The sequence below is a fragment of the Rhea pennata genome, chromosome 1 (genome assembly GCF_028389875.1).
Source record: "Rhea pennata isolate bPtePen1 chromosome 1, bPtePen1.pri, whole genome shotgun sequence".
NCBI lineage: Eukaryota > Metazoa > Chordata > Aves > Rheiformes > Rheidae > Rhea > Rhea pennata.
In genome coordinates, this window is record NC_084663.1 from 152,011,539 (window position 1) to 152,148,550 (window position 137,012).

The window sequence follows — 137,012 nt, forward strand, 5'->3', positions numbered from 1 at the left end:
TTTATGTGTATTAGTGAATCTGCTTTTTATAAATAGAGGTACAGCAGATGAATTAACAGAAATTTCTTGAAAGGTGGAAAAAGTATTACGTAAATGGACAATCATTCCAATCTTTGCTCTATTTTCAGCTGGTTTGATGGTGTCACTTCCTTTCAAAGGAAACTGTTAAGTAGGTTGGTTTTGTTTATATGTATTTTTTTATTTCATAATATGAAGCAGCTGTTTAAAAAGTTAATGACAAATATGTTCCTTTCCCTGTTTTGCTCTTTGGCCTTTGAAGAAATTTCTATAGCTCTATTGCTGTCTAGACTGTGAGATATATAGGACAAGCAGCTCCTCCTTCCTCCTGCCACAAAATATGGCAGCCCCATGCTAAGAGGGAAGCCTGCTAGTGTGATGCACAATGAGGCAACATTCCTGTAGGTGGTAATTTTGAAGGTGTTTGTGCTTAGCCTTGTCAAAGTATTTTTAACCCTCAATAATAGCAAAAAAAATTTTTTTAAAGCGAAAAAGAATTCCAAGCACTCATCAGTTCTATTTCAGTGGTTGTAAAATTACTGGACCAGGTCCTGATCAGCTTAAATAAATAACTGGGGTCAGCATGCAGTGCTTTATGCAGTGCTTTTGACTGGACAGGAATAAATTCCAATGCTAAAAAGTATAGATTAAATATCTGTTTGGAAATTGCAACTTTAGAACACTGATGTGACTCAGTAAAATTAACCTTGGTGTTTGGAACTTGAAAGAGGGAACTACTCAGTAGGCTACTTTTTCTCTGTTCTTCATTTTTCCTGTCTTTACACAGCCTTAGGTACAATACAAATCCACACAATTAATTTTATTGTAAAAGAGTTGCCACACTTTTTTATTATTATTATTGGTACAACACTTTCACTGAAAAGTAAATAAATGCTACAAGGAAACAAACATCTGGTCTCTTCCTGTTCAGAGTAATTGACTCAGAGCTCCAAACTACCTACACAGACAACACAGACTAAAACCCCTCTATATTGGCTTATGGAAAGAGAACGCATATGCAGAGTGTTTTCTTCCCTCTTCTCGTGAAGACAAGTCGCTCTGCAGTATATGGAGAAGGAAAAAACTCACTCATGTTAGCCAGAAAGCAATACTGCAGTTCACTGCAGGCAAACTGCGTGGTGACTGGTAACCCCCGCGGCGATGTGCCTGCCCTTACGCTTCCAGGATTCTGCTCAGCTCACGGCGAGGTACAGGTCGGAGCAGAGCGGCCTAACACACTCTGCGGTGGGATCCATGGTCAGTCTAGTGCCTGCACTGCACAGAGCTTCCAAAACTTAAAAACGAAAGGATCCTACCAACTACTTAAAATAAATCCTTTGTTCTATGGTGCATACGGTGGAGGCTTTTCTCCAGGCAAGAAGTAAGTCGGTGCATAGAGGGGTGGAGCATTGGGGGGAAGACCATAGCTGGAGCTGGACTGAGATGGAGGCTGAGTTTCTTCCGATAAAGAAATGTCAGTAGATGATGTTCCTGGAAAATTGCTGGCAGGCTGGATATAGACAAAGAAAAATAACTTCTTCAATAAAGAATTACCACCCCATTTGCAGCTCTGCGTTAAGTGTCTACCATGTACCTATTATATAATAAGCTTGATGATAGTTAAATTTCTCATGCGTTGCAGCACAGCACTCACTGGACTATTAAAGCATGTGCTTAAGTATAGCAGTTACAGCGTGTAGTGAAACAAGACAGATTACATCTGTAACCAAGTAATTTTTTAATAGGCATTGTGCATACAGCTAGGCAACAGAACAAAAGAGGAGTTGCTGCAGCAAAGGATGCTTTGGCTTCCCCACTGACTCACTGTACCTGCCTGGCTGATTAGGTTACGTAGCTAGTTTCCAGCATCACTGTGAAGCTTAAATTATCTCAGAGTCACAGTACTTGCATAAATGCAAGGTCTCATTGCTGTGCCAAATGCAGATTCCACTTCAGAGAAAGTTATATGTAGGCATATGTCCCCCTGCAAGTCTTTCACTTTGGCTGTCTCAGTTACAATGGGTTTGGCTGAAAGAGGCTGTCTTGGGTACTTACCATACCAAAAAAAAAAAAAAAAAAAGTCCTCACCTAGAGTACCAGTACCAAGGCAGATACTTAGCCCTATGGTTTCAGTTGCCCTGCCGCAGTGCTGGCTTCTCCATGGGGCTCCGAGTGAGTGGGGAGCAGCCTCGCGAGTCACCCCCCCCACACACACACACAGAAGAGACCGCTGGAGTCTGCACCGCAGGCTGGCTGACTGCAGGGCTGCTGCGTGGGAGTGGGGACATTGTGCCAGGAAGGGTGTTCATGCCCTTTAGCTCTCCTGGAGGCATGCAGGTATGCTTACGGACCTGCTACACGGATCAGCTCTAAGAGCAGGGGCTGGAGCTTGGGGATTTTTCTTCTTTCAGCTGTTACTCCTCTACCCGCCCCACCTCTAACTGCAGCCACCATTTCCCTGGAACTGCTTCTGTAACGTGTTCTTCTTTGGCAGGAAGGACTGGCACCACTTTGACTGCTGGCATCACCAGCAGCTCCTGCACAGCTATTCATTTACCTGACTAGTTGGCAGGCTCATTACCAAGACTAGTCACACCTGAACTCTATTAGAAAAGTAGCAGTGTCAGCACATGCCATGGTAAATAAATGCTTGCTTACATCTTTGTCAAAAAATGAATTCCTGTTGTCATCTTTTTATTTTATTTTTTTTTTTCATTTTTCTCTTATCTGTTAGTGTATGTACAAGGTAGTATGAAGTAAACTAAGGCAATCCTACCAGCGTTTAATTTTTTTTTCCTGTTTTTATTTAAGGCTTTCTTTGCCCCTTTCCGGAAAACAGTTACTCAGTGAGATACTGAATTCAGCAGGTGACCAGGAACCAGTCTGGTCTGTGGTGGGAGTGTCAGGTGTGTATTAAGGTTCATACTCTGAGCTAATGCGACTTGCGGCAGGGTGCGGGCTGGGACAAGCCAGACTAACCCAGTCCTGTGGGAGGGATACGTTCCTGGGAGGAGCAACTGTGGTCCTTTACTGGCCCAAGGGAACGCTGGCCAGAGAGGGAGGTGTGTCAGGGTCCATTTTGCTGTACAGTTAGGTTACTAGACAAGAGGTGAGGCCTGAAAGTGAGATGCCAGCCTCCACGTGGGTGTCACACGCACATGGTGCACAGCATGCGCAGCGCCATGACCACCTGTGCAGGGCCCGAGCCCAAAGGGCTGCTCTAACAGTGTGCTGAGGGCTGAGGCTCTGGCACACTTCTGGGGACCACACAGACCTACGTGACTCAGCACTGCCAAGGCACAGGTGGCTCTTGGCCTACCTAGAAGCAAAAACATTACGCTTTTGAGATGTCCAAGGGTGCCCTGCCGGACCTCCATGAACAGGGATATGTGGCAGTCTGGTATAGACCTTGGGCCTTGTGTGGATGGCTTGGAAACATGAGGCCATCTCAGATACTCTGTCTTTAGGCAACTGAATTGCATTCCAGGATAGGGTTCAGCTTCAGATTTTGATGTCACAGGATCACAGAATCAGTAAGGTTGGAAGGGACCTCTGGAGATCATCTAGTCCAACCTCCAATAATACACATATGTAGGAAAAAAAAAAAACCCAAAAGGTGGTGGTTGTCAGCTCACCTTAAGTTTGGGCCAAAGGATGCTAACAGAGCAAAAACGTATTTCTTAGCCTATCTTAACAACCTGATACTTGAGTATTATGCAACATCAGCCAAGGTCCCAAACATCCGTATGTACACTAGGAAATGCCACTTTAAATTTTGAAAGGAGAACAGATCACAAAGTTTGCAGAAAGAGTTGAAGGGGTCCTCTGCAAGGGCTCAGCAGCACAGGCATAGTGACATGTAGGAACTGAATCCCACCCCAAGTCTGTGGAAAGGCCTTGTGGGGTGCATATGTGTTGCTCACTACATAGCTCTTCTTTAGGCTGAGACTATCCATGTGTGAGAACTGCCTAGCTCTCTCTGTGGACTTCAAGCGTAGAGCAGCTCTGGTGGAGACACCTACACTGCTGACACCTACAGCTCCATTCAGGTGCCTGTGTTTAAGTCCATTTAGGATGCTATCAGGTATCCCAGGCATCCACACAGATGTGACAAGGGCTACAGGACCAGGGCCCACCCAGGGCAGCAGCAGGGTCCAGGTGTGACCCGATGTCATGTCACACAGCACTAGATACCTAAACGTCAGCAGCATTTACAGTTAGCCAGCCTTTACATCTAGACAGGAGAATGCCCGGCTGTAAAGTCTGCAGTTGCCTTAAGGATCAGGAACAGCTCAGCAGGGGTTGATGAAGGCCTAAACTCTGCAGCTGTGCACTGCTTGGGGCAACTAGGTGGGTTATGACAGCCTCCAGCCCTGTGGATTCAGTCCACAGCTCTCAAGTGACAGAAGTGGATGTCATTTAAGGATCTGGCTGGTCCAAATCAGGCATGTTTCTTTGCTAAAACTACAAAAGGGTAAATCATGAAGGGTTTTTTTCTACTTACATAACTATTCCATTATACTGATACAGTAATTATTTCTCTCCAAAATACAACATAATTAGCTCATGCAGGAAGGCTGGGCTTTGTTTGTTTATGTGTTTTGGGTTTTTTTGTTTTGTTTTGTTTTGTTTCCAGGAAAGTATTAAGAGCTTTCCCTTTTGGAACCCAGTGCTTCTTGCTAACCTCTCCTGGCTTGGAGACAGCTGGTGATGTCTTCCTCTTACTGCTCTGAAGGGGAGGGAAGACAAATGAACACACTTCTTAGAAAAAGTAAAAAAATCTAGAAAAAGAACAGAGTTTACTTTGGAATGAAAAAGAATTTTAAGAAGAAAAGAATGTTGAATGTTAAGAATTTGAGGTGAAAATAATGATGTATTTCTCAGTGGATGCAGGACTAAATGGTTGCAATTGATCCTTACGATTATGATTACTTACATGTATCTCTTCAGCTTAATTCTTTATTTCCTCTGGTTTTATCCCCTTTTCTCTATACTCTTGGCTATATACTAACTGAACTCTGCAGAACAGCACAGCTTTTCAGCTAAAAGTAAAGAAAAAAAGATCTCTGAGCAAGCCTTTTTCTGCTCTCAACCAGTGGTCTTCAAAAGTGCCTAGACTGATTTATATTAATAAATAAGATGCACCAAGGGCTGTTCTCTGGCCGTGAGGCCAGCTGGCGCAGCACATACCAGTTCCCTATGGGTGAACTCTTGCCACCAAGCCAGTGTGACTGTAGGTAAATGATCTACTGGGAGTGGTCCATCATCCCTACCATCTCCTGACCTGGCTGCTGCTGGAAGACTGTTAGATGGTCTAGGCCAAACACGTATCAGGCATGTGCTAACAGTCTCACAGTGTGGATGATCACGTCCCACTGCTTGAGCTCATCAGTTATTTACCCAAAATGGATATAATCCAGATTCAGATGTGGGTAGGTGGTCCACAGCTATTCCATGTTAAATGTGCAGTGTTTTCAATTAAAAAGCATTACAAAATATGCAGTACCTGTTGGTCTAGCACTACACAGTCAAAGAGAAACAAGCCATTAGCTTTAATTAAATACTCTGCTTTAAAAAAATACAAGAACTCCAATGATTGCTATAGGGTTTCAGTGTATTTAGTTATTACAGCTCATCCCTATGTTCTTCACTTCAATCTGTCTGCTTTTTGGTGCACCAGCCAAACAGAGTCATGGAGGTGACAGATGTCAGATGTGCCAGGCACAGCACTTTGGCACGGCACAGGGACACTGTTGGCCTTCTAGCTGGGTGAGGGTGGGAAGAGAGTTCACTCAGGCCTGCAGAACATATGCATGCCAGCCCCTGGTGCAGAATCTAGACTGATTAGGTGCAGACACCTAAATATTGTGCAGGGAGAGAGCTGGGTGAACAAGGTTTCAGGGGACAGAGCAGGGCTTACTCTATGGTATGAGTTGGGGGTGGCAGTGGTGCTGGCCCTGCAGGTTAGAGCACTTGTCTGTGTTTGTGCTCTCGCTCAGTCCAAAGGGTTACAAACCCACCTGCCAGGAGACTGCCCTGCTGTCTGGCCAGGCTGGATGCAGGCGTGCAAACTCTCTTTCTCTTGCCTGTTGCAGTGCATCACGGTGCAGAAACAAATGCAAAATGGCCAGGAAGATAAACCATATGAGTAACCCTGATCTTGTAGATGAAGAGGTAGAGAACTTGAACACCGTCTTCCTCCTACATAGGCAAGTTCCTGCTCCTGGGGCTGCCCCTGTATTTTCTGTAATTAAAACTGAAAACATTCCTGGTTCACTCCCCTCCCAGAAAAGTACCCTGGCATAGATTGCAAAGTCTTAATATTTGGTGTGACCACCGTAACATAACTCCAATGAGACCGGTGGTGGGAATAGTGCTTTCTCCACTAGAGCTATTCCAGACCCTGTTGAGATAGGAACAGGAGACGAAGGTTTGACCCTCTCTGGCAAAGGAGGGTCGAGAGCCTTCTTGTCACCTACGTTCCCTCACCACCATGCTACTGGGGCGAAGAAAGCAAACACCATTCTCAGCACGACTCATGGCCCTTTCCAGTCCAGCTGGAGTCAGTGCAAGCTCAGAGTACAGCTTGCACTTTATCCTTCTGAAGGAAGCAAAGCAGAGTTGACTCAACTCATGCTCCATCCCTTCCTGCAAGGGAAGCGAAATGTAAATCTGGCAACTTTCCATCCTGCCTTTAGGCCAGCCTCAACTGTAAGACTAACCAGACTCCGTCAAACACAGCAGATCAGGCCAAGGTCTAGCCAGCTCTGTACCTGTGTCTCAGCAGTAGTCAGTAATAGATGCCTGGGGGAAAACTAAAAGAAGGACTCTAGCTTCTGTCAAGCCCCTGTTGGTACTTGCAGTAGGCAGCCATTTGCAGCCAGACTGCAGGTAACACCTGAAGCACTGTTTTAAACAGCAACTGATGGACTAAGTCCCCAACCCCTCAATTATATTCTTCCACAACATCTTGTGGCATTTGAGTCTTCTTTGGTGTGTAAAAGCCCAACCTATTTCTGGCTTATCTTGCCATCTTGTAGCTTTAGTGGGGCTACCGAAATTTTGTGCAATGAGAAATCATTGGTGATATTCAGCCACAATCCCTTCCATATCACTCATGACTTCACAAACCTCTTATTTCCTCCTCTTTCTTGTCTTTCTTCTACCTGAAGAGTTCTAATCTGTTTACATCTCTCCATATAAAGAGTAAGATGTGTAAACTTTTCTGCCAAGCTCTGAATGACTCTGCATCTTTCCGAACTGCACAGGAGCCAAGATCTACCACTACAGGCTTCGTACTGAGGAGCAGCTCATAGTTTTCTAATGGAAGAAGAAGGGTGCCATTTTGTACTATACCTGAAGAGGTAATGGGTAGGATGGATATGTAGAAATAGTTGCTGCAGAAGGACAAAATCCAGCGTACGTCAGGATCTGCTGGGCAGGATTGTACAGGATCTGAGGAGGAGGTGCAGTACTGAAAGCAATTTGGGACAGTGGTACCTGTTGAGCACAAAAGACAACAATATATTAGCACAGTGTAGAGGGAGCTGGAACAGAAACTGGTTCTAATACAAGTGACTTGGCAGTTCAGTAACTCTATTTTCCAGCATAATACCAATACTACAAAAATCAAGTAGCAGAAGGAATGAGAGAAGAGCATATCTGGACTGAACTTTTTGACAGAATTATAGAGCTATTTTAATATTCCCTTGGAAAATGTCTGCTGGTGTTTGCCTAGCATCAGTTACAGCAGCACTGGCAGGACTCCAGAACAGTGAGAGCCTGAAGAGCAGGGCATACAACTTTGACCTCCTTCCACTTGAACATCAAACACTCCAGTCCTTCACATTTTGTTGCAGTCTCTTTCCATTAGCAACTAGCTGATGCCCTTGTGTCTTTTCCTTTGCTTTCCTAGGCAGATCTACAAAGACCTTCTCCACATCCAGAGCACTTTCACATGCTCCCTCTCACATGTGAAGTTGATTTTCCTGCTGGCCCTCCATACGCTTATTTTATTCCTACTGCATGAAATCAAGGAGGGATTCTCCTTTCCACCAAAATTTAATTGACTCCTTGATCATATCCTGTGGCTCTACTGGCATTTCCCTTAGCTGCAACATGAGGTGAAGTTTGCAGGAAGAAGTAACGGCTCCTATTAAAGCAAATGATAGGACTGGGGAAAAAGACAAACAGAATAAAAACTTGGATGTAGCAGGGGACTTGTGTTCCTAAAAGCCTGTGCTATGTAACTATTTGCGAAGGACAGTGAAGCTGTGTGAAAGATTTTTCAGGGCCCTCTGCTTTGCAAATTGAGTGAATCTCAGTGGTTTCTTTTCTCTCTTTTATTTTTATTAGCAGAGTCCTGTATATGAGAGCATGGGATTTGCTTTTTCCTGAAATAATAAAACATGGTGGTTGTAAGAGAAATACTGAGAAGTGGCCAGGGCTGTTTTTGACATTTCCCTTCCATTTTTTCAGGGGGACACATGAACCACTGCACCCTTCAGAGATAGGATAAAAGCTATGGTTGAGTAAGGGTGTATTAATTGTGTCCATACACAGAAAACGTATTCTAGGACACTGGTATGCCACATGAGGGTATCTGACAATCTAGGCCTGAGCTCTGCAGAGAAGCTGGCACCCCAGGAACTGGCACAGAGAAAGACCCTGAAAATAGAAACCTATTTCATGGTAGAAGGCAAGTCTCTCATCTTCAAGGTACCCTCCTCAAAACACCTCCAGTCTCCCTGCCCTGCTGGGTGGATACAATGGGGAGGAACAGAGAAAAATTTCCCTGTAGAGAGCAGTAGCAAGAAGCAGCTAATGCGATTGCCTCAGGTCCAGTAGCTATGCAGGCCAAACCATGGCTCACCCTGATGAGGGTTGGATCAGCGTCCAGCACATGCCCCTCCTCAGAGAAGGCTCTGTCGCTATCAGATCCATCTGAGTACAGACACAAGCAAAGCAAGGAACACTTTTTGCGCAACGTGAAAGAGATGTCTGTTCTGAACCTGTCGTCACTGTTCTGCTGTGGCTCATCATAGCTGTCTGTGTCCCAACCCCAAGAATTTCTCTAAATCCTGTTAAATCCTCTGCACCACCAGCAGCCACATTCTCCAGCTGTTAAGGACAAACAGTGCAACAGCCCTGGCAGACAGGTTTGCGGAGTCACCCATCCGAAATCCACTGATCAAAGCACTTCATTATCAGGCCATCTGGTCTCACCAGGAGCTAGTAATGATTCGCAAGTATGATTTGAGGGTATTTAAGCTAGTTAGATGCTAATACCAAGTATTCTGTTAATGACCGCTATATTAAATTAGTCACATAAAACACAAAGGTAGGTAGAGACATTTTAAACAGGAGCAGGCACCCAAGTCAGAGTAGCAAGGAGCTATTAACTGGCCAGTCGAACAGTGGCAGCGCTATTTGGGCATCTGAAAGGACAAGTGATGGTGCTCATTTCCAGAGCAGCCGCACATGACAGCGAGCAGGAAAAGCAGGGCAGTGCGTGTGGCCTCCCTTGCACCCAGCCACACGCCGCTGCTCCCTATGGGCTGCAGCTGTGCAGTGGCAGAACGAGACAGCTCAGCTTGCTGATCTCTCAGAGAACTGCCAAAACATGTATTTTTGTGCTAGGGTTATTTATAACATCAAGCTGCACCTTTAGTTACAGAAATGCCAAGACATAAATATGTGGAAAGTAGCTAAGTAGCTCGAGGTCTGTTTTGCTGGGGGTTTTCTGAGCAGGGCGAGGGAAGAAGGGGAGAGAAAAGGGAATGATATTTAATCTGTCTAGATTCCTTTCAGAAGTCCAGGACGGTGTCTGGGAAAAAAGCTGGCATACATCACCGGGATCAGAGGTCTTTGAGATTAATGCAACCCCAAACACAGGTCAGGCAGATTCCTTGGCAAGGTGTGTCAGAAAAATATCAACAACTCAACACATAAATACTGGGGGCATGGAAGAGACCTTCTACATTCACTCTTAGTACTAGCAAGTTCTTCATTCATTCCTTAACTTTGTCTTGCAAAAGAAATGACCACAGTGTGTCACCATTTTGGATGCTGTAAATACACACTTCTGTTTGCATTATATATTGACCTGCTGTTTGCTAAAGATGTTTTTAAGGTAACTGTCTCACCACGGTTCTGTAGCCCAGCACATGATAGATCTGAAAACAAGGTCCTGTCATACCCTAAGAACAGCTCTAGCTCCCCTTGCGCCCAGCTGATGGGTGCAAGCCCCACAGATGACACAGGGGACACTGACACCTCAGGGCGAGGACAGGACAAGGTGATTCCCACTGAGCCAGCAAGCAGGGCTCCGTGGCACGCAGCAAAACCGGGGGGAGCAGGCCAGGGACCGGAGGGGATTTGTCACAAGAAAGAAAACCCACAGGCACCAAAACAACACTATTATTTTTTTTCTAGCCAGGAAATGTGATGGGTTTAGAGGCAACTGCACTGTATTTTGCAAATGTTTTCCTCTGTAACATGTTTTGGCAGCCAGAATTCCCCAGAGAGAAACATGATGTTTTTTTTTGACTAGTCAGCCTAGCCCTGTCTTTTCTGGAAGGCAACCTTAGAGCAATGCCCTGAGACATTTCAGTGGGCTTTACAGCTCTCCGTGGAAAATACCAACAGGCATTTCTGTGGGTAGATAACATCCTGAAAGAGAGAAAATTGTTCTCTCACACATTTCTAATGCTTTTCTTATTTCAGTCCCATGCCACTTTCTCCCTCTCTTCTCTTCGATATTTTCTTGGCCTCCTGTTTCTCCCAAGAGTTATGCCTTTTGTAATGAAGGAAAACAGCAGATCAGTAAGCCAGTTATGACAGGTAATGCAAAAGGACCCTGAAAAAGCACAGGCCAGAGCAAGAAACAGTCTTTTCATTTTGGATTGCTTCTTTAGTAGCACTCTCACAAACATAGCACAGTTCCTGTGCTGAGGTAATTGACACAAACTCATCTTTCCTCTTAAGCTAGTGAGGGCTTTTTTTCCACTCCTGTCACTGAGGAGACCTTAAACAGCTTATTCAGATTGGGTTTTTAGTTAGAGCCTCCACAGACTTGCTCCAGAACAGCACCTGGGGAGAAGCCGCACAGTTGCTATTGCTGCCTTTTCCTTGCGTGGCTTTTTGCTGCCTGGTTGCAGGGCTCAGAGCTCAAACCAGGGACTGCCTTCTGGCGCGGGGAACATGCCAGGTCATGGAAACGCCAGGTCTCCCAGGAACGTCTCTGCAGCTTAGCGCCTGCCACAGGCAGCACAACGATATCCCCCAGCAGCGCCGAGATTTGCTCAAGTTGGAGCTCACCCTGCATCAGCCCAAATCCCAGTTAAGCCGCGGTTTATTTGAGACATTACGTGGATTTCAAGTTGGCTCTCTGCTTGGACCCCACCAGTCCACATCTCAGGGAGGCGCTGGCAACTCCTGTAGCAGCCCTTAGCAGAAGCAGCCGCAGCCCAGGTACCCCTGCAAGGGATGGGGGGAGCACTGAGAAAGCTTCTTCGGACCTGCCTTAGAGGCTGAAGGTGATAGTGCCAAGGCAGGACACTGCTTTAAATTAAACCTTTGTTTTCCTTTTTTTCTTATCTAATTAAAGCTTGTCCCCTATTCTAGGGGACCCACACCTCAGGGACACAGAATAAACAACATTTTGATCACCTTAAAGCTGGAGAAGAACAAATAAAGGCAGAAGGGAGGAAAAAAAACATATCAGCACCAGAAAGCTTCACAGTCTGGTTAAAGACTTGTGGATGACAGCTGTCCACCCCTCCTCTTGTTGCTGCTCTTCCCTGCTTTTCCCATTGTAGCTGTTTCTGTTCCCCTTCTGCTATTAGTCATCTCAGAGGGAGGTTATGAATTAAGCTGGGAAAGCTGCTTCCAATCCCTCCTGTCAAACAGCCACAGCTGTTCATTACTAGCTGACTGCAGCTTGCTATCCACTCCTTGCATCAGGCCTCTTGCAGTTAGGCATAAAGGATCAGTTAGCTGCACTTTTTTTTACAGGTGGGGACTAAATGCGGTTGTTCGCCTTGTGCTGGAGAAAGGCAAGTTTCCAGCAGATGCTTTGCGACTCTTAACAAAGGTAAATTTCAGATAATTTACATGGCTGTGATCTAACATGTCATTTTTAAGAGCCCTGACACATGCTGTAGATAGCCTGGACTCATTTGCTACAGCAAACACACATGATTGATTGCATATAAGAAAGGGAATATGTATTACATAGGAAGGCATGAGGTTCAACAAGGGCAAGTGCAGAGTCCTGCACCTAGGGAAAAACAACCCTAGGCCCCAGTACAAGCTGGGGGCTGACCTGCCAGAGAGCAGCTCCGCAGAGAAGGACCTGAGACTGTTGGTAGATGACAAGTTGACTATGAGCCAGGAATGTGCCCCTTTGGCCAGGAAGGCCAATGGTCTCCTGGGGTGCATTAGGAGGAGTGTTGCCAGCAGGTCGAGGGAGGTGATCTTGCCCTTCTACCCCAGCCCTGGGGAGGCCTCATCTCGAGTACTGTGTCCAGGTCTGGGCTCCCCAGTACAAGAGGGACGTGGAGCTACTGGAGAGAGTCCAGCGTAGGGCTACAAAGATGATCAGAGGGCTGGAGCACCTGCCCTGTGAGGAACGGCTGCGAGAGCTGGGCCTCTTCAGCCTGGGGAAGAGAAGACTGAGGGGGGATCTTATCAACGTGTACAAGTACCTGAAGGGAGGGTGTCAAGGGGACAGGGACAAACTCTTTTCAGTTGTCCCGTGTAACAGGACAAGAGGCAATGGGCAGAAACTGAAGCACAGGAAGTTCTGCCTGACCGTGAGGGGGAATTTCTTTCCTGTGAGAGTGACAGAGCACTGGCACAGGTTGCCCAGAGAGGTTGCGGAGTCTCCTTCTCTGGAGATCTTCAAGGCCCGCCTGGATGCAACCGTGTCTAACACGCTCTAGATGACCCTGCTGAGCTGGGAGGTTGGACTAGATGATCTCCAGAGGTCCCTTCCAACCTTACTGATTCTGTGATTCTAAGGCCAATGTCCCTTCCCAGCACACTTTCAGGCCTTTTGCTGTCAGCTGCTGCACACTCCTTTCTTTTTCAGCAAGCCTCTGTAAGCTCCCAGGTAAGCTGTCATCCAAAGGACACTGGGTGAAGCGCTCCCAGATCCCACCACTGATCAGACCAATCATTTGTATCCACAGAACTGAGGAGGTTTTTTAAATATCTGGCACCATGCAAAATCATAACAAAAGCCACCAAGCCAAGGCGACCAGATGAGCACTGTGCTCTTGCCTTGTTAGCTGCAGGTTTGTGGGTTAGCTATTCCTGGCCCCAAGGCCAGGCAGCTGGGCTGCCACAGAGGCTTTGCTGCAGCCAGTGCCCAGGCAGGCTGTCCTCTGCCAGATCCTCTGCCAGAAGCACAACAGAACCCACAACCACCTGAGGAAGCTTCCTGAGGTTTGCCATCTGGGAGCAAGGCTGCAGGTAGCCTGCAACATTACCCTGTCCTATCCCTTTCCTCTTAATCTTCGACAGCATCCATGTATCAAAGAAGGGAAGGAGTTGGCCTACAGATGGGGAAGCACAGCTATTAACTAGTGCACAGCAATGAAAGGGGAGCAAACACAATGTCCAGCCCAAGGAGATTCAATTGCTACTGCTCCTGAGCTCCTAGTTAACTCATACTGTATATGATATAGCTGCAGAACATCCCAGATAGATGTCCTTCCTGTGCCTTGGTCAGCTCTTGAGGTGTAATTTTTCCAGGGCTGCCTCAATTTCTCCTGACACCTGAGGACTGATAGAGGGGCCAATACCAGGAATTAATGCAACAGCACAGATCAGTAACTTGCTGCTGCTACAGGAAGATATTTCCCCCTTGAGCATTAAGCCTTTCTGTCACTTTTGACAGGTGATGCTCCAGAAATGTAGGAAAGGTGTGAAATGGACACTACTCTCTGCTTGGAGAAGGAGCCAACAATATAGTCAGAGAAGGGCCTGGATGCCCTCCAGTTCTGACAGAGTCCTTGGCTTACTGACTCCAGCTCTGAGTAGCACCATGGTATGTTCCCCCCAGTACAAATTACACTTGAGGCTCTTCCTTTCTATTCCTTACTTCATCCCTCTCCTTTTCCTTTCACTTTTCTTTGTACTTAGTTTTATCTCCTCTTGAATATTCACCAAAACAGTCTTGGCACTAATGAGGCATTTCTCCCTTCTGCTCAGGCATTTCACCCCTGTCCCCACACCTCTGCCCATTTAGGTTGGAAGTTCTTCAGGTCATCTGAAGAAGGCACATCTGCTGTGTGCCCACTAAAATGAGAGCCGCTTGGTTGATCTGTAGGCACTGCTGTAGTAAGCATGACTAATGACAGCAATAATCCAGGAACAGGTACTTCACCCTTTTTACATGTCAGAAAATCTAGGCATATTTACAAAATCACACAAGTCCCTGCCTACAGTCTCCTCTGAATGCAGCAGTGCCTATCAGCACAAAATAATGGCATGGCATAGGAAGCAGTGAAGACTGGTGTTTCTTAGTGAAACAACAGAGAAGATTAATGAGATCTGAATGCAGTTGTTTAAACAAAAACTTAACTGGTACATCAGAGTTAATCCCTATTCCTGGGGAAAGAACTATATAAGCTTCAATTGTCACAGCTAGGACTTGAGTGTTACATGTTATCTATATACTACTATCTATATACTCCACCTCTGTGCTAGCCCACATGTTCACTGCTGAATTAGAAAAAAAAAAAGATACTACGAAGTAAATCACTAGCATGAGTTCACATGGACGTCTGCTTTTTCCCATCCATTCATGTGTTGACCAGACCTGACCTACTTAGCTGTGAGCAGCTGGCAGTGGATCAGCCTAAAGCTGTGACTCCAGACTCACAGATCATGCAAGAAATACGTTTAAAGAGCTTCCTTTGCACACTTATGCTCCCTTTGCTTTTGACCCATTTGATAAAAACAGTAAGCACAGATGTCATCAGAAAAGGCAAAACTGTGAGCCTTACCATGTCTTTAAATGCCCCTAGAATGGCTGCTGTAATAATCCCCAGAAACAACCCAATAATGTTCAGGACTGTGGAGGACCACAGCAGCCTGTACAGGTGAACCACGTCTTGACAGCTGCTCACTCCGAGAAATTCATAGTAGCTGGAGGACTGTTCTGAACTGAAAGGGAATGAAAACATCATTACTGTGGGAATGATTTTGCATATAATATAGAGCACCAGAGGACCTGAATGCCCCCTGCTTACTGCAAAGAATATGACCCATACTCCCACTCACAGGTGCAAATACTGCTCAAATGAAGCAGAGAAAGTCACTGTAGACAAAAACTGGCTCAGCCAACACCAGTGTTACTCCCAGCAATAGGGCCAACAGTTTGGCTGATCAGTGTTGGCGCCAGCGGGGATTCTTGTCTTTTGCTAAGGCTCTCCAAACACAGACATAGTCCTAATAAATGGACGCTGCCCTTGCTGTTGTATGCACTAGAGAGCAGCTACCAGCAGAAACATGCTTAACACAGCTTTGTTCATGGCTCACCTGGAAATCTCCTGCCGTCTCTAATGATGAGGAAGGCAAGCAGCTTAAGCATTAATGCTACCAAAGGAAAGGAGATTTTGCCAGCTGGCTATGTTTGTTTACGGTGTCTGTGGTTTGAAATTAACAGATGCCACAGAGTACAGTATTAATAGACAGCATAATGATGTGCCTTTAAACTATGGATTGTGCTATCCAGAAATCTTTGTTTATCTTTCTGCACTGGTTATTGTAAATAATGCAATGGATATGGTAAATCAGGCATGCTGTGAAGTCTCACTGAAACTAAGAAACATCCTACTACAGAATTTGAAAGCACTCCTTCCTGCACTTCTTCCCAGTATCTTCATTAATGCTGGTCCATTACTGAGCTCTTTTAAGCAGTTATTTAAGACGGAAAGATTTTTTTACACACCAACTCTGTTTCAGTAATTGTTAGGAAATTGCCATCAGATTACGTTGGAAGGCAGAGTGAATATTTTGTGAAATGTTCTTCTGTTCCCCTCTCCCTAGCACATGGGACAGTAGCGGAGATGGTGGGTAGGGAAAGCTCTTCAGGGAAAGGCAGCATGGAGAAACTCACAATGCTTCTGAGAAGAACCAAGCCAAAACCAGTAATTTCTGGAAATGTCAATTCATTTGCTTTGGGACATGGTCCTGGCACTGTGGTTTAGCTACTGCTGGATTCACTTGGGCTGTATCATATGAGCTCAGATGTTGCTTGACTAAATAAACTCGTAGCTTCAGCTGCCATCAGGCTGATGAATTCTGACTTCTAAAGAGGATCCTGACTGCACACGAGTCTGTTGTATGGCTGAGTCACTTCACATGACTGTGCCCCCTTCTCCTTCTCTTTGGCCACCCTAAGCACTGAAATTGCCAAGTCTGTAGGACAGAAAGACTGCTTCTTTACTTTGGATTTGTCCATGCCAATCCCAGGCTCTTCACTGTGGATTCCTGACACTGGCAGAATGCACATATTTAATTATATCACTAAATACTGTCACAGCAATGATCAGTCCCAGACATTTCAGACGAAATGCCTGTCTTAGGAAGCTAGCACTGGGTCATGGAGAGGGATTTTCTTCCTGATCTCGTTACTACCATATGCTTTAAGCAATGGAGTTTCATTCACTTTATTTGATAACTCTGGATACTTTCTTACTTTTAAGAATCTTATAATTTTCTCTATTGAGCTGAGCTTTTCAATTCACTGTTAACTTCCAGCTGTTAATTGTATACTGTGGGAGAAAGCATTCTCAAAGTAAGTGTACTGCCTTGCAATTAAGACGCCCTCTCATTTGTCTGTCATAGAAAAGGTACCAATGTGTGGGTGTTTACCATTCCCATGCCATTTATTTTGTATACCTCCATCATGTCCAGATGTAACACATCTTACACAAGCAAAAGACTAACATTCATAAGGGATTTTAATCCATTTCATATATCTGCACTGACTTTGTGTCTGTGTGCATGAGAAATACATGTGCATGGATGTCTTCCCTCTAGTCCCAAAGTTCACTTTATTTCTCTAGTATAAAGAGGATCAAGGCAAGATCTACTCTTTTACGCAGAAGCCACATGTATTTACCTCACTGTGCCAGCGTCATTCTCCTAAACTTAAACCATTATGGCTGGCAGCACACTATCCAAAGCTTACAAAGGTCTAGATCATTCAAGGATGGTGACATGACAGAAGAAAGAGAAAACAAAACAAAAACACCCAGAAGAGGTAAGAAGGAAAAAAAGAAGGGAAAAGAGGGAAAGAAGAGGGAGTGTGAGTGAACTGTAGAGAGTTATGGAGGTTGCATGGCAAGACGAAAGTTAGGTGTGCAGAGAGCAAGCTGGGCAGAAGCTCTGCTCTGGGAAATTCTCCTCAGCTTCTTATATGTGCCAAGACATGATGCTGCTTGCAGTTGAATTCTGTATGTGCCAGGTGTGCAGTGTCAGATCTGTGAGTTTGTTTTATCTGTATTCCACATTATAAACCCTTGAGCTTGGCTGCGATGTGCTTTTCCTAATGACCCTTTTATTCCTGTTAAATTGCTGCATGGCAATCCTGTGTTAACCTTTCAGCTGACCTTCAGAAGCATAGAAAGACAATTCCTCCCTTCTTATCCTCCCTCATCCCATGCTTTGTAATGATGAAGTCAAGTGGAAAGCTTCAGGAGACATTCACAAGGCCCTCTGTATCTATCATATGGCAATTTAGTAAAATTCTTTGAAGACAGAAGCTGACACTAACAGGAGTTCTGCATTTGTCTACAACATAATCTCTACTCATGGTCACCTGTGTTCCTATTTATTTTGTTTCCCTCTGTTTGGTAGAAAAAAAAATGGATTAATTAAATCTCACGGGGAAAATTGCATTGCATAAACAACAGCAAATCTTGATCGGGCTAAGACTGAGTGATTGATTTTAGTCACATAGCAAAGAGCTTATGGGCATGTTTTTTTTAAAAAAAGAAACTGAAATAATGGCAATGCTAACACGTAACCTCTGAGCTCTTCTCCATTGATCTCAGGACTCCATCCACAGTGGAACTGGTTTGCTCAGCAACCTTAGAGGAGAAATGAGCAGGGTCTGGGGAAGGCATCCACATGCTATGCAGAACTGAGATATAACAACCTATTGTGTAGCTGAGTGCAGGAATAAATGGTGCCAGGACCTACTGCCTTCCCGGACCAGCACTGGTGGCAAGTCAGCAAGCAAATCAGCTGGCTTTGCAATGGTCATATAGTCAGTGGCTGAAAGGCTCCTTGCTCTCCCACGAAGCACCCACCAGTGCATGGGCAAGTAGCCTGTTGTGTGGTACTTCTGGCCTAAAGGCAAAAAGCTCCATCATTTAGAAGGAGGGACAAACAACCAAGGATTTCTCAGAGAACATTAACTGCACACAGGTACTTACTTCTCACAGTTATATAGGTCACAGCAGTAGCAGGTGTTACTCTTTACTTTCAGCTGGCACTTACTGTTTAAGGTATAACACGTCACCTGCCAAAAAAGAAGAGACTGACAATTATACTCAGTGTTTCAGTGCAATTTCCAAGTCACTCTACTCATCCAAACTAAGCAGCTGCTACAGTGGCAGGTTTTATTTACTGTCGTGCAGAAAGGATCCTGAGAGTCTAAAAACCACAACTGCTGGGCGTAAGGACCTTGCTGGCATTTCCAGGAGTTTCATCTGGGGCAGCAGCCCTGGAGATTTGAGGCATCTGGCTATGAACCCTGCAGCCACAAGAGCTTAGCTGCAGCCAGAGCTGTCAGGGTTTTCAAGCCCTTTGCTGCTTTGCTCAGTACTATTCTGCTAAGACTCAGAGCCCGTAGTTGTATGATGGGGATCCTGATGGCTGTGATGCAGGGAACTTGAGTCTTATGAGATACACCATGACAAGCCACCAAAGTGGATAACCACACCACTCCATAACAGAGGGGAAATGGGCAAGAATGCCAGCTTCTCTGAACCGCTTCCCAGCACAAGCTCTTTCCTTTTGGAAACACTCTCCTGAAGAAGCAAATAATTAACAACAACAACAATCCCCCAGCCCACAAACAAAACTATTCAGAAAAGATCCAAGTACTCCAATAAATAAGTACCTTTTATAACAGGCTCTCAAATATAAGACTGAAAAGATTATTTGTGTGAGCAGAATCCCAGGGCTTGGACAGATGTTAGAACAATAAATGTAGGCATATGCAAGCCACTCTCTATCCAGACAAGAAATCATTTTAATGACTCTTAAAGTGTGGTGAGCATATATTTTTTCTATCTATTTCAGCAGGCTAACTGAAATACTTTGTATGAAAGTCTTTCTTCTGAGATCTTTAGCTTACTGAGTTTGAAATCCTCCAGAACTGTCAGGTTTTCAAAGCTAGCAAGACAGGAAACACATTCTTTGTGTACTTTTTTATTCTGATAGAAAAAAAAATGCTGTAACCACTGAGAAATATTCTGTTTGCAAAATGAAAATAAAATGTTTTGTTGAATAGAAAATTCCTCATAGTGAAAGAGTAGATACAGCATGCCTACTTTTGAAAACCTTCCATCAAATAGTCTTTCTCATTGCTGCTTAGCCACGAATGTTCTAGTCTGTGAGACAGACTCCACAGAAGATGCTAAAGTATGTTTCTCAGCTCATGATTTCTGGGTCTGTGCATCCTTCTGTGTGAAAACTGCCACTTGTCAATGATTCTGTACTCCTCATGTGTTTGTTCCCAATGGAAAGGAGAGCCTTATACACACACACTCAACACCAGACAACATTCATCTCACTGCTGGTCTCGCACTTGCCATACTTGTTGCTTTAGTGGGATTTGCTTGAGCAGTGGAAGTTAAAAGGGTGTTAAAGTTAAAATGCTGGCTCTGGATTGCTTTATTGCCCAGAAAGGCTGTAGACTAGTTTCTAATACAAATCAGCTACTCTACTCCAAAATGGAAATTAAGTTGTAAAAGGAGGGTCTCAGTCTAAGTTGCAATCCAGAAACGAAGTTTTCAGTTTGATACAGACGCGTCCCACCTGTCACAAAAATATCTCGTCCTGAGATACAATATCATTTTGTTAACCTTGTTCTGTTGTGTTTGAACTCACCGGGATTTCACACAGAAGGGCTTTCTGACCTGAAATCAGCTGTGATCTTCCTCAGCCTGAGCTGCAATTTACTGTAGAAGCAGTAACTGTCAGTGAAAGCATCAGCTTAATCAAGGTCTAGCTTGGAAGTGACTGAAACCTCACAGGTGGCTACTTCTCAAAGCAAATTGAAAACTGACCCTGGAGCCAATTCGTCTATTATCAAGAGCATTTTGTTGGAAAGCCCTAGGACTTTTGTACAGAGTAGATCTTAAGACTGTGGTTTTACTCCCCTGCATGTGATCAGCCTGGCCTGGGATTCACATATCTCAGAGACCCCTCTCTTCTTCTGCTACACGTGCATGGCTGGGATCAGGCTGCTTCGTAAGATGGAGCGGACTGCTAAAAGGGCAGTTCTTCATGATACACCGGCTTTGGGGCATGCTTCTGATTTGAAACAAAAATAGTTTTCTGCCTTCCAACTGGCAATAAGGCCAGTTTGTTTGACTCTTTTTACTGTAGAAGGCAAGAAAGAAGAGGGAGATCAGCAAGATCTGAAATATATTTTTAACAGATTCTAGGCTACAAAGCAGTAAAATATTGGCCAAGAGAGTTAGTGTATTTGTTTATTTTTATCACTATATTATTAAAGCATGCAAACAGGAAGACATCAAGACACTCCTTTTTAGAAGATGAGTGAATAAATCAAAATAAACAAATATCTGTCTGGTGTGACTAAGGGTGATGGAAATAGGCCATCTGTGGGTATTCTGCATGTCACATCCTATTTTTATATTTCAATGACCAGATATTTAGCTTTTTCATGTTCTGGTTGTTTGTGCCTTTCTATCCCCTTAGCACCAATTGTTTTGATATTCTCACCTCATAGCAATTGCAAGAAAATCAAAATCCTTTTGCTTTGAGCAAGGGAAGAACTGAAGCCAGCAAACTCCACGAGGTGGAGACCACTCACACGCTAGCGATGGCAATCGAAAGGAAACGCACACTTAGTAAACAGCCTGCCTTCCTGGTTAGGTGTTCACCTGGAGCGCAGAGCACGTCCGCTGGTCACTACCTGGCTAACTTCTAAAAGAGAGAGCCAAGCTCAAATGTCATGGATCATTAACTCTGAATTAGCATATGCTGACTCTAGATCCAGAAAAATATGGACAAGCGGACAAGAATGTTATTACAAAGTAAATACTTTAAAAGGATACACTTTTCTTTTTTTTTTTTCTTTTCTTTTTTTTTTTTTTTTTTTTTTTTTTTTTTTTTTTTTTCCAGACTAGAGTGAAGAGTTAAGGCTGGCCCAACTTTAAACATTCCCAGAGCTAGGGAAAACCTGTGTGGCCAGAATCACGTGGCTGGGGCTTACCTGCAGGGAGGTGTAGTCAGTGTGACCTCAGCAAAGAGATAGTGCTACATACTTATTAGAGGAATCAGAAGCATTTCTTAGACCATATCTGTGTCTGAGTGTGCATGCACACTTCAGAAAAGGATGGAATAAAACTTACAGGAAAGGGTGTTTTTACAGGTCACAGGTTTGTTTGGACAGGTCTTTAAGCGAGGAGGTCAATGAAATATTTTTGTCATGCTTTTTTCTGGAATCAACAACAGGGTACCCTAACAGCAAGATTTAAGCAGTATTAGCTGTTTAAGCTGATGAAATACTTAGCTAAGCTGTCTAAAATTATTAACAGCAACATTCCCCATACACTTTTTCACAGCTATGGGAGGAATAGTGGTGAAGGACATCTGGCTTCTTTTAAGTTATACCACTGCTTGTCTGTTTTCAATCCTTCTCTGCTTGATTTCCTTCTCACTTCCACCAATTTACCATAATAATAAAATGAAAAATAGGAAAATAAACTAAATATGGGCTTCTCAGGAGGCTAGCCATTTGGGCATGGATACTTTTCCGACCATGTTAATGTCATCGAGATAATAAAAAAGCTGAATACAGACCACTGACATTCTTGGCATATGCTCAGTAAATACAGAGGAGATTTGAATTCTTCTGGGGAATGCAGATGGATTCATTTAGATCTTTTCTATACCACTTGAAGTCAAGAAAAACCTTCTTAGATAAAGATGCTAATGTGATAAATACATTCCAGATAGCTACTATACAATCCAGATAGGATAGGAATCATTCAGTCCCAGCGTAAATACCCTGCATATAAACAGTGAAGCTGACTCAAAACTTCATTGGGTTTAATGTTTTGCAGTGATGGGAGGCTTGAGCACAGGAGGAATCACTTGTGGAAGAAAAAACATTTGGGTTTCTATCAGTGCCCTACACACACAGATGTCCTCTCAAACACTCGTCCCTCTGCCCCTGCTCCCCAAATCACAGCAGAAATGAACATTTGATGATGTTACTTACTTCTGTCTGGTAGGCATCATACAGGAATCCTATTCCACTTGAATAAAACTGGCATCTTTTGTTATGCAAAGGTCTGGGTTCCTACAAAGAGAAAAAATAGTCAAAAAACGCTCAGTCTGTAAGAAGTGTGAAGTCGTCATGTCCCATGTCCCCATGCTTACACCTCTGTGGAGCTGGAGCCAAAGTAGATGGTTGGATAAGCAGTTCACAAACTCGCATGCTGACTTTTTCAAGAATGGATCTCCTCAGAATTACATTTACCTCTCTCATTTTGCCAACAATCCATGTGAGTATATTAATTTTTCTTTGCCCTAGTTATCTCATTTGAGAGGACACTACCTGTACCCTTTTAATAACTTCCTTCCCCAGTGCTGAATAGTGCTGCTTTATGAGAACGGTCCAGTCACTCTCTTTCCTGGTACAGTTCCTTATCTAACACAAAGAATTGCTTTGCTATTCACCTTGAAGATATAGGAGTTCTTTTTTAAAGGATTTCAGCAGTGTCCACAGTGAAAACAGACAAGTTAAAATAGCTGATGTATTAAGCATTCTGCTTACTACATATACTTCAAAAGCCTAAAGCAAGACACAGAATAATTGATAAATGAACGCATTAAGGAGAAGCAATTCACAGTAAATTTGCTTTTGCCTTCTTTTCTGTTTATGCTTATTGCAAAAGAGGCATTCACTATCCTTAATTCATATTTTGCTTGTGACATGGCCCATCACATAATATAAAAGAAGAACACAATAAAATATCCTTGACCAGAAGGAAGACATGTGTTTCTAAACTTGGCAAATGGCCATTTGAAGGCTATTGGATGCACACCTCAGCCAGTCTCAGGACTAAACTATATTTGCCTAGGGCAGATTTGATGACTAAAGAGTTGTCTGTGACCAAGCATATATCCCAAAGCAAAAAGGGGGGGGGGGGAACAAGTTTTGTTGGCAACAGTGTCTTTTCTTAATATTTTGGCACTTTTAAATCTAATCCTAAACCACCATCTGTACCAGCAAAAAAACTCAAGTGCCCTCCAATACGTCAAACCTCTCCAGGAAAGAAAGTGGAAACCCACTTGCTGTCAGTCCCTCTTTCCATGCTAATTTACAAGCAAAGGTATTCTGAATTGTTAGCAGAAATCTGTGTCAATTAATTTTCACTGTGACACCATGGGTTTCAAAACACTACAGGCCATCTAGGAAAAACCCCATAACTGCAGGAAGAGCTGCACTGCCTAAGATCATTTCTCAGTATTCTGTATTTGTTGGCTAAGAAGTGTGAACTGTATAAATCTGCTGAGCCAAACTAGATAATCATTAAAAATGCAGAGCTAGGCAGGAATGCAGACAGGTCAATGAATAAAGCTCATGCATCAACTTGCTTGACTTTCTGATCACCCTGGCAAATGTAAGTGTTAGGACTTCAGCTCCTAAGGGTTGGGGAAAAGTTAACTTTTTGCATCTAAAATATTTACTTGTAACACAGAAGCAGAAGAAAAAAGTGCTGAGTAATTCTTCTTCTCTAGAGGGAAAGCAAATACCACACAAACTGCATGCCATGTCTTGAACTAGGATAGAGTTCTTCTGTAGGTCTGGGGAAGTGTTAGTCTTTAGTCATGACTTCCAGGGACAGAACTGGTGGGAGGACTAACAAGCTGTATTTTCTCTGCTAGCAGAGCAAGAGTAGGATTAGCCAAAGGCTTGGCTGCCCTTCTTTCAGACACTAGCATTCTCTAGCCCTGAATTCATCTGTTGCACGAGAGTTAAATGGGAAAGAAGGAGAGTGAGGACAGCAGAAAGGGCATGTCACAACAGCAGAAATGGCTTTTTATACCATGAGGAGCAAATCTATAAAAAACTGCTGTCCATCATATGCACAGCAGTAACAAACTTCACTCTGATCCTTGAAAATCCTGGAAGGGGGCAATGGTTAAGAGCATAGGGACTCAGGTGGTGTTCTCAATCCTGCTGGTGAGGAGAAATGGCTTAAGGAGGAACAGATGGATCCTGTGACTCTACAAGTGGTTGCATAGCTAATGTCAGCAACAAGGATTTGGCTTTCACACTCATGGTACCCTATTTGAAGATGAAGAACTGCTTGGAAGAGACGTGATCCACTTAAGTGGAGTAAAAATATTTTTGCCAATAGGATGGCCCATCTGGTGAGGATAGTTTTAAACTAGGAAAAACAGGAGAGGGAGATGAGCATCTACAACCAAGTGAGGAAGTAGTGGACTGATCTAGCAAGTGACATGAGCAGGATGATTTGAATAGGACTGACCTCATGATCAGCGTAACAGAACTAACTGGAGCCTGCTTCAAGAGTATGCACATAAATAAGGAAGCACCTACAGGACAGTACAGAAACAGCTCTCATACCTTTTCTGGGAAATCAGCACGATCGAGTGCCCCTCTGATGTGCCTGTACACTAACACGTTCACCATGGAGAACAAAAAGGAAGTGTTAAAATTCTGCATGCAGTTGCAGGGCTGTGATTTCATTGGAATCATGGTGGCTCACACAATTGGAAGGCTCTCATGGACAGATACAGGATGTTTAGGAAGAACAAGGCTGGGCAGGAAGAAGGGCAACAAGAAGAATTTCTACAGGTATATCAGCAGCAAAAGGAAGACAAGGGAAAATGTAAACCTGCTGCTGAATGGGGCAGAGAAACTGGTGACAAAGGACATGGAAAAGGCTGAGGTACTCAATAATGCCTTCTTTGCCTCAGTTTTTAATGGAAGGACTGGCCTTCAGGAATCCTAGGTCCCTGTGACCAGTGGGAAAGTCAGGAACAAAGACAACATTCTTAGTGCAGAAGGACCAGGTTAGAAAACATTAAACAGACTGGTCTTACACAAGTCCAATGGATCTGATGGGATGCACCCATGAATACTGAGGAAGCTGGCTGATGTCACTGCAAAGCCATACTCAGTTACCTTTGAAAGGTTATGGTGATCAGAAGAGGTTCCTGAGGACTAGAAGAAAGCAAATGTCATCCCATTCTTCAAGAACCACAAGAAAGACGATCTGAGGAACTACAGACTGGTCAGGCTTACCTCTATCCCTGAGAAGGAGATGGAGCAAATAATCCTGAAAGCCACTTCCAAACATATGAAGGACAAGAAGTTGATTGGGAGTAGTCAGCATGGATTTACAAAGGAGAAATCACGTCTGACCAACTTGAGAGCCTTCTACAATGAGAAGACCATCTTGTCGGATGAGAGAAGAGCAGTGCACGTTATTTTTCTTGACTTTAGTAAGGCTTTTGACACTGTATCCCATAATATACTCATAGACAAGTTGACAAAGTATAGGGTAGATAAATGGACAGTGATGTGGACTGAAGACTGACTGAACTGCTGGGCTTATAGGGCTAGAGTAGGTAACATGAAGTCCAGCTGAAGGCCAGTCGCCAGTAGTGTACTTAGGGGTCTATACCGGGGCTAGTGTTGTTTAACATCAAAACAGTGATGAGGTTTTGATTAGATTTTGTTTGTGACTGGAAGCAGCACTGTTCCCAGGGGAGGAGGTGAATGATTAAGCCATACCAGCTATTATTGCTTTATATTGCTTGCAGGAAAAGGGTGAGAGCTGTGACACTGAAGCAACCACTGTGAAGGCAGTAAATTCATTTGCATGCATGATCACGGTAAATGTGTACATTCCTTCATGCAACTAGTTTTGAAAATAGTATGTGTGGTCAATCCAGTGAACTCAAATCAAACAAATGCATGGTGATCTAGAGGATAAAGATAACAAAGATTAACTAATGAAGATAACAAAGATTAGCTAATGACTTCATTCGGGCACCCACAGAACTCAACACTTCAAGCATACAGGTTTTAAGTACATGTACCCTGGGGATGCTGAAAGGTTGAACGGGTAAAAGCTTCAGTTCAGATTTGATTTACATGCCACAGAGATGTTGTGGTTTGCCTGACTAAGGCATTTACATGAATAAGGCACCATGCAAACATTAAGAAGTGTTTAGTAATTCTCCAGTAACATGTCACACTGAATTAGCACCCATTGTACGTTATTTGCCTCCCTGATAGCAAGGAAAATGACACATATTTCAAAGCTATGAAAATACTCCTACTGGACTGCTCATAAAATACTCCATATTTTTATACTGTTTGCTACAGACTGTGTCTGAATATAGGCTACCCTGCAGTCCTTGAATCTACTGCTTATAGTAATACTGGTAGAGGCCAAACTACTTTTATATACTAGATATATGTGTTTTTCCAGCTATTAGCAGTGGCTTTAATATATATATCTACAATATTCTGTTACATCCTCTCTTACTACTGCATATAAATAAATAAGGTTATATTAAACAACATTTTCTGAAGTTAGACTTATGGCAGTTTGACTATATCTGCACATTATACACACACTCATACATAAAGTAAAATATCATAATATAATAAAAAGACCTGAATATGCACACACACAGCAGGAAAGAGGACTACTGCTCCTAAGCTCTGTGTAACATGGATACCAAATAACCACAACAAAGGCAAGCACAATTAGCTAAGAACTCATCTTTTCCAGATCTCAGAAGGACTGAACAAACCCCAACCACTTCTCCTTTACATCAGTAAACAAACCTAAGTACACAACCACGTTTCTATACAGGATTCTTCATCATTTTGTCAGCCTACTAGTGTTTGTCCTGCACATTTATCAGCACAGCTGTAGCTAGAAAATCTTTCCCACCTGCCCATCTCCAGTTAAAGGCAGTTACTCAAAGAAGCAGAAGAGGAATACATTATTTATTAGATATTACTATATTAATATTACATATTAATGGGAGGTATTACATAGTTCTGCTCCAACAACAGGGGTTGAGGAAGTTCCTGCTAGTATCTGGTCCTGTAATGGGCTATGTTGGGAGATACTTTTGAACTTGTGGCACTCCAGGAAAGCTTGATGCACTGAAGCCAAAGGAAGGCTTGCTGCTGAATTCAGCCAAAACAGGACTTCGCCTCAGCACCTTCTAAGATCAGGCTACTGAAGAACATTTGTGAGCCTCTGGGATTTGACTAGCATTGCTCCCACAGGGCTTATTATTAGTCACAGCAAAATTTGGGTTAAAATTTTCAGAGGTGTCAGAAAAAGTCTGGACACCCAGATTCCTTTAACCTCACACAAATCACAATCAGTCAGCCTTGAAACCTGCAGAGCAAGCTGTAGTTTTCCATAATCTTATTCCATGTTTTTTATTTCAGTATTTTATTTGCATGTGTATTAGAACCTAGGAATGATAAACAGACAGGTAAGAGGGAAGGCTTTATGCCACGAAAGAGAAGAATTTGGTCCAAATATAGAGGATTTTGGTCTCACTGGTTGCTTTTTTTTAAGAGCACACAGCAAAAAAAACCCCAAAACAAAAAACAAAAACAAAAAAACAAAAGAAAGAAAGAAAGAAAAAAGCTCTAAGGGTGGCAGCACTTCAATGCATTATTTTTGTAAGAAAAGTATTCTTTGAACAGTATCTTCTGTGGATTTGGTATAACATCTTTGGGGGAGGGAGTTGTATGGCTTTTAACTGAGGTATGGAAAGTAGATTTTTCTATTCCAGCTCTTGTTCCCTTGGAGAATGCATATATTTTGGATAACATAGGGAAAATTCCATTTCCCTTATGTTTAAGTCCACTTTCTGAAAAGTGAGGTATAGCATAAACTGTATTAACTGAAATTTATCTCATACTTTACAGATGCAGAATATTACTAATAATTTATTAAAATAATTATAGACTGAGAGGTTTTTTTCCAATGATTATAGTATTTATTTAGTTTTAGCTTCCATGGCTGCATTGATAGAAGCAGATTCATTGGTGCCAGGGAATGTTCCCAGGCCTGAAACTCGATCATCTATTCCATTAAATTGTTAAAACAGTGCGTGTGATAGCTTTGGCCTGAGTGAACTATCACTCTTCCAAAATAACTCCTGGGCATGATTTGGGAATTAGCCTGGGCCAAGGACCATTCTCAACGAGCAATCTGGACACTGCCATGCTGTTTGTGACTCTAAGAGACTCAAACAGTAAGGACGTGGGCCATCCCATGCCAGCTGGCCTGGGGACCACAGAACAGTCTTAAGCACATGTAAAAGACTAACAGATAAAGCTGAAAAGTCCAAAACCAGACTTAGGGTTATGGCGGCTCATTAACTTGAAATAGTTCATTTTCTGCTTGTTTCTTACTACTACATTTTTCTAGGTCTTTTTCATCTATAGCATAGCTAGCAGTGAGTAGGAAAGGGAGGTGCCAAGATTTTTCAAGTTTAATTCTAAAAGCAAGCTGAAACATCATTCTTCAGTGCCAGCTCAGCCACATGCCAGCAACAGGGTGCTCCTGGAGATTATTGCTCCCTTCAAGACCAGACTGACTGGTAACTTTTTGAACGCAGACATGTAAATATGAACAAACAGACGTTATAGCAACTTGCTTTTAGGCTTTTCTTGAGAGCTAGATGAAGCACAGGTATCTGTCTACTTAACACTTACTGTCCTTGTAGCTGGAGGCATGAAAGTGCCTGTGTCTGCACAACAGGCACAGGGGAGCACCCAGCCCGGAGAGACTTCAGACCAAAGAGAGAAGATTCTCATGAAAGAAGGTACCAGCATCGGAGGAGTTTGCGAAAGCAGACAGATTGGGTCACTGTGTGGGGCCCTGAGCTCAAGCCAATTGTATCCCACCCCATACAAATGAGCAGAAGTGTTCCAGATTTTTGGTTATTCTACATCTCCCTGTGCAAGAACCATCTCACAATCTTTTTCAACAACATTCCCAATGAGACAGATGAATGTCTCCTAAGGAATGCCACTGCTAAGAGCTCCTAGGGAATCTTAAAGAGTGATCAGTATAAGCACTTTTGTGCTTTCACACATAAACAAGAATAATTTTGTGCATTTTTTAAAATGTTAGAAACAACTTCCATGTTGGCTGTGACAAGAAATGCATTAATTAATATTTGGGTAAAAAGTACATATGCTCAATACTGTAGCAAGGAGCTACCAGCTGTAAAAAACAAAACACCTCATATTTCTGTGTGTCCCTGTACCTTGCAACTCCTACATAAAGCATAAGATTATACCTTCTGGAATCAGAAGCAAGGGGGTTTTTGTGATAATGGTTTTCAGCTTTTCTCCTTCACAGCTGAATATGCAATTTGGTTTTCATTGTCCAATTTCAAGACCAGAAGAGGCTTTCAGAACAAAATTATTTTGCATAAATTCACTATTTTACAAAAAGAGTGGAAACAATAACCTCCTGATTTCCAAATACTGACCCACATAGGCTGATGGAAAACAAATAAACTAATCACAATAATCATTTTTAACTGGCCAGATTCTTACAAACTCGTATCTTCTCTTGTGCTTGATAAAGAACCTTTGATCTCCTGGTAGACCAACAGAATGCCTTACTAATAGTTCATGCAAAGTTAAATTTTTGCATACGTAGTTTGTACATACACAGATAACTGTTAAAATACTACTCCTCACATGCCTCATTTAATGTTATGTGTGTAAGTAATGGTATTATTTTAAAAACCTCTGCATTTCACAGAGCAGTTAGGAGAAAAGAGGTCACAGCCCAACCGTAGGAACTTCTGGGCCACGCATGTCTGCTCCCAGAGGAAGGTGCCTCCCTATGCAGGCCAGCAGCCACCTCCCTGGGTTTCTCTTCTTGCCCATCAACATCAGGGACTGCTCTTACAGGAGCACCACGCAGCAGCTCTGCACCTTTGCTGTACTCTGTTGAGCAGATATGCTCCTTCAGTCAGGGCTACAGATGTTAAAAGCACAGAGACTTGAACCAGCTGCTGCACCTCCATCTCTCTTGCATTTACTTAAACATCTAAATGCTTAACAAATTGGTGATTATGTGACTGATAATCTGGAATACTGTGGTTGCTGCAAAACCCCATGTTTTAAAAAAAGCAACATTCTGGTAAGTAGTCCAGACAGCTACTAGAAAATAAAGCCCTGAATTCTGTGATTCTGTGGAGAGAAATCTGCAAGACAGCAATTCTAAAAAAAAAAAAAAAAAAAAAAAAAAAAAAAAATGTGTGTTATTTGAAATGAAATTGGGAAGTTGGGAAAGAACAATCAATTATGGAAAAAAAATAACTGTACTGATAATTCTTATTTGCTTTGTGTTTTGTCTATCTACCAAGAGAGTCTTTTCTAGATTATTAACAGCTGCTATTTCATTGTCCCTAATGCTCAGCTCATCAGCAGCTTTTGAACTCAAATCTCCGTCTTGTTTTCATTCATTAAGTGGGCCTCCAAGTCTACTCATTTTTGCATTTCGCAATTTTCCTCCCAGTGATACCATTACTTTTTTGCTGCTTGTTCCCTAATTTTTGCTCTGTAATTTGTCTCCTTATGCACATGATCTTAACTCGTAACACAGAAAGTCATGGACAGGGAGTCATGTCCTCCCTGTCAGGGAGACTACAGTGCCTGGTGCATGGGGTCTGGAAGGGTCACTGCAGAAAAAAAGGAGCAAGCCATTTTTGGACTCCCACAGTCCTACTTTAGTGCATCAGGTTGGCCCTGAGGTTATGCTACTGCCAAGGGGCTGCAAGGTTTAGCTCAGTTGGTTAGAGCATGGTGCAAGGTTGTGGGTTTGATCCCCATATGGGCCACTCGCTTGAGGGTTGGACTAGATGATCTACAGAGGTCCTTTCCAACCTTACCAATTCTATGAACCAAAGTTTTCAAAATTTTTGGCATTTTTTCAAAATTCAGCATTCACCAGGGAAAGAGGCCTATAATTAACAAAGTATTGAGTCTCTAAGCCTTATAAATAGATTTTTACATGCTCTTTTGACGTAAGCTGTGCACTTGACTATTGTGTGTTGATTCAATGTCTACATGTATTGTCCCTGCCTTGCAAGTCAGGGTTTTCAAATGTATGGTGGGGCAAACCTTTCAACAGCCAAGCTATCCTACTCCTACTGCAACTAAGAGACATTAATGATCCCCTGGTGCAAATAATTTGCTTCCAGCTTTGTTTAGATACTTAGGATGTAGTCAGGACAGTATTTATTTAAAATTCTTTGGGTGATGTCATGCCATGAGGGCAAGGATGTGAGAATCACTGTAGAGTGCAGTCACTGCTTATCTTTTCTTGTGTTTCCCTGTACACCCTGCATAAATATAAGCTAGAAGGTAATCTTCTTCCAGTTTAGGGGCCTTGTCTGTCTTGTCTGCTATTAGGAAATAATCTAAATCCAGTGCTGAAAATAGGAAAAGCAGCTGGTATGGCTTAAACACTTCTTTTCTCTCACAGACCAGATCTATTTTATGCTATGCTTTCCATGAGCTCTTTTTAGAATTTCTATTTAATTTGAAAGACCAAGTCCTACAGTATTTTCTTCTCTGAACGCTTAGAAGCAGTAGACAATAGTTTCAGGTCTTCCTAGGCACCAAACACTCAAAAAGCAGCTGCACACTGTCACAGCTGAAAGGCCACATACCCGGATCTGTCCCACTTCATATTTCCTAACAAGTTTTTCTTCCATTTAAAATGTTTCATTTTGTAGTGGTAGCCTCAGACTCAGCCTTCTTTATTTGGGGAAGATTTCTGGGCTTGTAGTACCACTGCAGCCAAATGAAAAGCCTTCAGATGCTGGAGAGGATCCACTGCTAGCTGATGCGTACAGAGAGGTCTGTGTTTGGATGGATATAGTTCTATTAGGAAAAAGATTAAATCCTATTCAAATATTTTTTCAGTTGCTTTTGGCTACCTTTTGTCTGGCCTGAAGATAACAAAAGAGCATGCGTAGTGCAGCAGGATGAATAAAGAAAGCAAAACCTACCTCCCTTGCACTTACTCATGCAGGTGCCAGCAGCCCGAGCACCTCTAATCAACACAGGTGCAGGTGGGGGCAGGAAGAAGAGCAGTGTGTGCACAGCTGTGGAATGACATCCCCATCAGCTTGGGGGTCTGCATGTTCTGCTGTGCTGCAAACCAGTTTGGCATTAGAGGTAGTCGATCTGGCTGCACTGGAGATTTGGGGACCACAAAAACCTCCAGGGGGGACAACTATTCCCTTAATACACCAGACCTTCTGTAAATCCAAGCCTGGCACTGGGAAGAGGAGTACTTTCCCTTAGCCAAGTTTTGGTATCTAATGTCTCTCATGGTCAAGTGGTAGACCTCCCAATTATACCTGTAATAGCTTTTGTGTAGTTAAAATCTTAGGTTTCCCATTGGCTTTTAGGTTTCTCATGACACGGTTAGCTGATATTATTCAAAGCTGTAATTTTAGCTATTGTTTGATGCAATTACATATTTAATTGCTTATTATAGTTGATTACTTACATTGATTACATTACCTTGATTATAGGGTTTGTTATATGAACTGATTGCTCTATCTTGATTATAATGATGATGTGTCATGTGAGTAATTATCTTTTTCACAAGAATGCAAGAACTGTTTATTCTGTTTCTGTTAATGTAACTATGTAATGTAATATAATATGAAGTACAGCCCTCCTCCTCCCCTTTTTCCTTATTACTATTAGAATAGATAAGAATATATGGGTCTCTAAGTGTACTACCGCAGGAACTGCCACTTTGTAAGAAACTAACCTTTACACAGCTGAAGTACTAAATATCTTGCTGACTCAAACGTAGGGTTTTTTTTACATTTATGATATTCTTGGGTTTTAATTAAGGAGAAGAGGCTACATCAAATGCGTCTAATGGAACAACATGTATTCAAACAAAATGCTTGAATCTTAATTAATACTGTAGTGAGAAACGCTGTTGCTTTTAATTTTCAGGGCATAGCAAAACACTGACAGGGGTTTTTAAATGTCCCCCATTATAATCTAGGCAATATAATAACATCCTGGTGTACTGAAGTTTTATGCCAGACATTGAGTAGAAAACACATAAAGTAGGTGTTTATGCCCAGGAATTTGCCATCAAAGCTGTCTGTCATGCCTGTAGAGGGATGTCCCCCACTGACAGACATCACTGCACACTAGATGCCATGGTGAAAGGGTCTGCCCAAGTGAAAGGAAGTGCAGGACTAGACCCCTAAATATGAACAGTAGAGAGTAAAGGGTTCACTGTAGAAGCCCTGGGAGAAATGGGGAGACATAAGTTATAAGATTAAGACAGTCTAAACAATTATTCATGTTCATGTATATGCTGGTTGTTCAGGTACCATGAGCTTTTCCCCATCTCCACTGGCTCATCATTTTGAAGCCCAAGTGCATTTCAGATCATATACATGGTGTTCTGTGCTCCAAAGATGAAAAACACTGCATCTTTTGGTATGTGAGAGCATGGAGAGAACTGCACTGAGGCATATGCCCAGGGAAATTCTGGGCAGGATCTGTAGAAATTCTTTTATACGTATGAAACCTTACAGACACACTTTTTAAAACTTGAAATTTCTCATCACAGACTAACTAAATAAATTGCAAGCATAGATTTCCATAATTTAACAATTTTGGTACAATACATCTTTTCATATGCTCTAAAGAGTTGTAAATGATCCTCAGTAAAAAATTTGTTGAATACCTGAGAACATACTGAACACTATTTGTAGCCATACAGTCAGCCAACCGCAGATAGCAATTTCTGCTACATTGTATTATTACTCCTACCTATCATGGTTTCTTCTTAAAGATCAGACAAATAAAACCTCTAGTCTCTTGAAATCTTTTGCTCGGGCAAACTGCAGCACACACTTAAATGTGTCCTAAATTTTTACTCCAATAGAATTTAAGGATTTTTTTTGTGCTTTGCTGGTTTAGATCAATGTGAATAAATGGCACCTTTTCCTCTGTTCACCTCACTAATTTCTGTTCAGGGCAATTCAAAGCACTGGTTTTCACTTAAATGATGGAAAAGAATGTGAAGTATTACTGCCGTTAATTCTTAATTCTGCAGCTATTACTACTTTCCCCCTCTATCTTTTTGAAGCTCTGATTTTTTTCTGACAGAGTATCTATTGTATCTACCTGTTTATAGTCCCTGGAAACGCTTCTGAGAACAGGAAACAATGAAGGAAATTTTTTTCTGCTGGCAGCCCATAAAAGGGAAGTAGATTAAACTTTTCAGAGCAGACTGCAAGATCTTTGCCTCAGTCACCATCTTTTGCATGATTAAATTGTTATTAACCTACTTTGTATGTTTTGCATAGATTTCATGATGGCTAGTGCTTTGCAAAGTAAGGACAAACATGGAAATAATTCATTTTGATCCCAGCTCTTAATTCAATAAAGGTCTTAATTCAACAAAGCTAAACCAATTCCCACCATCCAAACTGATTTTTGGGTGTAGAGGAGTCATGTAGTGCATTGAACAGATGCAGAAGATTACAACCTATGGAAACTAGAGTATCTGTGCCACTTTAAACATGAAGCAAATCCTGCTCACTTTCCCTCTGTGGAATTATGTGAGTAAAATGTGCAGAACTTCCCTCTGTTTCTCTATGGCTAATTTACAAAATAATCAATGGAGTCTGCATCTAACTAATTGCAATGAAAGCAAAGCTAAAAGAAAATGATTTAAGTTTCAAAGCCAAAGAAATAGGAAGTGCCAGATTTCCTATTACCCCCATATACTAGAAGTTCTGTTCTGCTGTGCAATGACCTTGTGCTTTCTGTGAGACAAGGTCAAGTAATTTAATGGCAGTGATATTTAACCATTAACTTTCATATACTCACATACACGTGTCATTCCTGTAATATTTCCTTAGAGTGCAAATCATTAATTTATTTTAAAGTAAAATAAAAGAGAAGTCTTACTCCCTCTTTATTGCATGCAAATGTAGTAGGATGTCCTTTATTGCATCTTCAAGGAAGTTTTACCTCAAAGCTTCATTACCGCAGCTTGACCTACCAAACCAATGACATTAAAGGGGAATCTGAATATGGGGTGCTAAATTTCAGCAAGGGAAAGCCAATGAAGTTTGTTTATTTGTTTGTGCCATGGTGCTAGGGAAAGCTAGATGAGTCCTTGCTTCCCCAACAGTGAAGGCTTCTGTCATTTACAGTGGCCTATATGAAGAGCAAGGAGGGCCTGAGACAGTCTTCTCTCTATTGCCTTGTCCTGTGGGTTGCAGTATGGAATGAGGAGACCATGTGGCAGGTGATATAGAGAGATGCAGCTGGGAAAGAAACTAGATATCTTTTTTTTTTCTTCCATTGACAAGAGAATTGCTCTTTCCAAACATAATGTGTGTGCTGTTTAATGTTTTAGACATTTATATTTGGTTGTCAGAGTGCAAGCTCTTTTCGCTCAGCAAAACAAGTCACAGCAGGGAAGAAAAAGGGATTTTTAAGAATTTTCAACTCGACTAAACCTGAAAGGAATTTCACAGAAGAAAGAAAAAAGGGGCTGTACAACTAGAGGGCTTTCTCCCTGCCAATATGAGACATGCTGCAAATGGGAGGGGAAGATCTTAGGAGGTTCTCCAAAAAAGGGTTGCAGTTACTTTCATTGCTGGAAAATGTCTGGCAACTAAATTAAACTACCTTACCAGCTTCTCTGTAATATCAATATACTCAGGCTGTATGTGCAGTACTTGGCCAAAAGCAGAGGAACATCAGACCACAGACTCTTCAGAAAAATACTCTGAAGTTTTCTCCTGCCCCTCATACAGTGCTTGTGCTCTACGTTTTAGCCTAGAAAACACTAGCAAGCTGACAGTTTTTCTGACAATAGCAAGCTGACAGTTTTTCTGACAAGCCCTTCAATGCATCCAGAAGAGTCTTTATTGGGCTTTCTTGGGTATTATCTGATACCTAAGGAACACTGTTTTTTAGTAGAGATACTATTTCAATTATGCTCATGTTAAATATTACGTTTCCTTTGCAGATTTGAAGTCCAGAAAATGTGGATCAGAAATCTTTATCAATGGTTTTCAACCAAACTGTAAACTCCTAAATATTTTCTAGCAGCAAACAGGTCTTGGCATAGCACAGGGAAACCTGCTGACAAGAGACAACATGAGTTTTTACCTGACCATAGAAATAGTCCTTCTTTTGAGACGCTGCTCTAGAATGACCTGCTGAATAATACAGACTAAATAGTTTTACCTCACAATATCTGCATCTAGTTCATAACATCTGCCTAAGCTTCATGAAATCACATAGAAAGGCACCTTGGATTTAAAGATTTCAGTGATGGAGAACCCTCCATATCCTTGACAAAGCTGTTCCCGTATTTCAGGACTACTACCATCAAAACTGTGTCTATTCTATGGTTTGAATCTTTCTAGCATTGACTTCCATTTACTGCACATTATTTCCACTTAAAAGCTTTTGTGTAACAGACTAAAGAGCCCTCTCTGAGCCTTTGATTATGTAGATACATTACAATGGCCAAGATCAATTCACTTCTCAACAGTTTCTTTTATGAATAAAATAAATGAAACTTCTGAGCTCTGTTGCTAGAAGGTGCTGCTCTAAACTTCGAACATTTTTTGTCTAAACTCCTTCCAAGTTGACAACATCCTTTGTGAAGCACAGAGAAACACCAGAGCTGGAGTCAGTAATCTAGCAATAGTCTCACAGACTATTTCTGTATTGCCAAATAAAGAGAGGCAGGGACTGATCTCCAAGTCTGAGACCAAGTGGACTCATCCACATAGCTTAGTTAAACCACGTAGTGCAGGTTTCTTTTGAAGAGAGTTTACAGGGGTGGTCTAAAACAGAGCTGAAATGGGAGCTAACAATTCAGCAGGGGTCTGATACTTGAGTTTATTGCATAGCAGCATAGTAGATGTGGCTACTAATACTTATAAAATGCCTGTCATTATAGATAACCCAACTTCCTCATCCTAGTGGGCATTACAGCCCACTAATTCAGGGGTCATCTTAGCTCACTTAGCTACATCACCCTGGGACATCATGCTTTTATGTTCAGACTTTTTACCACATTGATGCTTAATCCCTCTTCAGATCTGCTGCCCTCCAGAACCCAGTAGCTCCATCCTACAGCTATGTTCTTTTTGTCCACTCTTGTCTGTGCCTGTCACCTATAAGTACTAGCATGGCAAAAAGGCATCCTGAGAGCCCTCCTTTGGCCAAGGAAGATTCTTCTGGGAAAAACATACTAACCTACAAGAGCACTGATGTAATCACAGTTACTGTGGAGGGGATCTTCACTTAAAAGGAGATGATTTTGCTTGTTGAGTGTGCACCAGAGCAGTCAGCATGGTGGAGTTTCCATCTGCAGATGTCTATAACTTGTTCCAGAGCTCTCCAAATTAGGATACAGACCTATCCAGCATGAGGAGTTCTTTCTCTGTCTGGACTATGAGGATCAAGGAAGAGCAGTTATGTTTTGATTTAAAGTACATCCAGCTGCATCTGGATGCATGAGCGTAATTGTTATGTGAACGTAGTCATCTTGTAGTTGAAAAGAGAAATCTTGGAAGAATGACTTAAGCTGGCTGCAAGTGTCCTCCTTCCTCCATCTCTTAAAACAAAAAAGAATAAATTCTCTTTTGTAATTGATTGGTACTGTAGGAAGGTGTTTTGTGCTTCCTATTTCACTGTCAGATGCAAGATCTAATACTAGTACTTAATACTCCGAGATGATAGACCATTGCCTTAAAAATGCACTGTATGCTAACTAAAGCACTTTGTATTTAAGAAGCTCATCAATAAAACATTCTTCACCTTGGTGGACCTTCAGTGATAATGAGGAAAAGTGTCTGAGAGCTCTGCACTAAAGGTAAAACAATGCATGTCTTTTGAAATTGAACATCTTCAGTATAAACACCACTGTTGAGCTAGTGCTAGCTTTCAGTTAGACATGATTAGTGCTCACTCTTGCTAAAAAACCCAAACTCTTTATGGTATATGCTGTGCCATGCTATTATATTAATGAATCATGCAGGATAGAAATGAAATTAAAAGTAATTAGCTGTAATTTTGTCTCATGTAGCAGCATGGAGAAAGTAAAATGCATTTAGGATTTTCCTCCAGAGAAGAGTAAGAATAACTTAATTGAGATGAGAAATTACTTATTGTTGGAGTTGAGTCTTCTACTGCCAGTTGTCAAGGTAACAACTTCGTTAGAAATGAAATACAGCTATTTGTTTTTCTATTAAATAAGAGGCCAACAGACTCATTTAGAACATTTTCAAATGGCTTCTTAAAAGATCTGCAAGGCCTGGCCTGAAGTGTGCACGGCTTTGAGGCATAAAGGTAGGGCTTGAGACAAGCCATGGCTTTATGAAGTCCCATCGTAGTGCATAAATGCAGTCTTTATCAGCAAAGCTGCCAGGGAACCCCTGCTGCAATTTTTGGCTGCCTTTCTGTAATCTGCACAAGAAACTTCAAAGAAAAGGTTTGACATTCCTGGCCATTACATGTACAACCACCAGATGGTGCCACAAAACACACCAACTCTTGAACACGTATGTCCAGCATTTGCCTACTCGGAAGCAGCAAAGAGTGTGCAGCTTGCTAGTGCACAGGCATCCCTGCTTGGACACTTGTGCTTATAGCAATATCCTACCTCTCATCTTGTGCTGGCAAAGACACCTCTGTGTCTGCCTGATAAACTAGATGAGCAACCAATTCAGCAGGGGGAAAAACACATATGACATGTTTTTTCCCTTCAGTCTGACCCCAGGCAGTCTCATGAGCCTTAGTACTGATATACAAGAGAGGAGGCAGAAACATGAAGCCAGGGGAAGGAGGGTGCCACTTTTTGACAGCCACCCTATCTCAGTTGGCTCACAGAGATTTTTTTTGTTCTCAGACAGCTGACCTGAGCCACAGTACTCTGTAACCCATAAAACACTAAAAAATCTGATGTTTGCTGAGGCTGATAAAACTCAGACTGCTCATGTAGCTTCGCTGCGCTCCTCAGGAGCCTTATGCAGCTCCTTGTGAAGGAAGCTAGAGCACCAAGCAGCTCAGTGTCCTATCAAATCCATCCACTTGGACTTTCGCCTTGGGAATTTCCAGTCTAACATTTGATACTTCTTCTGCACTCTCAAGCCCTATGTTTCCCCCAGCTCCACCAGTGCTCACTGTAACTCAGCAGGGATAGACTTCATCAGCAATGCACTATTTAATCAGCTCTGAAACATACTGATTGGGCTTTCTGATCAATGCCCTGAGAATCTGGTTCCTGATGCTTTCCTGAATGCTCTCCCTAGATGGTAACCTGGACAAGGCAGTTTTGTTGAGCCTGTTCTCCACTGCTGAGGCAACAGTGTCTCAACTCTCCCAACTCAGGGCATTCCCCTTTCTGACTTTATAGGAGGGTTGCGCTTGTGCCCACAACAGTCCCAGCCACTAAAAGACAGCAGAAAAGAGCAGAGGCTTGAGAATAAACAGTCTATCTTCTTAGCAACTGAATGGAGAGAGAACAACTCATTTAGTTTCACTGCTGCTCGTTGATCCTGTGTGCACAGCCACTGGCCATATGATTTTGCAGCTTCTCAGACTAAAGGCATAAAATACCACATAACTAATAACATATTTTTCCACATGTTTTCTGTGAGAAAAAGGCAACATTCACCTTCCTGAACAGGTCTGTAGCTGTAGCACAGAGGCCAGACAGAATATGATGTTCGCAGCAATGTGTACATGTTTAGGGCCCACAGTAGTTCAATCTGGAGCGCCACAGCTCCAGGCAGGTCATGTGCTGAACTGCACGAGTGTACAGACACGTCAGCACTGCCACACTGTGACTGCGAATAAATTCAAAGCAGAGGGATCAAGATCCAAAACTGTAGGCAGCTTCCCATGGGAGGAAGGGTTGTATTTGCAGTATTTCTGCCAGAACTGGGAGTCACAAGGCAAAATAGTCCTGGTCTAAATTCTTTAAGAAAAATTGAAAGAACTAAAACTCACATCCACTCAAATGTTAGTTTTTCCTGGGACTGACTGGAACTGCAGTTTTATAATGTAACTATTTGTTCACTGGATAGGGCTACCATATTTCCATCACATAGTATGGCAACTTTTGAGCTCTACTAACCAGAGGTGAATTCCCATCAGCAACCTCCAGAGTAAGACTCACCTTCCCATCAAGCCTCTGCTCTTCCCGGAAAGCGAGTTTACATAATTCCACTCTTACTAAACAGTATACTGATTTAACATGCATGAAGAGAAGACAAATACTTCAAGTTTAGTTTCTAAACTTACAAAGCTGTATGTAATTACCCAGCTGATAATGCTTCAGCCATTCACAGCCCCCACAATCAAGTGGAAGAAAACAGAAAAGCTGAACAACTTGGAAGAACTTTTAAGATACTTTAGCCACACACCTCTTGGCCAAACTTTTTACTAGACCTTACAGTTCTCTGTAGCAGAGGAACAAGACTCCAATAACAAGGGGATAGCAGAGTACATACGCACAGCAATTCCTATATGTTGATTTATGCTGTCCCTTCACTGCAGCACATAAAACCAGACTCTCTTAAAAATCACTTTCTTTTAAAGCAAGTTCATGCCTGGCCATAAACCGCAGTAAAATAGAATTTCAGCTAAGCGGATGTACCAGTCATTAACAACAAGGTACACAGGGGTCATTATCAAAGACTTAAGTGCTATAAACACAGAAAATTCAGCTCAGATCATCTTTAAAAGAAAGCCAAAATGTTAATGAAATGGCAATTAATACAGCATTCAAACCTCTTTACTCTTTTCTGTCAGTGATACAAGTTCAGGAGAGAAATTTCATGCCTCTTTAAAAATGGCTGAACCTGAATCTAAATCCCTTGACTGTATTCTTTTAGTTTTTGTACAATGTCAATGCAAAATCCTGCACCTAGGATGGAAAAACTTTACACAACAATTCAAGTTGGCTAGGTAGCAGCTCTGCAAAAAAAAGAACTGAGGTGCCTGTGGACAAGCTGAACATAAATTAGCAAGGGGGTCTTGCAGCAGTGATGACCAGTTGCCTAGCAGGCAGTTTGACTGGGATGCATTAGCAAGAACATACCCTGTAGACTAGCAGAAATGATTATTCCCCTCTGATGAACCCTCATAAGGCCACATCTGAGTATAGTGTCCTACTTTAGTCCCTCTCCAATACAAGAAAGATATGAACAAACTGCAGCAAGACCAGTAGAAGGCCACTAAGATGACCAGAAATCTAGAGAACATGTACCAGGACAAACTGAAGAAACAGGGCTTGTTGAATGTGCAAAAGGGAAGGTTTAGGATGAAATCTTTTTGCTGCCTTGAACTACCTGAAGAATCATTATAGAGAAGACAGAACCAAAAAGGTGCCCAGAGAAAGGATAAGGGCAACAGTCACAAGTTGCAGCTTCACTTATACATCTTTTGGTGTTCTCATTCTTTATATCCCAAGCTCTTCAGCTCTGATCCGCCTTTTAGTTGTCTATTCTTATAAATTTGCCCTGATGTTGTCTGTAAATTCCACTCTATGCACAAGACCAAAGAACCGTTCTCATAGTCAGAGGAAACTTCCCCTGAGCCCTGGGTTTCTCCCAGAGCTTTCAGGCATGTCAGAGTTTCTTTTTATCCCATACTACAGGAAAATGTGACTAGCCCACATGTCAGTATTAATGTTTTCTGATTCCCAGTTAAGTATGTAAAAAGATGATACACAGGAATCATCTCCACAGCTTAAAATGTTTGTCCATGCTCTAGCTACCTGTCATCTTCCTGACCTCCTCAAAATGCTCTTGTAGAGTAATTTCCTTACCTCCTGAGTGGATTTCTTGTTGCTGGCTATTTTAGGTTCTGCCTGATGGATAACCATGAAGCTAAAAATCATCACATCACTGAACATTAATTCTTGGTTTGATTTGTTGCATTTGATTCTGGCTTTTTTTTTTTTTTTGAAGGTGAAGTGTGCAGCTGAAGGGGCCAATGGCAAAATTAACTTAACACAGTAAATTGCATCTGTACTATTTTTCAGATAAGCTAGTGCTACTTTAAATCAAACTACTTTTCTTCCAGTGTTTTAATTTTATAAGTGCTGTGCTCCAGAGCTTTCCGTTAAACAAAAGGTTTTTAAACAAGTCTTAAATAATTTAAATATCTCTTTTTTGAAATACACCCCCTCCCAGGAGTAATTTTGTCAATTTTATGCCTTCTTGAAAAGAAAACAGAATAGAGAAAGTATTTTATAATTCCATCTGCAGTTTTATAAGAGCAGGAGAAAATGTGCAACAGTAATAGTCTCCATTCAAAAGCAGGTACACACTCAGAAAAATCTATACTGTTGTGATTTGTCTTCTCAGCATCTCTCCCAACTCAAATGAAGTTAAAAATAAAATTAAAAACAGGAGACACTTCTTATTCTGAATTGATATTAAGGACGATGTTGTATTTGTTGGCTTCAGCTAGTAGTTCTCCTCCAGGAAGGAAGGGGCCTGTGGTCTTGGTATCATGACCCAGATACTGCAGAGGTGAAAAAGAATACAGCCCAGCTTCTCCTTATTAAAGCATTAAGGCTTTAATGCAGACCTAAGCACCTACTCTGACATTCCAGGAGTTTGGCTTTTCTTTGAGTACAGGATAATTTAGTCTCATTCTCCAGCAGTTATCCCCTAAAGGCAGTGGCCAAAGTACTAAGGGCACAACACAAATCTGAAAACAGTTGGTAAAAGCCTCTGGGGGAATGGACGTACTGCATTGTTACTGCTTCTTCTGAAGGAAATTAGCTAAGTAAAGCAGAGGAGAGGTAATAAATTACTAATGTAGCAGCAATGACAGCATAGTCTTAATGATCCACCTTCTTTAGAAAAAGTCCCAGCTTTATTATAAGACAAATTGAGAGTGTCCTTACACTACCCTCCTACAGATTTCCCCAAGTATGTCAGTCAGAAAAATTAGGTGATGTACATCTTTATTTCACTTGATTTTATTAAGTTCCTTGTTAGACAGAGGAATGGAATGAGATGATGTCCATAAGCACACATTAAGGGCATGGCACAACAGCAAGAAATGTCATGCAGCTATTTATGCTCTGATAAAGAGGAGGTAAATACAAACCTAAGTATCATAAATGAGACCCTGTTTCTTCAGAGGCAAAAGTATGATAATGTTCAAATACGATATTGCTGTTAGATTTAGGTAGGAAGTAATATAGTTTTCCAGACTAGCTAAACAAGGTATGTGAAAGGAACTTAAAGTCAAAAGAGTAAAAACTGATGAAGCAAACACCTAGAAATATGAAAGGGCTGAAGTTTATCTCTGTGTTTGAGATTCAGCATACACAGTGTCCTCTGACACAGTAGCTTGCATTACAGAAGTCAAAACTATGTCTAACTTCAGTAGTGGGAGTTGTAGCTGCATAATTGTATCACAGTCATAAAGTCAATGCAGCTGTTGCTGCATCCATCCTCCAACCATTCCGAGTGTGGACTGTATGCTGTACACAAAGGATGACTACAGATCACACTATATTTATATTCAGAATGGCACTGATCTTCTGAAGACTCTGCAAAGCAATCAGGGAAGACTAAGAAGCTGTCATACCATAAAGCATAGTGGAAACACATGGAAAATCAAGCAAGTCACAATGAACAGCAAAGTGAAGCTGAACTGGAGCTACTCCCATTGTGGTAAAGGCTTTGAACAGATAAACTATAATATTACAAGCCAATAGCATGTGGGAGAGTGATCTGTGCATTCAGTAAGCATGAAATGCAATTATTCTTTTTAAAAAGAACCCAAGTTGTTAACATTTTTCTTCTTATACAAGTGCAATTTGAACATTTCCTAATGATCAGATCAAAGCAGGCTAAAAATAAGTCTGATTCCCATGAAATTACGAATCAGGCCCAAAGCCTGAGTAAATGGCAATAGTTTTCTGGGGCACAACCACTGTGAATTTTCAGGAGCAGGTAAGGTGAGCAGGAATCTGCTTGTCCCCTCCTTTAAGTGCCTCTAATGGAAAAGCTCCCTAGGCTTACACTCCCATCTTAATCAAAAATAAAGTCATACCAGTTTTCATGCAGCACAACAGCAGTGCCAACCAGCATAAAAGCAAGCTGCTTCAGTTTCTGGTAGGCTCTGTTTAGCACAAAACATGATTTTAATGCAGAGTGTGTATTCATATTCACATTGCACAACTCTGTTGTTTATACCAATAGATGTCTCCTTCCTTGTGACATGCACACAAGGTTTTGAAACCCACACTTGGTATAAAGAGTAAAAAAAAAAAAAAACACTGTTTTACAGCTTTATGTTTCACATGATCCAGAGCCTAATTCTTCTGATGCATTCACTAACAAAAAAACCAGACACAAACACAAACACGAACAGAAAGATGCTCAGGCCCATGATATTTTGTACCAGTGTGGGGCCATCATTACTTGCTGTATTATTCAGCACAGTACATCTGAGTCTCAGCAACTGTTATAACATTTAACTTATTATGTCCTGATACTTTTTCAAGATTAATTAAGAAGTTGTCTTTTGATTGATTTTTAGGTATTTAACCACAAACGACAGAGCAGCCTACAATACGTGTCTGATATATGAAACTGATCTGTGCAAATCACCCTACGCTCCAATTTGTCTGTCTTTTCCCTTGATGGATCCTTCTTGCCTAATACTTTAATTCAAACTTTGCGAGTCAAAAAAATCACTGTCTTTTAAGTCTGTGTAGTGCCTACCTTGAAAAGGTGTTAGGGCATGAGGAGGATGCCTAGACACTGATGGGTGGTCATGAACTACTGGTAATGCTACTGCTCCTGTAGTACTATAAATGTCTTTTTGAAGCAAAGATGGTAACAGGTTTTACTGGAGGAAAGGGGATTGGGTTTGGAAGACACACTGGAAATATTAGTCACTTTGGTTACTTGATCATGCCTTTGATCAGGTATATGGTCAGGCCTGGGTTGTTCTCTCTCAGTAGACGTCCTTTCACGCAACCTCTAACCAAAGCCTTCCACTCTCTCTGCTCTCTTTGCTCCACGAAAATGATCCCTTCTGTGCTGGCACAATCCACTTCCCTGCTAAAGAGAGCAATGGCATTTTTGGTGATCTTCACTGTTTGGTGCATTCCAAATCCTGACTATGCTCACAAAGCCTATCTGCAAAATGAAATAAAGGCTGGTGGCAGCTGAAGTGTCCTTCCTTTCCTAAGCAGGTATTAATTTATACATGCCTGTCATTACATCATTTTATATCACCTCAGTATTTGGAATTCTCTGAGAGTTGAGTAAGTGGCTGGCAAAATCTCTGGGTATTGGCATGATGGGCTTTCCTGACAATTTTTGCCAAAAGATATATCTCTAAGAAGAATTATCAAAAAGATTAATATGCTGCTAAACCAGAACAAAATGCTTTCCTGCTAGAAATTACATAAGTAACAAAAAATGAAAGATGACAAAATTACTGTACTTACTATATGTCGTGCTGCAAACACTCCATCAACTATTGCACAACAGAACGCTGCTACCACACCAAAGCTGATAAACACGATGGATGCTACTAACTGAGAAGAGAAAAACAGATTGAGTAATGTTTTCAATATAATTCTTTAAGTAAAACAGTTATACTAATTACTATAGTATTCTTGAATGATGTTTTCCCCTGGTGTCTTCATATTGTATCAGCGTGGCAGGATACCAGTCATGCAGAGGAAAAAGAAAAGGCAGAAATTCTTGATGCTGAGTAGACATACAGTCCAGTCTACTAGAAAAGTTTAAGTTTCCTAGTAAAAATTAAGTCAGATGTAAGAGTTACTAAATTCAGTGATGATTTCTCCTAAATTAACTTATTTAATAAAACAGCAATGATGTCTATAGGAAGCACAGCAAAAAAACATATTCCTGTTGGCTCACATCAATCTCTAGAACTTTGCTGTAGTGGCAGTAATTCACACATAAAGACATTGCAATGAATTAATAATTAGTTTGTCAATCCTCAGAAAACTTTTCTTACCCCAAATTGTTTTTGATGCCGTACGCCATTACAAAATCACAGAATCACAGAATAGTTGAGGTTGGAAGGGATCTCTCAAGATTACCTAGTACAACTCCTCTACTTGAAGCAGAGTCAACTAGAACAGGTTGCCCAGGATTGTGTCCAGATGGCTTTAGAGTATCTCCAAGGATGGAGACTCCACAACCTCGCTGGACAACATGTTCCAAGGTCCACAGGATCATAGAACAGTTGAGGTTGGAATGGACTTTTAGTACAACATCCCTGCTCAAACAAGGTCACTTAAAGCAGACTGCCCAGGACCATGTCCAGACAGGTTTTGAATAGCTCCAAGGATGGAGATTCCACAACCTCCATGGGAAACCTGTGCCTGTGCTCAGTCACAATAAAGAAATTTTTCCTCATGTTCAGATGGAACTTCCTGTGTTCGTATGTGCCTGCTGCCTCTCGCCCTATTGCTGGGAACTACAGAGAAAAGTCTGTCCCCACCCTCTTGACACCTTCCCTTCAGATATTTAAATGCATTTGTAAGATCCCCCTCAGCTCTCTCTTCTCCATGCTGTATAGACTCAGCTCTCTCAGCATCTCCTCAGCTCCACTCCTTTAATCACCTTAGTGGACCTTTGCTGGACTCGAACTGGTAGCTCCATGTCTCTCTCGTACTGAGGAGCCCAGAACTGGGCACAGTATTCCAGGGGTGGTCTCACCTGGGCTGAGCAGAGGAGGAGCATCACCTCCTTCGACCTGCTGGCAATGCTCCTCATAATGCACCTCAGGATACCACTGGCCTTCTTGGCCACAAGGGCACACTTCTGGCTCATGGTCAGCTTGTTGTCCCCCAGGACTCCCAGGTCCTTCTCCACAGAGTTGCTTTCCAGCAGGTCAGCCCCAGGCCTGTACTGGCGCAGTGGGTTATTTCTTCCCTCCCCAGGTGCAGGACCCTGCACTTGCCTTTGTTGAACTTCACGAGGTTCCTCTCTGCCCACCTCTCCAGAATGCTGAGGTCCCTTTGAATGGCAGCACAGCCCTCTGGTGTATCAGCCACTCCTCCCAGTTTAGTATTGTTAGCAAACTTGCTGAGGGTGCACTCTGTCCCTTCATGCAGGCCATTGATGAATAAATTGAACAGGATCAATACTACTGACCCTGGGGGGACGCTGCTAGCTACAGGCCTCCAACTAGACTCTGCACCGCTGATCACAACTTTCTGAGCTCTGCCACTCAGCATGTTCTCAATCCACCTCACTGTCTGCTCATCTAGCCTCCACTTCCTGAGCTTGTCTATGAGGATGTTATGAGAGTTAACCACTCTCACAGTAAAAAACCTTTTTTCCTATGTTTGAATGGAACTTCCTGTATTTCAATTTGTGCCATTGCTTCTTGTTCTTTCACTGGGTGCCACAGAGAACAGTCTGGCTCCATCTTCTTTACTCCAGCCCAATGGGTATCAATCTCAAAACTGATACTATATTTCAGAATGACTTCTCTGGACTGCAGTCTAAGCAGCCTGCAGTCCAATCCAATCATGTCTCCTGTTTCATTTTGCTTTTAAACAGAACCCTTTTTTCAAGCAACACTGTTCTTCTGAATTCCTTCAAGGATCCCAAGCTTGAAGTGCACAAGAAATGATTTAGCACAACCTTTGCGTATGGACACTCTATTGTCATATTCCACAGCTGCAATAGCAGAAATGCCTTTGAGTGTAGCAGATAAGAAAGCAAGCATGCTTGGTAGAATCTGCTAGAATATCACAGCTTAAGAAAGAAGAGACTCATTCATGAACTGGATAAACCAAACAAAAAACAATTTCCTAAACCAACCTTACTTTCTGCAGAGGAGGCCTATGTTCTTTTATAAATCATACTGTACAATGTTTTTGTGGGAAACCATTGCTTAGGTTGTTCCCCATTCTCCGTGCTTTCACGCTACTCACTAATGATTTCAGGATACCATTTCTGCTATCTCAGGATCTCCCTTCTCTTTCCTCTCCCCTGCAATCTTTTGGAGATTTTGACAGTCACACTTAGCATTCACTGAGAAACATAAGCCACACTTTTTGACCTCATGTTTGCATCCTAACTGCTGCAGCTTCAAAAAGCAAAAACAAAGAGAAAAACTTATACACACGTATCACCTCCAAACATCAGCTTTTTCAGTCATCTAATCTTTATATTGAGCATTTTATTCCTAAGAAGTAATGAAACAAATGAATAAAGCTCATTAAAATGCTGTCTTTGTGGACACCTGTAACTTAGTAATCAGCTTTTAGAACACTTTTACTGCAGATACCCTATAGAGAGGGCAGCAAGTTTCATCTCAGAGCCACTTATTATAGATATCCTATCAAACTGAGACCGTAATGCTGACAGTATAAAGTCCATATAGCATCAATAAGGGACACAGCATTAGTATTTTCCCTCAGAAAAATGCATACTGGGCAAGTAAGAAACTATGGCCTTAGAACCCTATAGCATTGGGAAGACAGCTCAAAGCTATATCAAACATTTGGAAATAAGAGCTCTCAGCGAATCAGCAAAAAGTATAGCTTAAAAGTAGATAAAAGAATCACAGCTTTCAAATGCTTTTTGATACAGTCTTTTAATCCTTTGTTAGCTTGTAGAGCAGAGAAAATGGGAAACCTATGTCTTTAGGTCATATCTCGTAATCACAAGCAAGCCAGCACTGCCACAGAAGTTGCTGTATAATCTGAATACTAGGCAGAAGTAGCTGAACCTGATGTTACTGGCTGATCTTGTGAACCTGTACACCCATCACAGCCAGCTCCATCCTGCAGTGAAGAAATGGAAACCCTAAGAAAACACTGCCAGCTGCATCACTCTTTGAAGCTTTCTATCTTTTGGCTCTCCAGCGTGGTGGGTCGTGTCTTGCGAATCCGGCTATCTAAAGATCTTGGCATGCAACTCATAGGATCAAGAAGGCTGTGTGTTCCTTGCAGAGCACTACCATCACTGCAGAACAGTTTGGCTGTGCTGCCCTGTTGCAGGTACATTTGCTACACTGGTCTCCTTATTTGAAAAAGTAGCAGTGTTTGAAAGTTCAGATTAAATCATTATTGTTTGACAGCCCTATCTTGTTTCTGAAGTCATAGCAGTCAATCAAATAATTAGTGGGCTTAGCCAGGTGCTTCTAGATTGCCTGAGCTCAGGATGAATTTACTGGAAGCTGACCTCAGGATGGCTTTCCATTTCACACATGAGCAATTTACTGATGATTTCCAATTCCCAAACCAAAATTTTCCACTCTTGGAGATTGTTTAAACACCTAATAAGAGTCTATTGGCCTTTCAGGTTCACCGTATAACTGTAAGAGACTACACACAAAGATGTACTGCAAACTGACTCCTTAGGCAAGTTGGTGACCATCTACCCATCGAGCAGTTGTGTGGAAGTCAAAGGTTATCAGCCAAACTGTGCTGTTCTTATTCATGCTTACTAGCAACTACTTCACTGAGTGAGCCCTTTGAAATTAAGAGGACAATTTCTTGGCTAAAGTAATATTTATTACAACGCAGAAGTTGCAGAATGCGATGCTACATCATATGGGGTTCTTCTGACTTACTTAAATGGACTTACGTATGTTTCAGAAAGACAAAGGCATTAACATAATAATGAGAACACAAATAATTCCTTAAAATAAAATTACAGATTAATATTATCTCTCAAACCTTCCTTTGCTCAGTGAGAATGTGGAAATACATAAACAAACTATGAAATGAACTATTTTTAAAATAGCAGCCAAGACAGCCTAAAGAAGAGATGTTGTAAATTCAAAAGCTAATTTTCCTGAGTGGTGCATTATTGCTCGACTTGTGAGGTTATTGAGCCTAGCAGTGTCAAAAAGGAAAAGTAGCACAGTCATAAATGAATACGGAGTTTTTTTTTTTTATTTTAGTATCAGCTAGTGTAAAATAGAAGTTGATAAGTAAAAGAAATAGAACATTTTAAAAATAAAAACTGAACCATCACATCATCTCATCTCCATTTTTAATAGCAGTATGTTTTGTCAGCAAAATCCTTCATTATTCGTAACAATATATGTTAACAGTTACTCACGAAAGAGCTTTGCTCTCAGTGTTAGATTGCTTGCTATGCAACCAGGCTTCTCTAAAACTCTTATTACTGGAACATATTTACTATCAGTCCTGGTAGAGAATATAGTAATTTTCTTATTTCCAAGGGAAGTATGAAGTTCATTAACTAAACAGTGAAAACTGTACACTGTGGGCCTACCAGTTAAAACTGGAAGTTAGCTGTTTAACACAGATGTTTTAGTAAATGTGGGAGTAAAACAGTACTTAGAATGAAGGACTTATGCACACACCATTAAGTGAAGAACTATTATATTCAGTCATGTGACAGAAATACAAAAGCATTCAAAAATGAAAAACTAAAGGTTGTACAGCTAAATACCTGTATGTTGCCTTCTTTAAGAAGAAAGACACACATTTTACCGCTAAGAATTCAAGTCTATTAGATAAGCTTATGCAGATACACAGCGCTACCAGCTGCATATGGCTCAAGTTACTGGTATTTGCCCTCCTGTGCAAGTGAGCCTAGAAAAGAGAACCATGCCAGGGGACATCCCTCAGTCCTGGAGGTCAGCCATGTACTCTGGTTGGTTGTCAGAACTGTATCAAGCACAGGTATATAGTCTCCCAATACAAATCCCAAGCCTGGTTTTGGAGTTAGAGTGGGCCACAGACCATGCCCAATAGGGAGCTGACAAGTGCCACACAGGCAAGCGTGGGACTCCAGATGATGCAGCCCATAGAAGAGGGGTTTGCTCAGGGATGCTCCCCAAGAATTAGTGAACCCCAGGTACCCCACAGCTGGAGTCACACTGTGGGGTTGCTGTCACCTAAAGACACACCCTCTAACGACCCCACAATTGACATGACCAAAAGAGAAGTGATACTGCAGACCCACACCATAAACATCTAGGTGCTGCAGAGCCTGTTAACAGGCACGTTGTTACCAGCTGAGCAGTGCTGTGGGCTGAGCACTAGGTCACCTGTTGACGTGCACACTGTTACTGACTTCAGACATGCAGCTTTTGTATAGCTATGGGCTGGCATTGTTTTGACTGGCTATAAAAGAGAATAAGATACATATGTTTGGTGTGTGCTCAGATCCACCGTCAGCTGGTCTGCACACCTGATAACCCATCCATCAGCAAGGAAGACCCTGATGTCCACAATGTGGTGAGGAGAAACCAGGGAAAACTATACTAGAAGGGTGGCCCATAAAGGGTGAAAGCAGTTGCTGTCCCATGAACCTGTGTTTAACTATAGAGTTCTGATATGTATATATATTTTCAGTTCTGCTGTATGTCTAGCTTTGCTATACTTTTAACTTTGTTATAACCTCTTAGTTCTAACAAATTCTCATGCCTGACAAATGAGTTTGGTGCAGCTAATCCTGGAATCCAAAAGGATCCTGGATGCCCCTCTACTGGCACGTCACAGGAGTATGATGCAGCCTTTCTCATACTTTACAAGTCCCCATGTACTGAATCATAGGTTGCCAGCATGGGGTCTCTACAACATCTCTACACCATGCCAGACATGCAAACCAGCTTTTGTCCAGCAGACCCAGCACACAGAAAATTATATCACTCCCAAGCATAAGCACCTGCTTATTAGAGGCTAGTACCTCCCGGCTGTTTTCAGTATCACTGTCAAACATCCCCATGAAACTTGCAAGGTTCCAAGTCACAACTGTGACACATATCTCATTTCTTCACAGTTCTCATTTAGCCTTTACCTCCCTTCAGTCAGACATGACTGTTCAGATTATACTGGTAATCGCTTCTGAGTGCTGGATACTTTGTGAGATACCTCATTCTCTTCAGACTAAGCAGACCTAAAACTTTGGAATCATAGAATCATAGAATCAGTAAGGTTGGAAGGGACCTCTGGAGATCATCTAGTACACCTCCCTGCTCAAGCACAGTCACCTAGAGATGTTAGACAGGGTTGCATCCAGGCGGGCCTTGAAGATCTCCAGAGAAGGAGACTCCACAACCTCTCTGGGCAACCTGTGCCAGTGCTCTGTCACTCTCACAGGGAAGAAATTCCCCCTCATATTCAGGCAGAACTTCCTGTGGTTCAATTTCTGCCCATTGCCTCTTGTCCTGTCACACGGGACAACTGAAAAGAGTTTGTCCCTGTCCCCTTGACACCCTCCCTTCAGGTACTTATACACATTGATAAGATCCCCCCTCAGTCTTCTCTTCCCCAGGCTGAAGAGGCCCAGCTCTCGCAGCCATTCCTCATAGGGCAGGTGCTCCAGCCCTCTGATCATCCTCGTAGCCCTATGCTGGACTCTCTCCAGTAGCTCCATATCTCTCTTGGACTGGGGAGCCCAGAACTAGACACAGGACTCAAGATGAGGCCTCACGAGGGCTGAGTAGAGGGGCAGGATCACCTCCCTCGACCTGCTGGCAACACTCTTCCTAATGCACCCCAGGAGACCAGTGGCCTTCTTGGCCACAAGGGCACATTGCTGGCTCATAGTCAACCTGTCATCCACCAGCACTCCCAGGTCTTTCTCTGCAGAGCTGCTGTCCAGCAGCTCAGCCCTCAGCTTGGACTGGTGCCTAGGGTTATTCCTTCCTAGGTGCAGGACTCTGCACTTGCCCTTGTTGAACCTCAGGAGGTTCCTCTCTGCCCAACTCTCCAGCCTGTCCAGGTCTCTCTGAATGGCAGCACAGCCTTCAGTGTATCAGCCCCTCCTCCTAGCTTGGTATCATGAGCAAACTTGCTGAGGAGGCACTCTGTTCCTTCATCCAGGTCATTGATGAAAAAGTTGAACAGGATGGGACCCAGTACTGAGCCTTGGGGGACTCCACTTTTTGTTTTCTCCATCACTACCGCCTCAGGTATAAGTGACATTATATCTCATTTTTTAAGCTCATTTTCTCCTGCTAAATGGCTACTTTGGCACTGCACAGGCTTCAGTGTCTCCAAGCATCGTGCTCTTCATCAAGTCTCTGGGACTTTTTCCAGGCAAAGGAACAATCACGATTACTCTCACTGATGTAAACTGAGAAACTCTGTCATCTAATTCCTTTTGCTTTGAAAAGTAAAGGCATTGCAAAAGGCTGAGTAAATGTTATGCCACAGGTTTGTAAAGCCCTTTTTATCCCCACAGAAACTGAAGTAGACATACTTGTTAAAGAAATACATGGAGCAGTTCACTGTAAGTTGTTCCTAACGTTAAATTTCCAGAGATAGAATTTTTTTTCTGTGGAATTTTTTACTAGTTTGATTTGCCTATGTTTCCAAGCTGAGCTTGATGCAGGCTTAAATAAATTCACTGTACTTTTTCAGTATGCTAAGGTCAAAGATGTAAGAACAGAAGTTTACAAAAGCCGTATCTCCATCCAAAACATGACAATTTTCAATACCTGGCACAATCTTAATGAGGAATGGTATCTGTTACTATGGCAACTGAAGAAGACTATAAATTAATAGTCTGTAAAGCTATGAAAACAAAACTCATTGCCTTCCACTCAAGATACTGCTATCCACAAAATGCTGCCTGTGTTATTAGGTAGGAGGGTAGAAGAGAAAAGCACCTTTGTCTGTGAGCTAATTTTCTCTGATTTGGCATCTCCTCTGTATGTCCCCTTCTCCTCCCACAAAGACCAATTTTGCCCCCTGCCCTTGGGCTAGAACTTTTGCTTCTGTGGTGAAAATTAAGCTCAAGCAAGGCTCCTCCATTAGTTCTCACAACTGGGCTAATTAGGTGGTTTCCCATTACACTAGCTAATGTGCTTCACAATTTATGGCCTGCCAACCTACTCTTTCCAAAGGCTGGTTCTTCAGTAATAGCATTGCTGTAATTGAGGCTCTACTGGAAGGCTATCACCCCAGCAGATGGGATTATGTCATGTTCATTATTCACTAATGCCAATTCCAGTTGTAGTATTGGTTACAATGACATGAATTCCTAATAATGAAAGACTCTTATGATGCGCACCCAGTGCCCGCAGAACTATTTCCCAGACTGGCTTCCAAATGAAAGAAGAGAGAAAAAGAAAACACTGAATGTCACTGTTTTAACAGCACAGTCCTGGGAGCAACTGAAAGAACTACACATAGAGGAAACAGCCCAAGAAGACAAGGGCTGGGGCTGGGTCCCATCCGTAAACACAGAACTTCCTTCTGAATTTAGTACATCTAATAATGTAGCCAATACATATAGCAGATACCTCTATTTCCAAGAAGGTGGGGCAGACATCTTTGAAGGACTCCAGACAAAGACTCTGTACATAGTCAGATGTGTCTTGTGTTTTGATCAACTGACCAAGTTAGAAATCTACTTTTCCCCAATATCATCACTGTTGAATTTGGCAAGTCTAGTAATATGTTGTTGAATACATTCATTGTCAGCAACTGATTCAGATTTTCTTCTCTCATACTGTCGTGATTAGCATCTTGGGGTACACAGCTGAACCTATGTAACTGCTCACTGTCATCTGAAATGGAGTCTTCCTCTCCTGTTCTTAGCTTTCGTCCCAGCTTCCAGCCCTCTCTCCTGTTCCCTCTTTCAAAGAAGTGCATTCCCTCATACTATCTCCAGTGCTTGCCTGAGTACACAACAAGCCAGTTAAATTCATTCACCATGCAGAAAACTATTGGTTCACACAAGTGAGTTAAATCAGGTTACCACAAGGGGAGACAAGCATTAGATCCAGTGCAAATGAGAGGGTGGCACCACAGGGCCAAGGTAGAAAGGAAGGAGGTAAAAGTGGTGGCAGCAACTATTAGGTTGTCTCACCAGCTCATGCAATTTGCACTCCTAGGGATTATCAAAATAAGAGGTATGTTTTAACTATAATGAAAAAAATGATACAGAGTGGGTTGTTTTTGCTCTTTGTGGTCTAAGAGACTTTTGTCTTCCTGCCTGTGAAGCAGTTCACTGTTTTCCAGTATCATGTCAGGGATAATTAAGAAAAACAGCAACATGAAAGGCCAGTTGGTATAACACAGCCAGGAGAAAGTTCCCATGAGAAATTTAAGCAATCTTACAAGTATAAAAAGGCAGAATTAATTAGATAAACAAATGTTGTGAAAGAATACAGAAACCACATGAGAAGTATCAATTATTTTGCCGAGAAAAAAACAAATTAGAATCCCCTTCAAGTTAAAGTCAGCATTTTCCATCAGAAAATTTCTCCTTTCTCTTGTCCCACATCCTGATGGGCAAAATGGTAAAAGGCAGAATTCATAAGATATTTTATTACTCCTTAGATATACACAGGTAATTCATATCATATGCAGGCATAGTTAATGGATATTTGATTCTCTTTTTCTACTGCAGAGGTGTTGATGCTCAGCTTTTGCAGGTAATTGCCTAACTGGGCCAGTTGCATTAGCAAGGGACTGTAAAACTGCCTGTTGTTAGGAAATGGGTAACAAGCTGACATACAGTCCCAGCTTTCCTGGATGGTTGGTTAACACACAAGAGTAAAGAGATAGCACAGAGCATCTGAGTCATCTATACCTAGTAGTCCAGGAAAACAACTGGATCTTTAGGACACAGATTGTTTCCTTCTTGGTCAGGAAAACAGGCCTCTTAGGCTACTGAGAACTTTACTTGTGACATTCACTATGCCAGTTACAGAGATGAGGGAATAAGCACCTGATCTAATTGACAATATGCCCAGGGTTGTGTGACGGATGTGCTTGACCATATGACAGGAGGTGGCTCAAAGAGCCATCCTGCTGTGAGAGAATGTATATAATGGATGACGTATTCTTCTGGTTGTCACACAGGGCCACTGTCTCTCCAAACTCTGGGAAACTTATCAGGCACAGCTGAACAACTCAGCACCAGGCAACATCCAACACCTGGGCCTCAGGGGAGGGGCCAGGCAGCAGTACCACACTGCACAGAGGGAAGTGTGAGATGGTGCGGCATGTTCACCTCAGGATATGAAGCTTGAGGGAGCTCTGCAAATTCCCAGGCATCCAGCCAGCCAGTGTTCTCTGCAAGTGTTTAATGTCCCAGGACTGTCTATGCACATTTACACACAGAAACAGTAATCACTTACCTGAGTCAATTAGACAGTCTACTCTGCTCTTCTCTCACTTCCTAATATTAGCAATGGATTCTCTGCTGCAAATACCTCTATACATAGTCAATGACTTCTTCACAGTAAGTTTCCCTGCACACTATCTAAATGTTTAACTGGCTTTGGCTCAGTTTCTTTCGGCTACATGTTTTCAAAACTAGTTTTTTTTTTCTCTTGAGAAGCACAGGAACACACATCTTCACTTCTTCCTCCATCACTTTTGGCTTCCTTAAGGGTTTTCACAAACCAGCATGCTGGCATACCTGTTCCAGAGGTCTCCATCACATTATTCCTTCTGCATTCATCAGCATGTTCACTATTACCTCCCTGTCTCTATTAGTTTAAATTCTCATTCCTAGATCTGAATTTGCTACTATTTCAATTTTGCAGCCCTCCTCTATGGCCTTTTCACTTCATATCTTGTCAAAGAGGGACATGATGGAGTCAGCCATTCCCAAGCAGCCATCTTTGTTTATCATTTCTCCTTATTGCATGGAAGCCCTTAGTACAAAACTCCCCTTTACAGGATCAGTAAGGTTGGAAGGGACCTCTGGAGGTCATCTTGTCCAACCTCTCAAAGACTTCCTGGTGCTGGTTCTACTGGGGCTTGAACCCAGGACCTTCAGCATGTAAAGCAGATGTGATAACCACTACGCTATCCCTCTACCTAAGCATCCACGTTGTTAAGCTTCCTCACAAGGTTCCCCAGCCATCCACACACACAGCATCTCTTCCATTCTCCTTCCCCCTCTTCCTGTTAGCTAGCAGAGGCCAAGTCACTCTCACAGTTTTTGAACATAATTCAAATCATCTCAAATCTCTTGAAACAATCCTTAATTTATACCAATCCACTTTGCACTACTCTTGCTGCAATTTAACTTTTTTTTCTAATCTGCTAAAGCACTTAAGGATACAGTTTCTGTGAAAGATGCTGTATGAAATAAAGATGGATTTTCACGTATTTTTATCTTCAAGCAATGAAACAGTGGCAGGAATTCAATCAATAGCCATTATGAAACATGAAATAAAGTTATTGAGCAGGGTTATTTGATTAATATATTTTTCCTTCTCTCATAATCCAATTTCAGCTGCAAAACCAGATCTAAAATAGCCAGGAAATTATTTCAAAGAATTGTTTTATTAGCAAATCTATACTAGAACAATCCACCTACTGAATGAAATCAACCTGTATCAAGCAGTTTATGTGTCCTTAGATTTCAACACTGGAGCCACAGTTACATTGCAGTCAGAGAGTGAATTTAGTATCTGTTGTGAATAATGAGCACACACATTAAATTCATGATCATTCATTCATTGGTGAGTAAACAGCAATCTTGACTCAGTTAAAATTGGCACCTCTACTGGGACACCGTCGGTTTTCTTGAGAGTATGGGAGAGTCTAAAGAGTTCCAGTTACTATCATCCAGTAGCTCTTACTAAAACAGAGTATGTTGGAAAAAAGATCAAAGTGTACTTGGTTCACATTTTCCAAGACAAAAAACAGAAGACACTCTAAAAAAGCCTCTTTTTTAATCTCCTGGGGCAGGCTAATTTTATTATCAATGTTGAAATAAATAGTATGTCGTGTGTCATAAATGTTTGTGCTTCTTGGTAAAAGATAGTGAAACTGATACAGATCAAGACTACTACAGGCAGCACCATTTTAGCAGTGGGAAGCTTTTTTACACCAAAGTTTGTTAGTGTCTTCACAAATCATCTTCCATGTTAAAATGACTGCATTTAGTTCTCAAGCCACACACATTCTTTATCAGAACTTAATCACAATTAAATTACAAGCTTTTATGTAGTGAAGTTCTACTTGTACAGCCTGGAAGATTGTATCTGGCCAACTGGGAGACTCGTCTATTTAATTTGATCTCATTCTTGAAAAAGAGGATCAGAAATCACCTTTTTCTTTGAGCACATTCCACCTCACTTTCTCATCCACTCACAGAGATGCTTACCCAGGCTTCCTTCCCAAGACTATTTTTATCCTCTGCCTCCTTCTTGTTAGGGAGAGTAATCAATGTCTTTATTGTTCTACAAACACATTTCATGGGTCATAAAGTTTATTTCTGTTTTCAGTTGTGTGACAGTAAATCCTTTCATTACATAAACAACACAAGAAAACAGATTGGCAAAAAAGAAATATCCTATTATGTACTTGATACTGCGTGTCGTGTTCAAACACAGATTTTAAAGGAACCACATCCTGAAGGACTTCCACTTTAACAAGATAGGGGATTTAAACTGAGTTGGTGGCTTAGGTCTCTCCCTCCAAAGAACAGTGCCAATCTTTAAAAGCTGGACAGAGGAAAATAAGCTGTGCTGCTGTGTGCAGCACAGTATACATGCATACTTCTGTTTCTATAGAATTAACTTCCAAAAGCAAATTGAAGCTTTTTGAGGGGGGCAATAAAGTCCTCCAAATGGAATTCAGAGTTTCTATTTCCTACTTTTTCCCCTTTGCACTGAATTTCCAGTTTATCTCCCAACTTCTGAACCATAGTCCTAACATGGTCTAGCCACAACATGGTAGCTGTACTGGAGTACTAGGTACTGCATCAGTGGAGTACAAGGTCCACCTGGCAGCCAGTTACAAGTAGCATTCCTCATGGGCTGATACTGGTGCCTGCGTAGTAACTTAGTTGAGGGGAGAATGTGCACCTTCAGCACATTCAGTGAGGATGTGATGTTGTCAGGCAGCGGATGATACACTGGAGGGCAGGCAGGACATCAGCCAGCCCCAGAGAGGTGCTCACCAGAGCTTCATGCAGCTCAACAAAGGCGAATGCAAAGTCTCGCACCCAGGACAGGATAACCTCATGTCACAGCATCGGGGATTGACTGGATGGACAGCAACTCTGTGGGAAGGGATTTAGAGGTCCTGGTGAACAACAGGTTGAATAGAAGCCAGAAGTGCATCTTTGTAGCAGTGAAAGCTAACCACATTCTGAGCTACATTAACAAGAATACAGTCAGGAGGCTGAGGCAAGTGATTATTCCCCTTTATTCAGCACTCATCAGGCCCCACTCTGGAGCAACATGTCCAGTTTTCAGCTATCAAATATGCAAAAGACAGAAATAAACGGAAAGGCATCCAACCAACTAAGCTAGTTAGGGGACTGGAGCACACGATGCATGAGGACAGCCTGAGGGAACTATGTTTCACTGGAAGAAGAGAAGGCTTTAGGGGGATAAAATCGCAGTTTTAGTTACCTAATGAGAGGGTATAGAGAAGGGGGAGCAGACTCTCCCGGAGGTAAACAGAGGCACAGAGGTATAGGCAGCAGTGGACAGTTTGCTACAAGGGAAATTCCAATTGGATATAAGGAAAACAGCAGTTCAGCACTGAAACAGAAGCCATCAAGGCTGTCAAATCTACATCATTAGAGATATTCAAAATTTGTCTGAGCATAAGCCCGTGCAACTCATATAACCTTGAAACTGTCCCTCCTTTGATTAGCTGTCGGATCAGAGGCCCTTCCAACTTAAGTTATTCTATCGTTCTGGGGAAAAAATAAAAATGGGGGAAAAAAAACAGAAATTACCACTCCATACCCAATATTCAGAATGAATATGATGCATTTTTAGGAATACTGAGTCATTCAACCTTACAGAAGACAACAGATGCATAAAATTTTGAACTTGCCATTAACTCTTTTTTAAGTTCATTTCCTTATTACTTGTACTAAACTTAGAAGTTTTATTTATATTACTTGGAAAGACTCACTTTAAATATTAAAAATGAAAGAATTGCATTAAAATATTCCAAAATATTTTACTAAGCTCTTTATTCATAGTACCATGAATGCACAGTACCATGTTTATAGCACTGAAAAGAGACTGGCAGTTTAGACATAGGCTGTCCTATTTAAACTCAGAATTGTGTAGACTTGTAGTATATCTTTTTCTACCCCCCTGGTATTACAGAAGAGAAATAGAACTGTCACTTAACATAAGATTCTTCCTACCACACTTTTGCCATCTAAAACTCAGGAGTCTTGCCTAAAATACTCTTTAATACTCTTAGGAGACAAAAGAGAGAGAATCCTCCATAGGGCAACTCATCACAAGTGTCTAAAAGCTAGGTTTAAGAGACAAGGCAGATACTCTCAAAGAATAAGCTGCTTATAAGTTGTATTTCTTATCAGCTAGTAAGATGCTGCTATACTTTGAAAAGAATACACACTTAAAGAACAACAGACTCACAGAAGAGCTGAGGTTAGAAGGGACCTTTACAGATCACCTAGTCCAACCCCTGCTCAAACAATTTCACCTAAAGCAGGCTGCCCAGGACCATGTCCAGACAAGTTTTGAATGGCTCCAAGGATGGAGGTTCCACAACCTCCATGGGAAACCTGTGCCTGTGCTCAGTCACCCTCACAGTAAAGATGTTTTTCTTCATGTTCAGACTGAGCAGTGTTGTGGGCTGAGCACTAGGTCACCTGTTGACGTGCACACTGTTACTGACTTCAGACATACAGCTTTTGTATAGCTTTTGTATAGCTGTGGGCTGGCATTGTTTTGACTGGCTATAAAAGAGAATAAGACACATACGTTTGGTGTGTGCTCAGATCCACTGTCAGCTGGTCTGCACACCTGAGAATCCACCCATCAGCGAGGAAGACCCTGATGTCCACAATGTGGTGAGGAGAAACCAGGGAAAACTATACTAGAAGGGTGGCCCATAAAGGGTGAAAGCAGTTGCTGTCCCATGAACCTGTGTTTAACTATAGAGTTCTGATATGTATATATATTTTCAGTTCTGCTGTATGTCTAGCTTTGCTATACTTTTAACTTTGTTATAACCTCTTAGTTCTAATAAATTCTCACGCTTGACAAATGAGTTTGGTGCAGCTAATCCAAAAGGATCCTGGATGCCCCTCTACTGGCACGTCACAGGAGTCTGAACACTTCCTGTGTTCCAGTTTGTTGCCTCTTGTCCTGTCACTGGGCACTACCGAAAAGAGTCTGTCCCCATCCTCTTGACACCTTCCCTTCTGACATTTATACACATTGATAAGATCCCCTCAGCCTTCTCTTCTCCACACTGAACAGGCCCAGCTCTCTCAGTCTCTCCTCAGAGAGATGTTCCACTCCCTCCATCACCTTAGCAGCCCTTCAGTGGATTCACTCCAGTAGCTCCATGTCTCTCTTGTATTGGGGAGCCCAGAACTGGGCAGAGTACTCGATGTGTGGCCTCACCAGGGCTGAGCAGAGGAGGAGCATCACCTCTTTTGACCTGCTGGCCATGCTCTTTGTAATGCAGCTCAGGATACCATTGGCCTTCTTGGCCACAGGGGCACACCCTTGGCTCATGGTCATCTTGTCCACCAGGACTCCCAGGTCCTTCTTTACAGAGTTGCTTTCCAGCAGGTCAGCCTTCAGCCTGTACAGGTGCAGGGGATTATTCCTCTCTATGTTCAGGACCCTGCACTTGCCTTTACTGATGTTCACAACATTCTTCTCTACCCATTTCAAGTCTGTGAAAAAGGTCTTTTTAAGAAGAGAAATGCTTGAGCTCAAACAAGTGTCAGTATCCCTGAACAGGCTGTCTTTATGTAAATCCCTGTCTGTTTCTGACACATGGTGTTAAATCACACCACAAAATCAACTCACAATTTACACTGGGAAAAAATGATAATGGGTCTTTCCACTTTTGTCAATTTTAAAGGTGCTAAACAAGAGAAGGATGATTGCCAATTTGTTCAATTCTTATCCTTTTCACATCAACATTAAGTTCTTTCTGTGAATTGCATGAAATGTGAGCACACAAAAAATAATCATCGAAACAAAGAAGTGCCATTGACTTTGTCAGAAGTTTGACTTTTTAATGACAATTACTACCTTCACATGATCTGCCTTTTACCTGTGCTAGTACAGACTTCTTGCATTTAAGCAGACTTCTTGCATTTCAGGCACCTATACTTAGCATTCCCTGAGAAGTCTGAAGAAATAGCTTTGTCTTTTCTGTTTACATGCAGAGCTTCATGTCTTAACCTCCCTCATGTTTTCAAATTCCATTTTTGTCACAAGCAATGCCCCCTCAGCTAAAATCACTACAATCATCTCTGCGAACAAGCCAAGGACCAGGATTAGTCAGCTGAGCATTAGATTTATATCTAGGTACGTCCTAGACTTGTCCCTGAGAAAATCAACTGAGTGTTAGTATGAAAAAAAACAAAACAAAACAGTAAGATTCAGCAATGGATAAATACAGGACTCGGACCTGCTGCAGACAACTGTCTTCATCACAAGTAATACTGAAGTCTGTTATAACTTACATCTCCTTAGGGGCCATCCCTGCTTCTCTGACCCTTCCCCTCTTTCTGTAGCCTTTACAGTTCTATTCCGTACTTTCTCCCCTTCCTCCCCGTGCTCCATTTCCTCCTTTGCTGCTGCTTTGCTGTAGTTCTGCTGTTGTCGGAGTAACTCCCACTACCTACTGAAAGCTCTTGTAGGCAGTACTGCAACATTACAGGTGTTAGAAAACCTGACAGTTATGGTGCCCTTGTGCCCCCCAACCACACTTGTAGGCACCACAGTTTCAACATGTTTATTTTCAGCCTTGTGAACAGTATGGCTTCACAAGATTGGCACTGGAAAGATCTGAGAGTGCAAAGTGTGAGCCAGTGCTTGGTATAGCCACTGGGTTAGCTAAAACAACGTAAACGTTTTCTTACCAATATTGCACTTTTAGAGAGTCCTCGGTTTCTGGGTGTGGGGTCAAACCACCCCCCACATTTATCTGAGAAGAAACCTGGGAAACTTTTTACAGCACTTTCAAATGTCCTTTGTGAAATAAACACCAGTGATTCTGTTGAAAGAGGCATCTACCTCCCCCTTCAGCACTGCTTAGTGCTTTCAGCTCAGCTCTGCTCTCGCTTCTCCTAGTTCATTCCAGCTTTTCCTAACTCTGTATGTAATTTCAGCATCTCATTTTCTAACTGGAAATACTTTGTATTGTAATGTGAGGAGACAGCAAGCAAGCAAGAACACTCCATGTCTTACAATCAAATCCATCTGATTTGGGCAGAATTGTATTTTCCATGCATCAGGCTTGACTAAATATGCCTTTGGAATGCAACAACTTACAGCTATTATTTGCTCTTCAATCCATGACCTTAGCTGCGTAAGCCTGCTTTGTGGGGGGAAAGAGAAACAAAAGGGGATATTATTCTTTTATTCCTGCTGTTTGAAAGTTATAAACATTCCAAATCACTGCAAAAGCATTTTATCCCTAGTCAAACGGAAGTTTCATTCTGCTGGTGCCAAGTTCAACAGAGCAGAGGCAAGTGTGAATGTTAAGAGCTCAAGTGCAAGTCAATGAAGCAGAGCCTGATTCTGCAAGCAGCAGTCCCTTTGAATTAAGGGTTATATCTTTGCCAGCACACTGAACTCCCACTCTGGATGCTGGGATGCTGAGAACTACGTCAAAGACGAGCAACAGTTTTAATTTTGTGTTTTAAGAACAAACTATTATCCACTCTACCAGACAGTACTTTTGTTCCTTCATATTCACACTTACTGAGTGCTGGATTTCTGCTGGAATAGCTCTGCTAATCGTTATGTATTTCATATGGCACTTGGCAATTCATCAGCCATGAGCAAATTTGAAATCAGAGGGTAGGCCAAAAGTACATACAACTTCAAGACAAAAAGAGAAATACCTTTATGAAGAAAAGTCAGTTTAAAATAGATTATTTTTTCACTATTGTAATTGAATCTACATTAACTTTCAACTAAAAAAAAATAAAAATGAAGAATCAAATGATTACAAAGGTCAGATAGTTATCAGAACTACACTACACCATGTTCAATGCAACTCAAATCAGAGAGAAGTTCTACCTGCTCAAATGAAGTCCAGTTAAAATAGAAGCAACTCAGTAAATAAGTTTCTTCCCACTACCTTTGTCTTGATGGAATTCAGAACATTTTCAGTTACACAAATATGACATTTCAGTTACATTTCCATGTTTATGTGAGTCTACAATCTTACTCATGGCTACAACCTCGTTTAAGCTACCTAAGCCTTTTCAGTCGAATATACTCAGTTACACTCCTGGGAATAATTACTGCCCTCAATTTTATTGTGATGTAAACCCTTTCAAACTCATTTCCGTAACATTTAAAAACAAGAAACTCAGCACTGCCATTAGTAATGGCAGTGTTAAAGGCTTAGCCCACTGTAGATGATACTCAAGGCAAGAAGCCTAATTAAACTTCCTAGTTATTTTATCTGTTCCCCAGAAACATAATCATTCAGCTGTCAGATCATAGCACTGACTGCTATTAGTGAAAAGTAGTTTTCCTTGTTTCATGCTGTGAAATGCAAACAGGCACTAATATCAAGTACATCGGATGCTTGTTTCTCTGCAATCTTTGTGTAAATGATATAACACACTGGGCATTACATGATTTAGCAGCATCTCACTCACTTTACTTCTTTTGGCCAGCCATTTTATTTTATGCTAAGGACAAAAGAGACAGAAAACAGAGGCATTTTAGAGGAAAACTGAAAGGTAAAACAATCCCAAAAGATAATGGCCATTAGTAAAGTAGCATGAATTCTGTGCAAAACAATCTATTTTCATGCACACATGACTGAGTCTGTAGCTTGGAATCACCTAGTCATTCTGTCTCTGATGTAGAAATCAGGGATAATAGTTCTTAAAAATGATTCAGCTGTTTTGTTAGTAGCAAAATTAACGAGACCTGGCCTGCTGTAGGTTTGTGTCTCACAGGTCATGTCCATTTGGATTCTCTAATATTAATAAGAGGTGAGCTGACCTTGCAGCCTTCACCATCGTGTGGGAACTAATTTACATGTCTCTCTTATATTGACCTGCAAATTTTTATGAAACTTGAAGCAGCTTCATGCCTTTGAAATCTCAATATTCCTGTTAAATTTGCCTGAAACTGGTCAACAGGTTCAAAAAATGGAATGGGAAACATGCAAACATCATGGCTGTATAGATCTCATTTCTTTGGGAAACCTACATAGCAACACAAGTTAAAAATAGGATAATACTTGAAAATATATCACTGAAACTTTCAGGCAATGCAAAAAAAAGTTACAGAAGATATTTGCTTACAAATAATGGGATCAAGACTGCATTTACTCAGAAAAAAATAGCAAATAACAAATAGCCAATTTTAAACCGTTAGTAAAAAGCAAGGTCAATAAATTGGTTTCTCCTCTGAGCTTAGTACCATCCTCCTGATTTATACCAGTGAATGCTCTGCACTATGAAATTTATTGTATTTCATGATGCTTAGCTATAATCAGTCTAGTGTAAAGTGCACACTGGACATGCTGCTACTCAACCAAGACACTATTATTTTTTGCTGAGAGCAAGGAAACTTTAAGACTTTCAACAAATCCAGCCCCATAAACCTTCTTTTATCCAGATGGTCCCAAGGACTTTATGTGATTTCCTCGCATAAATAAAAACAAGGGTTTGCAAAGCCAAGCTAAATCTAAAAACAAACTGTACAGCATGGTAAGATCCTGCCTGACCTAGATGGAGAATCTGGTGATAAGAGCTCTGTAATTTTGTTTTGTTTTTTTAACATGTATTTTCAGGAAAATACTGACTTGCTGACTTAAACATCTTATTCAGGTTGAGATCACATATTATAGCGGAGCTGACCATGTGGCCTCTTGCTGCCCAAACTTGGAAATTCCATGAATTTGCCTCTATCCCCATCCTGTTCCCAACTACATGGTCTTGCCCAAACTCCAGCACTCATCTGACACTGCACAAGCTCAATTCACTAACTAACAGGAAATGAATCCAGCAAAAGAAGTCATGTTGTTTTCTGCTGGGTACTAAAGGAACTGATTTACTCAGGACTCAGCGGACTACAGAATCAACACAGATGGAGGAGGGAGTCTATACAACTGGAAGGGAGGTTTCTCCTTTCAGAAGTGATGAACCTCAAAGCCCCTCCAACCACAGCATGTAGCCTTGCCCTGTGCAGATGAAGTCACTGACCACTTCATACTTCTCAGAATCTTCCCAGGAAAGGTGAAACAAATAACTAATATTTTAGTGAAGATGTAGCAGGTTTAAGTCAATGGGAAATCCTTTATTTTCATGTTTTTAAAATATTCTGATACAAAAAGGAAAACAGTTGTTGCTTACCATTTGTCTTCTGTTCTCTACCAGGTAGATGCCAACAATCCCTAGGAAAGATCCAAAGCCAAGCTAAGGCAGAGAACAAAAACAATATAAACACATGAGATCAGCTTATCTGGTCAACATACCAAAGCATCACAGTGACAGCCACGCTGATAACTCATACAGATGGACTAACTGGGTTGGGTCAGAGGAAAGAGTGAAATAACCTATCTAAAGTTATTGCTGATCATAAATCATATAATGCAACAGGGAATGCTCAGAACTGCAACTATTAAGTATTTCCAAGCAAATTTTGTATTGCAGTTAAGGGAAGCTACCCTTCTATGGCCTGGGTCAGAGACACCCTTCTATAGCCTGGGTCTCAATACTATAGTCACATTTTTTTAACACACTGTAAAGCAAAAATTAAATGAAGCAGAACACTTACATTTAGCCTATGCATGATTATGCTGGAAAATGGCAAGGCTTTAGGCAACTGTAAACAGTTTTCCTCAAAAAAAATGGATGAGATGCTGCCATGCAAGTGACCAAAGTTTAAATCCTTACAGTTGGGGTTTTTTTAATTTGAATGACAAAACACTACCACTATCCAAGGAAAAGTCCCTGCTAAAATGGTAAAAAGACCAGAACAGTTGGTATCACCAAGGGACAGTTGCAACACTTGGAGTTCCCTCAGGAAAGAGAGCAGGAAAGGAAGCTGGAAGAATCTGGCCTTACCATTCTTATCAACGCTACCTCAGCGTGAGGTTGGCAGGAAAAAAAAACCTCTTTATGGAGGACCAGTGAGGGTCTAAAGAGGCAAAAACTCCAGGGATTCTTGGCTTACATCAGGTACATTGGCAACAGACAGGACCTCCCTTTCATCAGACCTCCCTGGATTCAAGATCCCCACTGGGCTCATGTAGGCTTGCAGACAAGGTGGTAGAAAAGGGGGACTCCTAAGCAGCACAGATCTAAAGCTTATCTGGCTACAAATTCACAAACAGCCACAGCAGAGGTGCCAGTGCCACCAGGATTTTCCGTAGAATTCATTCCTTACTCTGATGGTCCATTTGCTTCTACACAGTTACCTCAGTCTTAATGCTCCTTTCACTTTTGCCTCCCTTTCTCCCTTCTTCACTATTTGTCTGACATCCCCCTCTCTGCTTGATGAATTCCCCAGTCACCGCTCACAAGCTCCTATCCGCCCCCATCCCATGGAGGGAGCATGGCTGACCTTTTCCTGTTAAGGGAACTAGGTCCCTTTCTGGAACTGGGTTTCTGAACCTGTTTCAGAGCACAACTGTGCTCTTCCAAGCATAAATGCATTTTTAAGGACTAAGTTTCCCAGCCAAGGGCTTAAGCAGGACCTATGAACTCCTTACTGTTATGCACAACTGCCCACAGCAGAAAGCAAATCTCCTGTAAGCACTTTAATCGCTCAATATCACAACAGGAATCTCTTGTCCCTCCCTCCTCAAGAAAGCAAATGCAAGGAAGGGGGAATTTGCTGTTGAGTGCTTTGGGGAAGATTTATGTGAAAAGCAGACAAACACGAGAGAAACAGAGAGAGAATGCAGCATCCAAGTACTTAATACAGCCTAGAAGAGTACTAAAAGCAGGAACATAGAAAAAGAGTGGTCAAGAGCATCTGTGCTGACTGCTGAATAGAACAGGGACTTGGAACCATGAGCAAGGACACTGTGTTCAGGAGACTGCGACTTTGTAAATTAACATAAGCACATCAAAATGACACCTGGTCCCAACTCCAATTTTTCATCTCAAATGGTACAAACCACTAAGCTCCATTTATGGCTGACTCAGAGGGCATAGAGGGGAGCAATATTACCCATGTAAAGAGAAAATGAGAAAATGCAGAAGAAAAGAAACTAAATCAGAAGGAGCAAAACCACAGACAGAGATGGTGTTTTAAGCTACCACATTGATTGTACATTATATGCACTGTTTTCTTGTCTGTTTAGACAGACTCTTTCTGCCAGGAGCTCCAGAAATGTAGGTCAGTATGGTGACCAGGACAATTGGACTCTGTAGCCTCTTTGTTGAAAGATGCTACCATTATAAAAATAACAAACAAATATAACACAAACAATATTTATAGGTAAGTGACAAAAAATAAATATAAGCAATATTTGTATGGAACTTGAGCTTAAAGAAGCTTAAACTTTGGCTTTGCAACCTGTCCCACAAAGACAGAGCCCTAAACCAAAATGGACAATCAAGCTGCAATGTACTAAAAGCATACCTTCCAAAGCGCAACATTATACTATTCTATCTAAACATAGAAATATTTTAAGTTAAGTTATTCTGGGTCTACATAAACGTACTTCTATCAAGATGCATAAAGAAAAGAAAACTAAATTAAAGTGCCTAACTCTTCTAGAAGCCAATGGGAGCTAAGCAGATGTCCAAATGATTTTGTGGTTCTGACCCTTAAACTCTGTTCTGCAAATGTTTATTCATGCAAGTAAATCTATGCAAGTTAATAGTCTCATTTATGGTGGCAAGGTAAAGCCTAATTTTGCACACTTTTTAAAACCAAAATCCTTTACCCAAAGTCAGTGGAGATTCAGAGCTTATCTACTTGCTATGAAGTTAATGTTTTACTACTGATCCTATGAGACCTTACTTTTAACTGCAGTTTCAATTTTTTGTCCCCAGTATTTTATTTTTCCTTTGAGCTGGACAGTTAAACATGTAATGTGGAATTCATTCACCTAGTTTTAGCTATCTGAAAGTTCAGGATCAATGCTAAATCAGTTTTCTAAGCTCCCTCTACTGACAATGGAGAAGATAAGCACCTTCTGTAATTGCTCAGCTCATGTTAAAATAGGTGGCTGACTTTGCAGAGTCAGATGAAAGGCCCTCCCATAGTCTATCTGTTAATGCTGCACTTGACTCAATACATTAGGAACAAGGTAGGATCACATCATTTGTCATATTCACCTAAACAGGCTTTTGGCAATACTTCTTGCAGGGTTTATGCAGCACCTTTAACTTTTGCTAAAAGTTTGGAATCTTTAATGTATTCACCAATAAAGGATACACTGACTATTAACCATTACTCTTTTTCAGTTACTTCAATAATGTTATCTATTGTACACAAAAAAACTTAGAAACTTATTAAAATTATTTAGCTCTAGCAATCTCTGAGAAGGAAAATTATTAATAAAAGGTTTTGTTTTCAAAGTCTGATAAATTCTAGCTATTCTGTCAGATTATTAATAACTCTAAGATTTCAAAAAATATTTTAGTAGATTATACTTTTCTGCTCAGTAAACAGACATTGTTTACTTCCTAAAAGAAACTAAATGCTGAAATTAACTGGTTTGTGCAAAAGGGTTTATTACTCATTACCCTTATTAAAGATAACTGTTTAAAAATGAAACTTCTTTCAAAGGAATTAATACAGATAATGTGGTCTTCTAAAATGTTTTAATTCAAAATACAGAAAATTATTTAAGGAGACTTTTATCAGTATGACTCTATCTATTTTAGTTTAATGAAAGGAAAACTCATTCTTTTAAGGTTTTATTCTTGGAACTACTTTCTGTTCTATTTTTAAAACACCATTCCTTCCAGATCATTATCCCCAAATTATCTTTCTGAAAGACCTGTTCTCAGCATGACACTAAAATGTAAGAGGACTTGCTTAGGAAGAACAGTTCTAACTCACAATTTATGAATGGTAATGCAAAACGTATGCATGGTATTAAAAGATACATATTCTTCTTCTCTGGGTATTTGATTTCATTGAGAACAAGAATTAATGGTATCTTGCAAGACATTTTGGTATTGGTGGAGCCATGTACTTAAGCAGATTTCTAATCCTAAGTATGGGAGTTTCTTTCTTAGCCTTGCGCCCATTGCCTCATCTCAGCTGGCTATGAGAGACTACATAAGGCAGAGAGTCCTTTCTCTATTTGCCTTCCTTACCCCTCTTTTTTAAAATTCAGCCCAGACATCTCAAAAAGCTTTTTGATTCCAGTGGTTTCCACCCTACTTGATACAAGTAATCACTTTTTCAGGGATCAGAAAACAGTCATAGGAGCTGAACTGGCAATGGTCTTGCGGGGTTACACTTCCCTGGAGGTCACAGGGACACATCAGGACTAAACAGATAGGATTTGGGCATTCTCTACTGAGAACGATAAGACAGCTGTGCTTGTGCCTAGTGTAGGAACACGTTTAAGGAGTCTGTTCCCAAGACAAAATAAGACTAAGGGTTTTGGAAAAGGACCTTGTATGATTGGAACAGAAGAGGCCATACGGCTCCATGGAGTCCATGCAGTTCGTATGTTTATGCCTGATTCAACCTCTACACCAGGGCTGTACAGGAGGATGTAGAGGTTAGGCAAGCTTTAGGCCTCCATATCTCTATCTGGAACATTTTCCACGTACTTGACCCAGCTGAATTCCTGACACATGGGCACAAGAGCAGAGTGACTCTTCCTACCATCAGGACAGTAAAACTCTAAAAAAAAGGTCATTTAACTCTATCCCATGTCTGTTTTTCAGTCACCTACACATCCACATCTAATAAAGATTAGTTGGAAGTCAAACACAGGCTCCAACATATGCCCACAAGTTCAGTATACTGCTATGCAGTGCAAACTTAGCCCCATGTGATCAGACCTTTGTGCCCCCTAGAAGCCTTCTCTTGGGGGCACACCAGACAAACAAGAAGTTCACTCCCCTAAATAAATTGCAGAATTGTAGTCTATGGCAGCATCACAAACACACTAGAAATAGATCCAAACAACTGAGAATCTCCCTCTTGTGAAATGCAACAAAAACGAATTTTCTTTTTTTTTTTAATCACTATATCCAGCTGATAATAATGCATCTAGTTGCACGCAATAATCTAAATTGTGTTTTTTTACTCACAATGATTCCTGGGTAGTAGCCTCCCACAGTAACATTTTCTGTTCTTGTGGTAGCTGCCAGACCTATGGTCAGTATGAAAACAGACACTACCAGCAGAGAGACTGTGAACCATAGTGAAGTCTTCTTTCTTTTTGCAAACTGTCCTGTAGAGAGTTTGGGGAGGGGGAGAGGGAGGAAAGAAGATAGCTTTTCATTGCAATCATGGCAGAACAAATACCAAATAATAGAACATTTTCTGTTGTTAACCCCTTCTCCCAGTTATTTATTAAAGTAAATAACTGGCAGGCAATAGAGGTATTTAAAAAACACAGAGTTAGCTAGAGTTTCACATAGTTTAATACACACACATTGGGAACACATACAGGACGCGCTTTTATTATGCTGAACTGAATGCTAGTAGCAATGATAATTATGCCTTATCTGCAGTGGTGTTTATAATTAAGTCGTTGCTCGGATCCATAAGCCAAATCCTGCAGGCCTTAAACAACGCTTACCTAAGTGAAGTTTCAATTTGACTCTATCTGGACAAAATAAAAACTTGTGTTTGAAACAAGGTTAGAAGCAGCTCTGCATACTGTCATGAAAATGAGTATGTTCTTCATATTAATTAAGGGAAGCCAACCAATTTATATCTTCTGAAGTAAAGCTGTAATGCAGCTGATTAGCTCATAATACATAAGACTACCTTTTTAAATAGCAGCAGTCCAATGAAATACATTAATTCTCCCTGGGATTTGGAATCAGATACCCAGATATGAAAAATGGCAGGCTCGTCTACTGCATTCAGCCTGCTTCAGGACATTGAACCTTGTTATTGCGGTAGTATATCTAAGTTGCAACCACAGATTACCAAAATCAGAGACTCAGCCCATAGCACAAATGTATGTAAGACTTATTTAAGAACAGTAACTAACGTCACACTAACCAACAAAATGCAACGCAATGATTCAAACTGAGAGAGACCATGCTCCCCTTTTCAGGTGCATTTTGCTTTCAAAGGCAAGGCAACATTGTGCAGACTCATCTCCAGAGCACCGAGCTGTGCAACACAGTGCTGTACTAGGCAGCAACTTTGCCACAGACCTCTGGTGAGGTCTGTCCACAGTACAGTACCTACTTCTTCCCCCTCTACAAAGCAGTGTGATGCACAGAGTCTCAGGATGGCTCAGGAGGCCGTAGTGTTGCATCAAATATTGGAGGTAACAACCCTACGCAGGGAGGGGTGTGACAGAGGAGGCATTCTTACGATATCAGATTTCCTATGGGTAAGGCATGATGGTCCTGCTGTAAGCAAAAGCAGGAGAAATGAGGAAGTAAAGCCAGAAAGCAATTAGAAGCCATTTGTCAAGAGTAACTTGAGCTATGTGGTCACTTTAAGGTCATGTAACCCAGTTAAATGTTTACAATTCAAAAGTCAGAGAAGATTAGTTAAACTTGCAAAGTCCAATAATTTCAATGAATAAATATATTCATAATAAAAATCTACAATCTTTCTGCTGACATTTCTCCAGTAGAACAACTAGACAAAATGAATCCATTTTTTTTCAGTTTGAAATGCAACCAGCTTTACTGAAGACAAATAATATCTACTGTGCTTATATGTGACTCTGCCATCTGCATATATAAAATATTCCTGCTAAAGATCAAGAATTAATTCAGATGACTCTCCAGCCATCTCCTCTCCAGTCTGTGCCCCAGCTGTCTGTCTCTGGCAATTCCCCTCTAAGCCATGGATAGTCACTGGGGATATGGAAGTGGAGAGGTGACAAATCATTCTTCACTAAGTGCATGGGGTTTAAGGCAGTTCTTTCAATTAAGCCAATTCACATGGCCAAAAGAAGAAAGCAGACCTCAGACTTTTAAATCCACAGGTCAGATACGCCTTCCAACAAAGTAAAACAATTGATTTGATAAATCTACTAGACTTTCAAAAATATTTGAAGTGGTTGTGCTTTTACATGTCTTCTAGTCTTAGAGTTTGAATTTAAAAGTTCACATTTTTAAGTTTTTCTGAAACTGCTAAGATGACAAACTGCTCTCCCCCCCTCCCCCATCAAAGATGCCACTCAGAGATGAGGTTCCAGGAGTTAGGTGTTAAGAAATGCATGGAAATGTGGCACACTGCTCAGCAAATGCAAGTACACTGACAACCCCTCAAGTCTCAGAAGTTCATTGCTTCAAGCAGCATACAATCAAGCCACTTAATTTCAGATTCCCAGGCAATAATCCAAAACAGTGCTCACACTTCTGTAGTGCTCGCCTGTCCAACCTGCTGCATAGCCTTGTAGCATAATGGCCCCATGGATTTAAAAAACAGTTAGACGCTTGACTATGCTCACTACTTTTTAAAGAAACAAGGAAAGTCATTGGTGTCAAAAGGAGGAATAGTGGGATAGAAGAATCTTTATTCTGTAAAAAGGTGGAGGTTGCTGAGTCTGTGTGAAACTTTGTGCAAGCATGCACTGGTTTATATGATGGAATCATATGTCCCCAGGAAGCTATCACTTTAGTGGCAGCAGTTATTTCATAAACCAGCCAAGCCTCCTATGCTGGGGGAATCTGAGTTGACCAGTCCATTTATGTTACAGAAATGGTTTTCAGTGGGAAATCAGAGGGGTTTCTAGATTTTTCTCTCTCAGCCTTTCCTAACTGAAAAGTTATGTCAGCCTTTGCCACGAACTTGACTTATCTGCCTTCAGACATTCATTTTCCAAGCCACAGAAAGGTAAACATAGAAAAGAGGTTAGATTCTCAGCATCCATTCAATCCTCTTCAAATCTTCTCAGCAGTCAGTTGAGACACTCTCCAGCCGTGATGAATTCTCAGCTAGTGTGAGTGAGTCAGATCTTTCACTAATCTTCCTTCTCCCTAGAAAAAAGACTATGTTGTGAGACAGAGAGTGGTAGTGGTGGCTTTCTTCAGTGCAGCAGAGAAGAGCTCTATGCTCCTTTAGGAATTAATATCTGGAACACGATTTTTCCGACACCCTCACATATGGGCATATTCTTCCTTTGAACAATGCATTTTGGAACCAGATTGAACCTGGCCTCCCTACTTGACAAGCAGCAATTTTTATTCTCTTCCCCTTCAACCAAATACAGTAAACTCAAAGGAAAAAATAAAAGAACAGAAAACTGAAAAGTCTGTACTTAAATACTTCCCTTTAAGACCATAAATAAACAGGCATCCTTTAAAAGGGAAGTTGATAGGCAAAAAGGCAGTGGAATTAACCAGCTGTAATTGGTTACACATTTTTAGTAAAGAATGATTTCAATCACAGGGAAACTTGAAAAGGCAAGTCAATGTTATTACTGCATTGTCATGCATATAACCTTCCCCCTGTTACTCTACAGATAGTAGTGACTAGGACACTCTGAAAAGTATGTAAGCAACAGAAGAGAAGGCCTACCCCAGAACCTTCTCTAGTTGAGTGGCTCCTGGGCTGCAGTCCTCTGGAGCCTACTCTCCCACCACCACATCCTGACTGTCCTTGTTTCTGCCTCTGATTATGTGTGAGGAGGTTAGTGAAAGGTACACGTTAATGATGACATATATTCAGTATCAGTACTTTTAAAGACACGAGAATTATCTGAGATTTGGCTAATACACAAAATACAGTGATGTCTACAGACGTGTAATCTACTCTCCTGTGTAAATTAACTACAGTGATGATACTAGGATACTCTAAAAAAAAAGTCACATATTAAAAGGGTGCTGCCTTTGTACTGTTCTCTCTGGCAAAAAAATTCCAGTGAATGCTCCTATACAATAACAACAGTTCAAAGGGAAAAGGGAACAGCATGACTTTAATCCCGAGGGTAAGATAAAAGGTCCCCATTCACTGTTGGGAATTCTAATCCCAGTCCTCCACAGCCATGAAAACCAGGTCAGAAGAGACAGTGAAGTAACCAAGATGCCTTTTCAGAGTTAATGGACACTTTAAAGAGCTACTATAGAAAAATGTTCAAAATGGACCTTTGTGCACTCCCTACAGCCAGTTTAGCTCACAGACCTTGTGTCACCTCAGAATCACGTAAGTATGTGCAAGTGGGCACTGGGCACAAGAGTCAACAAAAATATGTAAGATTTACTCTTAGTTTTGGCATAAGAAAACTATTTGTCTGTGGCTGCATTTTTAAGAACTGCATTCAGAAATGTAAGGCTCTGGCAAAGAAGTCCCCATTGCAAAATCATATTAAAACAAGTACCAGGTGTCTTAAAAAGTCTCAGAGACTTCACAAATGCAATTTTGCTCAACACTTCAGAGAAGAACACCAGTTATTCTCCATATTTCCAATCCTCTAATGTCTCTGGCTATGAGATACTGGTTGCTGAGTTGTACGGCTTCAAAATGACACCATTTTATCAAATGAAAGCTGGAGTATCCCCAGTGTGTTTATTCAGATACTACCAAGGCAATGGCTTTACAAGATGCTTGCCTCAGAATTTAAGTCAGTCTAAGAAGTGGCCATCTTTGGGGCCTTTGGACTCATCTGTCCCCTCTGCATCCTAAGAGCCTAGTGATTTAGAAAGGGCTATTTTAAGCCCCGATGAAACTCTACTTTACAGCTCAGACCCATGAACACTGGCACAACTGGGAGAGGAATAAACTCCATCCTGTAAATGGAACATCGCTGTGACAGAGAGGAACAAATAAACATTTGAAGGGCTAAGGGAAGATGGGAGAATTAGCTATGACCAAAATTACCAATATGAAGAGTAGGTGAAGGTTACTATCTACTGCAGCTTTAATCCATCTAGTCTGACTAGCAGTGAAAAGCCATGGGCTATAAAACACTCTCAGAAACCTTACTCAAGCGCTGAACCACTCTATCACCCCAATTGTCATGTCTTTACAGAGACAGGGAAAGAAAAAAAATGTGGGCTTAGCATTGAATGAATGAATTAGTGTGGCAGTCATGGGTAAGGCCAAGGCACTCATTGTTATTTGCTCATCTTCACCAACAAGGTCTCTCTTCCAGAGATAGGATTCAAGGAGAAGAGAAATTCTCAGTGGTGGATAAGGACTAAATCTACTTGAAAGAGCTTCACTCTCAAGTGGGAGCAAATGGGATGCCTATAGGGTGCCAAGAGAACTGGCTGATGTCCTTGTTGGTCTCTACCATCTTTGAAAAGTCACAGAGATAGAGGGATCCTTGATGACTAGAGAAGGGCAAATGTTGCACCTATCCTCAAAAAAGGACAAAATGATGATACAGGAAATTTGGTTCCTTGGAAAATCATGAAGTAAGTCCCTTTGGAAGACATTTCTGGGCACAGGAAAGAGAAGAAGATGACTGGCAGCAGTCAGTAGATTTACCATGAATAAATCATGCCTAACCAGTCTGACTGCCTGCTATGACAAAATGACTACATATGAAGAACAGTAGATGTCATTTACCTCAACTTTAGCAATGCTTTGAACATTGTACCCCACAGTATTCTTCTCTCTAAATTGGGATGTTATGGTCTGAATGGATGAACAACCAAACAAGTAGAATTGCCTGGATGGCTGGGTTCAGATGGAGTGGTTAATATATGTACTACACCTGGATGCCAGTAACAAGTGCTGCAGGGGTCTGTCTTAGGACCTGCCCTGTTTAACCTCTTTATCAACGACCTAGAGGAGGTGATGTTGTGCAGGCTCATCAGGCTAGCAGAGGACATCAAACTGAAGAACAAATAAGTACTCTGTAGGGCAGGGATGCCATCCAGGGGGACCCAGAAAGGCTGGAAAATCAGCGAAGAAACCTTACAGAATTCAACAAAGGCAGATGTAAAGTCCTTCACAAGGGAAGGAATAATGCCTTGGAAGGATACAGACCTAGGACGGCCAGGCTGGGGAGCAGCTCTGCTGGAGGGCTTGACCAAGAGAGAATTAGCAGAAAATGAGCCAGCAGTGTGACCTGGCAGCAAAGAAGGCCAATTCCATCCCACTGGGTTGCATTAATAGAAGTATCACCAGTAAATTAGGGAGAGTGATTACTCCCCCGTTTGGCACTTGTTAGACCGCATCTAGGATACTGCATGAAGCTTTTGGGTCTGCAGTACAGGGAGGACACCAGTTAACAGGCCTGAGCTCAGCAGAGGGCCCTGAGGAAGGTCGGGGGCTGGAGTACTTGCCATAAAAGAAGAGGGGGAGGGAACAGGGCTTGTTCTGCCTGATGAAGAGGTGACTTTAGAAGCCAGTAGCCTTCCAATGCCTACAAAATGCTTATCAAGAGCACAGAATCGGGCTCTAAACACTACTGCAAAGCAGGACAAAAGACAGTAGATGTAGATTGGAGCACAAGACGTTCAAACTGGATATAAGCAAACATGCTTTTCACCGTCTGGACAGTTAAGCACTGGAACAGCTTGCCCAGAGAAGTTGTGCCATCTCCATCCCTGGAGGTTTTCCAAAACCAACTCAGAAAAAGCCCTGGAAAAGCAACCTGGTCTGACCTCACAGCTGACCCTGCTTTGAGCAGGAGGTTGGACTAGAGACCTCCTGAGGTACCTTCCCATCTGACTTATTTTATGGTATTCCCGACAGCTAGTTTAAAAGTGCGTGCTCACACTCACTCTTATAAAACTGAAGCTGCCATATAGACATATTCTAAGGGAACTCAGGAACAAAAACTCTTCTGAAAGTCAGTGGGAGAAATGCCTCTTAGCCAAGTGATTCTGAAACCCTTTCATGTCTGCTTTTATGGGAACTGCCTGAGAAGCCAAGTCACAACATTCTTCTCAAATTAACACCCGCAGAGGCTAAGATTAATCAGACTGCATGGAGATAAACTGAGGGTTCAACTTGCCTTCCAGAGTTTTGCTTACTGATAACGATGTGCAAGAAATAAAGGCACAAGTTTGCCCAGAAAATATGTTAAAAAATCATACTATTATTTATAATTGGAAAAAATCTGATGTGGATTTAGTAAGATACATGAGAACAAGATGACAGTATTTAAAAGGTCATTTTTCAGACTGAATTACATTTTAACTTTGAAATTTACATCTACTAGAAAGCATAAGCAATTTACATCTGTGATACCCTTCAATCTTTCCCTTTTTTGATCTTTTACTAACTGCAACTCAAACTGTATGCGAATATCCAATCATATTTCTTCTTTTTGGTACTCTGTTTCGGAAGCTCTCACAATTGTAGGCAGCCACAAACTCCCTCCTAAGCAAAGACTTACAGAAGTACGGAACGGCTTCTTCTGGAGCAGATATCAGCACATGTAAGCCCTTGTTCTAGAAGACTGTCATGTGCTAAGAGGAGAGGTATAGAAATTAGGTTCTAAATTGGTTGCTGATTTGACTGCTTGGGTTCCCTTAGTCAATAAAAATCTTTGTCACTCTTAACAAAATGTATATGCATTTAAGTTACTAGCATATTGTGAGGAAAATTAATATTTGTAAAACAGCATAGATGAAAATGTCTATAGCCACAAAAGGTTTCTACTATTCTTATCTGCTATTTCAGTCATATTGGCTGCCAAGATTTTGTACATCTTTGTTTATAGCAGTTGCCACGCAGCTTTTTGGATCTTCTTTTACTGTACCTACCCATGGGTCTGTGCAGGCAACACATCAATGCCAGACTGTTCCATTAGGAACATGGCACAGAGAAAGGATCTGATTCAGTCCCTTCCCTTTCAGTGTCTGTGGCAGGGGCTGGACCAAAGGCTGACCATATACAGAACTGTTAAGAGCACAGGAAATGTCGGTGTTAGTATTTCTAGGCTGATTTTTTCCCCAATGCAGACATTCTTGTACTACAGGACACTGTTAATAAAGGTTATTGACTTTCCAAGTTGTTAATACTGAAATTATCCCCCAAATAATTTTGACCTTGATCTTTTCTAACCCCTTAAACAATGATTCAGTAAGAATATATAATAGTTTGGACCTTACTCCAACTTACTTAGTGCTTCAAATTCATATCTCAGCATGTCAAAAATCAAGCATGTGTAAAAAAAAATCTTATCATCATATCTTTATTAGCACTGGCTTGAGGTCAGGGTCAATACAGGGTGTAAAAATGTTATTACCTTCTATTGGCAATATTCTTCACCAGTTTTAGCCAGTGATGTACTAACTAAGTTTTGACTGCAGCAACGGACACTATAGTACAAGCTAGGAGACAGATCAGAGAGATAATGCTGCTTCCACGTTACTGACTTACACTCTGCCTGGCATAGTCTTAAATTGTGCAAGAAAAGCAAGAGCCCCATAAACACTCTCTGCTTTGCCTACTATTTGTCAGGCAAAGCATCTGTTTGAAACTGTAAGCCCTGTCACCCCAATAAAAGGGGCAAGAACATCATCAGTAACAGAGACACCAGGCTGCTATCTCCCTGGGATACAGAAAGGCCCATGAGGAAAGAAACTGAGATCACCCTCCTGAGAGTAAAAAGAAAAAGTACCTGCTGAAGATCAAGCTCTTGCAGTGACACAACAGTGAGAGACAGAGTAGAATCCTTCGCCTGTTCATCAGTTGTAGAAAAGAAAATTGTATTTATAATGTTCTGTTCACACTAGCTAGGGAAATAAATTCAAATTTGGGAAGACACATGGCTTTGTGGGGAGTATATAGATCAGATTTTTGTCAAGAGTGCACAGTGGTAGATCTGTAGATGTAGAGTAGGGTCTGGGTTTGAATAAAGGTTGAGACTGAAAATAGAAGTTAACTTACAACGAAATTTGTCCATTGTAGTAGGTCAAAGGAAAGAAAGAATAGAGTGAAACAGCATCTCTCAACTCTGGAACATTTGCGTATGATCTGTAATTTAACACAGAAAAGTCTAAATCTAGACCAAGGCAATTATACTTTGCTAACTTTACTACTACTTTTAAAATCCAGCTCCAGAAATCATAAAGTCTATAAAACCATGGGGAATAATTTTTGGCAAGGAAAGAATTGCTACAGGATGTACACAGAGTAAATTACATTTTGAGGATACTAATAGCACACCATTTTACACATTTCTCTTTGATCTAGTTAAGGTGATGTTAAGTGCAGGCACTTATTTCTCCACATTCCAGTCAAACACATATTAACATCCTACTAAGAGAAAAGATAAGATAGGAGAGTTTTGTAGCAGAAAAAAAAAGGTATATTTTCATTATGCAATGCTGCAAATAATCATGGTATTGTGCTTCATATGGAAAGGCATTAACTGTGCATAAAAAGATAATTTTAAGTAAAAAGTCACAATAGACAGAAGAGCATAGCATCAAAAGAATGATGCAAATTCTGTATCTGGTCCTTTGCTGCTATCAAGCTAATGTTAAAAGGGAGATCTTGGAGCTAAATTAGTAATTCTTAATTACTGCAGTGTTCACGTCAGTGCTATACCTCTCTTGGCTATGGTCTTCATTGTATATTTGTAAATGGCTTATGCCAGTGAAATTGAATTAATCCTTCATTGCCTCCAAAAAGTAAATGTGATGGACTGAGATGTTTAAAAGATATTCACACCTGCTTTTGGTGATTACTTTTTCTTTCCTGATTAAATGCTTGACTTGTCTAGCATGCTGAAACTAATTAAACTAGATGCAATAGTATTCATTTTAAGCCACCAGATAGCAGCTTTTATCAGGCCTGTCTCTTATCTTTATTAAAAATTTGTGAGGAAGAATCCATAAGTGCTTTATATATTCAAGTACACAGAAAACGTTACTGTGTTCTCTTAGGCTCCCACATGGGGGGAAAAAAGAAAAAGCCCAAACCCTGCTTGATGCAGGGTGGTATAGCTATAGTGATATCCTGCAGTATCACTATGACTTCATTGCTTTGGCAGCAATTGTTTTACCAATAAATAATTTAATGACCAGCTAATTACTAGTTTAAAGATAGCATACAGATTTCTCTTTTTCCACTGTTCACCTGAAAACATACTTAAGTTACAGCGGCCACATCTTCCACTGCTACTTTTTTTCAATACTAATACCACTTCTCTTCAAATTTAAGACAAAAATTAAGGTCTAATACAATTTTTAACTGGCTCTTACAATTCTGGGTACATAACAAAGCCTCTATTCATCCTTTCAGACACTATACACAGTAATTTCTAGTAATACCTTCTGTATTTCTTGACTTTAATGAATTTCACTGGAATAATTAAATAGTTGGCCATTCTTTTGCATATGTTTTTATTTTTCTGCAAATAAGCTGCAAACATAAGAATTACAGCATTTTAGCAATGAAACATTCAATTACTGGAAACAAGAGCTGTAAAACCTGCTGTTACAAACATCTGAGGCTAACTAACCAAGATTATGCCACTACCAACTGCTGTGTCTTCCATCATGGCCATAAACCTCTCTGCAAGTTGAAAAGAGCCACAGCCAGCTCTGCGCCCGGCTGACATATCAACCTGCTCTAACAGAGCACCCGGCAATTCTCATGGAAGAGACATGGGTATTTCTTACACAAATTGCCTACTGATACATAGACAGGCATTCATTTTATTGTGAAAATACCAGAGCAGGGACTTAATAAGTACAATGCAACGCTAAAAACTAAATTGGTATTTTTAAATACCTCCATGAATGAGCGCGAGAGACGCAGCACAGCTTTAATTCCACTGATGCGTACATTGAAATCCCCCAACTGTACGGGATGCAACCTGAACAGAACCCTTGCTTTTCTAGAAACTGTTAACCGAAACGATGACACTTCTCGAAGTGAGTTACCCACCCCCGCAGCTCCCCTGGAGGTGCTCCGAGGTGCGAGGCACCCTGCAGCCGGCTCTCAGCTTCAGCGGTCTCGTTTGAACCGCCCGAGAGGCGCCCAGAGCCGCGGCGCTCCGCCTGCGCGGGGAAGCGTCTCCCTCGCTGCAACTGCCGCTCCTCGAGCAGAGCCCCGCGACCCCGCGCCGGCGGAAAACTTACCTAAGGCACCGGGAACAACGCGGCCCCTCAGCCCGGCGGGGCGCCCGTCCGGGGCAGGCGCCGGGACTCACCTGTGGGATCCAGCACGGCTAACGGACCCGCCACCGCGGCAGCGGCCGGCGGCGACATCATCCTCCGCGGGCGCCCCCGCGCCGCGCCGCGGGCCGGCCGGAGCTGGCCGCGGGGTGCCGGCGGCCCCTGCGGGCCGGCGCCGCCCACCCCGCGGGGGAGCGCGGCGGTGGAGGGGGCGGGGCGAGCGGCTCCAACGGCCGCCGCGCGCGACCCAACGGTCGCCGCGCGCCGGCGGGGGAGGAGCGGGGGTGGCCGGGGTGGCTAGGAGCGTCCTGCGCAACGGAGATGGAAACGGAGCCGCTGCGGAGCTGGGCGGCAAGCCGGGCCGGGCACGGCACGGCCCCCGCTGTGCGCTGCCTCCACGCGGCACCCCGTACTTCTCACTGGCTTTCTGTCTCCCGGGGAGCGGTGGCAGTGGTGCCGCCAGGTCTCGCGTGAGAGACCTGGGTACGGCACTTCTTTGGCTCACGCTGAAAGGCTGTTTTATGTTGAATGGGCATCAATCAAGGGCATCTATAAAAACTGAATAGCCCAGATTTGTACTTTTTAACCTAGGTCCAGGAAAGATTTGAACCCTATTTCGGCTCCCGTGTACAGGATGACAGTCTAAAAAGTTCTGAAATGCCTTAGGCAACTGAAAAACATGAGTGCCTACACTTTCACCGTGAGGCTTCTCGGTAGTCTTGCCATTGCCCCCTTGAAGTCCTGGCAGCCCAGCCCAGCCTTGGGCGCTGCCCCCTGGCCTGACTGGCATAGACCAGCAGTGTGCTTCCCTCAGGATCTTTCCTCAGTCTGGATCCATACCCAGCCCTGGACTGGCAAATGAACTGGCCAGAAACTAAGACCCGGCACAGACTGCACTTCAGCTCCAAGAGCAGGACTGTTTGCTTGCTGCCATCTATTTTCTCCTTCAAGAGAAAACAGCTCTTTGTGCATTTCAGTTGGGCACCTTTCTTCTGCAGACTGTCTATGCATCCCATGAACAGTTCATTTCGAGGTTGACTTAATATGTGTTTGCAGAGAGGGAGCATGAGTGCTGGATCTTTATTTGTGCAGCAGTCAATAACTTAATTCATTATATATTCTAACTGTGTCTCAGGCTTGGCTTCACATCTTGGTTTGATCTTGGCCTATAACATGCGTCTGGTAGAGATCAGAATTACACAGCTTTCCTTTCATCTTTCTTTTTCCCTCCTTTTTAGAATCAAACACAGGTAGACCATCATGGTAACTACAGATAATATATAAATATTATATATTTATAAAGCAATTATCAAAAACAGGAATCTCTGAGAAACAGGTTAGGGTGGGGAACCAGAAGAGTCAAGATTGAAGGGCTCTTCTTTTTTTATTTGCTATTTATCAGTTTCTAAGCCTCTGTGGTTCTCTCCTCCCAACTCGGTTCTTACTCTCACATCAGATCCTGCTGCTTGTCCTGCCACTAAACTGCAACTGCTACGCTGGAGCTCTTAGTGTTATCCACTGCAGGGACGTGTGAGTGTTGTCAGAAACAGTCTGGGAGCAACTGTGAATATACAGTCAACAGACATCACCCTGTTTATGTGCTTTCTGTTCCATTTGTAGGACTTCCCCATATAGGAGAGTATAAGAATGCTATTTTTTTTCCCATGGACAACATATTTGATAGGCTGACAAGCATTTTGCTTGCATTAATACGGTCATCTACTTGTAACGAAGGTGACTTCCACTATAAACTGTTCCTTACTTATCTTCTCAAATTTCTAAATGGGTGTATGTATATGTATTTAACTACTTCAGTCTTTGGTTCATTTCCCTGGAAAGTGATTAGATGAAAGGAGATAGCTATCTCAGAAAGTCCTGTAGGACCAGACCTATTTTTGATTCTCTTGAAATTTACACTAAAACCAGGACTCATTGGTCCTAGGTTATTTTTTATAATCATTTTATAAGGTTTTGTAAGATCTTAGCCTGCGAAGTCAACTGAGCTAGGAAATAAGGCCCATGATAAACTGTTTTCACTTCAAGTCAAGGCCAGTTCTTTGACTTCACATCCTCTGACCTGGAGGGATTGAAGGTTTTAATCTGGTTAGAAAAGAGCAAAATGAAGGTAGTGTTAGTAATTAATATAATAATGGATTGTGAAGACATAAAGTGAAAGTGACCATGAATAAGAATGATAAAAAAAGCCCCAAGTCTGTTTTAGACCCTTAGGATCAGGAATGGCTACAGATAGCGATTTCCATCAGCAGTAAATAACAGTGAGAATGATAGAATAGTTTAATTCCTCAGATAGAGTTCAGAAAACAAATAGGGGAATGCACTATATTTTCTTGGATACAGTAGGCAATAAGTTTTTTCTACTGACAGCCACTGAGCAGCCACAACAGCTGAAAGGGAAGCTGTTCCAGACTTCTTTTTCAATAAACAGCAAAGATCTTACAAAACCTTATAAAAATTAAATGATTATAAAAAATAACCTAGGACCAATGAGTCCTGGTTTTAGTGTAAATTTCAAGAGAATCAAAAATAGGTCTGGTCCCACAGTCTTGGATATCAGAAGACAAACATTAAGAAACTACAGAAAATTGATTTGTGAGGCTTCTTGGAGCTAGAAACTCAACTGTTTAAATGTGCAGGAAACATTGATTTACTTTAAATCCAAAGTATTTTTACTGTATGTGTCCTGTGTGGCATTTTCATCGTCCAAAAGAGGGTTAAACTCGGAGAACAACTATAGATTCAGTGGATAAATAAGTACCTGGAAGAGGATATTAAATAGTGAGAAAATCTGTGGGAAAGGAAACAGGAGGTTTTCAATTAATTAATTGAATGATTAATTAATTAATTAATTTCAATTTTAAAAGGTTTTCAATTAATCAGTCAAGCTGGTGGCAAAGGACTGCTACTGGAGAAAGGAAAGCTCTGTTAAAAAAAGACGGGATGAGGGGAAGAGGAGAAGGCTCAGCAGCTCTACTCGGTTAATCTGACGAGGAAAAATCTTACATGTTAATGGAAAATGGGTTCAAATGCAATGTGAGTCATCAAAGCTAGGTCACATCAGACTGACAGTATCTTTGCTAAGGTAACAGATTTCTGAGGCAATGTCGTGAACAAAATCTGTCTGGATTATGCTAAGCGTTTAATACAGACCCTCACAAAAGACAACACTGAGCATCTGCTCAGTAGGTACGGATCACCAGCAGGTATGGAGATTACTAAAGCGGGGACTAGATACTGGAAGAGGTCACTGCCTGAGGTATAGCTCAGGGACCAATCTTGAGGCAAGATCATCAGTATTGCTGAGCATAAGGAGTGTATCTGTGGTTATGAAATGTGCTGCCAACACAAAGTTGGGAGACAATCTATTACTGATGACTATAGGAATTTTATACTAGCGTACTAAAATGGGCTGAGGTTCAGGTCACAGATTTAGAAACTAACAGTGAGAGCTTTTACTATAACCATGCAGTCTCCCTAGTTCAGTGAAACTGAGGAGGGATCTGTGTATGTATGACTGGCAATGGTTACAAGAACCCACTGCAAAGACTGCAAAAAAACCGTGTTCCATGATGTGTTATTTAATACCTGTTAATTATTTCAATGCATTATGCATGGTAGAACTTCATTTATATTTATGCTGCTGATTGTCTCTAAAGCCAAAGGCTTTTTTCACTATCTTGATGTGTAACTTGGACCTGGATTTTCTTAATTAGTATTTTTAAGGTCTCTCTCAGATACCTAGCTCATGTGCCTCGCTCACATGTGAAAATTAAATCATTTTCTGGATTTGTGCCTAGATGGAACACCCATACAAACTCCAAGGCCAGGCTGCCAAGGCCGTTAGGAGGTTTTTTGATGTGTGTAGCATGGTACATGCTCCATTTATTAGGGTGATCTTGGCCTTTTTACCTAAAAAATATCCTGCCAGCATAGGGCTCGCAGGCCTCCATGATGCCCTTGATCTCTCCTGCACCTTTCCTGTGCCACACTGCAGCTTCAAAGGTTTTGGTCTTTTGTCCTACAGATCATAAGCATACCGATAATTGGTTGGAGCAGAGGATAGTGACATGTGAAGTTTGCATCCCTGGGTCCCTGAAGTCTTCTCTTCTTTGTTCTAAACAAATCCAGGCTGTTTGGTCTTTCCTCACAGCTCATATTTTCTAGGTCAGTGGACGATCCCACTGCTTTCTTCTAGTCCCTCTGTCATCACGCTCTGTGTGGGCCACATCTGTCTTACGATGCCCAAAGACTGGGCAAGATTCAAGAACATTTTGAATTCCAAGCCCGTCTGCAAGCCTACTTCCTCCAACATACTCAGTAGTTCTCCCAATTTTATGTCCTCAGTTGTCCACAAATTCAATATACTCTATATTCCATCATCAAGGTCGTCACTGAAAATATTGAATTGTACCAGACATTTGAAGCACCTCAGCACTTTCCATCTTCCAGACCATTAATGGGCATGACTCTCCAGCTTCTTTTTTTAATTCCTTCTATAATATTGTCATTTACACTATCTCCCCATGGAAGGCTCCAGTCTTATGCTAAGTCCTATTATATCAGCTTTGTTCTCTCACAAGGGTTACTTTGTGAGTAATTCTTTTTGGAAATCTGTGATGGACTTCTTTGTTGGTATTTTTGAGAGAGGGGTGTTCATTTGTTTTTAATACAATTCAAAGAATGCAAACAGTCCCCGCCTCCTACATGACTCCTGCTCTCAGCAGGAGTTTTTTTTCCTTGTACTCAGAGGTCGAGTCATAGATACTGCAAATGAGAAGCAGCTCACACAACCCTGATACTCCTAAATGTTCCCCATGATACTCACCCTGCTGTCATATTCCTAAAGAAGTTTGAGGCCTGTCTCCTCCTCCCATGATATGAACCTCTAACTAAAAGGTAAACCAGTCATTGGTGAGATTAAACTCAGGACTCTCTTGGTAAGGAAGCTCACCCAATGCCAGAGGATTATGACAGTGAGGTAGGTAGAATTGCTCGTTCACAATTTATAAGTAGTATTTATTGGCGTGGTTGCTGGGACAGTCCCTCTAGGAATACATTGCTTTAGTTCAGCTGGGCAGTATAAAGAAATCATGCAGGAAGTGGAAAAAGTTCAAGGTAAGTCATCCTAAGGCAAATTGTTAATGGCTATAAAAAGGCAATTGCTGGGCAATTTACTTTAAAAATTCTGCTTCCTGGAGCCAGCTAGCTTACAAAGCTATATATGTTTTTCTTTTTAACTAGCAGAAGATTCAAAGAACTGTACTAACTTGATGAGACTCAACTCAATAATATATGGCTATACATAGTCTTTAATAGTCCTCAATAGACTTTCCAGCTGTTAATTTATCCAGTCAGTTTTTGAACTCTAGTAACTTCTAACATTCACAACATTTGGTGACAAGGAATTCCATGGATTATCTGTGTGTTGTTTGACAAACCACCTTCTGTTTGTTTTGAGCCTTCCATCTACTAGTTTCATCTGATCCCCCTCAATTCAATCATACAGCTAAATTGTTCCCTATACACCTTCTCTTTGCTGCTCATGATTTTATAGACCTCTATCATATCCCTTCAGCCATCTCTTTTAGGTAATACAGGCAAGAAGAAACCTGGTCTGCTTAATAATCCCTTTTATAGAAGTTGTGCCATATCATTAAAGAATGTAGTCATCCTTCTATGAACCTCTTCAAATGTTCTGAGATCCTTTCTAAAAGAAAGTGGCCAAACCTGCAAAAGATATTCTGGATGTGGATGCCTCGGTGATTTATACAGTAGCAATAAGCTGTCCTCTGTCCTCTATTCTTTTCCTCACCATTTCTCATTTTCTGTTTGATTTTTGGATGCGTCTGAGTGTTCAGTTGACATTTTAATAAAAGTATCTCCAGGTGCACAAAGATGGACACCCAAGGGTAGACACTCAGAGAGATTGATCAGGAAAGAGGCAAAGGTTTGACCGTTTCATGAGAACAATCATGCAAAACTTGCACTATACAGTTTTTCAAAGTTTTCATTTCTGATTTTTTTTTCTCATGGGTGATTCATGTAAAATGCTATTTTAAATATATGTAAAGTTGTTTAATTTTGAGTTACCCATTTCAAATAGATGAATTTGTTCTTCAGATGTGGGGTATTCCAATGGGAGCAAGAGGAAAACTGAAAAGAGCTAGAAAAAGTCAACTCAAATGTAAGGTATATATAGAGCCATAGGAAAATGTCCCTGGGGAGAGATACATTACTCTTAAAAAAAAAAAAAAAGGCGCCAAATGATACTACAGGTTATTATGTTACTTATCTCTTAATAAAGCTAAATAGTAGGAAGTGATACAGATAACTTTTACATCCTAGAGACTAGATTCATGTGATATTTCTCATAACCATTTCAAGGCAACAGTAATTGGGAGAAATAGGTTTGACCTCACAGAAGACTATGAATAGTCTTTTAGCTGGGCTGGTGACAATCCTGCTTCCTTCAGGAAAAGGTTATTGGTTAGTGAGAGAAGGGAATGCATCTCGTTCAAAGGATGTAAGAAAGAAAGACAGAACAAAATGCAAGGGATAACCAAAAGGCAGAAACAAGGTCTGTTTGTGGTGAGTTCAAGTCAATCATAACAAAATGCAAAGATGTCAAATACAATGCATTCAGAGTCCTTTAAATATAAATAATTAGTTTATAATTATGTGTCCTTGGTAGCAGAAGCTTTGAAGACATACAATATCAGAAGACAAGCAACACATGGCACAAATACGCTGTTAATCAAGTCAAACATGCTAAGGATTTCTGTAAACTGTAACAGTTAGATAAAGTCACCATGTCCTAACCTTACTTCATGGAGCAGTCAACATGCCTATAGTGAAACACCTGAACCTGTTGTCTTTCAGGTGCATGCCAAAAGGTTGACTTGATATAGAAATAAAATCTCTGAAAATTCTACTTTTTATAGATCGAAGTGATTTCTTTTGGAGAGTAGTAGGTCAGCAACAAAGAGATACAGCAATACCAGGTACCAGACCTTTGTGTACCTGATAGGAAATACCTACTGGTGGGAATAAGACAGGTACAAGGAGAATGCAGATGGATTTCTGTGGACTGCAAAGGGGCTAATATTAAAGCAGAATGAGCAGAATGAGTCATTTAGAACATCTAATCCATACAAAAGGAGCTGGAATAACTCCAGGAAAAATGCAAGTGACTTTGTTAAATGTCCCTGCCCCATCTCCAAAATGAAACCTTACAGTGGCTCAAAAATGTGTTAATAACTAACAGTCTCAACCCTGATTTGTCAAAATCCAGTGTTACACTGAAGACTCTGCATAACAATAGGCCTGTTTATTGGAAAATATCTTTGAAAATTAAAGTAATAAACTAAAAAAAAAAAATCCAGAAAAGTCCTTATTTTTAAAATATTCTCATATTGATAGCACTTAAGTTCCAGTCAACTGGATGTGTCCCTCTACAACATAATTCGTAGAGATATGTTTGAAATGCACCAAGTAGCACTGGTGAAATGTGTGACAACAGAAGTGTGACCAGACCAAAACCACCTTAGTTTGTGTTGTGAGGCGTTGCATTAATTTGTTCCTGGGTGAAAAAGGTTATATACCTGTATCTGTACCAGTCCAGAAAGAAAGGGATCATAAATTTTTGGAAGCCATATTACAGAAACTACTCTGGAAAGCAAGACATAATTTCAAAAATGTCTATGTCATTGCCAAAAGCATAAATCAATCTGAAATACGGATATGATAATGATATTCTTATAACAGGCATAATTTCAGTTGTAAGTAGTAAATGTAAAGTGTAATTCATTATTTTGGCTGATTCAAGTCATCTGCAGAAATTTCTTTAAGCACAGTGAATTATACAATCCATTTAAATTATGGGTTTTTTTTTAAAGCATGAAAGTAAGTGAAGCATCCTGTACCTTTCCACATGTTGGCTGAGTGCCTGCCTTATTTAGGTGCCCTTCGTATCCACTGTGGTAGACACTGTTAAAGTCAAGGACAATGTATAAAACCACTCAGTAATGGAAAACAACTTGCAACTATCTCTTCCACTGAAAGGCTTTTTCCTCTAGTATATTCTCAGCAGCTTTGCTCAGTTTAGTTTTAAAGGCTCAGTTACAATGTTCTCTTCCTTTCCCTTGACAGACTGTTTTACAGTTTGATTAAATATGAACAGAGCCAAATACTAAGCTTCACATCAAGAACCCCCATGAGAGATATAATCTATTCTGACATTTGTCAAACTGATCCCATAATTGTTTTGCTGATGTATTCCTTAAACTTAGATAATTCACAGTACTCTTCAGAAATTCCGGACAATGAAATATGAGATTAGAGTAATATTCTGACATGTGTTGCAGTTTCTAGTGTGTTAATTTCTTGGTAAGGATAAGAGTAGAAGTTTGGAGAATGTGATAGTGTGAATCAGTTGGGAAGAATAGCAGAGGAAGGGAATGACCTGAAATGAGTGGATCACCCTTTGATGCTTATTGTAAAATGAAATTCAGCAGCCACGAAGACTTTTTAAAAATAATATAGAGTGGATCTCTTTCTCCCTCCTAAAAGGTTCTTGGGAACCACCTAGGTTCCTGGTTTTAAAATGAAGGATGATACTCCATTCTCTGTTGATACTTCTGTGAAGAATGATGCTCCATTCTCTGTTAATACCTCTGTGGGGAAGAACTTCCTCAATTAAAAGTTAAAATATTGGCACTTTGTCTTCCAAATTCCTGGCTTAGTTCATTATGGCAGCACAAAAGAAAGTGCATCCTGGTTTGTTTCTTCTGCTTCATTTGAAAGTACCTGAATTAATGGTGCATGTGGTGACACAGGCTGCGGAGATAAAGGGAAGATGTAGGGCTAGAATAAAAAAAGGTGACATGTTTTAAAATGCATTCTCTATGCTCATGGCTGAGACACTTTCAACTGCAGTTTATGGTTTTCCCGTAATTTTGTTTTGTAAAATACTAAACTTTCAATAACAAAAAGAGAGTTAAAAGTATCTGGTGGAACCATGACTTGCTCCCTGGAGGTTTACCATCCAGGAGATGGATTGTTGTTTGTTGTCCTGGATGTTTAGACATCTGAATAGAGGATGATGATCCAGAGCCATCGCAGCTCAAAACATTTCACAAAAGGAAAAAATCTATAGAGAAAACTACATTCAGAGACTTTAAAAAGTGTTTTCTTGTTTCACCCTTCTTTATTCACCTTCAAGGCCCTCATTTTCAGGCTGGTTAGGGGAAACAAATTATATATGTGTGTCTTCTTCCTTTTGCCTCAGATGTCCATTTTATAAAAAGAGTGTTTTTTGAGGACATCATATGGTGATGTTAATGATCGCAATAAACTAGGTCTAGGGTGAGCGCATCACTTCCATGTTTCTTTTGTCTCTCAGCCTTTATCTCCTTCAACTGTCAGTCTTAGACCTTTCACCTGACCTCAAAGCTATCACTTAAGCAGCAGAGTCCCTGTTCTTTATGTCGTTAGACCACAAGGGCAATATTCTACACAGTACAGGACTGCTCCCACAAGAATGCAAGAGAGATTTCTCTAGCTGAGGAGATTTAAGCCATGAATAAACTTTCAACCTGTTTTAGAATGACTTTGAGTCAAACTTGTATTTGATACCTGCAAGGCCTTCATCCCCAATAACAGGGATGAACTCTTCCCTGTTTGTGCACTACAGCAACCAAAGCCCTTAAAACACTGAACCGAAGGGTCTGTGCAGAAATGAAGAAGATGCTCCTGAAGGACCACACAGATTCCTCTGGATTGAAGCAGCAGGAGTAGGACTAAACAAAAGCACTTCCCCATCTCACCTACTTTCTTTTATGCAGATGGCCATGATGTCATTTCTCAGATCACTCCCCTTAGCCACAGCATCTACTGATTCCAGCATAAATGCAACAGCAGCAGGTAATTCATGGATTTCTCACCGTTTTTCCTAAGGATCTATAAGCATGTGATTGGTTATCCATTGTTTTTGTTGATAAGAAAAAAGAAGTTGTGAAAAACGTATTTTTTTTCATAAATCATCTTTAAACCTTTGTGGTTTTCAGTGAATCTGTTGTGCAAATAATGCAAGGAACTGTATATATGCAAAGGAACATACAAAAAAATGCAGGAAAAATATATTAAAAAATATATGTTGGTCACTTTCATCAAGAATACACTCATGAATATTTATTTATGCTAATATTCACTGCTATTTCCCTTTCCAAGAACAGTCTTGAGGTTATCTAGGTATTCTAAATAAGTCACAATTGCCAAGAAAGAGCATGTTAGTAGCATTTCTTTATTATTACGTTTTGCGGTACCTTCCCATCTTTTGTAAAATTTTGAGTTGCTAATGCAGAGAAGGCATCTTGGCACATCTCAGCAGGATCTTGATTTCCTGTATATTTTTCCAGGTCACCCCGAAAATATTATTTTTAAATTGAATATTGTTACTAATGAAGCCATTGAAATAGATATTGACAGCCTTGATCCAGAAGTGGCAGGCCTCTGCTTAACATTACACCCTGTAATTCATCCCATTGGCTTCCATGGAATACCCCTAGGCACCTCTGTCGTGTCCTGTCGTAGAAAAAGGAGATCCTGCAAACCTGCAGGCAAATTCTTCTGGCTTCAGTCCAGCCCTAAGCTTCCCTGAGGCACTAAAGGCACATAAATGCCTTTTACACACAACTCACTGCAGAATTAGGTTCTCTAAACCTATGTGCTTATAAACTTATATATCTCCAACATACAGAGTGCAGAACTGATAGAAATGCAGTAGAAAAGGTTATTAATGTGACATGGTATATGCATAAACAAGTGGTAAATCACAGAATCACAGAAGGTTTGAGGTTAGAAGAGACCGTTGCCAGTCACTTAGTCTAACACCCCTGCTCAAACAAGATCGCCTAAATCAGGCTGCCCAGGACCGCATCCAGATAGTTTTGAATATCTCCAAAGATGGAGATTCCACAACCTCCATGGGAAACCAGCGCCTGTGCTCAGTCACCCTCACAGTACGGAAGTTTTTCATCATGTTCAGATGGAACTTCCTATGTTCCAGTTTGTTGCCTGTTGTCCTGTCACTAGGCACTACCGAAAAGAGTCTGTCCCCATCCTCTTGACACCTTCCCTTCTGACATTTATACACATTGATAAGATCCCCTCAGCCTTCTCTTCTCCACACTGAACAGGCCCAGCTCTCTCAGTCTTTCCTCAAAGGAGAGATGTTCCACTCCTTCCATCACCTTAGCAATCCTTCAGTGGATTCACTCCAGTAGTTCCATGTCTCTCTTGTATTGGGGAGCCCAGAACTGGGCAGAGTACTCGAGGTGTGGCCTCACCAGGGCTGAGCAGAGGAGGAGCATCACCTCTTTTGACCTGCTGGTAATGCTCTTTGTAATGCAGCTCAGGATACCATTGGCCTTCTTGGCCACAGGGGCACATTCCTGGCTCATGGTCAACTTGTTGTCCCCCAGGACTCCCAGGTCCTTCTCTACAGAGCTGCTTTCCAGCAGGTCAGCCTTCAGCCTGTACTGGTTCACGTGGTTATTCCTCCCCTCCCCAGGTGTAGGTCCCTGCACTTCCCTTGAGCTCCATGAGGTTCCCCTCTGCCCATCTCTACAGTATATTGAGGTTCCTTTGAATGGCAGCACAACCCTCTGGTGTATCAGCCACTCCTCCCAGTTTTGTACCATCAGCAAACTTGCTGAGGAGACACTTTGTCTCCTCTTTGACTCCTCTTCATCCAGGTCACTGATGAATAAGTTGAACGAGATTGGACCAAGTATTTACTTTTAGGGGACACTGCTAGCTACAGGCCTCCAACTAGACTCTGCACCATTGATCACAACACTCTGAGCTCTTCCTTTCAGCCAGTTCTCAATCTACCTCACTGTCCACTTACCTAGCCTGTACTTCATGAACTTGCCTATGAGGACATTATCGGATACACTGTCAAAAGCCTTGCTGAAGTCAAGATAGACAACAACCACTGCTCTCCCCTCGTCTACCCAGCCAGTCATCCCATCATAGAAGGCTATCAAGTTGGTCTAGCATGATTTCCTCTCTGTGAGTAGCCATACTGACTACTCCTGACCACCTTCTTGTCCTTCATGTGCTTGGAAATGGCATCTAGGATTTTTATACAGGCCATCTCATACATGCCAATGAAAGCTCCAAACATTACCTAGGAGGTGCAGTATGCATGCTAGATACTGTAGAAAAGCTGCTGCAGAAAGAAACTTTTTGGAAAGATACTTAAAACAAATATATTGCTTCTATTTTTTACATTTTGTGGCCATCTGCCTTAGTTCAGAAGTACCAGGCTCTAAAGACAGTGAGAAACTAACTGATCAGTTTCTGAATTCCCTGATAGTTGTTTGGAATTGCTTTTCCAAGTGCAATAATGTTTCTGTTTTAGCGGTTGGTGTCTTAGTGCTGTCTGTGAGGAGATTAGTTATAAAGGTAGGAATCTCCATTTCCACTTGCAGAAAGCTTTTGGTGTTGGCCTTACAGAGTCTTGAGATTTCAGTTCTGCAACTTGACTGTTTCAGGAAAGTATTTTATTTCTTCACTGCTAGTGTCATTGAAAGTATAAGGAAAGGCAAGAGGACCAGAAGAGAAGCACTGTGGAGATGGAGTACATGAAAAATCCATCTTTGGAAAGGCAACGTTTGCTGAAAACCAGTGGTGGTGAGAGAATGTCACTTGTTCATCTTTGTGTTAGCAGCAATTTGAAAGTGTCAGTGATTTAAGTTATGAAAACTAGGCCCAAAGCACACAGATAAGTGGGATAGGGTACAGGTGAGGCAGTAAAAAATGCTTGGTGAATGAAATGTAATTGCATATAGCTAAACCTGTCACACTGCCATAACTCCCTTATATAGACATTTCTATTTAAATACTTATATAGACATGCTCATGCATCCCATTAAAATATGCTGTCAGATTCATAAAAAACACGAACTGTATCATAAGTTCTTACAGGTGCTCATAGTCAGTAGGATATTTTATTGCAGCTAATTGTAAATCTTTGACTTTACTTTGGCCCTTTCTTGTCAATTGATCTGAATATCTACACATGGATTTGTTACCAGAATTAATCCTAAAGACAAAATGTAAGTCTTTGAGAAATGAGCTGTTTACCTCATTTGTTTATTGTTTCTCTTTTGTGGTGTGTGGTCAGTCACCTGCCTCCAAGTCCTTATGGCTGTGGCATGGGATTCCCCTGAATGACTGAAGGATTTCCCTTCAGAATAACCCCTCAGTGTTGGAGTATGCCCTCAGCCTCATGTTATGCACATTGAGGTGCAAGGAAACATGGGACTTCCCTGGATGGCACTGAAGTCTTTGGCTGTGTCTGTGGCGGGGTGGGGGGTAGGGGGGGGGACTCGACACCTAATGGCTCAGCCCTCATTGCACAAAAATACCTGCTCCTGCCCAAGCATCTCAGCACCCTGCCTGGGAAAATAAACCTTACAGATGAACTTGAACAGCAATTTGACATATACCATGTGCTATTATTTGTTCATCAGTATTTCTATTGAGGCAGAATAAAGCCATTTCTTAAACATCTGCACAAACAAAATTTCATTCACAGAAAGATATGAACACTGTGTACCAAGAGTTACACATTTCAGGGAACCTAGATATTCAGTTATAAAGAATAAACATTTTCAATCTGTTCTAGTACTGGGCTCATTCTGGTAGGAACAAGCCGATCAACCTGTACTGAAATCACCAGAACTTTTCCTTAAACCTGAATTGCATCAAAGATCACTAAGGAGAATGACTGCCTTCAGGGAGAGAGGCAGTTTTGTGGGTCTGTATCTGTTGGACTGCACAATACAAAAAGGAGACAGAAGACCCAGTCCAAAGTAGCTGCCTTCTGCAACTGAATAATCAGCTCTACACATGCTGTGTTTGTCTTCCGTTTTAAATAATATTTTCTCCAAGGTCCAAATGAGTCAGGAGAAGTGATCATATCTGTTAATATAGAGAGACTTACTTCAAGCACTACAGGTGGTTATGGTTTACTCCTGTAATAATGCTTGCAAACAGGCTTTCATTTAGCTGTTGAATTTTCGTTTAGATTCTTCCGCGGAAAGCCATTCTTCCCTCAGCATAGCTCCTTTAGTAATAACTAAGTTTACTGATCCACTTGACCGTTGTCCGTGGAGGGCTCTCTATACATGAGCAGAGATTACAAATGTACGTTTCCAAAGTTACCTTTTAGTTACTCAGGAGCATTTATGTCCTGAACCTAGTCGGCTTTTATGGGCCTTGCTACTGCATTTCCTTTTGCATTTCCAAATTCCCATTGAACATATTGCTAGGCTGGCATGCACCAAGGAAGTGGCATCAGACCCAAAGGCTCTCTACCCTGACAGCACACACAGAATCATTTAAGATCTTGAGTCTGGCCCTTTCTACATCTTTACTGGAGCTTTTATATATGATGTCAGAATTTGGCACAGCTCAGGCTAGCACAGTCAAATGAGCTAAGCTTGAAGTCATAATCTTTGGAAAAGAGAAATTCACAGGGCTCAAAGAAAAACAAGGAAAGTATTCAGAGGTTACACAATCGTATCTTGGAAGATGACTGCAAAATCTAACCTACAAAGCCATATTCTTTCTGTTCCTTTGGCTGTTTTAGGTTAGTCTTGAGTGTTTATATACAAATATAAAATTTCATGGTCTTTTACAGTCAGAAAACAGCTTAAGGGTTGGATCCATTAAAAAAGGCTTAAGAAACTGAAGCCGCATTGAGGTTAGCTGATGTCCAAAGTTTTGACCCAAAAAGCCCCAGTCAGCTGCCAGCTTAAATGGGAGGCACCTCCCCGTTTGACTCCAGCATTGCTCAAGGGCACTGCACACTTTTTCTGCACACCTTTACAGAGTCCTCACAAATCTAGAACACTTCTACATGGTTCAACAAAGTGGTCTTAATCACCCTGGAAGATTATGGCTACCTGCTAACAACAATACTTAATCCAACCCAGCCTTCAGAGACTTTGAATTACATACTGGCAAACAACTCACGTGTGTGCATGTGGTTGGTCATGTCTGCTTTGGGCATAAATGACCCCCGTATCTTTTGTCCTTTAAGTACAGTGCACTGTAAATAAACACTAAGCCTTTGCTTCTTAGAGCACTTTGGACCATTTTTTACTTCTTTCTTAGATTTTTGTTTTTTAGCTAGAAGCTACCTGCTGATTTATCAGATGTAATTATTTTGTTGTGTTTAAAATTTCCTATTATACAGCATTCTACATTTCCCCTAACAAGCAAAAAACATCAGGTCTTCAATCTCAATATTACCTCCTTGTCTATTCATGTATACCAGTTGTTTGTGGAAACTTCTGTCCTTTCTGTTTTGATGGATGATGCATTTAGACAAATGTATACAGTTAGTCTGTTGTGTATGTGCTGTTCACATTTCCAATAGCCTGAATTCTCAAATGAGCATGAAAGGCTGGTGCTGCCTTACAGGCTCTAAGTCTAAAAAAAATAGGAGAAACACAAACAGAAAGAAAGGAAATGGGACACAAATGCCTTAACTGGGTTGGAGGCTGGCCATGTACTGCTCATTCAACAGGCTTTTCTCCTGGTTTCCTTTGGAAATGTGGCTGAAGCAATCATGCTGCCTGCAAGTGTTTTGAGGGGAGGGAAGTCTCCTTAATAATTTGAACCCTGCCCAAAGAAGTGCCCCCAAACAAGGCTCAGTGCCCACAACACAAGTGGCTGGACACCCTCCAAGGTGTTTAGGGGTGAGAGAGTCTAATGGTAGGGGCAGGCACAGAGGGACATGTGGTGAGGGGTAGAGGGAAACAGTTGGGAAGGGTCTTATGGGACCAAGAAGACAAGGGCAAGACTTGATAGCAGAGGAAGGAGAACGGCTGAGGAAGGATTTAAGGAGGGCAAGAGGAGATAGGTAATAAACTCTGCAAGGTTTTAACTCCTGGATTATGCTTTCGGCAAGACATAAAATGACCCTAACCTTATGGTGAGTTTACAAATACAACATAATTTTTTAATTAATTGCAAAGTGAACAAGAGAGAAATGAACACTTCTCTTCTATAATGATATTTTGTGTTTGGTGGTGTTGTCCTGCTACTGAAATAAAAGGCAGTCAGAGTGTTATGGTGCTCTGGTGGCATTTCTGCAATCGGATTATCTCCTCTCCTCCACTTGGTATTGCAGAACAGTCACTCTTAATTGTGTATCCTGTCTGATTATTAACCATTGCTTCTGATCATACTCCATCTCTTCCCTCATCTGCTTTTCATCTTTTGCATTGCTTCTCTGTAATTGCAGCAGACCTGCCTCGTGGCCCTGAGTTATTTCCTATCAGCTTTGAGTGCAACTGCCTGTTTGAGGGGATTTTTGCAGTTCCACTTATCTTAGTGCTCTTCGTCTCTCGCTTGAAGCTCTGTCTAGCTGAGTTCTGACTGTAGCAAACAAAAGGAGCAGTTTCTACAGGTGCTGGTGATCCAAACTCTACTTCAGGGGATGGAGACCCTGAACCAGCATGGGCTGCATGTGATGAAATTCTTCAGATAGCTTGGCAGGCCCAAGACTGAAGGTATTTTAAGATACAAAATGTGAATCGTGGCTTTGGAACCACACTGCCCTGCCTGTCTTCAATAGGGCAAGTATAAAACATAGTGGTGGCTGCCAACCCAAAGGCTTTAGGTGAAGCAATAATTTTGCAGCACGTTCCAGAGGCACTGGCCTACTGACAGTGCGTGGCCCTGGTCATAAACATGCTCATATGAAACACTTTATACAGCGATCGCCATCTAGAAAACCTCACAGTAACCCTCCAAGCAGCTAGACAGGAATTGCTTCAAAGTCATTGAAGTAAATACATTTCTTGTAAAAATCCTAGCAGCCAGCCAGCCCTCTTGCCAGGAGTACAATTGGGCCATCACTTGGAGGCTGGAGGAGATGAAGGGAATAAATGAGAGAAATGATAAATCCATCTATTCATATTACATGAGGGCTCTCTCTAGCCCTTCCACAAAATGAAGAAGTGGCAAGCACCTGGCAAAAAAGAAGCTGGTCTGGAAGTTGGAAAACATGCAAGGAAAGAGCTTGACTGGAGCCAGAATTCTTTGGAGGAGAAAAGAGACTCAAAATCCCTAAGTACCACAAGTATCCTACCTTTTAGATTGCAAATGCTGAACAAAAATAAAATTCATATTGGCTGAGTTATTAGTTCAGCTAAATACTCAGTTACAGCCAGAGCTGAGCTGTGGTGCTGAGGACAGGCAATGCTGAAAGTTTCAGAAAGGAAAGCTGAACTCAGAGTCTGTATTACTGCTATCGATTACTTTGCTTTCATTTATAAATAATGCCTGGTTGCTTATGTTGCCAGTTAGGAGTTCTAAGATTATCCAGGGTGGTATCTCATTCCTTTAGAAAGACTTAGTGTAATACATTACACCTCTGAAGGGTGATGATGCACAAACAGAAAATATGACCACAAAGCAACAGAGAAATTGAGATTTTCTGGGTGAAAACTGAGATACCTATCATCTCCAAAATAGTCAGTCACCAAGAAATTAAAGTACTTACCTATGGAAATGCTGGTCTTCTGGGCTCTAGTCCTAGAGAGTCGGCTGCATGTATATTCACAGAACTGAGGAAGAAAATCTAGGCATCCTGAAAAGGCCCCATAGAAGAGTTAATAGCTGACAAAAGTACATAGCCTATGTAGAAATATACAGTATGTCTACATACACAGTGTTCAAGTGGGCTTGGCTTACATGAAGCATGTCGAGCACAGAGTCTACATGTGCAGCTATAACTGAAAATCTGCCATGCAGCTTATTTGCATGTTGAAATCTAGGTTAGGTTTGGCTCCTTTGAAACTGAGGCCCCTTTAAGTGATATTTCCACAGTTCTTTCATACTCCAGGGTGGATCTCAAAGGCACCAAAAACATATATTTTACAGTCACTATGTTAAGAGTAATTTTCCAATCATTTTTGTTTGCAAATTGTTAGATGATATGCAAAAAAAAAATCTATCCGTATAATATCAGAGTCCATAGGTTCAGTCTTGTATGATAACTGTATCTGCAACACATAGATGTTTTTCCACCTGTTTGTGAAAAAGAGTGTTATCTCAGAAAGCTCTGCTAGTTCCAGGATTTAGCCAAGGAATGTATGGAGATTTCTGAAATCATGTTATTTCTCTCTTTTCATTCTCTGTGGGGGATTTTTACCCTTGCTTCTGTTGAAACTGAGACTTGTGCAGTTGTGCTGCCTGCTAATACTCTGTAACGACATTTGAACCCACTGGCCAAGTTAATCACATTTGGCAGAGAAATAGATATCCCAAGGATGATATAGATTGGGAAAGAGGCAACTTGATGAAGAAGGGAGAGGGATTAAGTTAGTGCATTCACTGCAGGAGGGTTTCACGGAGAGCAACCACATCATGAGGCACCAGAGAATTTACACAGGGAAGAGAAACACAGAAAAAAGCCTCTGCAAATACTGGTCTTCATGAAGCAGTTTGTCTGAGGAGCACTGACTTTAAAAACTCAGATGGACTATTTGCACTGACAACATTAAGTACATGTCTGCATGTAGGTAAATTGTCTGTCTGTCTTTCAGCCTCTGAATAATTTCACAAGCATATGAGGTATGCTGGACTAGTTCAGCACAGCTCCATTTTATTTTATCTACCAAGCAAAATGTGATCTTCTGTTGTGAATAACTTTTATAGACAGTGTTCAGGAGGCACTCTGGCACTGTTCCCTTCAAGAATCAATTGCTGTATGCTTATTTATGAAATCCCTAGGGCTAAAAGAGATCCACTTAAAGAAAAGGGATATCTGGTAAAAAGTAAATTGGCTTTCTTCCTGTCTTGCTATGGATTGTGCATTTTTAACTATCTATATTCCTTAACAGAAGATGATAGCATTTCTCCTCTGTGTAGTCCGTATGCCATAGTTACATACAGAACATGAGTGATGGCTTACCTGATAGTTTCCTAACTTCAAAGCAAATATACTGTGCTAATTTGTGTTACAGTATTTCATCAATATCCCGGAAAACTGCTAAAGCCCTCTGAAGGAAATCATGCCTGACTGCAGTTGCAGAAAGGGAGAGACAAAGCTTTGCATCAGAACTCCACCAAGTAACCTGTAGCAACCAGCAATACTTCACCAAGCACATCTCTGTTGCTTGCAAGGAGGCCTTCTCCCAACAGGAAACAATGCTTTACGCTTCCTTATTACGAAGGGGCATCTGATAGCCCAGATCACTTTACCAGACAATCTATCATTTATTTATTGGGCTCTAATGTAATTGAATAGCTGTCTGCCCCTTCTGGATGCATCCTGTTTGCTGCTATGTGAGCAAGTGATTGGGACCATTAATATTGCTGTGGACAGATACATTGATTTTAAGGGGAGGTGACATGTCTTCCCTTTGTGCTCCTCCGTACTTCCTAAAAGCTATGGTAAAACTGGAAAAGGTTCAGAAAAACAGCAATCAGCATGATCAAAGGTGTGAAGTGGTTTTTGTACCAGAAACTACTAAAATGTCTAGGTTCTTCTGTTTAAAGGAGATGAGCAGGGAGTGGTAGGATAAAGATCAGTAAAATCATGAATGGCAGGAAGGAAATCAACAGGGGACAGCTGCTCACTGTCTCTTCTAATGCAAGAGCTACAGGGCAGCAAATGTACCCAGCAGACAGCAATTTAGAAGAAAGAAAAGTATTTCTTTATATAATAATCAAGTATTCTGTGGATTGCATGGCCTTCTGAATGCTAAAATTCTGCCTGGGCTCAGAAAGCACCCAGACCAATTGAAAAAAAATGTCACCACCACTGGCTCCAGCAGTCCTGGAGTCACAAGATCATGGGAGCATTCTTGCAGCTCCATCCTCATATCTCTTCCAGGACCTGTTTCTGTGCACAGCTGGAGGCAGCATCCTGGGCAACAGGCCGGTCTGGTCTCACTCCACACGGCCACTCTCGTCTTCTAGCACAAGTGCAACTGAAAAAGGGATATCCTATCAGTTAGTCCCTCTTCTGATCACTATCAGTGAGATTTTGAGCTGTGTCTTAGAGCATGGACCTAGTGGTGCAAGGCAGAAAGGAGGCTGAGTTTGTCCCTCCTGACGTCTGCTCCTGCTGGGCTACATAGCCACGAGGGAGCACCTATTGTTTCATCTAACCCTGAGCCCTGGCAGCTACTGAGTTTGGGGGGACCTGTCCTGGGCTTCCTGATGCCCGACAGGGCTGGGCATGGCCCTCCAGTACCTAGTTGTATTGCAGGGTGGAGGAGAGGAGAGTGGCCAGTGAGGGGCACCTCTCATGTCTTGCCTGGGGACAGTGGTCTCAGGAGACTCAGTGTGTGCTGCAGAGCCATTTCTCCATCAGTTGGGTGTTGGATTAAGGGCCTCTGGAGGCTGGCTAAGCCTTTTTTTTGCAGGTTTTGAGGGGCTAGGGTGAGTATAAAGTCTTGCCTGGGCAAGTACAACAATATCCTGAATTGAGCACACGCCTTGGTAACCCACAGGGTGACACCAAGCTGAGCTAGTATGCATTTACAGCTACCCAGGTTTCTTTGAAGTCTGATGGGTCTGGGACAAGACTGAGACAAAACACATATCTTAGATGTTCCTTGGTGTCCTGCAAACTGTTTGTATGAAAGGAAAGCCATTAAAATGCATCACATGTGAACTGGGGAGACCAGTTCTTCATCCCAGCCTCTAAGCCACCCAGCTGGGATCTCAATCAATTTGCATTCGTCTCATTTGCCTCCCAGTGCACGTACTAGTGACACCTTATATGCTCTCCTCATATTGCTCTTCAAATAGTCAGACTTTGCATTATTTAAGGATGCCATCAGTTTGGTAGTAACCAAAAGACCTACACAAGACCAGTCTTCAGAGCCAACAGGGAAGAACACATCAAAAAGAGTACAGAAAGGCAGTCCTGTTGAAGTTAGTTCATTCAATGATCTTGAGTTTCTGGATGTCTGCTGTAGCTGTTCTATGCTACTGTTACTAGAGGAAATTAAGAATAATGCATTGAATTAAAGCAAATGAGTTATCATAATTTTCCTGGGAGAGGTGTACTGCAGTGGGACATATGATGGAAGAGGAAACTGGTTGAGCAACAGGAAACCTCAGCAGTTGGAAAAGCAGGGGGAGACAAAGAAGCAGAAAGTGAAACGCAGGAGAGAAAACGAAGGAGGGAGAAGGCGTGAACATCTCCACAGGGAGCAAAAACGTACTTGCTGTTAACATGGGTTAACATGTTAACATGGGTTCTCAAGGTGCATAAGAAGTTCTCCTGTAGCTCCACAAGTTCAAAAGGCAATTGCATGCACCTGAGAAGCTTCATTCAGACCTCAGTAGCATAGTTCCATGTGCCCAAGTGATCTGGTCCCTCCAGAGTACAGATCAGGGACCAGCTGGAGCCCACTGCTTCCTTCATCTAGTCTCTGCTCTGCTGTTTTAATGCTCTGTAAAACAGGGAGACAAAAGCAGTATGTGCCTGGATCTCACCATGATACGAGTCAGGATGAAACTAGGCATGGTTCTGCATGTGGGAACGTGAAAACTTCCAACCCTAATAGAGGATAAAGCCATGAATCTCCCCACTCAGACCTGCCTGAGCACCATACTACTTTTGGTATTCACTGTGTAACCATAAACCTCAATCTCTGTACATGTGATAAATTCTGTCAGCTTCAGTGGCTGGAGCAGGCAGGGGAAGGAAGCTCACACCCAGCTCCCTGCCTGTTCCAGCAAGTACAAGGTGGCATGGCCAGAGCTTACCCGAGGTGGCATCTTTCTAGGCTCAGGAGTTCAGAAATATCACAAAGTAATTCACACTCAGCCTCAGAGAAGCCAAACTGGGCTCCCAGCCATGGCGTGAACGGGTATCTAAGGGTGTTTTTTCTGCTGACTCTGCAAAGTGCCCTGGCTCCTAATGTCAGCGCTCAGCTCCTGTGCCAGTAGGGAGGCAGCGTGAACGCCTCTGTTAGCCATAAATGCTTTGTCCACTTTCAGCAAGGTGTAGGCTCCTGCATGCCTCAGGTCCAGATCCCCCAAGTTATTTAGGCTCATTAGTTTCACAGAGACACTGTGGAGATCATCTGCAGCTGTGAGTAAGAGTAAGATCAAAAAAACATGACAAAATAACAGCTGAGTCTGTGCTAGACCATTTGGAGGTCTGTTTATCCACTATATGAGCTGGAAGAGCCAAGGAGATAGGATAAGTAACCAAGAAGAGAACAACTGCTAACTACTACTAGTCGGTATGCCTGACTTCTCCCAGAGCAGTCCCAGAGAAGTCTGTCTTCTCCACCATTCTGCAATGGAGAACTTTGAGATTTTTTTTTAATCCTCTCTCCTGACAAACACTAGGCTCATAGAAAAGGATCCCCTATGTCCTTTCTGTATTTCAGTTATTGAAATATAGAGATTTTTTAATTGAATTTCTGTGTATATATGGTTACCCTTAGGACAAGCCTTAATGTCTTTCTAAACCAAAAGAAACTTCTTCAGATAATTCTCTGGCTTTCCAATTGAAAAGTATCTTGTTCCTTGTGATAGATATTAGTCATTATGCCTTTTATTGTGCCTGTTTCCCTCTAGTTGTATTATGCATCATTCCACTAATTCTTTTTTTAGATGAACACTATTACATGAGACACTTTCCAAATGATATATTATTACCAAGCTGCATTTCAAATGCGAAGTCAGACTTTGCTTGAAACCACTTTGCAGTGGTAGATTGCGCAATGAAGTATAAAGGGCAGGAGGAAAAACATGAATTGTTTAACATAAATGGAAAAACAACAATAAAGGACACCGTCTGCAAATACATAACTATTTTGGGCAATCAGACCAAAGACCCTGTGGTGTTACTCCTCTGGACAGCTCACATCCTAAAAACCACTGCAGCCACAGGCAAGATGCAAAAAACTGCGAGAGCCTGGTGCTGCTGTTTCAAGACGTGGGCGCCCACCCTGGCATGGGGCCCAGATGCTGCGTGAGGTATCCTCAGCCATGGAGCTGCAGGGCTTTTCTGTGTAGGGAGGCAGGGAAAGAGCATCCAAGAGTTACAGAGCCGAAGAACAAGCCCTTCGCCTGCTGGAGCGGGATCGCTGCACGGAGGAGTGAAAGAATTGCGAGGCTGGGAGGAGAGAGGTGGTGCAAGCACATGCCCTGGGTTAGCGAGCCGGAGGGGCTCAGGAACACCTCTCCCATGCTGCTGCATCATTCTTTAATGCCTCTTAATGTAAATGCTGCCTTCTTGCCCCAAATGCATGCACATCCACCTTTTTTTTTTTTCCAAAGAAAGCAGTGGCACATTGCAAGGGCCGTTATCCTCCCGCTCACAGCCCGATGCCCTCAGGCCTGGAAACGCAGAGGATGGGGCAGCTGAAGCCTCTGCCCCTCCATGGGGGGAAGGCATCCGGGGCAGGAGCAAGGCCACCCTGGGTGCGCTGCAGGGGCCAGAAGCGCGCTCCTGCCCAGTGCCTTCACCGCATGCGGAAGCCCCGCTGCAGGGAGACTCTGCAAGGGAAGTGGAAGTTTCCACCTGCTCCTTTGACTGACACATTTGGATACTTCAGAAAGACATTAGGTGTCCCCCGGCCCCTCCGAGACCATCATGCAACTGTAGCTGATCAGTGATTTGTATAAACCATTTGAAAAAAAAAACCTCCTTTATTTAAAAGTTTCTAATGAATAGTTCTGTCATCTCTTACTTTCTTTCCTGATATCTCTCCATTATCACCTTTTTCCCCAAAAAGCAGCAGTTCTCTGACGAATATAACCTTTCAGGCATCTGTTGCTGACTAATTTAGAGGTAAGAACTCAAATACTAGCCCAATAAGCAGGCAGTATTATATTGAATATTGAACTGAACGAAGACACACAACACTGGTCACCATAGGGGCCTCCTGAATGTACGGCATATTTTCTTATGCATAACATAAGAACCTGGCATCAGAAGCTCTCTGCTTATTCAAAGGGGATTTTGATTTTGAGTTCCAGTAGAAGAAACTCACCAAAATCTCTCTGGCAGCTATTTCGTTGAAGACCCCCTGCAGGAGGTGCCCTATCCAGTGGAGGGAGGATTTCTTCTGAAATCCAGGTCAAGAATCTCACATAGGGTCCTTCAAGTCATTGGGATAAACTGAGGGCTAAATCAGATCTGTTGTTTTCTCTCTCTTAGTGGGTGTTACACGTTTACAAGCTTGGTCTCTGGCGATGCTATGAAGGTCAGATGAGAATCAGGCTCACCAGCTTATTCTGTGGCTGATGATCTTTGCCACTGATCCTGCTAAGTCAACCAATCTTAATACTTATTTTTAGGAAGGAACAAATCTAGCAACAGACATGAAACAACAGATAAATGAATACATCTTTGCTTCAGCAAGTCTTACTGTTTAGGAAAAGAACAAGTTCTTTACAGCAGCTGGGATATATTTTGAGAACCATGCCTGGCATTTACAGGTCTCTGCACAACTTCTGCTTATAGCACTGGTTAATTTCTAATACTAGGACTTCATAATGGCCCCTTGGGATCACAAATTTCATTATTCACTACTGATGCTGATCCCAGACAGTCAAATCAATATAAAGAGCTGCCATTTCAGACATACTTAAATTCTAATGCATAGCAATGTTCTGACATACTCCCAACTCAACAGTAAGGCAGTAAAAAGTGCCATAAATGCTCCTAACCCATTTTGATGAAACACTCAGTTTTAGAATAATTTCTCTCACTCTCGCCTTCCACTGAAATGTTGATTCAGACAGCATTTTTATTAATGGCATCTCAATTAAAACCATTCACCTTGTCTCTCTGAAAAATACCATTTGCTAAGTCCCATAGCAAAAGTGCAACTGTTTCATCTATAGCCATGCATGTTTTTAACTGCCAGGTTGCTAAATATAAGATTGCAACAAAAGACTGTTGAGTTTAGACTATGGGCTTAATAGCTACACAGTTAGGCACGCTGAGATCATTGGACAGCAAAACCTACCTGCGCTCAACCCGTGTCTTCAGAATTCTCTTACCTCTTCTTTTCTTGAGGATCTCTCCTTAGCACTTGCAGTCATGCTCTGAAGAAATGTCTCTTTATTTTTTTCCTTGTTAGCAACATTTACTGGGACATGAGAAATATTTCTGCCTCTGGATAAAGACTGAATGTGTCATTTTTGCCTTTTCCTTAATAGTTTAGGTACCATTTTAAAATGCCTTAGCCTCTCAGTATGCATCATCTCGGAGATGCGCAAAAGGCCAATGTATAGTTATTGCTAGAGTTGTACAGCGATCGATGCGCCTCTTCACTGCTCAGCACAGAGGACCTTGGGTGCAATTCCCCCCCTTGCATTGAGCCCTGCTCCTTGGGGCAGCCCTGTGAGGGACCTGAAGCAGGGTGCTCTGCCAGTGCCTCGGGCTGCTGGTGGGGAAATAAAACTTGATTCTTGAAGAAACAACCAGTCCTGAGTTTGGGGTCCCATATTGCACAGTGGTACATGCAGGGAAAAAAGTGATGCACTGACGTACAATTAAAGTGTGCTTTTAAATAGCTCAGATTACTGTATTTAACACAGTCAAACATCTCTTTCAGCAGTGACGGGAGCCATATCCATTAGAAGACCATGAGTCCCTCACGACAACACCAGGAGGACCACTGGAAGTGCTAGAGGGACAGGAAGGGTAAAAGGACATCTGTACAGTAAAGCAAGCTCATTAATCACTGAGCAGCCAGTGTGGTTCAACTAGAACATAATACCACATTTCCTAACTGGCCTCATTAGCTTGTATCAGCCTGGGGGAAAAAAAAAAAAAGTAAGTCATTTATTTATTTATTTATTTTTGTATCACTGGCACCACTGGGGGAAATAAGGCCCATAGGGATTTAGCTGTTAGCAAATATGGTATAACTCAAAATGACAGCAGAAGAAGAATCAGCCACGCATACTTCAGGGAAAACACATTTTCAATAAGAAAGTATGAGAGCCATCTGTAAAAGCAGGTTTCTCCAATGGTGTTTTAACATTCGCAGCTGGAGATGCCCCCGGGACGCTTATCAGTGCAGTTTCCTCCTCTACCAATTCAGTCTCTTTCTATTGGGTTTTGATTTCCAACCCAGGTTTGGGCCATTTCCAGGGCTGTGCTCTCTCCCAGGTCAGCGTCTCCAAGTGGGAGCGTGGGTTTCTTCGTCTAGTGGAGGCAGCTCCTGCTCCAGGGCAGTGCTGCACCCTCTGGGAGCCCTGTCAAGCTGCTCATGGGGAGCAGGGCTAAGCCCTGGCCCAGCCATTCCCCACCGCCAGCCCCAGGACATGGACCACACTTAATGGGGGACAACAGCCCTTTTGCTTCCTGGCAGCTATCCTGAATGGTATAAAACAGATGTAAAGCAGGGCTATTGAGTAGGAGAGCAGCCTGGTAACTAAAATCTGAGCACAAATCCTGAGCAGTCCCTCAGCTTTGGATCATGGAAACAGCTTTTTTGGCCTTCAATAAACAAGCTGACCGACCTGGCAGAGAATTAATGTCTAACACAGCACACCTAAGGAATGTGTAAACCCATTGTATGCAAACAAATCATGGTATCTCCAGGCAGTTTTAACTCCAAGTGGCAGATCCTTAGCACAGTTGGGCTATCTGCAGTGTTGGGCAGGGCAGCATCTTTTAGTGGACTCAGCCCTAAAAATGCAGTAATGAAAATAATTATCTTGTCTACAGAACAGAATGTACAATGCCACATTTTGCTAGAGTAGGCATTTTAAAATATACTAGAATTTGAAGGTAACTGAGGCAGAACCAAACACACTTGGATCTGGCAAGGGCCCCATTGATTGCACTGTCTCAGGTGCATCCCACTGAGCTAATGAGATGAAGGTTACAGCTTCATCTTTTTTTGGCGGGGAGGGGAGGGAAGACTGAACTCTGATTTAACCATTACCTCGAATAAATTAACTTAGCAAATGGCAGACAGCAGCATCCCAATATCAAACAAAGCCAAAATCAGTTTCTGGCCAGAACAGAGAAATACCAGGTTAAAGAATATATAGATCTGGCAGAGAGCAGTGGATTTCAGCAATGAGCCAAAGCAATTCCTGAAAAACTTTTGAGGACCAGCCTTTTTCCCATGGGCCCAGAGAAAGGCAAATGCATCACCTTCATTTACAGAGAGAAAAGATGGACCTGGAGAAATAAGTCAGTCCCACTTCAATACAGGTGAAGGAGGTAGGAAAATGGTTAAACAACCAGTTTATAAACACCTTCAGCTTAATAGGGTGATTTAAGTCAAGCTGAAAATGCCTGACCAGTCTCATTTCTTTTTTTGCCCAGGAGGGCAGCCGTAGACGTAGTATATTTAGCGATAGGTAAGGTTTTAATTGCTTTATGTGGTATTCCCCTAAGCAAACTAGGATAATGTGATCTAGGTGAAATAACTATTAGCTGGATTCACAAGTGATTGAAAAGCTGTTCTCAAAGAGTAGTTTCAGCAGTTATCTGTACTTATTCATATTTTGCTGTAAACCGTGAGAGTATTCTTGATCCAAGGAAATGCTCTTTCTTCCTCAAAATACCCTGTAGGTTTCATGAAGTCCAGGAGACATCTGTGCTAGTGATGGATTTACTGAGTATTGTCATTAATGATCTGGCAGAGACTAGGTAAAGAGTGCAGTCAGGAATCTGAAGGATGACATTTATAGTATAAAGAGTTGTTGCACCAGAACAAGACAGTGATACCACAGAGCGTCCCCTTGTGATGCATTGCTAGTTTTCTAGGAGCTCTAATTTTCTTTTTACTTAATCCTTGCGATGATAGTCCCTAAATTAAAAGTTATTTTCCCCTCTACCCTTTCTTTTGACTTGCATAAAACAAGAACGAGGATTAAACCTGCCTTTCTCAGAAGATTTACTGTCTAAACTTTTTTGAGTATGTATTAGTTTTAAGAAGAAGAATGGTGGACTTAATACCTGCAATTGTAATGAAATCAGAAAAGCTGAAGGAATTCGTGGTCTGCTGCAGTCAGAAAAGCAAACTGCATGCCAAGAATTACTAGGAAAGGAATGTGGAGAAAAACATTGTTATGATGCTTTGTAAAATCTGTAGCTTATTTACATCTTGAACAGTGTGTGCACTTCTCCCCTCCTTTACTGCCACTGCCAATCTCAAGAGAGAGAGAACAGAACTGAAAAACATTTATAACAGGGGAACCCCTTCCCCTTCCATCAAAAGTCATGAACAGCTTTTATGTAATGAAAAATAAGTTAGGCCTCGGTGTGGAAGAGAATGGACTGAGGGAAGTGTACATGATAGAGATCTGTATGTGGCATGGAGATGCTAGTAGGGTTTGAGTGCTTGCTGTTTCTTTTGGTGCAATGTGATGGGCATTGAATTAATCTAGCAGGTGGTAGGCTCAGATCAGGCAGAGATATTCTTAAGGTTTGAAACTTTTTGCTGTAGGAATTCATATATATTAAGAATTAACAAGATTTAAGGAGAGATTGGTTCCAGGAGATACAAAAATTAACTCCGAGCCACAAATGTTTGAGGGGTACCTCCTATTCTTTCCAGGCACTTAGAGGTTTTAACATGTCTGTAGTTCATAAAACAGAGGTCTAGAAAAGGAGTGGATAGAAGTGAGGCTGCCTTGCTGAGGTACGTGTGGGATGTCTGCAACATGTGGTGCATCTGCCTCTGTGGGACCATGAACTTGATATGGGAGTGTACTGAAGGAAGTGTTTTTTGGCATTATGTATACTTACATATGCTTCTTGAGCCCTGGCAGAGGTTGCCCAGAGAGGTTGTGGAGTCTCCTTCTCTGGAGATATTCAAGGCCCGCCTGGATGCAACATGCTGTAACATGCTCTAGGTGACCTTGCTGAGCAGGGAGGTTGGATTAGATGATCTCCAGAGCAATAGCTTGCCAATTCTATGAGTCTATGTGTAGTTTTCTCAGTATCTCGCCCTTAGCATGCAAGTAAATGTGCAGTCTTGGAAAGATACACTTTGAAGCTGTTTGTCTTTGCTTTGCTGGGTTTTACATGGAGGAAGACTTTTCTGGAGTGGAGCTTGTGCAGAGAGTAGCAGTGTTTGCTTCCTGCCTTAGTAACCAAGTACCTTGAAATGAAGGTGCAGAATTCATTTCTGAAAATGGGACACAGATATTGAACAGAGAGCCTTTAAAAATAAGGCTTCCCATACCATCTTTGAATATGCTTGGACCATAATTGGTATATGCATATAAACTAAACAAGATGCATCAAAATTAAGACCCAGACTCTGCATTGCTACTTTTTCATCTCAGTTGAAAACTGAACTGAGACTCTGTGTGCATCAGCTACAACCGCTCAGAGAGAGGGTCAGCCTGCCAGCATGGGCAGCAGTCCATGGGCCTGGGCAGCAGAAAAAGGAGCAAGGATACAGAGAGGTCTGTCAGGATTAGGGACTTCCTCAGAAAACAATGTGGACTTCAACATGTCCAAGGGTAAGATACTAAGCCAGAGGGCAAACACATGAATGGCGAACATTCAACGGGAAGAAGGATTATTAGAAGAGGTAGCACTCAGAGTGGTTTGGAGAATTTGCTGAATAGCCAATACTCATGAATTTGAAATTTGCTAGTGCTGTAAAAAAAAAAAACAAAAAAAAAAAACAAAAAAAAAAACTAAGTCATTTTGAATGGCTTGTGCTGAGACATCATGTTACCAAGCAGAAAAGCACAACTCCTTTCTTTGGGCCAGATCCCCAGGCAAATTTAAGTGGGGAAACTGTTGATCCTAGTGGGTTTGTGTTTGGTGAGGCCACATCCCGAGCAGCATTCAATTATGAGCATCTTATTACTCCCAAGGCATTGAAAAGCTGGGAGAAGTTCAAAGAAAAGCCACAATAACAGAGGATTGGAGAACTGGCTCATGAAGTAAGATTGAAGAATTAGTAAATTATTAACAGCTTGACTAAGCAATAGCTCGACAGTGTTTGAAGCACAGAAATATAAAGGAAGAAGAGAAAGGCAAGGGGAAGGAATATTCCCAGTTTAAGATTCATTTCAGATATATACTCCAGGCTGTTCACATGAGGCCCAAATACCTATAATAAGGAAGGTCCCCAAATTATCAGGTAGATGGACAGGAGAGAGGTATTAAGGGATTTCACGAATCCCTGCAGTTTGTGACAGCGCTGACGGGAGGAAGGAGGGTCTCCCCTAACCATCATCTTCACACTGAAGAGCCGACAGGCAACCTGGGACGGGGCACTGAGGGCAGCAAAGAGCACCAGGAGGCCTCAGAGGCTGAGACATATGCATGGGGGAGAGGGCAGAGGGCTGCTGCCCAAACCACCTGCAAAACCATGCACCTGCATCTAACACATACTTTATTTCTTTTGGCTCAAAGGCTGTTTTATACAAAGGCCCTGAAGCAAGATACCAGATTTGGTGATTTTTCAGCATCTTATCAAAATATAAGTCATTTTTCCTATAGCTATGGAATTTATTCATACATGTTCCTCAGAGTTAACCATACAAGACAGTAAAAAAAGAACAATAAAAATTTCAACTTGAAACTTCTTCTGGATGCAGGAAGATTTATTGAACTTTGAATCCTCCTCCTTGCAGTAGTAGTCAGAGGGGTACTGGGAAGGGGAAGGACAAGACAGGAGGGACCAGGTGATGACACCTATGATACACAGGCTGAAAAGGAGAAAAACTACCAGTTGTTTTATGTCTAGTTAAAAGTGGTCAGCCACTAGTAATGAACAAGCTATATTAATAGTATTGCTAAGTGGTAACCAAAATATCTGACTACAGATAGTCTATGACATCTATGTTTTTTAAATCTATACCTTGTTGTCTTTGTGTTTGCAGACATGTCAAAATAGAGGAAATGGCTTTGACCCCTCAGAAAGTGTCTGAGGTAGGTGATCAGCTAATCTTACTGCAATTCACCACTGGTCTCTTCTTGACAGTGTGTAAAATTACATTATTATTTCACACCTCACAGGTCCTACTCAAAAAAACAATGAACGGAGACAAAAAAAAAAAAAAAAAACCGTCATGAGTGCAAAAGGAAGCCAGATGCTAGGGTCTCGTCTTTTTTGCTTTTTGCCAAGGCAGTGTATATATTTCTGAATAAATGGAATTGCTCTGAATTTCAGGGATCCCTCAGTAGACCCTCACGCTTGTCTCCTGGGACTTGCATGGCCCTGGGGGAGCCCTCTGCCACCCCCAAAGCACTCCAAGTAGCCTGCACCAGAGGGCTGCCAGCATCACTGCCCAAGGCCACCCATTTGCTGAGCGCTGCTGCCACCCACCGTGGCAGCCTGTGCAAGCAGGAGACAAGTGACAAGCAAGTTCCTACCTCTAAACCCAGGCAGGTGCCTTGAGGGCTGTGACACCCTCCAGCCCCAGCTGGTTGGGAAAGGTACCCTGCTGGGGTTTCAGCCCTGCTGGGGTGGGCTGCAGCAGGACCCTTTTCATCCGGGCACAGTACTACCCCGTCCTGCCGACTCCTTGCAGATTCAGGCCTTGACTGTGCAGACTATCACTGCATGCTATGTACGCAAAAAAATCAATGTTTCCATTTAAAAGATATATGCCTGTAACATTTCATAACATTTCACTTCCTGATGCTTAATGTCAACCTAAATGTCCCTGTGGTGGCCACCTAGTGCACATTCCTTCTCTCAGCAGCCTGAGCCTAACCAATGCTGTGGCATAAGCCTGTCCTTGCAAGCACGAACTGTGGCACCTGTACACAGGTAGGGTTGCTTCGCATCACAGAGAAATGTGTCCAAACTGACCAGAAAGGGATGCTCAAAACCATCTCTGGGTCTGAGTGCTGTTTTGTGCACCTCTGCCTCCCTCACAAGCTCCCCCTCTCTTCTCCTCACCAGAATAATTCAGATGAATGACCTAGTGCAGCCCCTCACCAAAAGGGCTTTCACCCTAGTAGACAGGATTGTGTTAAGTTGCAATGATGAGCTATGAGCAGAAGTACTAGCACGGCATTTCTTCAGGATGTTGTCTGCGCAGCTTCACCTGTTACACACATGAACATTTTCTGGAGATGCGGTGCTGTTAACAGGGATGGTAACATGATGCCCTGGTGCCCCTGTGCATTAAATCCTGAAGACACGTATGAAGATGAAACACTCTCTCCTGGCACTTTGCATGTTTCTGCAGGCACCAAAAGGCAGTCTCTGCTGTCACCAGGCCTTTCGTAGCAAGATCAGTACTTTTGTTAGTTTGACTCTATACAGAGGATCTGGAGGAGTCAAGAAGAAAAACAAAACCAGACGCAGAGGTACGGGAGCTTGTCCTGGCACTGTGCGCCATGGACCCAACACTCAGAGACGCTGCTCTGCCCGTAGGGTGGCACGACGCCCGTGGCACCACGTGGCAGCTGAAGCCCTGCTAAAGCCAGGAGAAATTCCTAGATATCAAGGAAAGAAAACTCACTGTGTCCTCAAGGTGCTGCCGTTCTCAGAGACTCAGAGGTCAGTGGCTAGGAGCAGCTCAGCCCCAGGGAAGGGGAGCAGGGCACGAGGCAGGTCTGCGTGATGCGCGTGCTTACAGGAGCGCATCTGGGCCTCACTTACAGAAAATGAGCCATGTGTGCCCACAGCTCTAGCAAACGGGTCCGTGACTGCGACACGTACCGCGTTCAAACTGATGCCCGAGGACGGCGAAACCGCCCCAGGCCGCCCTTCTTTCCCCGCAGAGAGCGGAAAACGCCAGAGCTGAGAAGCTCAGCACGTGTCGCCGGCTGATGAGAGCACAGTGTGGCTGCCGTGCCCAGGGCCCTCCGCCTCGCTAGCGCAATTCCCCTCGGTGGGAATGAAAAGCCCGTGCCCTCCGCAGAACCTGGCTTGCAGAGCACCAGCCAGAAACCTCCTGACCTGACAGCAAAGACGATGTCCCCCGGGGACAGGCAGCTCCTTCCTGAAGCACTCTGGAGTTACACCTGAAGGTTGAGCTGATTAAAATCTAAGTATCAAGTATTTAACTTCACCTAAAGTACATCTGACAGCACCGCGATACCACGAAGGGATCCTCCTGCCACCACAGACACAAAACGTGGCCGTCGCTCAGCTGTGATGCCCTGGGCCACCTGCAAGCTGCAGCCCCTGAGAGGTATCTGGTCTCCTCAGGGTGCCCACAAAGTGTAACTGGGTACAGAGCCTGCAGCGTGGGGCCCCGAGCGTGTGGGTAGCGAGGCGAGCTGCCGCTGAGGGGCTCCTCGAGGGCAGCAGCAGAAGCCGTCACCCTGAGCCCCCCATTCCTCCCCACAAAGGATTCACCACCACCAGCAAAGTGCCACCACCAACCTTAGGACCCAGAGGAGAAGGGGAAGGGTGAGCACAACATCAGGCAAAGGGGCAGAAACCAAGCGTGTGCTTAACAATTTTAACTGCAATATTGGTCTGTCTTTTTCTGCAGCAATTAGAACTGGAGTAAAAATGATTAGACTCTTACAATTTCACTTATAGTAATGATAAATTATTGGCTGTATTTGTATATATGTGTGTTGCCTTTGCCCATGTACAAGATTTTGAATGTAACAAGAGGCAGATGGGCATTTGGCTGAGTGCGTGGCCTATTTCCTTGCAATGCTGCTCGCGAGACTCTGGCTTGCAATGCTCTGGGCAGAAGGAGAAATGCCTTTGGGAAAAGTCAATGAGGCCAAAACTGCTGGAGATGTTTCATGGGATGTTTAATGCTTCCAGGGACCTCATTACTCTCCATCTGGAAGGTGCCATGAGCAGTAGTATGTTGCCTCCATGATACCAGGCTTTGGCACTCATTCACTACCAGTCTGAAAGGAACATCGTTGGATTTTGCTAGATGTATTTTTGCATGCAGGTTTGCATAACTAATTTCTTTTAGTTTTTTTGGAGACAGGAGGGAGCTGGCTGGGCTTACCATGGAGTCGGCAGCTCTTGGCCAAACAGGAGCAGGACAGAAAAGTAGAGACAAGCAAAGCTCGGTCTGGAAAACAGAGGTGAGCAGTAGGTCAGTCCTGAAGAGACATTGCTTTGCTTTTTCCACAGTGCTAATCTTGCTGCTATCATAAATCAACGCTTTCTTAACCCCCCCCTTACTCTTCTAACTTGCCCCAAATCTTGAAGCAATGGGAACACCAGTACACTTTAAGCCAAAGATATTTTCACTGTTGTCTTGACCAGAATTGCTCAGGCTGCAAATCTGGTGTCTTTAATTTCAAGCACAGAATAACTGTTCTCCCTGAGCTTTAAAAATGTCAGTACATTTTCTCTTGTCAGCTGAGAGACACAGGAGAGAAGTAAGAGGGATTGCTAGCAAAACACCCAATCCAGCGGGAAAAAAAAATCAAAACCTTAAAACTAAAGGCAATTCTCTTCACTATGCTTTGCAGTCTGAGCCACTGGTAAGTTTTTACTGCATTCTCTTGTATTCTAGATTTTCTTTAGGATTCAGATTTCAGAAAATTACCTTTACAGTCTCCATTGGAAAGGCAGAGCAAGCCTAAAACTGGCTTTTTAATATAGGAAATGGCCAAGGCCAAACAGAAGGGCAGAAACATCATTTCACCCGTAGGAGCTGAACTTCAGATGTCAGTGCTAACATAAAACTTCTGCAACAACCTCCGCACGCACAGGGTAGGGGACCCAGCAGAGACGTGATCTCACGTTACGCATTTTTTTTGTCTGTAGGGTGGTGAAAGCTGTGCGATGTCAAGGCACACGGTGCCCAGGCAGCAGCGAGGGGGTGTCACCTCTGCCGCGGCCGCACAGGACTCGAAACGGGAGCTCAGGGCTTCATCTCAGAGGGGTAACGTGTCAAACTGCATCTAACCTTTAAGGTATGGTCTTCCAGGAGAGGTGTTAAAGCTTATTGCTGAAGGTCGCTGATGGTACAAACCCACAGGAGAGGAAGGGGACATCACCTCCCTCCTCGTACGTGCAAGTAGAGCTGCCTCTGATCACCGCAGCAAGGCTCTCCCAAACACACCTCCATTGTTTTTTGGAGAATCCAAGCCTCCATGAGGCCAGATTTTGCCCCATCCACAACTGGATCAGCAAGAGAGAGAAAACGCATGAAGCCTCCCCAGCCCTGTCTGCCACCACATCTGTGTTGGGCGACAGAGGTGGTCCCCCCCCGAGCCGTACTGCCTCTGCCCGTGCCGTGCGTGCTCCTGTGTGACCTTGCCCCCGCCACATGCTCGTCCTTCAGCTCAGTGGCCAGCCCAAGGTCAGTGATGTTATACACACGCCGGGGAAAGCAAACATCAGCCCCTGCTTGAGCAGCTCTGACTACTTTAACCACCTCACGGCTGCACCCGCACATGCCCCAGCGTGCAGGCATGCCCACCCCCTGCTCCGGTCCTGCACCCAGAGGGCGAAGAGCCCCAGCCTGAGCCTTCGGCACAGCAAACAGCTCGGACCTGGCCACAACAACTGCAAGGCCAGGAGGTCTGCTGCAGGACAATCCTGTGCCGTCGGGTGAGGAAAACAGGTGCTGGCTGGGTCCTGATGGGCCACAGGGAAAAGGTAAATCCTGGAAGGTGCTTAGGCCAGCAACCTTCATGCAGAGACACACGAGGGAATTGCACACCACAGCACTGAGCTTGGCTCTGTGCATTAATCGTTACCTGTTTCTGCTTCTCCACCAGGTTCCTCACCTCCACCTGCACCCCAGGACTGGCCATACTCCCGCGCTCAGGTGTCATGGCTGCCCACTTGCAGCCCTCCACCTCTGTTATCCTGTTCGCGGGGAGGTGGAAAATCCCCAGATTCCCCCGGGGACGTTTCTGAACTCTTTACTACTCATTCAGCAGATAAGGTGCAGCTCGTACAGGGCCTCACAGTCCCTCACGTGGCTGAAGAGAAGGGGCCAGCGACGTGCCCGTGCCTCCGCCTTGCACCTTCGGAGCAGGCTGGCTACCCCCGCGGCACCCAGCACACACGGCCCTGGGCCTCCTCCAGGCCCCTCCATGGATGCAGTCAGTATTTTTGCACGCTTTCTCAGTTCTAGGTCGTGAAAAACAGGAGGGCTGTGCCGCCCTGTGCCTTGCAGTTTAGAGATTGTGCTGCCTCGGGACGGCAGGGAGGAGAGCGCAGCCCTTGGGGCAGCAACAGCGGCGGAGCCTGGGGCCGCCTGCCGCCTCCAACCAGAGCGGGCAGGAGGAAAGCTTGAAATCCTGCAATTTTAAAATGTTTCCTTCGGGGTCAGGTCAGCGTTAGCCTGTGCTGCCACGTCGCGTGGCCATTCAAGCCTCAGCGCCTCTTTTCCCCTTGGCTAGATGAATGGTCCGGGCTCCTTGTCCAGGCTCCTGATTTCAGCCTGAAACCCTTGTCCCCCCCCATGCAGCTCTGCTGCAGCATCACGGGAGTCTCAGGGGGCACCACGGGGGCACCAGGAGCCAGGGACATTAATAATAAGCAGTACCCCTCATAGGTTACCTTCTGAATTGGTGAGATTTAGCTTTTATGGACCTGCAGACCCCTAGACATTTTCAGCAGAGGTGCAGATCCCTGTACAGAGAATATAAGCCTTTGGGCAAAAGCTTGACTTTTTTTTAATTACCACTGCCGGGGCTGTTAGAAGTCATCCACACAGAGCCCTCGGGGGCCACAAAGCTCGGTTAGAAACCAGACCTTTTCAGTAGTCTACCAGTCACTCTACACAGGAAGGAAATGAAAATGATGCCGCCGCGGTTTTTGGTAAATGAGCGTATACGGTCGCTGATGTTTGATGGCCAAGATTCAGAGCAGACACTGAAGGTTTGAGGGCTGCTGCTACCTTTAGGTTCTGTGATACACAGGCTTTTAGGAAGGGAGCAGCAGAGCTGCATGGAGCATATTTGAGGGATGCTGAGGCCTTTTCAGCCAAGACGATGGTGCAACCCGCCAAAGTCAGGTCATTCCTGTAACACTGCATAGGGTGCAACATGTATTTATTTTTGTGAAGTCCAACAACATGCTCGGAAGTGACAAAAATGGAGGTGCGAAGGGCTGTCCTAGTACAACATTATTTTGTTTTTTTCAGTGTTATGGTTCTTTTTATGTTTTGTATCTTGTTAATTAAAATGAGATTGGAATTGGAGACACAAAAACAGCATTGGAAGGGGCCTCTGGCAGTGCCTTCCCTGGTTACACCAGCCAAGTTTTTAGTCTCCCTGAGGATGGAGAGCCTATTCCTGTTTGGGACACCCTCATGGAGAGGTTTTTCCCTCTGGCTAACTGGAATTTCTTTTGCTGCAAGCTCTGTGTGTTGCCTCTTGTCCGTTTGCTGTGCTCCTCAGAGAAGAGCTTGACTCCGTCTTTTCTGTAACATCCCATTAGGTGGGTGAAGATGGCAGTGAGACCTCCCCTGCAGCCTTCACCCCTGGCTGAGCAATTCCCACTCCTACTGCATCTCCTTCACCTTGGCTCCCACCCCAGCGGTCACTGTGGCCCCACTGCGCTCACTCCAGTTTGTTACCACCTTTCTCATACTGGGGGGGGGGGGGGGGGAAGGGAGGGGAGGACGTGGCAGCTCAGAACGTGGTTAGCTTTCATTGCTGCAAAGATGCACTCTGGGTTCTGTTCAACTTGTTGTTCACCAGGACCCCTAAGTCCCTTCCTGCAGAGCTGCTGCCCACCTGGTCAGTCCTCAGCCTGTGCTGCGACAGAGAGTTATGTGACATGGCCTTTGCATTTGAGCAAATGCACCAAGCTGCGTGAAGCTCTGGTGAGCCCCTCTCTGGGGCTGGCTGACGTCCTGCCTGCCCTCCAGTGTGTCAACCGCTGCCTGACAATGCCGTATCCCCAAGGAGCACGTGGAGGGTACATGCTCTGCCCTCACCGGGGTCATTAATGAAGGTGTTAAACGGCCCCGGCACCTGTATCGACCCGTGAGGAATGCTGCTTGTACCTGGCTGCCAGCTGGACTTTGTCCCACGGACCACCGCTCTCCAACCCCGGCCACCCGGCCAGCTTTCCAGCCCCCTTGTACTCCACTGAGCCAGTCCCTATTCCCCCAGTTTGGCTATGGGGAAATAGTGTCAAAAGCCGTGCTAAAACCAAGGTTGGCAGCGTCCTCTGCTCTGCCTCTGCCCAGCGAGCTGTCACCTCACAAGAGAAAGCCGCCGGTCGGTGGGCGCAACGGACAAATCCCAAACACCTCTATGCGCCTGGAAATGGCTTCCTGGAGGATTTGCTTCTGAAGTAGTTATTTTCTAGCCCATCCTGGTTTTCTTAGTTCTATTTAGAAATCATGCAGGTGAAATACACCTTTTTCATGAAAAACGTATCTGCAGCTACCAATCTAATATTAAACAGGAGGTGCCCATTTGCAAACAGCCGGTGGCAACTGTGGCAAGCAGCCGGCTGGTGGCACACACAGCATGACTTGCACGAGCACTCCTTTCTTTAACTCTGGCACTGGTTCAGATCTCCTGGTGATCTGCAGTGAAACTCAGATCTTCAGGTTTCTCAGCTTTTGCCTGCTGTTCCATTACTCTCCAAGTATCTTGCATTTGATGATTGACAAATATCTAGTGCGCTTGACCATTTCAAAGACTGAAGAAGTCTAACAGAGAAACAGTCTTAATCCAGCCACTCTCTGTTGTATGACTTCTAGCTCTTGGTTTTCTTCCAGTTTGTATGTAAATACATTTTTGTAATTTATGTAACTTATTGTCTTGAACTTATTTATGTATTTCATTTATGTGTTACTTTTAAAATTATATACCTAACTTCTTTTATTAATTGTACTTACGCATCTATATTAGTGGTTAATATATTTATGTAATCTGTATTCACAGAGTTTCTGGTCAGGCCAGATTTCCCGCTGTAATATTATTCCCCTTTTTTCTTATCTTTTACTGCAGATACAATTGTTAACTTTGTACATTTTCATTTTCAATTTTAAATGAGCTCTTCTAACCCCAGTTCAGAAATAAGGAAATTTAATTTAAATCATCCACTTAACTTCCTTACCCTTGCCTGATATACCTGGCTCTGTTGAATCCAGGTCAGCAGATTAGGTGCAGATTACAGACCGCATTAAAACCCACCAAGTCCTACCCTTCCATCTGAAACTCAGCTTTCCCTTCCTTTAACCATCATTTATCTGGCCATTCATGGGCAAAACGGCGCTGGACTCCGCAGAGTCTTCGGTTTCCCTCCCAGCGACGCACACGGACAAGCAGGGTGTGATACAAGAGAGCAGAAGATCACTTGAAAGCCTTGGCCTCAATGTCAGTAGCTTTGCCTTCAGCTTTCCACGCTGCCGAACACAAAATCCTAAATTTAGGCAGACTCGATTCCACTTTTTATGCAGATACTTATGCTTGGCTTCTGCTGTGCCCAGATGATCAGTGCTTTACATCTGGTTGTGACAGAAACCTTGCTGGTTTCTAGATCAACCTTTTTTGGGGGGGGGGGGGGGTGAAAACACAGAAGTAACAGTATTTTCCTTTAGAACATAATTTGGGATTTCATTTCATTATGAATAGTTAAATTGTTCACTGTTGTGCTGATTTAGTTGTGTGCTGTTCAGTCATCACCTGTCTACGAGTGGGGTGGAGATTTACATGTTTCCCTCACAATACTTTCAACTTCACATTTAACTGAATCTGGTTACTCCTCTCCATAGGACTCAGCAGAACTGCTGCTGCTCAGTACAGAAAAAGTTAAAATGTGTTGAAGACCTGCTATTTTCCTTCTTACTTTACCCTCTTTATTCCTTCAAGGTTGCCTGTTCTCTTTTCTGAAACTATAGGAACCTTGACAAGACTTTTTAACACTGAGTAGCTGTTTGATTTTCATTATTTTCAGACCATTGCCCAATTTTCCTTATCTTATTTTAACTTTAGAGTATGCATTTGCCCTAAAGATGGGTTAGCTCATGGTGTAGTTACTGTAAGTACCTTTTTGTTTATCTTCCCTTCCCGTATGGGAAATACAAATTTGACAAATGTCCGTGAATCTTGTTTTACTGTTTTATCTATTTTTGTTTTTTAGGTCTTAGCCCTATTGTATAATCTGAAAACAAATAAAACACCCCAGATTGGTGGCTACTAGCACAAACTATCATGCTGCTTGGTCTGATGCAGAAAAGTGTAATGCATCTCTAGCTGTGTTCAGAAAGTCAGCATTATTCAGCTGATAATGAAAATTGCCATATGTCTCCACTGATGAGACCACTTAAGGCCGTCTCAAAATCCAAATAATCAAAGGTCTGTTAGATAGTCGGTTCTTATGTTCTCATTTTAAAGTGTTTGCCCCCACAACATGTCCTGTGAAATGAGGACACGACGACATACCAAATCCAGAGGGATGAAATCCTGCCCTGCTGACTCCAAAGCAGCTCTGGATTTTGACATCCCTGGTGTCCAAAGAGAGAGTGTCACCATTACCCAACGAGAAGGAAGGGAAGGAAGAACACCGGCACTGACCAGAGGCACTTTCTAAAATAAAAACTGTCATCTGAGGCCTCCTTTTTTCTGCAGCCAGGCAAAGTTACCATGACCTGCCCTATCCCTGTGCATCCACCTTGTTGCAAAGCGCCGGTGCTGGGGGTGAAGCCCAGTTCCCCACCGGTGGGTGTCTCCTGGCTGATAGCAAATGCAGCTCCTGCAGCCCACTGTCTCTCCAGCGCCCTTTGCCTTTCCGCCAGCTGGGAGGTGCTGAGGGCACGTTCAAGTCCTGCTTCTCTGCACGGTCATCTCATGGCCTGGAAACGTGGAGGAGCTGAAGGGGTTGAGCTCTGCTCTGGCAGCTGGCCGCTTGCAGGGCCTGCCAGGGACAAGCACCACACACCCCCATTTCGGAGACAGGCCCATCTGAGCAGCTGGCAGTGCCTCAGCCCTTTCCCCCTTGGAACAGCATCAGCACAGGCACTGCCTTTGCCCCACGCTCACATATACACATGCATGCACACGCAGTGCAATTGCATGAGAAAAGACCAACCAAACCTGGGAATGAATGAAAGATCATGAAGGCTCTCACTGGTGCCACCTGGGACACGGCTGGTTTTGGATGAGCTGCTCACCAAGCGCAGGGTTAAGCACGTATCTCTGAATGTATCAGAGCCTTTGCCTGCAAAGCAAATGGGAATGGCAGATAAATTATACCCAGGTAATCGCAGCTCTGCCTCTTTATATATACCTGTGTGGCAAAACTATCCTTTACTATACAGTATTTTTAATTATTCCTTGTCTTTTTTTCTGGTTTTGTTGGTGGTATGCTGAGAAAGAGGCAGGGATATTCAAAAAAAGATATGGATATCCTCTGTATCTGAGTTAGCATTATCAGAGATCACATAAAAACATTCCCTGTAGAAAACAAGGAGAAAAATATTGGTCTTAAATTGCCCAGCTGTGAAACAAGGCAAACGCTACAGGTAACAGAGTCAATTCTACCACATACATTCCAGCTGCAATCCCATGTATCTGAACAGATGTATACAGGTTGTAATGGGAGAATCATACCCAGTATTTGCAAGTTAAATGAAGAAAAAAAAAACATAGAGAAACAAGTTCTCCTTTGCTTTATCTGCCTTGATAACAGCTATCACGCTGAATATATATCACAAGCATTAGAGGCACTCTACAAAACACACAACTCTGCAGACCTACCAAGGTACTCAAGAGAAAGTAGAAGGGCATTCGATAGGAACTAACTTTCTTTTGCCAATCTGAACCCTGAACACTATCAACACTGTTTATAAAGGTCAGTATCTGCTGCAGATTGGTAGTTGCAAGTAGGTGCTTTTGCAGGGGTAGGAAGCAATCTCCTTGACCTTCAGGAGAGAAGAAGGTATAAAAAACAAAGTATTTTTCTTGGACAACTGTTTGTGCAGCTGTTGAATTTCTTAGGGGCTGAGGAAGACACCTTTCAGGGAAATTTTGTGAGAAAATGGCAACTTTAAGTGAAAAGAAGACCTGCAGTGAACGGATGGAAAATTTCCGACGTTTCGTCTGGAATCCAGAAACGAAGCAGTTTATGGGAAGGACCTTAATTAACTGGGGTATGTTTTCACCCACGAGAGTCTTCTCTTCATTCTGGTGTCCTCAAAAGTCTTGAGGAGGGTGGGACCTCCTTCAGAGCGGGATAGGATGCGGTGATAGCTTTCTCATAATTATTGAAAGTATCAGTTTTCCCACATGTTTCTGAATCACCTCTGGAGCCGATGAGATGTGTTGTTAAAGCAGAAGTCTGTTTGCTACACTGCTGTTGGGGTGAAATTACAGAATAGGACTTTGTATTTCAAAACTGTTTCAGAAATAAACAGGTTTTAGAGACTGGTTTAGGGGTCCTCTGTAATCTAGACAACAGGACAAGAAGAAGACAAGAAATTAATTTGAATTAAATTGAATAAATTAGATCAAAACATTGAGCTGGGTGGTTCCTAAAAGTATATTTTAAAACAAATATTGGCCCAAATATTACATAAGGACAAAATCTAACAAACTAGCACATTAGTTAATTTATTAATAGCCATGGATTTTGTTTATAATATGTTTCTAGCATTGTTGATTATAGTTCTGGTGTACGGGTAATTTTACTTAGTTTACTTGGAGGGTTTACATTACTCCGGCCTGCAGAAATCAGGTCTCACTGTATTTATGCAAAGGCAGCAGCATGATCTGTGCTTTTCCTCTGTAGACCTAGCTGGGAAAGCGTGAGAAAATAATTTTTGTGCAATTCTCTGAAAACACATTTCGCCTTTCCAAGGTTCCTTCTCTAAATTGTTGCCTGTTTAATAGATCTTCTCTTTTACCGTAGCACGCTCATGCGTATTCCAGCTGAACCGCGCTGTCCGCAGCCAGGCTGGTGTCTACACCGACAGTACGGTTTAGGGTCTATATTCCGGACAGCGCTGCTCTACGTGTTTTAAAGAAGGTCCCCGTTCTTCCCGCAGATCGTAACGGTAGCTGTGGGTTTCTAGAAGAAATATCCCTCACGTGAAATCTGCTGGCAGAGTTTACCGGCCACTCTGAGAACTCAGATTTTACCGAAAACCAAACTGAAACGTGACCCTCTCCGGCTCGGAGAGGAGGAGGTCCGAAGAGGTGCCGAGGACCGCGGGAAGGGCAACGCGCTGCCCACCCGAAGCGCTCCCCGGGCTCCGGTAGCGCGGTGCACGAGACACGCTGCGCACGGGTATAAGGAAACGCAGCGTCGCTCTGAATCTCGTGCCGGGGCAGTAAAGCACCAAGAGGTTGCATTTTGCTGAAGGTGGTTTCAGATGTGAAAGGCAATGAAGGGATACCGGTCTAAAACCGACTGCGCTTGAAATAACCCCGAAATCTGTGACCTAAATGATAATTTTGGCAGCGTGTTTTGGTCAGTGAAATACGCTGGCTGTTTTGCTCGAGGCGTGCAGCGAGCAGACAGGTGGTCTCAGCGCGTGAAGCTGCGCGGCCTCCGAAACGTCAGACCACTCGAGCGTGTTAACCGGCGTTTCTTCCGCAGTGTGGATCAGCCTGTACTACCTCGCTTTCTACGTGGTGATGACGGGGCTCTTCTCGCTCTCCCTGTACTCCTTGATGCGGACGCTGAACCCGTACGAGCCGGACTACCAGGACCAGCTGAAGTCCCCAGGTAAGCTCGGCGGCCGCTCGGGTTCTCCGTCGGGCCGCGTGGGGCTGAGGCGGGACTGGCAGCAGCGCGTCCGCTGGAAGGTCCCCGCTCCCCTCTGCCTTCCCTCGCCCAGGGGTGACCATGCGGCCGGACGTCTACGGGGAGAGAGGACTGCAAATCCGCTACAACGTGTCCGACAACGCAACCTGGGAGGGATTCGTGAGCACTCTTCAGACCTTCCTCGCAGGTACCCCCACCGAGTCCGGCACTGCCTGGGACCGCGGGCGTCCCGCGCGCTGCCGACGACGCTCGCCTCGCCTGCCCCCTGCCCCAAGCCCTCCGCACCTCTCGCGAGGCTCGATTTCGTACCGCTGCGCTGCCAGTGCTCGCACTGAGAACGGTTATGCCAGAAGTGAGCTTCGTACGGAGCTGGCAGCGCAAATCGCCAGCCTTAACTCGATTCGAGCTTTATATTTTTGGGGGCCTCAGTATTCCAGAATAATTAAATTTTCCTCATGCCATCTAACCTCATTTTCTCTTGAAGTAAACTCCCCCCCCCCCCCCATGATATACCCTCCAACATGATTTTGGGATGTCTAACTGACACATGGAAAACTTCAGAGCGGAATTTTTCTTTCTTCCTTCGCCCATCCAGCGTACACGCCAGCTGCTCAGCACCTGAACATCAACTGCACGAGTGACACATACTTCATCCAGGACACCTTTGATGGCCCAAATAAAACAAAACTATCCTGCAAATTTACATCGGATATGCTTCAAAACTGCTCTGGCCTCACTGATCCTACTTTTGGATTTCCAGAAGGAAAACCCTGTTTAATTATAAAAATGAACAGGGTAAGTATGATCTCAAATGCTGCACAGGAGAGGATTCATCAGATATTGGGGACTTGCTATATAATCTGTTGCCACCAACATTAAACTCTGCTTTGTGCTGACAAGGCAAACTAATATCATGCTTTTTCTAAGAGACCTGCCAGGTTACTAGAAAAATAGTGAGATTTTTTTTCATTGCGTCTAGGAAAGTAATAGAGGGCAAAGTGGTTTCCAAACAGAGTCTTTGAAGCTTTGGGTTTTGTTTAGATTTGTCAGCATCTCCACAGTGCTACCGTCTGACAAGCTAGCAGATAACACAGGTTATCTGCTGCAATTGCAGCACCCTGCGCCTGCAGCTGAAGTGTCAGGATGTGGCTGTAAACGGAGGGATTTCAGAGGTGCAGTTCTTGCACATCTTTCTTCTCTGTGCTGCAAAATGTATCATTAGCTGAATCTATAAAAGTAAAATTCAAGACTAGTAGGTGTTTCCTCAGTAAAAACCAACAACACATTATTTGAAGAGGGAAAAGGAAGTCTTCCGAGCTTCCTTTAAATTTGTGAGGACATAGAAAAAGGGACGACTATTTTGGTTTTGTGTTCAGGTAAGAGCCTGGGGCTTCCGATTCAGTTTCAGTACATCAGTGAAAAGTATTCATACTCATTACCAGTCACTGACCGACAAAATTACTTGTTTGCTTCGGCTTGCACTGTAGTCGCTGGTGATGTGCATTTTCAGGAGTCTGCAAGATCCAGCTCCAAGGGGAGAGATGTGCACCCAATTTTTGCAGGTGAAATGCACGCAGTTTTTGCAGATGAAATGCAGGCTCTCCCACCCAAAAGGCCTTTTCTTTCTTCATCAAGGCTGCATGCCAGCCCTGGAAGGAGAAAAGCATGTTTGTATTGCCTTGCGGGTGCTCCCTTCTTTTGTCTTCGCTGCTACAGAACGTGGTCCTGATATTTTCATAGGATAAAATGGGCCCAGGAGTTTTCGCCAGTGCCACGGTTTTCTGATAACCACGTGTAATGGAAAGCACAGGCGATACAGCTTTTTCTTTCTTTTTTTTTTTTTTTTTTTTTTTTTTTTTTTTTTAAAACATGCAACTAGCTGCTTGAACAGACCTCCGCTGCCTGGGCACCGGGAAGAGCAGCCGTCGCATGCAGGCGAGTCCGTGGGATTTGGCAGTAGGCGCCGCGCTGTGTGCCGGGGACGGAAGCGAGCCCCGGCGTTTCCCATCGCGGGCAGCGCACCCAGGGCTGCTCAGGAGATGTCCCGCTGCATGACGCGGGGTTTTTTTTTTTCCTCACAGCTACATACGGTGAAGTGATCTGCTGGACGGTGCCTTACCGAGCAGCACATCAAGCAGCATCTGACCCTGTGTTAATCCTTTGCTCATTTTATCTCACAACAATCTCCAAGATGAGTAACGTGTGTTTTCTGCTTCAGATTATCAAATTTTACCCTGGCAACGGCACTGCACCGAGAGTGGACTGCACCTACATGGTGAGTATGTGGGGTCCAGGCTTCAAAGATTTCAAGCACGGCAGCGGCGGCAGCAAGCAAAGTGCAGCTGTGACCGGAGGGATCAGGGAGATGATTCACGGAAATCAGATCGTTCTGGCAAAATGCAGTAGGATTCCTCTTAACTCTGTGCACCCTTTGGCACTGCTAAGCAACCTAAGAACCAGAACTGTGCTTTGTTTTAAATCACTTGAAAAAAAATGCTTTTCTGTGCTGCAGAAATTATAACAGTGAAATATATTTGCTTTAATAAGACATTTGCTTGTTGTTTTCTGTTCCTGATAGGGAAGTTCATAAATCCAGAGCAACTCCTTCAGGCTTTCTGCAAATTTCAGCCGATTCTAATTCATTGAATTCATTGCTGCCGTATGAACACTTGGCTGTTTTTCTTGGCAGCAGTAGAGGGAGATTTCCATTTTTATTTGAAAAATATACCCAAGACTGGCACTGAATAGGCTGCTGAGTTTCAATACATTTTATATGGTTTTGCCAGCAATAAAGCATTTGTACAGGGCTGGCTTACAGTTTTATAGATGTGCCTTCTTTCTTTACAAACAGGGTGACGATTCTCGCCCCCTTGAAGTAGACTACTACCCCACGAATGGCACCTTTAACCTGCACTACTTCCCTTATTACGGAAAAAAGGCCCAGGTGGGTGCCCGGGTACTTGCTTTTCTTGTAAGATGACATCTCTGGAGCATTTCTGTCATCTTACGTGAACTGGACAGAAGTTTAATTTTAGTGCTGTGTATCTAAATTGATAGTGTAGAATTAAAGCACCTCACGGCTTTTCTTTCTCCTAGCCCACCTACAGCAATCCTCTGGTAGCTGTGAAACTTCTCAACATTACAAGGAATGAAGAATTTAAAATAGTGTGCAGAGTGGTTGGAACCGGAATTATCTCTGATAATGTTCATGATCCATACGAAGGAAAAGTGGAATTTACGCTGAAAATAGACGACTAAGCAGCAATATTAACAGAGACATTGCTGGAAAACTTGTGCAATGTGAGGAGTGACTTGCCTATTATCACTGTTGTTCATATTTATTTTCTCGCTATGATTTCCATATAAATTTACTCAAATTGCAGCAAAAGAAGACATTTTCTACTGAAAGATCATCCATATAGCTAAAAATCAAGATACCACTTCATGTGTGTGAAGGAGACAGCAATTAACTTGGTGGACATCGCTTACCATTTCATGGCTACCGTATGCTGATGCCTTCATGCAAATACCTGCACATAACAAGTCTCCTCTCAGCTCAGCAGCTATGACTTCAAAGGAAACAAGTATAACATCAAAACTTTATTTTCAGTAACATTTCAAACCATAATAAATAGTTGATGTATAATGCTAAATATTGGATATTGTAGAAATAATTAGATAGCTAGAAGAAGAAATCAATAGTTTGAAATACTAGCAGGCAATAGAATTTCATTTTGCATTAGAGTTCAGTGTCTCACATATAACATTTAAATTATAAAAATATATTCAAATTATCTATATTCCAATGCCTTATTTTTTTTACTATTCAGCCAAGTCAGATTTTTTTTTAGCATGACAAATCAATTGAGTGCAAAAGAACTGACTTGAAATCTGGCCCCTAGCTTACACCTTTTATTATGTTGCTTACAATTTCTGCACGCATACAATTTAATAAAAAATGATCAGTAAGAATGTAATATCTCGTTATATCCAAAAGAATTGTGTTAATTTAACTATTAGAATATTTGCTTTGAGTAAGAATAGTCTTGAATTGCAATTATGAGTTTTGCTTACCTGAAAATATCTGGAGAATGAAGATGTAGAAGTTACAGTAAGTTGTTAAGTGCACCTAAAATTTGAGAAGTCTAACCCTACCACAGATGATACCAGGACTGCTGCAGCAGCACTGTGCAGCAGTTCATTTTAGATGGTGGCCAGGATGCTTCTGCCAGGTTACACAGAAAAATGAATTCAGGACAAGAAATCATTTTAAATCTTCCTCAACTTGACATTATAGAAAGTGGGCAGATGGAAGATGTAAACCTTGGTCACTACAGTAATATTTACAGAAAGAATCCAGCTGGCGGGGAATATTTCCCTGCTTCAAAGCCACAAAAAATATTTGAGCCTTTTGCAGAACATCTGAGCATTTTACTCTTCAGAAACAGTAAGAAATCGTCTCCTCATTTATATTTTCCGCTGTCCAGCCTCTAATGTTTCAATTTTTACAATAGGATTTTGCCTCTCTTAGAAGAGACTAAATGAATATCAACCTTATATCCTTGCTGGAGCATAAATCTTGCGCACTCACAGGGCTTCAGCTGCAGCATTAGAGATACTTGTTTAGTTCAACCATTACAAATGGGGAAAAGCTGTCAGGCTCTACAAGTTTTTCTTCGATTATGAAAAGAAAGCAGCGTATTTTGGAGCTAGATGCATGTCAAGAACAGATTCCTGAGTTTAGCTAGGTGTCGATCAGCGAGGACGTCTGCCAGAAAAGGCAGTTAGTTATTTCCTGTCTGGAGCACAGAAGGAGGCAGGTGGGCATCATCAGACTGGGTCATTACCAAGGAGAGGACAGATGATAAACTATACAGCCACCCAACAGAGATGAGCTGAGTGAGAAGGCATAGGGAAGACTGTAACGTGCCATGAAACCAGTATCAACTCCATGATTTTTCTTATCCAATAAATTTTCCTTTCTAGACTTGTCTCTCATAGGTGTTACATAGATCTCTCTTGAAGATCAGTGCAGCGAGAACAGAAACGCAGCAGTTGTTCTGAGAGATACATTTTCTATTGACACTTGTATCTGTCCTTATGAATATCCATGCAGCCAGCAAATCCAATAATTTAAATGTACAGTCATAATGTCTATTAGTTTTCCTTTATCATTTTTAATAGTAAAGTGCCAAAAAATATTGATTATAACTTCTCTGATGCTCAAAGGAGTTTTTCTTATGCTTATGTGACCACAGCAAATTCAAAATGGCATCAATTTAGAAAGGTAGAGGCCAGAATACTATGTACAAAGTACTAATAATTAAGACTTTCCTTAACAGCCACACATGATGAACATGGTATCATTGTAATTGCACTTGAGAATTTCTTCTCTATCCTATCATTTGATATAACCAGTTTAAAATCTTTTATCTGTAAGAAAAATGAGGGAGAGATTGATTCAGCAGCAAATAAAGCTGTTTGACCATGTGCTACTTTCAATAATTGGATGGAACGACAACTGTATCTTGTGGGCTTGCAGAAGGAATACTTTATGCTTTGCATATATACCCACTGCACAAGCTTCATTTCTTTCAGATATAAAAGTTGGATCTCAAACAAGAAAATCTTGTTTAATACAAAAACATGTATGAAAAGAGGTGTCTTCCCCCGTTTACTTTGGAAAGTTCTCCTTCACTGGGAACAAAAACTGTGTTCACCTTTCCCCTCCTGATTTTCAATTTCCTTTTATTGATACCAGAGTGATAACAACAGATGCATTTCTTGGACTTGTGTTTTTGCTGATGAAGGCACAAGGGCTTCCAAAGCAGGCACTTCTCATTATGTTAAAAGTATAAGTAGGGCTCAGAATTCCCTTTTTAAGCTCCCATTTCATCTCTCTCACTTGCTCTAAAATGAGAAAGAATTGGATTCTGGAGAGATACTTGGGGTAATGTGCTTCAGCATTCATTCCTGTATATGGGTAGTCTTGTCACCATTGTGAGGAGTCTATCATTTCAATTTAAAATGTTCCAGTGGTTTATTGTTATCAACTAAACACCTAATTTTGTCTGTCTTCGGATTCCAATCCTTACTTCTTCTGTCACCTTTCTCATTTCTTTGACGTAACCATAGAATCACAGAGTTGTTGAGGTTGGAAGGGACCTTCAGAGATCATCTAGTCCAACACCTCTGATCAAACAAGGTCACATAAAGCATGCTGTCCAGGAAGCCCTCTATACAGCTTTTAGTATCTCTGAGAACAGCAACTTCACAACCTCCATGGGAAACCCAAGCCAGTGTTCTGTCATCCTCCCAGTAAAGATTTTCCTTATGTTCTTGTATTTGTTTGTGCCTGTTACCTCTCATCCTGTTTCTGGGTACCACTGAGAAGTGTCTAGCCCTGTCCTCGACACTCTCTCTCCCACATTGAACAGGCCCAGCTCTCTAAGCCTCTCCTCTAAGCCTCTAAGACACTCCAGTCCCTTAATCATCTTAGTGGACCTTTGCTAGACTTGCTCCAGAAGCTCAGTATCTCTTGTACTGGGCAGCTCAGAACTGGACAGAGTACTCCAGGTGTGGCCTCACCAAGGCTGAGCAGATGGGGGGCATCACCTCCTTTGACCTGCTGGCAATGTTCCTTGTAATGCACCCCAGGACACCATTGGCCTTCTTGGCCACAGGGGCACACTTCTGGCTCATGGTCAGCTTGTTGTTCACCAGGTCTCCCAGGTCTCTCTTTGTAGAGCTGCTTTCCAGCAGGTCAGCCCCCAGTCCGTACTGGTTCATGTGGTTATTCCTCCCCTCCCCAGGTGCAGGTCCCTGCACTTCCCTTTCTTGAACTCCATGAGGTTCCCCTCTGCCCACCCCTACAACCTGTCCCTCTGAATGGCAGCACACTGCTGCCACTCCTCCCAGTTTTGTACCATCAGCAGACTTGCTGAGGAGACACTCTGTCCCTTCATCCAGGTCATTGATGAATAAGTTGAATAGGATTGGACTGAGTATTTACCCTTAGGGGATACTACTAGCTACAGGCCTCCAACAGGCCTCTGTGCCACTGATCACAACCCTCTGAGCTCTTCCTTTCTGCCAGTTCTCTGTCTGCTCAACCAGCCCATACTTCATCAGGTTGCCTATGAGGATGTTACGGGAGACGGTGTCAAAAGCCTTACTGAAGTCAAGGTAGGTATCAGCTAAAGCTGATAGCTAAGCATTACCTTTGTGAATCCATGTTGACTACTCCTGATCACCTTATCCTTTGTATGCTCGGAAGTGGTGTCCAGGATGAGCTGCTCCATCACCTTTCCAGGGATGGAGACGAGGCTGACTGATTGCTGGGTCCTCCTTCTTGCCCTTTCTGAAGATTGGAGTGACATTTGCTTTCTTCCAGTCCTCAGGCACCTCTCCTGATCGCTATGACCTTAATGACTAAAACAATTTCTCCTATGTCTTTCTCAAAAACCAAGACAAAGCTCCTTAATTCTCTTACCAAAAGATCTTCACCTTAGATACTAAGTAACTAGAGGAAGAGCTTTTTTCTGACTCTTTTTCAATTCTTCCACATCGTTTTAAATAGTGATGCTAAGAAGTGCATAGCTGCCCGCTTTTGGTCTCGCTGTATGTATTCAGACATAAAATCACTTTCCATTTTACTAATCTTTCATATGTATACAAAAATCAGATTAGCTAGCGTCTTAAAAAACTTCACAGAAGACTTGTAAGCAGTTCTTTTCCACCATGATACTCAGATAATTTTCAGAATCCCACTTTTTCAGCATACAATTTTATTTCTTATAGGTATAGCTTGAATCCTGTGTTCAAGAGATGTGTAGTTTAACCATAACAACATATATTTTCTGGAAGTCCTGCTTGCTCAGCAATCCACATTGATCCATCTTTCTCATTGTTTTTTCTTTCATAAACTGTATCATTTTTTTAAAAAAAATTAGGTTATTGAATAAAAAGTTAAACAGAAGTAAGATTTTACTTGATGCAACTGTTCAGTGATAACTCCACAAAAATACTTCTGCATCAGCAGTAAACAGTTCTTATCCCTTTATTGTATGTGTTGATATTGTAAAATATTTTTAAAATCAGAATAGAATATAACAAAAAAGGCTTAAAGATGCTATAGTATATCCAGAATTGCCTTTATCAGCTAAGAAGTAATCTCCTAACACATTCCTTTAATGAGACCTATTTTGTACTTTGATGTTAATTTTATAACTATCTTCCAGGCTTTCGATCTTAACTGACTCCTTTAGCATGTCTTCAAATATTATGTTCAGGGCTGATCTCAGGCTGTCTAGACTGTAGGTAGACAGGACTTCCTCACATCACTTTGGAAATTGGAACTCTAGCATTACTTCAGTCTTCAAGAAATTACTCACTGTTTCACAATTTGTTAAAAATCAGTGCCAGCAATGTACAGATCCACTCCATCCACTATAAATTACATGCGTTGCCTGTTTCAGAAGTGGTAAGCTTTAAGGACATGCTTAATAACCTTTTTTTTTTTAAGGAATTCTCTCAAGCTCACATGATAAAAGAATGTGAACCTTCCCCCAAAGTCTCCAACCTTGCTGGTTTTTAACATCCTGTAATGAAAAACATTCCATTCTTGATAACATTCTAACCTACTCAAGGGACAGGATAGGGCTGGTGTCATTGCAATACTTACCGTTACACCAAGAGGTGTTAAATCTTTGAGCCTAGGTTTGAATTTCAACCTGTTCAATACACCAAAAATGTCAAAAAGCAAACAATGCGTTAGTAGAATACAGAAAAGCAGTTATAAAGCAATTAACAACAGTTTCTCTTCCTTACTGTCTTCTGCATCAGGATGTTTCTGCCTTTATCATAGCAAAGATGTGAACCAGTAACAATGAGATGATTTTCTCTGGTTAAGGTTTTACTTGCTGGTGTAGGAGTACTATGAATGCTTCCCTTTCTTGCGTGGACAGCAATTCCTCAATCTCCAGTTCTCAGTGGAAGGACAGGCATGGCTAGGCATGTTCCATCATAATACAGACAATAATCACCAACATAAACAAATGCTGAATGTAGGGAACAACTGCGCATGTCTAATTACTGTCCTTCAGTCTTCTCTCAGCATCAGGTCTATTTGCTTCCCCTCATCCTGGAAACCTACCTAAAAGATGAGTCTTCACTTCTACCTACTCAGCTAGCTACCATTTTTGTCACGGGAGTTTGGTAGCTTATGACAGCTTCTGAAGATAAACTGAACTTCTGTTTAATCCACTGTATTCTGTTTCTGCTGAGTCTTGGGTACACAGGCAGACCAGATGACCCATTTGTTAGACCGTTCGAGATGCTGATGCTCAATCCTTTCTAACATTTTTTCTTCTCCTCTGCCTCACAGGATGATAAAATAATTCAGGTTAGGAGGCACCTCAGGAGGTCTCTAGTCCAGCCTCCTGCTCAAAGCAGAGTCAGCTGTGAGGTCAGACCAGGTTGCTCAGAGCTTCATCCAGTCTGACCTTTCACATCTGATAGAGACAGCACAAGCTGTATGCGTAACCTGTTCCACAGCTTGACCTTCCTCATGATGAGAAAGCTTCTCCTTATATCTAGCCAAAACTGCTTACTTCAACCTGTTCTTGCTGTCTCTCATCTTCCGGCCATGCCCCACTACAGATGTGCCTGACTCTGAAAACCTTCTCGCAGGTACCAGGAAACTATTATATCCCCCAAAGCCCTGTTCCCTCAGCCCCTCCTCACAACACGCACTCCAGCCTGCCATCCCAGTCCAGAATCTTGGCAGCCCTCCATAACCCACAGAAGCTTAAGGAGAAAATTCAGGAGACAAAAAAGAACAATCTTGGAAAAATCTGAAGTACTGAAAATAATGACATTAAAAGTTGCTACACCTATCTTATCAACTTGCCTTCTTAAAATAAATGAATGCCAATTAAGGTAATGCAAGGTTTTAAGAAACGCATATGATAATAGTATCTTTCTGGAAGCAGACAGATCTGGGAAAGGCTCAGAGTTGTTAACTCTATGCAGTAGCCAAAATATATAGTTTATTACTCTTCTCATAAGCACAGAAGAGACATGAAATCCCTCCAGAAAACAGTGGACCATCTGGGAAAAAAAAAGAAGTGTCTCTCTCCTTTCTTACACTACTGATCATTCCAGTATGAATTCATCAGTGCTTCCCGCTCAGCCCCTCATTTTTTCCATTTTTATCTTAAAGTAGCATCCAATTTTCAGGCTTCCTATTAAGGCGAAGATTTTGCAACTCATATATTCACCTATAAGGAAATGAAGAGATTTATCTTGTGATGATTATCGGCTTCCTTGAACAGTTTACTAAATGGTCATCTCAGTGGGCTGGTAACTAAGAAAGGCATGACTTTGTCTTGTTCCTAATTGCTGCCTTTTGTTCCAAACTTTCTCTTTCCATTTCAGAGATTCATAAACAATCAAAAATAATGCAAGTAACATCTTCTGAAATGTGAATTTTGCCATGTTTTCACTCCCACTTTGACTTTGCCCCATCTGAGGTCTTTTTTACTGACAAGAAGAAAAGGAAACTGTGACAGGCACACTCAGCCCTCCTTTTCCCCCAGCATCTCTCTACTGTCATCCCTCAGTCTTCTCAAGTCAATCTTAAATCATACACTGGCAACTTAGATTCTAGGACAAAGCTGGAACAACCTCCCCAGACTGTCTAAAGGTCCTTGGTAACTATTGTTGGATTCTGCAGATAAAACTACTACTCAACAGCAAAGAGGATTTGAAGTAGCTGACTCAGCTGCTAGAAGAACATTGCTTCTAGCATCAGTGTTGTAAAGAACGATATGCACCTTTAGTGAGAAGCAAAGCATAGTTACCTTCCCCTAAAAATGGGCTTCCCAAATACATAAAATTAAGTAATATGCTCAA

The 137,012-nt window shown here is 42.3% G+C and overlaps 2 protein-coding genes and 1 non-coding gene across 3 annotated transcripts; 1 reads left to right on the forward strand and 2 right to left on the reverse strand.

Moving 5' to 3' along the window:
* Positions 1-1,360: 1,360 nt before the first annotated feature.
* Positions 1,361-82,548, reverse strand: TMEM255B (transmembrane protein 255B). Its single transcript, XM_062601666.1, has 9 exons — positions 82,488-82,548; positions 71,536-71,678; positions 66,655-66,717; positions 45,864-45,953; positions 22,520-22,600; positions 18,474-18,559; positions 15,033-15,192; positions 7,375-7,518; positions 1,361-1,528 (listed from the first exon to the last, which is right to left on the reverse strand). Exons 1-9 carry the CDS (start codon positions 82,546-82,548, stop codon positions 1,361-1,363), a joined length of 996 nt encoding a protein of 331 aa, XP_062457650.1.
* On the reverse strand, positions 57,096-57,165 carry TRNAV-UAC (transfer RNA valine (anticodon UAC)). Its single transcript has one exon. It is a non-coding gene; the product is annotated as a tRNA-Val (tRNA).
* A 41,822-nt stretch (positions 82,549-124,370) lies between the features above and the next one.
* ATP4B (ATPase H+/K+ transporting subunit beta) lies at positions 124,371-129,356 on the forward strand. The gene is made up of 7 exons (XM_062575380.1): positions 124,371-124,482; positions 125,931-126,059; positions 126,172-126,285; positions 126,694-126,893; positions 128,317-128,373; positions 128,950-129,042; positions 129,195-129,356. The coding sequence occupies exons 1-7, from the start codon at positions 124,371-124,373 to the stop codon at positions 129,354-129,356; spliced, it is 867 nt and encodes a 288-aa protein (XP_062431364.1).
* Positions 129,357-137,012: the final 7,656 nt, after the last annotated feature.

Bases quoted from the DNA above. Each gene is read 5' to 3' on its own strand.
- ATP4B (XM_062575380.1), top strand. From the start codon at position 124,371: ATGGCAACTTTAAGTGAAAAGAAGACCTGCAGTGAACGGATGGAAAAT. The intron at 124,483-125,930 runs GTATGTTTTCAC...TTTCTTCCGCAG, and splicing joins AAGGACCTTAATTAACTGGG to TGTGGATCAGCCTGTACTAC. The intron at 129,043-129,194 runs GTGGGTGCCCGG...TCTTTCTCCTAG, and splicing joins ATTACGGAAAAAAGGCCCAG to CCCACCTACAGCAATCCTCT.
- TMEM255B (XM_062601666.1), bottom strand. From the start codon at position 82,548: ATGATGTCGCCGCCGGCCGCTGCCGCGGTGGCGGGTCCGTTAGCCGTG. The intron at 22,601-45,863 runs GTAAGTACAGTA...TTCTCTTTGTAG, and splicing joins TGTTTGCAGCACGACATATA to GAACCCAGACCTTTGCATAA. The intron at 15,193-18,473 runs GTAAGTACCTGT...ATTCCCTTTCAG, and splicing joins GACCTATATAACTGTGAGAA to TTCAGAACAGTCCTCCAGCT.